Here is a 144,179-nt window from a genome sequence, read left to right as displayed (position 1 = left end):
CCAAAACCTTGAGGTGAATTGTACTCCTTAGTCGGAAATGATGACACGAGGTAGTCCATGGAGCTTCACTATGTCCCTGAGAAACACAGAGGCAGTCTCAGTGGCAGAAGGTACCCCAACAAGGGGGGAAAAATGAGCCAGTTTGGAAAAGGAATCGACAGTGACCATTATAGTTGTCTTTCCCTAAGAGGGAGGTAATTCAACTATAAAGTCCATCGACAAATTCTCCCAAGGACGAGAAGGTAAGTCTGCTTGCTGCAACAAGCCGAGCGGCATTTGCCTAGAGACCTTGGAACTTACACAAACTGAACATGATCTGACGTATGTGTTGACGTCGATCCGTACAGAAGGCCACCAAAAACTTCTAGTAAGTAATTCAAAGGTGGCTTTTTGCCCCTTGTGACCAGTCAAGGGTAGGTCATGACAGAGATGAAGGGCTTGCTCCTGGAGGTCCTTTGTTGGAAGGAACCATAATCCTTCTCTTTTTTGGAGACCCATAGACAAGAGCTCTCGTCTAGACATGGTTTTATATGCACACTGCACATTCTGCAAAAAGCTGTTGATGGTGGTTATGATCTTAGGGTTAGGTAGTATTCTATCCCTTACAGTAGGTGTAGATCCGATCTCTTGTTCTGTGTTAGCCCAGCTTCGAGAAAGAGCGTCTGCTACCCCATTCTGGGTACCTGGGATGTAGGAGATGAGAAAGTCAAAATTCAAAAAGTAATAAGCCCATATGGCATGACGTGTGTTCCGGCATTCCATCTGGTGGAGAACCTGCAGATTTCTGTGGTCCGTGCGAATAAGGAATGGCTGAGATGCTCCTTGAAGCAAGTGCCTCCACTCTTCGCATGCTCGTCGCATAGCCAGTAGTTCACGCTTGAGTACGGAATAGTTCCTTTCACTGGCCGTCAGAGTGCGTGAATAATAGGCTATAGGGCGTTCTGCACCTTCGTTATCTTCTTGTAGTAGAACTGCTCCTATGGCTCCACCTGAAGCATCAGTCTCCACTATGAATGGTTTAGACTGGTCCGGTTGTATAAGCACCGGAGCAGTAGTGAATAGTCTTTTTAGTTCAGAAAAGGCGGACTGGGCTGCCGGGTTCCAATCAAAGATGCTGTCCTTCTTAAGGAGTAAAGTCAGAGGGAGAACCATCTCAGAGAAATGTGGAAGCGGCGATAGAAATTCGCCAGACCAAGAAATCGTTGGATCTCTTTTATGGAGGTAGGTTCTGGCCATCTGAGTCTGGCCTTTATCTTATCGGGATCCATCCGGATACCTTTGGAGGACAGGATAAACCCAAGATATGGTACTTCGGTAGCCTCAAAAGTGCATTTCTCGGCCTTGGCGTACAAATGGTTCTTTTGTAGCCTTCGTAACACCTCCTTCACTTGGTTCCGATGATCCTGGAGAGTTGTGGAATATATCAAAATGTCATCTAGGTATACCACAACGGAAGTACCCAGCATGTCGGAAAAAACATGGTCCATAAACCTTTGGAACACCGCTGGGGCGTTGACTAGTCCGAACGGCATCACGCAATATTCGAACAACCCCAACGGTGTTCGAAAAGCAGTCTTCCACTCGTCCCCTGGATAGATTCTGAGAAGATGATAAGCCCCACGTAGATCGATCTTAGTGAAGACCTGAGAGTCGTTTACCGCTTCTATGATGTCTCTTATGAGGGGCATGGGATAACGGTCACGTACCGTAAACCTGTTTAATTCCCTGTAATCAATGCAAGGGCGCAACTCTCTGGTCCCCTTCTTGGCAACGAAAAATAGAGATGCCCCTCCGGAAAACTCTGACTTCCTTATCAAGCCGTTCTCGAGATTCGAATCCAAATACTCCTTCAGGACTGACCGCTCTTGTTGTGTCAGCGGATACATTCTACCAAAGGGCAGAGGTACTTCTTCCTTGAGGTCAATTCTGCAATTTTCGGGACGGTGAGGTGGGAGGAGTTTGGGTACCACATCTTTGAAGACTTCTTCGTATTCCTTGTATTGGGTAGGTATAGCAGATATGGAAACGGCTGACTGGTTTGTAGGGAAGCCAGAGACCACTACCCGATGTTCCTTAATGCAGTTCTTGCCGCAATAGTCTGAGTTAAAACTCAAGCGATTAGCGCCCCAGTCGATATCTGGGTTGTGCTGTCTTAACCAGGAGATTCCCAGTATAACCGGAAAGTGTGCTGCCTTGATGACATCAAAGAAGATCACTTCTGTGTGTTCTTCCATAACGACCTGTAGGGGCAAAGTCTCCATGGTAATTCACCTCTTCCTTCGTCTCTGGTAGCCACCTGTTGCCGAAGGGTCTGGTTCTCTGCTTGTACGTTCTGCATGTCAACCCGCAAAGCCTGGATAGCATTGCACATCTCCAGGACTTCTTCAGGAGTAGCCATGGTCTTACTCTTTCGGCGTTGTATACTGTGAGACTTTGAACCTTTGGATCCCCTCTTTTCCAACTCCTCCTCACCTGAATCTCCGGTGGAGTCCTTTCGTCTAGGCTTTCTGGGTTCCTTGCTCTTCTTTTGATGCAGATACGGGCGTGACTCCCCAGACGCCACCGTGACCGGATGGGGAACCAAGCCCCGGGAGCCCCCCGGGAGTCAGTCCCCAATGTCAGGGAAAAAGCCGTTAGGCTAGAAAAAACCCTGTTGAGATGGAGTCCTTCTGTAGGCTTCAGGCAGTGAATCCGTAGTATAAATAGTCCAATGAAACTGAACACACTGTTCCCAGTATCCGGGAGAGGAGTCCTTTAGAAGTCCAACTCCTATTACCGGTGGTGAAGATAAGGAACAGAGATGAGAGGAAACGGCAATCCAAAAGGAAATGCAACTTGACTGTGGAGCTCGCAGGCGTCTGGAGGCCGGACAGAAGCACTCGCAGGCGTCCGATAGCCGGACAGAAGAGCACTCACAGGCGTCCGATGGCCGGACAGAAGAGCACGAAGGTAAGGCAAAGAAAAGAGCGAGAGATTGAAGGAGAGAGGGAGAGATAGGAAGGAACGGAGAGCTGAAGACAGGAAGAGCCAGGACACGGAGAGAAACGGAGGGGAGATAGACAGAGGTGTAGGGCTTACCTCTCAGTGCACTTTAACAGAGACAAACCACAAGAAAATAAACCCGTTAAGACGGAAACCGCGGTGGGAAAAGAACAACTGAATGGAAATACAGGAAACTGAAAGTATTACAGAATAGCACGAAGGCTCGAAAAACTAGCGTTGAGTACAAACAAGGTAAACAGATACAACGCACCGACGCCTGGGTGCGTCCCACGTAAATACGTGCCAGCGGCCATATTGGGAGAAGCATAGACCGCTAAAGACGTTCACAGTCGCCAGACTAGGCACGTCTCCAGCGACTCCAGATCTTCCACGGGCGATGCATTACAACATCCTCCACTCTGAAGGGACCGTTGAACCTTGGCTCGTCCCACTTTTTTCTCGTGTGGTTTCTCACCAGGACCGTGTCCCCAGGAACCAATTTTGGTACACGTAAACCCTGAACTTGGTTTGTTGCAATATCTCCTTCTGTGTTCAGTCCTGCCCTGCACCCTTCTTGTCGTCGCTGCAGCTGTCCTGAAATTACAGTTAGACAAGATGTCATGCAATTCAAATAATTTTGCATTTATGATCCTAACACTTCCCCTGTCGGCTGAGCATCATATCTAGCTATCTCGGGGTGTTAGTGGCGTGTGCATCCTTCTGCCTGTCACAATTTCATGCAGCGTGTGATGGTGGTCAGACCAGGCTGGTTTCTGAGCGCATACAGTGCCAATGGAAGGCAGTGTAGTCATCCCTTCTTTAGAGTAAGCTTCAACTTGGCTATCCTTTCCTTTAACAAGCCGTTGAGGTTCTTGCATATCCCATTTTCTTGAGGATGATACGCCAAAGAAAACTTGTGCTTTATACCAAGCAACAAGCTGATCTGTTCAAATACTGCGTTAACAAATTGAGGTCCATTGTCTGACCTCATGACCTCACATACTCCCCATGTGGGAAATACCTCCCTCACCAGAAATTTGGCCGCACAGGTAGAGACTGGGTTTGTACATGGACCTGCTTCTATCCATCTAGAGAATGGACACACCACAACAATTGGGTACCTGTATCCGTTACATACTTGAATCATATTGACATAATCGGCATGCAAGTGCTGAAAGGTCTATTGGGCCTTGGGAAGACTCATCTAATTACACGTAGTGTATGCCCAGCCGTGAACTGTTGGCAGATTATACAGTTCACTATAAAAAATACAACATGCTCTGGCAAGTTCGGTATGAACAAGTCTTTGGCAATTGTCGCTGCTAGATTCTCTTTTGTCATGTGCACTGGATAGTCTAACTGTTCCAGTGCTATTTTCAATAAGGCTATAGGCATCACCGGTTTACCAGTGCGTTTACCAGTGCTGTCTTAGTGCCACAAGCTCTCGGAGGGGTTTAAAGAACACCCTCGCAGCTTTTCCAGAAGCTTTTCTCTTCCTGTGGTGCCTCCCCTTGGAGCTCCATTAACTGGGTTTTCTCTATATTACTGTAACCTTCAGGTTCACTCCGTGCAACAATCATTCTCTCATGCACATCACTTATTTCCACATTCATTATTATTTTGTCTTTGGTCGCCACTCGCTTGGCTTCCGTTTCTGCTGCTTTATTTCCTCGTGAGATAAAATCTGTCCCTTTCGTGTGCCATCTCATCAGTCCTGTCATCTGTTTCCCTCTCTATTGGTATCTAGAGATGTACATGCTTGTGTTTGGTCTCCTTTTTCTTTCTCGCGCCTCTCCTTGTCCCTCAGGACTTTGGAGATAAAACTCTGTCTCTATCTTTCTCTGGGCTTTCGTCACTACTTTGCGTAGGTGACTCATATGACGGGTTACTATATCCCGTGGATGCTTTATGCTCCCTCAACGGGTATAATCCAAGCCATCAAGGAAAACAGGGAACCCCATGCATTTCCGAAAAGAGGACACCTGTGGGAATCCACAGAGGTATGATTTGCGCAAATCGGCCCAGAATTTATTACCCAGACACCCCCGCAAAGTCCGGAATGTGGGGAAAAAAAACGCATTTTCCGCACATTTCGCTCGGCTGACCCATCAAAACACGCCTCCAACAACACATGGCCTACCGTCCCGCGTTCCCACAGGTGTCCCGATGAAAACAGTACCTCACATGTGTGGGTGCACCTACCTGGGCGCCAAGGGGAAAGCCTAAAACACAAGTAACCCCAAGTCTGTTTTGACACCTGAATTTCAGACTCTCTGCCGACCGGCACACCATACAGATATGGGCCTCGGGTGTCCAAGCCACCAAGGAAAACAGGGAACCCCATGCATTTCCGAAAAGAGCACACCCGTGGGAATCCACAGAGGTATGATTTGCGCAAATCTGCCCAGAATTTATTACCCAGACACCCCTGCAAAGTCCGAAATGTGGAGAAAAAAAACGCATTTTCCGCACATTTCGCTTGGCTCACCCATCGAAACATGCCCCCAACAATACATGGCCTACCAGTCCGCATTCCCACAGGTGTCCCGATGAAAACGGTACCTCATATGCGTAGGTGCACCTACCTGGGCGCCAAGGGGAAAGCCTAAAACACAAGTAACCCCAAGTCTGTTTTCAGAGCAAAATCTCAGACATTCTGCCGACCGGCACAACGTACAGATATGGGCCTCGGGTGTCCAAGCCACCGAGGAAAACAGGGAACCCCATGCATTTCCAAAAAGAGGACACCCGTGGGAATCTGCAGAGGTATGATGTGCGCACATCGCCCCAGAATGTATTACCCAGACACCCCCGCAAAGTCCCAAATGTGGGAAAATAAACGCATTTTCTGCACATTTCGCTCAGCTCACCCATCAAAACACGCCCCCAACAACACATGACCTACCAACCCGTGTTCCCACAGGTGTCCCGATGAAAATGGTACCTCACATGTGTGGGTGTACCTACCTGGGTGCCAAGGGGAAAGCCTAAAACACAAGTAACCCCAAGTCTGTTTTGACACCTGAATTTCAGACACTAAGCCAACGGCACACCATACAGATTTGGGCCTAGGGTGTCGAAGCCAGCAAGGAAAACAGGGAAACCCATGCATTTCCCAAAAGAGGACACCCGTTGGAATCCACAGAGGTCTGCCTTGCGCAAATTGCCCCAGTTTTTATTAGCCGCAATCCCCGACAATGTGTGATATTTGGTAGGGGTTCTGGGTAATAAATTCTGGCCTGCTTCGCGCAAGTCAGACCTCTGTGCATTCCCACGGGTGTCCTCTTTTGGGAAATGCATGGGGTTCCCTGTTTTCCTTGCTGGCTTCGACACCCTAGGCCCAAATCTGTAGGTTGCTCACATGAACAAATTGTGCTAAGGCGAAAGGCTTGGGGTTACCAGCGGGTTACCCTTTTCCTTTTGGCCCCCGGTAGGTGCCCCCACTCATGTGAGGTACCTTTTTTGTCGGGACACCTGTGGGAACGCGAGAAAGTATGACATCTGTTGTTGGCGATGTGTTTCGGTGAGTGGACACAGGGAAATGTCTCTGAAATTGGCTGGAAATTAAGACAATTCTCAGACATTTCGCTCTGGCCCCCAAGTAAGCAGCCCTCCCTCCCCCCGCGTAACAAAAGGATCTCCATTGATCCAGTGACATTGCTGCCCATAGATCGCGCACCATGCGCCCGATCCGTGAGCAGCAATGCCACACAATGGGTATTGTTGGAAAGTGGAGAATCTCCTCTTTCCAACGATACCTGCCTCCATCTCCGGCTTGAAATATAGCCAGAGATCGAGGCTGACAAAGAAGGGCATTCACCTTCTTTCTTCACTGCAGCAGCCGAAAATGGCTGCTGCAGTGATTTTACTTTCATTTTCACGCCGACGTGCTTTACGCACGCCGACGTGAAACTGAAGGTAATCCAGGCCCCTGGCAGTGAGGGGGGACCTCCCCATCACATAGCCCGGGGGTTGGATTACTGTTTTGTGTGATCCTTGCGTTGCAGGGATCACACAAAACAAGGTGCCAAAAAGGACGAGCTATCTCGTCCTTGGCACTGCACATGCAATTCCAATGACGAGATATCTCGTCCTTGGCACTGAAGGGGTTAATCGATTCTGGTCTCCCATATCATCCTATTAATTCAGGACTTCAAATGCAGGCTTCTTCTAACACTATATTAAAACCTAGGTATCTGGGTGTATACTCCTCTCTCAGGTATCCTCCCGGTATCTCTCTATTGGTCGGCCACCCTCGAGTCAATATTTTCCCCTTATATATACATTATGCTCTTACTCTGACTTTATTTTAATCCTTCCTCCCTCCGTTACCTTCCCTTTACTTGTTCTAAGGTATTCAACTTTTTGCCAAAGCATTCAGTCTTTTTCACTCACCGTTCACATTTTTTCCTCTGCGGACGCTCGGGATCACTGCCTTCGTTACCGACTCTCCGTGCTGTTCGTCCGATCAGCTGCTCTTAGAAGTGGGAAGGGGTTTATGGGAGAAAGCAAAGGTTCCTTCAGACCTAACCTGCAGGGCTTTTACTTAGACTAACCACTATCTACGGGGAGCTTCTCGTTCTACTCAGCCGGATGGCAAAGGACTCGTGATATTGCCGTGGACCCAGAGTTACTTATGTCGACGGCCAATGGGTGTCTTATCTAATCGATTCTAATCGAACCATCAATCTCTGCTACCAAGTGTGCAGGATGGACCCCAGCCGGCCCATAGGACTGGGGGTTTCCAAACAGCACTTTAAGATGAGCAGCAGCACCCTTGAGATGGATGGTGATGCAGATTCGTACTCTTGCACCAATGAATATCAGCAATCGCTCGATCTTCCTTCTCGCTTCAACTCAAATTAATTTCAGGAAAAACATAACATTTATGCCAAAAACTCGTCATCACTGATGTGTAACTCTTAAAACTTAGCATGCAACTTCATTGGTTCTAGGAAGGTAACCTTAATATAGGTACTATATCAGTATATGGTAATGGGGAGAGGGGATTGGATAAACAATGTCAGGTGGGGCAACTAAGCCCTTCCTTCAAAATGGCTACTGTAAACGTCACTAAAAGTACGACGTCTCATTGGTTCTATTAACTATAGGACCCTATATGACATGGTCCACTATGATTGGGTTGGCATCAACCCCACTCATACTTTTCCACTTGCTATTAGCAGCGTGCAGAATAGCCGGCCAGGTGCAGGGAGTTCGTCTGCACCCTGCTTCCCTTCGATTATTGGTACAATCAATCATCACCTCAGTGGTCATGTGTCAATTATTTCTTTGTGGTTGGCCTCGAGTCTGCTTCTTGGTCTGGGAAAGTTAAGGTGCTTGAGTATGGCAAAGGTCCATGAGTAGGTGTGAAAGTTTCATCCCTTCCTGCTTGTCTGGTCACGTGATTCCGACACCGTGAAATCGGCCTTTTCTTTCATGCAATTTTGTATATTTGATTTAATTCTGCCAGTCGTTTGCCATCTGTGGCTCATCTTGACCTTCCCTGAACAGGATACTCTGTTCTTCTTCTCTTTAATTGTATCCACTGTTGGCCTATTCCAGCTGATATGACCTTGGTTTCTTGGCATGGTTACCTTCATCTGAGTTTCTCTCCGTCTTTAATTGTTGATTTGTTTGCTGCAAAACTCTCTTCTTGAGACCTTTTAGTAACCTTTGGTTGATTCTGCTCTTGTGCGTAGTGCAAGTATACTTATATAAGTGCTTTTGGCGCTTGCCGCAGTCTATCTTACTACTAAGCATAAGCAAGCCTCACGATTTCTGTAATTCTTGCGGTTACTTTACATATGTACATGTTTAAACTAACTGAATATCTTCATCGTGCACTTGTCCATGGTGTTTCATCTTGTTTGTCATCATTCTCAGGTCATTATATCTACTATATGTGAGTTAGTCCGGGTTCTTATGACGTCATCATTCGTCTTGCTTCAGTATCTTCTTAGCCTCTTCGGGTATTACATTCTGACAATCGTCATTCTGTCTCCCTTGTTGATATGGTTTTCTCAATGGGTACCTTACTGTCAAGGTTTTCTTAGGTGTCGGTACTTCAATAGGTGCTGTTGTTCTGATAGGTAGTGGACAGAGTCCAACTGCTGCTCTCTGCTGGTTTATTTGCTCATCATACGTCACATATTTCGGCGTGAATGTTCCTGGTACTTCAAAATGGGCGGCAGGAGTGCGAATCGTGCTTGGCACTTCCTCTTCACTGGTAATGGGGTGAACCGAGGCTTGCTAAAGTTGGCTGGTTCTGGCAGACATCCCAAGCCTCCCTGGGTCCACAGTGGTCTCCCTGATGGACCTTTAGTGCGGCTTCCAACCAACATTTCCATTGAACGGACAGGATTAAACCAAGTCTCTGTGAATAATAACACAGGTTCTCCTTATTTTGTAGGAGTCTCTGGTTGGTCAGCAGCCGCCCCAAGTCCGATTTGAAATCGATGTGGTTTGGCCAAACCTCCTTTTACTAAAATGGATAGAATTACAGAAAATCAGATTGTTTTTCTCCACAAGTATCAAAAGTATCTATAATTACATCGGTGCCTTTTGAACTCCATGTTATCTGCCCAGATAACTTGTAGCCTCAACACTCAGCCACCTCCATTGATACATTTCCCAAATTCTACCTGACAATTATTAGAAGAAAATAATCCACTAATTCCAAGATGGAGTCAGCATAGGCTTTCAAGGAGAGTACATTAGAAATCTGGTAATGTGGGCAGCGATTGGTACTGGGATGGTGGGAAGCATAGAGGTGGGTAATAGGGTAGCTGGTCAGGGCTATAGAGGTGGGTAATAGGGCAGCTGGTCAGGGCTATAGAGGTGGTAATGGGGCAGCTGGCCAGGTCTATAGAGGTGGATAATGGGGCAGCTGGTGAGGGCTATAGAAGTGGGTACTGAAACTGAATACTATATCCTGCCCCTCCTGATTCCAGTGGATAGGAGATGGTGTGGCCCATGCCAATATATGTGCCTGAAAAATGGGTTGTTTTGTCCTGAAGAAGGTTGCCGTACAGAGAGAGTATTAATGGTGATGCTCGCAGAGAGCAACTGAAACACGTGTCGACGTGAATCTGTGGGAATAAGAGAACACAGACTGTTGTGATACCCCAAATTTGTGGGGATGGTGAACAATGAATTATAATCACATGGAGATATAACAGATGTTGAACTGTTTTTTATATACAGACCATTTTTTCAAAGAATGAATTGTGGAATGAGAGATTGATGAGAATAGCATGAATGTGAACGAATGGAAAAGTGAATGGGCCATAGTGTTGTAGGAATTGTTTAATATGCTTTTTAGACATGGCTTCTTTGCTTGAATAAATTAAATAAAAAATCTTGGGAATTGAAACCAAGTTAAAAATCACTTGTGCATTCGGTCATCCTTATCTTTGTCTACTAGTTCGAGCCCCTTTGTATTTTCTGATTGATTGACCTGTAGAACTAGGGACGTTAAAACAGGTACCCTTTTTATTTTGCATAATAGGGCAGCTGGCCAGGGCTATAGAGGTGGGTAATAGGGCAGCTGACCAAGGCTATAGAGGTGGGTAATAGGGCAGCTGGTCAGGGATATACAGGTGCGTAATAGGGCAGCTGGCCATGGCTATAGAGGAGGGTAATGGGGCAGCTGACCAGGGATATACAGGTGGGTAATAGGGCAGCTGGCCAGGGCTATAGAGGTGGGTAATAGGACAGTTGGTGAAGGCTATAGAAGTGGGTAATAGGGCAGCTGACCAGGTCTATGGTGGGCAATGGGGCAGCTGGCCAGGGCTATAGAGGTGGGCAATAGAGCACCTGGCCAGGGCTATAGAGGTGGGTAACAGGGCAGCTAGTCAGGAATATAGAGGTGGGTAATAGGGCAGCTGACCAGGGCTATAGAGGTGGGTAATAGGGCAGCTGGTCAGGGCTATACAGGTGGGTAATAGGGCAGCTGACCAGGGCTATACAGGTGGGTAATAGGGCAGCTGGCCAGGGCTATGGAGGTAGGTAATAGGGCAGCTAGCCAGGGCTATAGAGGTGGGTAATAGGGCAGCTGGCGAGGGCTATAGAGGTGGGTAATAGGGCAGCTGACCAGGGCTATAGAGGTGGGCAATGGGGAAGCAGGCCAGGGCTATAGAGGTGGGCAATAGAGCACCTGGCCAGGGCTATAGAGGTGGGTAATAGGGCCGCTGACCAGGGCTATACAGGTGGGCAATAGGGCAGCTGGCCAGGGCTATAGAGCTGGGTAATAGGGCAGCTGGTCAGGGCTATAGAGGTGTTATGTTATGTTACTTTGCATTTATATAGCGCCTTATGTACCATTGATATGGTCTGAAGGCGCTAGTAGGTTGAACGCCCTTGGGACCCGAAGTTCAAGTCAGTAGAGAGAGTAGAGAGAGTCAAAGGTGGGTGTGAGCACATGATATGTGTGCAGCTGGTGTGGCATTTGTGTAATAGCTGCTCCTTAGCGGTAGGTGTGGTGGTTGAGAGATCAAGAGTATGTGTTCGTTCTGGCAGGATTTATCCAGACCGATTGTGGCTGCGTTAAGCCTGAGGAGAACGCCTGGCTGGGGTGTAACCAGCAGGGTTTAGTTAGAGTGATGGGTAGTATGAGGCAGATGTTGGTAGGTATGAGAACAGCTATTCCGAATGGTGTCATAGTATCTGTGTGTTCTAGTTGAATGGTGGTGTAAAGAAGAGAGTAAGCATGGTGATGTGATATGTTGGGTTACATGCTCTTTCAAACGTTCCATGTATTCCAAACCATTCCATGTAAGTCGCGCAATTCTATGCGCTCCAATCCGTTCCATGCATTCGGGTCCGTCCCATGCATTCAGACCGCTCTATGCACTCACTAGTCCGCTCCACGCACTCCAGTCCGCTCCACGCATTCCAGTCCGCTCCACACATTCCAGTCTGCTCCACGCACTCCAGTCTGCTCCACGCACTCCAGTTCGCTCCACGCACTCCAGTCCTCTCCACGCACTCATCCGCTCCATGCAGTCCAGTCCGCTCCACACACTCCATTCCGCTCCACGCACTCCCATCCGTTCCACACACACCCATCCGTTCCACGCACTCCAATCGGCTCCACGGACTCCAATCCGTTCCATGCATTCGAATCTGTTCCATGTACTCCGATCCGTTCCGTGTATTCTAGGTTGTTTTATGCACTCCATCCACGTACTTCACCCGTACCATTCACATACTTCATCCGTTCCATCCACATATTTCACCCATTCCATCCACATACGTCACCCGTTCCATCCACGTACATCACCCGTTCCATCTACATAGGTCACCCGTTCTATTCACATACATCACTCGTTCTATCCACATATGCCACACATTCCGTCCACATACTTCACTCGTTCCGTCCGCTCTACGCACTCAGCGTTTTCTTAAACTCATTTAAGAAAATGGTTACAGCCAGTTACATTTTAGTCATGTGCTTAAAGGAGATGGTTACATCCGGTTACTTTTCAGGCTTAGTCCAAATGATGCTTAAGAATACAGTTACATTTTAGTCTTGTGCTTAAGGAAATTATTAAATCTAGTTACTTTTCATGCACATACATATTGGTTACATCCAGTCACATTCATGCTTGGTCCAGGCACAGGTGCAAATGCAGTTGCAGGTACATTGTACTATGGTTCGTATCAGGCTGAGTCCATATCTAACAAATACATAGTATGCTACATTTTTCCTAGAGCCCTTAGAAGTGTCTTGTCTGAGGGGGCGAGGACGGTGTTTAGTGCTTAGGGGTGGACTAGGGATAATTTTTTGATGTCTTGGTTAAAGAGCCAGGTTTTGAGTTTTTTGCAGAATGACGACTCAGTCCTTCGCTCAGACGGCATGGCATTCCAGTAGTTGGCTGCGATCACAGGCAAGCTGGAGCCTCCTGCTTTTTGTATCTCTGTATGGTTAACTGCCCTAGATAGGCTGATCCGGTGGGTCTAGTTGGTTGTGCTTTGTTAATTTGGTTGGAGAGATAGCGTGGGGCGTTGTTGGACAGGCATTTGTGTGTGAGCGAAGGTATTTTGAATTTGATGTGGTCTCTGACTGGGAGCCAATGGATATTTCTTCTGGTTGTAGTTATGTGATCCGATTTTGGTATGCTGAGTGCCAGGCGGATAGCATTGTTTTGGACGATCTGATGTTTACTGATGTTTTTTAAATAAACAGAAGTGGTTGGATCTCTTAGCTAAGAACTGAGATGCTGAATGAGCTAGTCTAAAAAAGACGATTTCTATGGCTTGCCCTGATAAATGAAGCAATTTAAAGGAATGGTTTGGTCAAAATTTCTTATTGCCCCTACGGGTCGGCCATGTGTTTTTAAGCCTAAGTCGCTCGATTTTAGAAAAATTTCCTATGTACCTTCCCCTACTTTTCGTCCATTAAACGCACGCGAAAACAGGCACCAGGGAGCTGCCATTTTGTGATAATACTATCATTTCCCCCATCGCCCTGGCTGACCTGCTTTTGCGGCACTAAATCATATCCCCCGCCCCTGAGCCTGTCATCAGCAGACGCGTACCGCCCATTTCACAATGCCAAAGCACGTCTCGTGTCAACATTCGCTGCGCTTCAGCTAATGAAGTGTCGCCATGGAAATGGCAGGACGCCTCTTTCCTCAATAAGTATAAACAGACCGTTTCACAACACACAGCAGCAGATTTTCGATTCCATTCCTCTCTCTGTGTTACTTTGAGTATTCTGTGACTCGTTTCTGTGCTCTGGTCAGCTACCTTCGTTGCTTGTAGCCCGTGTGGACAGATACCAGTACCACCGCTATCAATTATTTTAGTTTGTGCAACACACAATGGATACAATAATGCCCTACATGTACGAGCCCGAGGATACCGAGGAGGAACTACTGGAAAGGGAAACACGCAAAAACGATTGGGCTTCGGACAGCAGTTGGCAGGACGAATCAACGGATGAAGACACTAGACCTAGTCGCATGGACGGTGTTTCCACCTGGTGCACATGCAATCGGTGCGAGCTAATGCCAACCGAGGACGAGAACTGCTGCTGCTGTGAAAACTCTGGATGCGTGGTCTACATTTCGGAAGGCGAGCCACGACCGCAATGCATCACCGAGCTGCCAGACTTCAGGGCAGCCTGCCTCACACGGTCCGTGTTGAGGATAATGATGGTGCTTATGCACAAACTTCGCGCAACTGTTCGTCCTCGTAATCCGAGTAACGAGTAAGTATACTCTGCTTGTCATGCCACTCCCATTTCATGGTCTTCTACTATATCCACAATTACATATACATATCATTGTAACGCATGAAAGTCGTTCAATAGTGTGCAGTGTCTAGATAGCATTTGTCCGAGCAGAATGCCATTAGTTACAAGAATTGTCATTGACAACAAACGTTTATTAAAATTATCTTGGTCATTTAAAAACAGTTTGTATCATTATTTTTCACAGGTGGTACCGGCTGGTGGCCTATTGTTCCTTTACATGGTGGCTTCACGGGAGGCTTGGACACCGCGTTCGAAGAGTGATACCCGCCTGTGCCGTTCTTGCCATAAGAGAAACGTTCCCGAGTGACAGCGGTCAGTACAGGGGATTTTCTCTCGCTGTGCTGCAACCTGAACTGTACAATGTGTAAACTTTTGTATTTTTGTGTCATCAAAATAAGCTACAAAATAAAACACCACATATATTTTAACAACGGTTGTTTCGATTTTTTAAATCAATCAAGTGTGTCTCCATTCAAGGATGGACGTCAGACACCTGTGCTCGGAATGGGCGAAGTTCAGGTCGCTGTGAAGCGGGGTGGTCACTATCTAAGCTAACCAAATATATTATCAGTAATGCATGCACTAAATAACACTTGTTCAAAGTCTGTCAGTCGGTTATGTCTCTATAAAAGTCACACATATATCAATACTATCAATGAACATTGGATTATACAGGCCTTAGGTCAAGGGTCTTGACCACTATAATACAGTGTTTGAAGTGTGGGTCTGTGCTCACAAGAATCTCCGATATGTGGGATTTGTTATTGATAGGCAACGATATACTGCAGTAGGGGTCTAATGTTAGTTGGGGATCTGCTAGGTGGCCATCATGGCGTGGTCAGTGGTCTGGCACATGAAGAGAATACCTTGCAGGGACACAGGGTCAGAATGGCAGTAAGTTTCCACTGGCGAGGGTGCGTGGGCAAGGAAACGTTTGTGGAGATGAACGAGCCATGTGCATGGTTCAAGCCGGTTCACGTGCAGGACCGTGATCTCAGAGAGTAATGTGTTATATTTATTAGCTGTTGCAAATACCTGTGGAGTTTTCCAGTCAGAGTGGGAACGAGGCTGTGGGCCATGTGCTCTGCACGCTGTACTATCGCAGTGAGGCCTGGTCTCCAAAATGGAGTGGAAAGGGGGTACAAAAATGGATGCCCCGTGTCCTGCTCAGTGTTCCCATCTACGCGAATGTCATGCAAAGTTAACATCACATAAGGGCAAGGGACGGGTGCAAACGGCCAAGGTGCCAAACAGCATGTACACTTCAAAAGGTATCCCACGCCCAGGGGCCATCGCTCACATGGCCTCCTCAGACCCCGTGTCACCAGGCAGGCCTCCCCTGAGGCAGGCCGCCCCCCTGCAATCCACATAAGTGTGTCTCCATTCAGCAGTCTTCCTGTGCCTTATCTGCACACCCAAGGGCCATCCATCCCACCCCCTCTATCAAAGGCAGTTCGCACCCGGGGATGAGCGCTGGCATGGGGGGCTGTGACGGGCGCAAACGGCCAAGGTGCCAAACAGCATGTACACTTCAAAAGGTATCTCACGCCCAGGGGCCATCGCTCACACAGCCTCCTCAGACCCCGTGTCTCCAGGCAGGCCTCCCCTGAGGCAGGCCGCCCCCCTGCAATCCACATAAGTGTGTCTCCATTCAGCAGTTTTCCTGTGCCTTATCTGCACGCCCCAGGCCCATCCATCCCACCCCCTCTATCAAAGGCGGTTCGCACCCGGGGATGAGCGCTGGCATGGGGGGCTGTGACGGGAGCAAACGGCCAAGGTGCCAAACAGCATGTACACTTCAAAAGGTATCCCACGCCCAGGGGCCATCTCTCACATGGCCTCCTCAGACCCCGTGTCTCCAGCCAGGCCTCCCCTTCAAGCAGGCCGCCCCCCTAAGACCACGACATACACACATCATTCATTCACAAACACACCCCTGTTTCTAATACTTTATAAACCACTTGATATGTCTCATGAGAACATCTTTGTGCTTTGCAAGTCAACTCCTGAACCTTCTACCTGAGAAGCACTGAGATCTATGCTAATCTGCTTGTCGCCGTGCTATCTGTGACCGCTTCGAGCAAACTCGTCAGTGTGCTACCTGTGGCCATCTACCTGTTCTCCTGCAACATACTGCTCGTCCTGCTGAATCCAACTGTTTGTTGGTCAAAGTAAGGCCATGTATCCTAGTCATATTTCGGTCATTTTTACATTTCAATCTATTTGCTATTACAGTACCCAATAGAGCTGTGGTCATTGGTCTCATTGCTATTGACTTGAGTTTCAATTGTTATGCTATCAATAGATGTATTCCTTCGGGGGTCCAGTCTATAATGTAAGCATGGTTCCTTTTCGTGCAAGACAGAACATCCAAGGGACGAGTCACATGTTCAGAGTTTAGTCACATAATTTAAATATTTTCTGTAACTTATGCAAATACTAAGCCGCACATGATGAACTGGTATAGTTCCGGCGACCAAAACAAACCTTGCATTGAGCAAGGTATGGTTCATTTACTTTTTAATGACATTTTTATTCATCAAGGGTTTATAATAATCTTGATATTTACTTTTCAGAATTTTCAACAATGCCTGCCTGTTCGATTAGCGGTTGCCCTTCGAAGACCCATGCTAAATCTGAAGGCACTACAATGCATGTATTCCCGAAAACTGTTGATCGAATAAGAGAATGGGACAGACATTGCAGATATCCACTGGATGAGCTGGAAAGTAGAGTCCAACAAGTCTTTGAAGACAAGAGGGGTGATCGATACCGCATCTGCAGCCGGCACTTTCCCTCGAACATGTACATCTTGGGTAACAAAGAAGAACAAACGGCGATCGACACGAAAATTGCTCGCAAACGCTATTCCAACTCTATTCGTCCACAATCCGCCACTGGTGAGTCAAGTGTTCGTTTTTAGCTTTAGGCCTTGCGGTAGTGTGTAGGTAGCCAAATGGATTAATTGATATTTTAGGTGTTGTTTCCAATTTGTAATACTTTTGACATTGATATGAGTGTATAGCAATTTTTAAAAATGACATTTATCAATATATTATTTTTAGATTTCATAACCCACAAACGAAATCTATATATGGGCACAGGGAACTGTGCTATATTGCACATTTTCAATAGCATTACTCAAGTATTCTGTCTCCTTAGATAGCAATTTTAAATATTGGCATTTCATTATCAAACAATAATTTACCTTTGCAACTTCTTGACTATCCCTTGAATCTGAAGCAAGAACATTCTACATCCGTGACGTGCCCGCAGTTATCAACCACTTCTAGCGCGTATCAGGTAATCATACTTGGCTATTCCGCTACAGACTTGTTTTATGCATGTCAAGTAATAGTTTGTATGTATCGTGTGATTATTTTACCAATTGTTTGGTTAGTGCTTTCCAATTGATATACACCTTAGTTGTCGTCCCCTGGTGTTTGTTTTCAGTTATAATTAGTGTTATCCATACTAATGCAAGTACTGTCTTTCAGGGAGATGCTGAAGCGTCCACCACATTGACAACAGCCCTAGATGTTCTTCAGCAGCCCGAGGTATGGATACTGACAGCTCAACTGACCGTGATCATCAGGACTGGAACACTTGTCGTTTGATTGTTCTACACCATGTTTCATTTGTGGTTAGCCATTGATATGTACCTGTGCGGTCGACCCCAAGCATGTGTTGTGTTTTCAATATTGTAATCCTTACTAATGCAAATACTATGTTTCAGGCAGTTGTTGAATCGTCAACACACGCACTTGATGCGGAGCCTAACATTCAAGTAATTCCGGTGGAAGCGGGACCATGCGGATACGAATTGGCGCAACAGCTTTCGGAAGTGCGCACCACATTGACAACAGCCCTAGATATTCTTCAGCAGCATGAGGTATGGATACTGACAGCTCCATCGAGCGTGATCATATAACGTGATTCCATTTGCTATACTTTCTTCCCTATTAACGCAAGTACTGTGTTTCAGGGAGATGATGGAGCTTCCACTACAATCACAAGATCCCATTTAGATGATGCAGATGTAAAGAAATCGGAGAAATAAGTCGATTAAATCTGATCATTTTTAAATATTGCTTGATTCTTTTAGACAATGCAACATTTGTGGTTATCTCTTTATATGTACCTGTGCCGTCGACCCCAAGTTTGTGTTATGTTTACGATATTGAAAACCATACTAACGCAAGTACTGTGTTTCAGGGAGTTGCTGATGCCTCCTCTTCAATACAATCATTTGTGGCAGTCCATGCAGAGCCAGAGGTATGGATACTGACAGCTCCATCGAACTAGGTCATCAGAGCTCGAATACTTGTTGTTTGATTGTTCCACACAATGTTTAAATCGTGTTTGGCTATTGAGATGTACATGTGTGTTCGTCCTCACGTGCGTTTTATGCTAACAATATTTTGATACACAGTAATGAAAATACTATGTTTCAGGGAGTCGATGGAGCCTCATTCCGTGCTGTCTATGCGGATACAGAAAATATAGTCATTGCAGCACAAGAGGAAGGGGAGACATGTGGATACGTATCGGAGCAACAGCATGCAGATGTTGAAGGTCGAGTCAAAAAAGTTGTAAAGAAAAGAAACAAAAATAAGGTTAGTTACAAACAGTTCTTAACTTTAGAAATTTTTTTGTGCTGGGGACTATTTTATGTTTTTTACAGTCAATTGTACTATACTTTATCTTGTGTTTAAACTGAACATCCCTTTTCCAATCTGTCCTCTAGTTACCCGTGGGTCTACGAACTATACATACACAGACAGTGAAGCGAATGAGAGATGTTGTTTGCCAGGCCATTTACACTATGAAGGCTCTGGAGGAACTATTAATTCAGACGCGGCGTGTTGAGACACGAGATGCTCATGTCCAATGTACAGAAAATTAAATGAATGTGTCCGGAGAATCCTGCAAAGTTGTATCGGACCATTGCTACAGTGCGACCGCACCACCGCAACAACATGATACTGGATGTATTGAAGATAGCTCTGAAGTAGTCGCAGATCAATTCACACAATCTACACCCGCCAAAAAATTGCCACCAAAAAAGCTGTCGACATTGTTATGTTCTCCCATCAATGTTGAAGTAGCATATGTTGAAATGCCAGAGAATGAACCAGAAGCAGCATTCACCGACGCATCAGAACTTGATAGCAGAGATATTTCTTTCAAATGTGGTGATATGTCCTCAACGTCACAGGCCGAAACAACTTTGACGCAGGATGACAGTCTAATGAAAGAGGGCAAATACATAGTATTCGACAGTTGTTTGATGGATATTATAAGTATTCTGAAATGTGGGCATTCCGTCAGAGGGAAAGTATGTGGGAAGCCATTGATTCATGTGAATCGTCAAAAACAAGGCAGTAACGTCACAATACATGCCGCCTGTAGATTACATCATACGTTCTCATGGTCTGCACAACCGATGCTGGGGAAACTGCCAGCAGGCAATCTACTGTGTGCAGCTGCATCACTTTTTAGTGGCTCCAGTTTTAGAAAGTTAAAGTCTTTCTTTCAGTTTGTGGGACTCCATTTCATTTAAAAAACGCAGTACTACAAATACCAACGTGATTATCTGTTTCCAGCCATTAGTGATGCTTGGAAAATTGAACAATTGTCTCTAGCAAGTACATTCGAAGGCAAACGATTCAGGTTAGCCGGCGATGGACAGTGCGACAGCCCTGGATTTTCTGCCAAGTACAGCACTTACCACTTTCAGGGCATGGATAGTAAGAAAATTGTGAGTTTGGTGGCCGTGCAGGTAACACAATGTACATCCTCAGTGGCCATGGAGAAACTAGGATTTATAAAATCAGTGGAATATCTGCAATCGAGGGGGATGCACATCGACCTCATAGCCACGGATAGACACGTTTCAATTGCCAAGACAATGAGAGATCAGTTCCCACATATTAAACATCAATTTGACGTATGGCATCTTGCTAAATCAATCAATAAGAAAATCTCGGCTGCAGGGAAAAAAAAAGGTTTGGGAAGTATTTCAGAGTGGTCCCAGTCTATCAGCAACCATCTTTGGTGGAGCTCAAAAACTTGTGAAGGGTCAGTGGAAATACTACTTGAAAAATGGCGGTCACTGATGCACTACTGTACCAACGTGCACCGCTGGTCAGAAAACCTACATTTCCACCAATGTGAACATGGCCCTTTATCCCCAGTGGAGGCACGGAAGAAGAAGTGGTTGAATCCATCTTCACCGACACACAAAGCCATTGAGAAGATTGTTTTCGATAAAACTCTATCAAGAAATTTGAGGGGACTGACAGAATTCTGTCACACTAGAGGTTTGGAGGTGTTCCACAATATGTGCCTAAAGTACAGGCCAAAGCGCTTGCATTTCAGCATACGGGGCATGAGACATAGGACTCTACTTGCTGTCTTAGCCCATAACGAGAATCTCGGCCGTGAACAATCTAGGACTAAGGGTAATGTAAGGATGCCTCGCTACACTAAGGCCTTTTCAAAAAGAAGTAAGCAATGGGTGATCAAACCAGTCTATGAGGAAATGGAGTTCGACTTTGTCAAAAGGCCTTATTGTTGCTGTGTTAGAGAAGCACAGATATGGAATTTTGGACATTTCTGTGCAGAGCACTGATCCATTGCCACCCAACATTGCCACTGTGCCATGTCCACCCAAAGGAGAGCTGGTTGTGAAGTACAAATCCCGGTGTAAATAATTGTAATACGATTGTCTTTTTGTAAATACATTTTATTGTACAGTGTGCATACAAAGTACGCTAACCCTAACCCCTACCTTCACCATCCTGGGTGCCGAACTACCTGGGTGTCATCTTTGAATTCTCTCTCTATTCACCTCATATTGCTGACCTTGTCTATATGTGTATGTATATATTTTTGTTGATGTAACTAATTTTCGCAATCTCTTATAAATGCTGGGCACTGTTAACCGAGGGGAGGCTTGCGTATTGCAAATGATAAAACAAACAAACAATAAATCTCACTTTCAACTCAACTCCTCGGGTACTTTATACTTTCGCTGACCTTTCCCAAAAAATTAAAAGTCTCAATAGTTATGGTTCTTTGGGGCTTCAAAGCTCGCAGACAACGAAGACAAAATTGGGGCCTTAGAACGCGCGTGCAGATGGGAGAGAAGCCAGTTCGCATTTGCACATTGAGGCGCACTACATAGATGGATTAGAAACTTCAAGTACTCACAGATGGCTTTACTACGGGATGTTGCAAAGAAAGAATATATGCTCATTTCTAGTGAAGGTCAGCGGCTTTGATTTTCAGCTCGCGCCCTGAAGAGGCCCACAACTCGCACTGGCAGTATAAGGTTCTATTGTTTTTTGACCTTGAGAGACAGGGACCATGCAGAAAGAACTTCATTTGAAGGGGGAATTGGGGGGTTCAATAACGTAAGAGACGATAAGGCAGAAAATTCTTAAACTAGACCGAGTTTCATGTTAGTTCAGTATACGAAAAATCGTCAAGAGCACAGTGGGATTTACGGACTGCATTACACAGAGACACAATGGAAATTGCAAATATAATGTAAGTAACTCTTTAGACGCTTTCATACCGGAATGAAGAATTAATGAATGGATGCATGAATAAATGAATGAATGAAGAACTAGGAAAACGTTTGTGGGATCGTCCTTGTAGCGGGCACATGGGCCTGCAGGTCCACATTCCACACGCATGTAGACAAAAAGCCGTTTCTCATTTGTAATAACCTCGATTTATTTAGTTAGTTTTCGCATTGATTTTAGAGCCGAACATACTCCTTTGCACTATCCTTGAAAGCAAATAGTTTCAGCTCGGCCGTAATAAATAAAATGAATAATATTAATAAAGATCGGCTGGCGAGACTAATTATAAATTTTATGTTTTCAAAATAGGTATTTCCTTCCCTTTTGCCCCTGCCACCAGTTTCAGACACCGGCAGACCGTTTCTTCAGCCGCCAGCTGCAGCTTAATGTAAACAACTGCACAATCCTGATGATCTTATGGGACGATCGCCAAGGGCCCATATGCCCTTACGCGGTACTAGCGACTAGAAGCAACATATCAACCTGTATGCTGGCCTAGTGCCTACTTGATGGAACAGCCTTGCTGTTCAACTTGCGACAAAAGTGCCTCTTTGAACAAAAACCAAACCCTGTGTACCATAAAGGAACAGCGCGTGACTCACGATAACATTTTAAGGATTTGCGGATAGAGATAAAAGAAAATAAATGACTTTCGGAGTTCATATGGCAATTGCAGAATATTCTACAAACATTTAATGTCAAATACATGTACTTTACCAAATTTACTGTGTTGCTGTTTGATTTTAAAGTACAGTTTCATATTCCAAATTGTGGCACGCTGTGTTGTGAGCTGATCTGTGTTGGTTTCCGGGTTCTGTGTGAAGTCGCATAGAAGACGACTGGGCGCGTTTGCCTACGCAGCACAGTAATGTCACGGAGAAAGGCGGGGAATATGAATGTTTTGATAATGTCAGGCTCAGGGGCGGGGGATATGATTTAGTGCCGCAAAAGCAGGTCAGCCAGGGCGATGGGGGAAATGATAGGATTATCACAAAATGGCAGCTCCCTGGTGCCTGTTTTCGCGTGCGTTTAATGGACGAAAACTCGGGTAAGGTCCATAGGAAATTTTTCTAAAATCGAGCGACTTAGGCTTAAAAACACATGGCCGACCCATAGGGACAATAACAAATTTTGACCGAACCATTCCTTTAATCAAAGTTTGTTGATATTGCATGGATAGGCTTTTGTGCTTTGCATGTTTGATGATGCTGACTCCTAAATGAGTGCTATGAGCTGGCAACACACCAAAAGAGTATGATGTGTGTTTTAATGCGCACACAGGAGAAGGGTGCTCCTTAATGCTGGCATCACGCCCCACATGCCGTCATGCCATCCTATGTATATTTATGCATGTATTGCAAAAGTGAGTCTGGCATAAACCTTTCTTCAGTAGAGAAACCTATCTTTGCTGTAGTTGAGTTGCACTTGTAGTAATAAAGTATACTTGGGTTCCTCCACTCAAACTCAAGGGGAGATTTCTTGAGTCCTGTTTGTGGAGGTGCCTCCGCTGGCCAGTGCAGAACATCCCAAGGGGGCCTCAGGCCTGGGCCTCAGCTGTTGTAATTGGTTCTATATGGTGGCGTGTGTGGAATGTTGTTCCGTCTTCAGGGATCAACATTGCACACGGGCCTGTTGGTTTCTGTTGTTCTCCGGTGGCGGCTGCCTGCTCCGGGGGTCCAGAGATAAAGCTGTTTCCATACTTACCTGTGTCAGCTTATTTCACTGGCGACGAGTCTGGACCCCCGTCCCCACGCATGCGGGTGTCGGTGTCCCTGCAGCCCTGGTCTGGAGGGCAGGAGGAAACGCTACCGAGCCTGCCCTGAGGCCTCTGAAGAAGGCGGCGGAACGGATCGGAGCGGCGATCACCTCTGATCCGGGGTCCGGGGTGGTGCGCTACTCCCAGGAAGGGGGCGATCACCTTGATCCGGGTGCTCAGAAGGGCCGCGGCAGTCCGCCAGGTCCGGGGTGGTGCGCTACTCCCAGGAAGGGGGCGATCACCTTGATCCGGGTGCTCAGAAGGGCCGCGGCAGTCCGCCAGGTCCGGGGTGGTGCGCTACTCCCAGGAAGGGGGCGATCACCTTGATCCGGGTGCTCAGAAGGACCGCGGCAGTCCGCCAGGTCCGGGGTGGTGCGCTACTCCCAGGAAGGGGGCGATCACCTTGATCCGGGTGCTCAGAAGGACCGCGGCAGTCCGCCAGGTCCGGGGTGGTGCGCTACTCCCAGGAGAGGGGGCGATCACCTTGATCCGGGTGCTCAGAAGGACCGCGGCAGTCCGCCAGGTCCGGGGTGGTGCGCTACTCCCAGGAAGGGGGCGATCACCTTGATCCGGGTGCTCAGAAGGGCCGCGGCAGTCCGCCAGGTCCGGGGTGGTGCGCTACTCCCAGGAGAGGGGGCGATCACCTTGATCCGGGTGCTCAGAAGGGCCGCGGCAGTCCGCCAGGTCCGGGGTGGTGCGCTACTCCCAGGAAGGGGGCGATCACCTTGATCCGGGTGCTCAGAAGGGCCGCGGCAGTCCGCCAGGTCCGGGGTGGTGCGCTACTCCCAGGAAGGGGGCGATCACCTTGATCCGGGTGCTCAGAAGGGCCGCGGCAGTCCGCCAGGTCCGGGGTGGTGCGCTACTCCCAGGAAGGGGGCGATCACCTTGATCCGGGTGCTCAGAAGGGCCGCGGCAGTCCGCCAGGTCCGGGGTGGTGCGCTACTCCCAGGAAGGGGGCGATCACCTTGATCCGGGTGCTCAGAAGGGCCGCGGCAGTCCGCCAGGTCCGGGGTGGTGCGCTACTCCCAGGAAGGGGGCGATCACCTTGATCCGGGTGCTCAGAAGGGCCGCGGCAGTCCGCCAGGTCCGGGGTGGTGCGCTACTCCCAGGAAGGGGGCGATCACCTTGATCCGGGTGCTCAGAAGGGCCGCGGCAGTCCGCCAGGTCCGGGGTGGTGCGCTACTCCCAGGAAGGGGGCGATCACCTTGATCCGGGTGCTCAGAAGGGCCGCGGCAGTCCGCCAGGTCCGGGGTGGTGCGCTACTCCCAGGAAGGGGGCGATCACCTTGATCCGGGTGCTCAGAAGGGCCGCGGCAGTCCGCCAGGTCCGGGGTGGTGCGCTACTCCCAGGAAGGGGCGGCTGCACATTAGCCTGCAGCCCATTTATTCGTCGCGTACTGAGACGCGACCATTGCTGCTGTGGTGCGCATCCAACCCCAACCGCGCAGGTGGTCGATTATCCTTGAAGGAGGGCGACGGCGGGTGAGGCACTCAACTGTCTTCCGGGAGTGCTGTTGGATCTGGCGGCCCTGGTGACGGCTTGCTAAACGATGCGTGCAGAGTGATTCCGGGGTGTGGCTGGCAGAAGCCTGGAAGGGGAGGCTTGGCTGGCATTTCCTTCGCTTCCACATTGCAGGGTGGGCGGGGCCAGCACCAGTGATTCATCACGGATGCATCTCATCCTGTAGTGAGAAAGGGTGGCGGCAGTGGGCACCCCTGTCGTCCTGCACACCCTGGTTTTCTTAATTGTTCGGCACACAACTGTCCTTGATCGGAGTTTGGTGTAGGGTGAGCTGCATAAAACTACAGGACTGGTGCATTTAATCATCAGGTGAGTGGATGCACTTTTTGCAGCGAGTGAGGCAGTTGGTGCACCAGAGTTGAAATTGCGTTGTGCAACTGGCCACTTGTACCCTGATCACTAAACATGTTGCATACGGTGGCCAGACCCCCACCTGCATTTTTGCCAACACCAGGTGAACCGGCTGCCCCTTGGGACCAGTGGGTTGACTCCTTCAAAGTGTATTTGAGGGCGGCTGGTGGCGCCAAGTTTAATGATGACGAGAAGGAGGCAGCATTGTTGAACTGCATTGGCACTGAGGGATTAAGAGTTTTCCGCCATTTACCTGGTGAGGATGTGACTATTCCTGGCAGCGGTGAAGGGGAGAGAATAGTGAGTGCATATGAAACTGCGTTAAAGAAACTGGAAGTTCGTTTTGGCAAAAGGATTAATGTGGTACTGGAGCGGTACACGTTTTTTTCTAGGGCACAATGTTCAGGGGAGTGTTCCTCGGCGGCGGCTGCCTGCTCCCGGGGTCCAGAGAATAAAGCTGTTTCCACACTTACCTGTGGCAGCTTATTTCAGCCTCAGGCCCGGCCTCAGCACATCTGTGGCAAAGGTGTTAAAAGTCAGAGGGAGACGGGGGCGGCCCCACCCACTGTGAAAGGTAAAGTTAATGACTCACCGAATGGGAGGCCAGTTAATGACTCACCGAAGTGGACTGACGTCGATGTTGCTGCAGAGGGCCTGAAGCCTTTATAAAGGGCTCGCGGGAGCCTGCGACTTTAAACGGGGAAAGCAAAGCGGCTTCAGCGCCGGGAGCCAGCGACCAGAACTAGATCACAGCGCACCTTCCACCCCGAGCGGGCATCGCTGCTGGAACACGGACCTCCCCAGGGCATGCACTGAACTGCAACTAGAGCGCCGCGACGCCCCCAGGTGAGTGCAGGCGCCCCCCTCGCCCTGCAGCTTCAGTTTCATTTCCTTTACATTCCATATTCCTAATTCCCCCAGCGACCCTCCTCTAGCTACATAGTCGCCCGGCAGTGCGCCTCGCGTTCCTGCACTGGGCATCCAGGCGCTAGCCCAGCCGGGCCGGCGCTGTCCCGTTACATGAAGCGCGCCGCTCAGTCCCTCGCCCTGAATTCCACTACGTGAGTGCTGCCGCGTGCTGCCCCACTGCCAGGGTGCTGGGGTGGGTGCTGTAGCGTGCTAGCCCAGTGCTCCAGTGAGTGCTGCCGCGTGCTGCACCGTGCTGCCCCACTGCCAGGGTGCTGTCCCACTGCCAGGGTGCTGGGGTGGGTGCTGCACCGTGCTGCCCCACTGCCAGGGTGCTGCCCCACTGCCAGGGCGCTGGGGTGCGTGCTGGCCCGCTGCCAGGGTGCTGGGGTGGGTGCTGCTGCGTGCTGGCCCGCTACCAGGGTGCTGGGGTGGGTGCTGCAGCGTGCTGCCCCATTTCCAGGGTGCTGCCCCATTGCCAGGGTGCTGCGGCGTCTCTTCAAGGTCAGGCACTTGCTCGGCAAACTTTCCAAGTGGGCGCGTTACATGTTCTCAAGCTCGTGCGATCACTTCGGCATTGTGGTGCCGCTCCCCCAGGGACGTGCTCCTGTGCTCGGCCACACCTGCACCGATTGCTGCACCCCCATGCTCTACTCCTGCCCCTACACAAACTGCGATGCCCGTTCACCCGCTGTGTTGCCCACTGCGACATCGATCTCTGATTACAAATACTGATCCATCTTGGCCCCTTTCCGATTACACACCAGGGTTCAAAAGGACCTGAGAACACAGTTTGAAGAGTTGGGCCTCTCTGCAGCGCCAGAGGGTCCAGATACGGTCCCATGGAGGCCATCTATATAATGTTCAATAGCTCCTTCTTAGCTCTCCAGCAGCTGCAGACTGGAGGGCAGAGCAATGCCTTCTTTTTTCACCCTAAATACCCCCCCCCCCCCCCACTTCCTAGATTTCTTTGCGGGAGGGCTTATTATTTTCCTAATTGCATGCAGAATGGACCTGGGACACGCCTCGTGGCGAGATGTGTAGACATTGCCAGGGCGCTTTCTACTCAATGTAGTGCCAGTGAGGGCAGTACTAGGTACTAGTCAATGTTCAGAACCTCCCAAACACCCCCGCCCCCCAGTTTTGCACGGCGCATCGCGCCACATTCAACTTCTCGGGTGCAGTATAGACGTAAACGCGCAGGTATTCTATTCAGTGTAAACGGAGACGCAAGCGTGCAACCTATTTCTAAGAGGCCCCCATTTCTGACAAGAAGAAAAATGAGGGGTGGAGTTCTGCCCAGGGTCACACAAACACACTGAGGGCGGAGTGCTGCCCAGGGTCAATCAAACGCACTGAGGGCGGAGTGCTGCCCAGGGTCACACAAACACACTGAGGGCGGAGTGCTGCCCAGGGTCACACAAACACACTGAGGGCGAAGTGCTGCCCAGGGTCACACAAACACACTCTGGGTGGAGTTCTGCCCAGGGTCACACAAACACACTGAGGGTGGAGTGCTGCCCAGGGTCACACAAACACACTGAGGGTGGAGTGCTGCCCAGGGTCACACAAACACACTGTGAGTGGAGTGCTGCCCAGGGTCACACAAACACACTGAGGGTGGAGTGCTGCCCAGGGTCACACAAACGCACTGAGGGCGGAGTGCTGCCCAGGGTCACACAAACGCACTGAGGGCGGAGTGCTGCCCAGGGTCACACAAACGCACTGAGGGCGGAGTGCTGCCCAGGGTCACACAAACGCACTGAGGGCGGAGTGCTGCCCAGAATCACACAAACACACTGAGGACGGAGTGCTGCTCAGGGTCACACAAACACACTGTGAGTGGAGTGCTGCCCAGGGTCACACAAACACACTGAGGGCGGAGTGCTGTCCAGGGTCACACAAACACACTGAGGGTGGAGTGCTGGCCAGGGTCACACAAACACACTGAGGGTGGAGTGCTGCCCAGGGTCACACAAACGCACTGAGGGCGGAGTGCTGCCCAGAATCACACAAACACACTGAGGACGGAGTGCTGCTCAGGGTCACACAAACACACTGTGAGTGGAGTGCTGCCCAGGGTCACACAAACACACTGAGGGCGGAGTGCTGTCCAGGGTCACACAAACACACTGAGGGTGGAGTGCTGGCCAGGGTCACACAAACACACTGAGGGTGGAGTGCTGCCCAGGGTCACACAAACGCACTGAGGGTGGAGTGCTGCCCAGGGTCACACAAACACAATGATGATGTTCAGGGGTATCCTCTTTCCAGAACAAACTGAATGTGTCCCAATGCACCATGCAAAACTCGAGGTGGTCTTTTGGATGTTCTAAGTGGTACCACAATGAGAAGATTTCATTAAAGTGCATTAACTGTACTCTGGTCAAATGTCACACAAATCAATTTAATAAAGGAAACCAACAATAGACGTAGGAGGAAAGCAGTTGGTAAGAACAATTGGCAGAATACTGGCCCCTACCACTAGACACAGTTCTGTGTGGAGATCACCCCCCACCTGTAAAGTAAAGATATATCACAAGCCCAGTCCATATATTGTTCAATTAGTCTTATTCCCTTCTACAATGTTTCTACCACTGCAATGTACCTGGAATAGCAGAGTTCGGCGACGGATCCTTCTTGAGCAGCTCCCTTTAAAGCAGGAGCCACGGATCGTCGAGATCCCTCAAAGAAAGTGAACTCGGCATTGAGGCAGCAGCGTCAGTCCCGGCGGTGCTTTTTGATGATAGGTCGAAGACGTCCTGCAAGGAAGAGGCGTGCAGGGCACCTCAATGTCGATAGTTCAGGACCGTAAAGAGTTTGAAGAACTGTGGCCCAGCAAGGGCATCGAGTCGTCCGGCATCTCCACGATCTTTGGGTGGTGAGAAACCCACTGGTGCATGCTCCTCGGTGCGTCGACGGCCTGGCCTTCTCCGGTGGGATAAAGCGGTCGGCTATGAGAACGAGCATGTCCGGGAATCAAAATGTCTTAATCAAGGAATCGTTGCAGCTCCGGTCGTCAATGGCACGGCATCAGGCAGTCCCTGCTTCTGGGCAACACGGCTTCAACGGGCCTCCAGCATTTATATAGCAAACCTGCAAACCCTGGTTGACGACGGTGGACGGAATGTCTGGTGCTTATCTTCGTTCTCCTCGGCGGTCCCCATCTCCGGTCGGCAGCCTGTCGAGGGTCTGATATCCAGGGAGCATCGGCAAAGGTTAGCAATGCTCGATGGTCCCTCGGAGCACGGGAAGAGTGCGCTTAACCAGATCCTCTCTTGGATCAGTCTCGATGTCACGGCAGCTTTCAGATTGCAGTGAAGGTAACAGCAGTCAACCTTCTTCGGGTTCGGCTTCGAAATTCAGCTTCAGTTTCTACTTCAGCTCCTGAGCTAATTCTAGCAGTCAGAGGCCCCCAGATATACCAGTTGATCTCCCATTCATTCTGCTGGGTCACACTCAGGCAACCAATCACTCAGAAGGGCATTCAGCAGTCAGTCAGCCAATCAGGCATACAGTGCATTCAGGCCACCCTCCTCCCTCTCAGACACTCACAACAAGAAATGTGGATTGGGACAAGTATCCAGCCATTCAACACTACACACTGCATTCATACCAGTTTCGGGCAGGGCTGTCTCAGTCATTGCGTTTCATACTGCAAACCAGACATCCACAACAAGTGCATATTGATCACACACTCCATTCACTCAGGTCGCACAACATACAGTCACTGTGAAGGCTCCAGCCAGTCTGGCCTGGACTTCACTACAATACCATATATGTAACTTCCACCCAACAGCCAGTAGGGGGGAAGGGACAGAGACGGGGCTTCCCAGGTCTTTGGGAAAACAGGGTAACAGGTAACAGGCAATAGAAAGCAAGTAGTTTGGGAGTGGCGCGCATGCCCAGTGCGGGGAGGGGGCACATTTTGGTGTTTCGCCCTGGGCACCAAATGGACTAGAAACTGCCCTACCCCTGACATACCCCCATCATTTCAATTGCCTACAAATGTATGCATAAGAGTGCGGGTGCTAACGACAAAGGCTTTACATTATTAATTGCTGAGCCTTTGTTAAAAGTTCAGCCCCAGCACTGGTTACTGTGTGTGTGTCGGGCCCTCTGCTACCACGGCTCTGCACTTCAGCCAGCTCAACTCAACATCGCCCAAAAATGTTAGGGGGGCTAAAGCCACGTCTCCTCAATGGCCGTTGTGCCACCGTCTCACGTTTTAGTTGTACGTATGCATGTGTGTTGTGTGCACACAGGGCATGTCAATGGAGGTGCGAGTGAGTGTGTGCAGGCATAGGTGTGTTGACTGTGTCTGTGAAAGAATGATAAACAATACATTATTTGTTTGTATGTTGTCAGTGGAATGAACTTTGTCAATGTTATGTTCTGTAACTGGGTGAAGATGTCTGGGGGCTGTTAGGGAGAATTCTCAGAAATGTGCGAATTCCTCTCTACCTTAGAGACCCCCAGCTCTTTTGCTTGTCTCTAGGACTTTCTCATTTTTACTTGGAGTTAGTGAGACCGTTTTTTTCCCACTCTCTCATGTATTTCTTTTTTAAACTGTGTCTTTATTAATTTTAAAAAATGTAACATTGTATACAACATTTCATCCCCCCCTCCTCTCCGGAAAAGTTTAGTCCATTCTCTGTCTTTCAGGAATTTGCTGATTCACTTAGCTACTTCAGTTGAAGAGGTCCAGTATCCTTATTTTATGTGGGCACCATTGTTCATTGTAGTCCGACTGGAGGTACCCCAGAGCTATACCCCAGTCTGTTCTGAACTTTTGATGTTCCCCCTGGATAGAGTAAGTTATTCACTCCATGGCTAGGTATGACCATACTCTTCTCGTCCAATCCACTGTGAGTGGGAGGCTATTTCCATCCATGCCCCTATCAGTAGAACCATAAAGTTTCTTTTCTGTGTCACGTTCCACTGTTTGTCCCTGTTGTCCCAGAGGCCCCCCAGCCACACTTGTTCCCCTCAGCCCTTCGCCTCTGAGAACATTCCCTGCTCTCCCCAGAAAGTACTTAGGCTCGGGCAGTCCCACCAGACATGTCGCCAGTCTCCTCGACCTCCACATACCCTCCAGCATCTATCTGGGGTAGTGCCATACATTGCGTGTAGTCGTTCTGGCGTGTAGGGCCATTGCATCATCATTTTCATCCACATTTCCCTTGTTTGAATGGCTTTAGTGAGCTTCGGTATTCTGCCCCATATAAATTCCCACCTGTCCATGGGGAGTGAGGTTTTAAGTGTTTTCTCCCATCTTTTCATGTATTGCCACTTTACCGTTTCTTCTTGTGCGTTTAGGTATCTATATGTATTGGAGACAAACTTGTGAGTACCTGTGAGTCATTCTGTACGTTTCAAACGGGGTTAGAGCTCTAGTCGCCGCGCTTTGTATGCGCTGCGTACTCAACCAATGGTGTATTTCTTCATATTTGTATCTGTCTCTGGGGGACAGACTAAAGGATGTCTCGCATTCCGCAAATGATTTGATCTGCTGGTCTTGAAACATATCTCCTACCATTTTACACCCCACCTCTTCCTGTTTCCGAAATGCCCCCTTTTCCATTCCTGGGGGGAATTCCGGGTTTTTAAATAGTGGCATAAAGGGGGCTGGTTCCTTTGTTAGGGTCCCTTTCAGTGTGGCTTTGTACCATAGACTCATGGTCGATTTCATTATTTCACTTATATGGACATTGGGGTGTTTGTGTTGTTTGCTGATCCATAGGAGGTGTCTGGGGGATGTTGTCGCCACCGCCCTACCCTGTGCTTCTCAAATTTTCTCTGCATTTACGGTATACATTCTTTCTGGACCCATAGCTGTGCGGCTCGTAGTATTTCCTGAAGTGTGGGAGGGCGCACCCCCCCTCTTTTCTATGGGCTGTCAGGACCGCGCTCGATACCCTAAGAGTTTTATTCTGGCATATGTACGCTGACACCATCTTCGTGAGGGACTTAAAGAAGGCTGGGGGAATTCTAATCGGGAGGGCCTGAAACAAATACGTTAGTTTTGGCAGTATAGTCATTTTCACCGCCGTTATTCTACCCCACCAATTCAGTAGGTTCATTTTGGTTTTTATCTAGGAGCTGAGGGTAGTTATGAACATATAAATCTTCCCTTTTCCCCGTGAGTGTAATTCCCAGGTAATTAACCCCTTTGTTCGCTATTTTCAGTTGTATGTCTGTCGCTACTGCTTGGATATTTCCCCTGTTCCCTGCCAGTACCAGGATCTCTGTTTTTTGCCTGTTAAATTTAAGCCCTGATACCTCTATTTCGCGCATGAGATGCAGGAGTGATCTTTCCGGGTCACCTAGCGCCACTAACATATCATCCGCGTATGCTATTACTTTATGGGCCCGTCCCGCCATTTCTATGCCTCCGATCTCTGGTGATTCTCTAATTTTTGTCAGTAGGGGTTCTAGGTATAATGCATTTAGTAGTGGGGATAGCGGGCATCCTTGCTTGGTGCCTCTCTCTATTTGTAATATATCGGATAGCCCCCCCCCGTTCACTGCAAGCTTTATCGTCGGGGAGTTGTAGTTAGCGCGGACCATATCTATGAAAGCTTTGCCCATGCCCATTTACTTCAGTATTAAGAAGAGGAACGACCACTCCACCCGGTCGAACGCTTTCTCTGCGTCTATGGCGACCATGGCTGCGGGGAATTGAGTGACCCAATTTTTTCCACTAAATGTAAGACCCTTCTAACGTTATCATGTGTTTGTCTGTTTGGGACAAACCCTGATTGATCTAAATGGATGAGCTTCAGGAGGAGTTGTGCCAGCTTTGTGGCTAGTATCTTGGAGTATAATTTTGCGTCCAGGTTGATTAGTGCTATCGGGCGGTACACGCTTGGGAGTTGTTCATCCTTCCCCTTTTTGTGGAATACCAATACTTTTGCTTCATTCATGGTTTGGGTGACGTTCCCCCTCTCTTTAAATGAGTTGAAGAGGTCTGTGAGGACGGGGGCAAGAATATCTTTATATGTCTTATAGAACAGAGCAGTGTGCCCATCTGGGCCTGGGGCTTTATTTTTGGGGAGGTCCTGAATTGCTTTGTTTACCACTTCTAATGAGATGTCCCTGTCCAGGTGACATTTTTCTTCCTCTGAAAATAATGGGAGGGTAACCTCTTCTAGATGTGCCTTCTGCTGTTCCATCCCTGGACGGTCCGAGGAGCGCAGCTCCTGGTAGAAGCGTTTGAATATATAACGTTTTTATCTGTCCCATGTCGTCTTTGAGGGCCTCTATTGTCTGGGACTGCTCCTTCCCTTTCAGTTGTCTAGCTAAGAGTTTGTCGGCCTTGTTAGCTTTCACATAGTACCAATGCTTGGTGTAAAAGAGGTCCCTCTCCGCCTTTTTAGTGTTTCCAGCTGCCCTTGGACGTGTCTTAGGGTTTTTTGGAGTTTCCTAGTTGGTGTTTGTATGACCTTGGCTTGGATCGCCCTAATGTTTGCCTCCAATTCTGCTTCCCATTGACGGATCTGTTTCTCCCTCTGTGATTTATGAGCTATGAGGTGTCCCCTTGTGACCGCCTTCAGGGCCTCCCAGAGAGTTCCTGGTGTCTATGTAGTCTGTAATGTGCTCTCTGAGAGTCTGTCCCATGACCGGATCTCTTGACAATGTCTTCTGGAAGGTGCCAGCCCTATAGTCTTGCGTGTTTTTGTGACCAATGGAGGGAGGCCCAGACTGGGGCGTGATCAGAGAGAGTTGTTGTGCCCATCTCAGCCTGCTGTATTTTCCCTAGGAGCCCCACCGTGGCCCAAAGATAATCTATTCTTGAGCCCGTGTTGTGTACGTGCGAGAAATAAGTATAATCTCTCTGGTTGCCCTGGCTCTATCCACTTGCACCTCTCAGATAGAGGCGGAGGGTTCAGGAAAGGGGTGGGAACCTTGATTAGTCCTCCGGCTCTATCCACGTGCACCTCAGATAGAGGTGGAGGGTTTGGGAAAGGGGTGGGGTCTTTGATTAGTGGCCTGGCTCTGTCCACTTGCACCTCTCAGATAGAGGCGGAGGGTTCAGGAAAGGGGTGGGGACCTTGATTAGTCCTCCGGCTCTATCCACTTGCACCTCTCAGATGGAGGCGGAGGGTTCAGGAAAGGGGTGGGAACCTTGATTAGTCCTCCGGCTCTATCCACGTGCACCTCAGAGGTGGAGGGTTTGGGAAAGGGGTGGGGTCTTTGATTAGTGCCCTGGCTTTGTCCACTTGCACCTCTCAGATAGAGGCGGAGGGTTCAGGAAAGGGGTGGGGCCCTTGATTAGTCCTCTGGCTCTATCCACGTGCACCTCAGATAGAGGTGGAGGGTTTGGGAAAGGGGTGGGGTCTTTGATTAGTGCCCTGTGTTTATCCACTTGCACCTCTCAGATAGAGGCGGAGGGTTCAGGAAAGGGGTGGGGACCTTGATTAGTCCTCCGGCTCTATCCACGTGCACCTCAGATAGAGGCGGAGGGTTCAGGAAAGGGGTGGGAACCTTGATTAGTCCTCCGGCTCTATCCACTTGCACCTCTCAGATAGAGGCGGAGGGTTCAGGAAAGGGGTGGGAACCTTGATTAGTCCTCCGGCTCTATCCACTTGCACCTCTCAGATAGAGGCGGAGGGTTCAGGAAAGGGGTGGGAACCTTGATTAGTCCTCCGGCTCTATCCACTTGCACCTCTCAGATAGAGGCGGAGGGTTCAGGAAAGGGGTGGGAACCTTGATTAGTGGCCTGGCTTTATCCACTTGCACCTCAGATAGAGGTGGAGGGTTCAGGAAAGGGGTGGGAACCTTGATTAGTCCTCCGGCTCTATCCACTTGCACCTCTCAGATAGAGGCGGAGGGTTCAGGAAAGGGGTGGGGTCTTTGATTAGTGGCCTGGCTCTATCCACTTGCACCTCAGATAGAGGCGGAGGGTTCAGGAAAGGGGTGGGAACCTTGATTAGTCCTCCGGCTCTATCCACGTGCACCTCAGATAGAGGTGGAGGGTTCAGGAAAGGGGTGGGGTCTTTGATTAGTGCCCTGGCTCTATCCACTTGCACCTCTCAGATAGAGGCGGAGGGTTCAGGAAAGGGGTGGGAACCTTGATTAGTCCTCCGGCTCTATCCACGTGCACCTCAGATAGAGGTGGAGGGTTCAGGAAAGGGGTGGGGCCCTTGATTAGTCCTCTGGCTCTCGGAGAGGATGCTAGAGAGCTGACCAAAATGGCCACTCATCTGAGCTCCCGTGTGGCTCTTGATAAATCCTGGCTAATCGAGACTGATCCGGTGGGTATTAGACCCAAAAACTTGCATGAAATCTGACAAGAGAAGCATAAGACCGTTCACCCCAAAATCACAAAGTTTGGAGAACCAGGAGCAGAGAAACGGCCCATTGGGCAGCCAGACCAGAAACGAAAAGGACGCACTGCCTGCAAACACTCCGCCGCCGCCCAATACCTCTCAGTGAAAACAAGCCCAGGGATCGAGCAAAGAACTGGAGGCACGTCCAGAGGACTATTCAGGGAAACCAGTCAAGACGCATAACACCAGCCCCCCACAAGAAGTCCTCCAACTACACGTCAGTGGTGGGAGGGCGCAAGAACGAGTCCCAGCCCCGCCGCCATAGCACGCACAACAGGGACGCCAGCCGGCACGCCAGACCAGGTTCTGAGGCACCCAGTGTGAAAAATCCTGATAAAGGAAAACAAGCGGGGGGGCTCCGGTGGGACATCGGAACCACGGCTGCCGAAAGACACCCTGCTAGCAAAGCCGTAGACGTCTGCGGAGGGGCCCCGGCAAGCACTCGGCCAGCGAGCGGGCACAAGGGTAAGCTGCTCGCTGGGGCAGAGATGAGCAGCATCTCACCCAACATAACCCAAAACACAGCCCGTTGGGGGAGAGGGCTGAAGAGGCGCTCCACCAGCGCTCCGGAGACCAGGCCAACAGCGGACAAAACGTGACAACGAGAACTCTCCACCCAACAGTATATATCGGCGATGACGGGAGACACCTGCTGCGGGCCACGGCCCTCCTCGCCGACAGCTACTACCAGAGGCTGGAACATCTTCCCCGACATCCATAGCAGACTGAGAGCTGGTCCCAACGGCGAGGCACCGAAAAGGACCATCACAGACCTAAGGTACGGAGGCCCGGGGGGTGCATACCCATTGCTGTGACATATCAAGCTGGGACTAGACTGTGCTGAGAACCCCAGCGACACCCAGAGAGCGAATCCTGGTCCTGACACTCAGCCACACCCCGGTAATAAATACACTGATACTTCTCAGCGGGAGCACAGGGAGTGAGCCCATAATTGCCAATAGTAAGCCCCGTCAACGCCCGACACCAAGCGCTATATCAGCAAGACCAACACGTTGCATAAAGCAAACACCCCTGGGGTTGTGCATAAGGCAGTTCAATCCATCTAAGACCCAGCGATCATAAGACCCCCCACCCCCCGGCCACACGAACTCGAGCTCAGTGGACAATGGCCTAATACTCCTAAGCGTATCCCATCAGTGCGAGAGGCAGAATCACAATCCCAGGACCAGTGCAGAACAGGCGCGCCCCACTGGCCTCTCACCACAACACACATAAGGAGACAAAGCGAACACAACGGATCAACATTGCCTTGCGTCAGCAGCTCAGCCTCTACAGCCAACATCTTCCGATTTCCCCCCTAATTTGCCCGACCACAATATGGGAAAAACAGATAAACTACAACGCAAGCTGAACTTTGAAGCTGGTACTACATCCAAAGCAGGCCGGGGTCTCCATCACCAGAGACACCCCACGAAGATGACCCCCCCCGACCCTCAAGTCCCTAGACATCAGAGAAATTCTCCTTGAACTAAAAGCAGGGATTGGAGGCCTTGACAGCGAAATTGATGGCCTCTCCTCCAAGGTGGATCAACTACATCGGCTGGACAAGCATGCTGACCGTCTAGACAATGTAGAACGAGTATCTGACTTGGACGACAACACAACGTCCCGGGCAACAAGAGTAACAACCTTGGAAACACAAATGAAAGCAGTACACGCAAAGAACAAAGACCTCGAAGGGCGCTCTAGGAGAAACAACGTGAGAAATGTAGGGGTCAGGGAACAACAGCAACAAACAAAAATGGAAGACTATATCAAAACAATGTGTACAGAACTCTTTGGGTTCAGAAGACTGTTCGTCATTGAAAGGGCACACAGGATCCCATCCACGAGACCGATCCCAGGAGCCCCACCCCGCCCAATCATCGCAAAACTACTTAGCTATAAAGATCGCGACGCGATTCTGAGACTTGCAAGAGAGAAAGGCGACCTGCACTACGACGGTGATTCAATCCACTTCTACCCAGACTTCTCCCCAACTGTCCAAGCACAAAGAAGATCCTTTATGAGTGTAAAACAAAGACTATGCAATAATCAGATACCCTACTCAATGCTCTTTTCTGCTAGACTTCGAATACAACACGAAGGGAAAATTAAATTCTTTCAGTTGCCCGAAGAAACCAATGCATATCTGGACCGAGCTGGATGTGGGCCTCCCAACAATAACCCACGTCTACCACAGAGGGATAGAGCACGGAGAAACCCGCCGTAACATGGCACCCGAATCCAACCAAGATGACGAATATCGCAACAGACCCATCGGAATCAACACAAAAAAGAGAAGAGAGCCACAGGACTTGGGAAGCTCCCAATGCCCCTTGCACGGCACAGTTACAGTTCACAGGGTGGGAGCTAAAGGGGAGGGCACAGGAGACAAGCAATTTGGGGGTTGGGCGCGAGAAAGGGAGGGGGGAGAACAGGCAAGTTGGGGGACGCCAAGTTTAAGAATTTACAGAAGGTAACACATGCAACGAACCAAAACAAGACATCTTGAGCCCGACCCTCCCCACCCCCCGCGCTGGAACGCACCAAGCCAAGACCCGGATATCCAACAATCAACCACAAGCCGACAAATATGGAGCCTTGAAAACAGCTCACCCGAAGGCACAGTAGCACTCAAATACCCAGCTGAAACACTGAGAAAAAAACGTACCTGTTCAACTTAACAACATGGAATATTAAAGGCGGCAACCAGTCCACCAAGACCAGGAAGATAACACAGTACCTCCGCCGACACAAAACTGATATAGCCCTTATCCAAGAAACACATTTACACCCTTCCTCCGAAAACATGTGGGCTAAGGAATGGGGCTGCCACAGGTACTTTGCATCCTTCTCCTCATACGCAAGAGGAGTCGCCATCCTAATAAACAAAACGACCAACTTCAAATTAATAAAAACTCGACGGAGAAGAGATTATATTCATAAACTCCTATGGCCCAAACACGGACGGACCCAATAATTTCAACTGGATAATGTCCCATTTAGAATCAAACAAGAAAGTCAAAATCATTTGGGGAGGAGACCTCAACACACCGCTAGATCTGTGCAAGGATAAATCCCACAACACAACAACTCCCCCCTCAAAAGCAAGTCTGCAAATCACCGAGATATGTTACGCATACGACCTCAAAGACATCTGGAGAAGCAAACACAGGGAATCCCAAGAATATACCTACTACTCCTGGGTCCATAAAACCAGCTTGAGACTAGACTACCTTCTCGTGTCCTCCGACAGCCAATATCAATGGGGCGAATGCCACATCCTTCCCAGGTCGCTATCAGACCATTCAGCAGTTACCCTTGAGTGTATCACGTCTCAAGAAGATCCCAAAAGACCGCACTGGAGATTTAAACCCGGAGCCCTCCGGGACCAAGTGTCCGCTGAGGCACTACGAGTCGAAATCACATCCTTCATAGAAATTAACCAGGGCTCCGTGGCCTCAGCAGGCACGCTATCGAAAACGTTTAGATGCTAAGTCAGAGTAGTCTGCCTAGCAAAAGAAAATGGGATACTCAAACTATTAAGAAGGGAACTGATTATGAGGGAGACCAGGCTAAAAGATTTGGAACGCACGCTTTCTTCCGCTAATGATCTTCGAACTCTAGCAATGCTTAAACAAGAACTAGGGACCTTTCAAACCACGGCAGAAAGGGAAATAAAATGTCTTACAAGACATCAAAAGGTCCGACAATACGTTGAGGGACAAAAACCTGGGGCACTCCTAGCAAGACTTATAGCGATGGAGAGGAAACCCACGACGATAGAATCAGTCCTCAACCATACAGGAAACCCCGTCTACACCGAAGAAGAAATATTGGAGACCTTTCGCAAGTTCTACCAAGATCTTTGAGTCGCATTATACTGCCGACCCCATAGAACTAGCACAATTCCTGGACGCGATAGAGCTGTACTGGACGAATGCTGAACTTCTAGAATCTCTTAACCAGCTCATCAATACTGAAGACATTTCCAGAGTGATTAAGGAGCTACCAAACACAAAAGCACCCGGCCCAGACGGGCTAACGGGTGAATTCTATAAAGCCTATGCAGACCTCCTGGCACCACTACTGCTTCAAGTCTACGAAGAGGCCCTGATTAATGGACAACTACCGCCAACACTCTACATGGCCAACATTATCCTCCTTCTTAAACCCGGCAAACCCAAAGAAGACTGTGCGTCCTATAGACCCATATCATTAATAAATCTAGACAACAAAATGTTTGCTAAAATTCTTACCAAGAGACTATTCCCCCTAATGCCAGCTTTAGTGCTGGCTGATCAAGCAGGTTTCGTGTCAGGCAGGAATATCTCGTTTGGCATCAGAAGAATGTTTGGCTTGATGGAAGCTCTTGACCCAGAAAACCAGGCAGTAGTAGTACTATTAGATGCAGAAAAGGCATTCGACTCAGTTGAATGGCCCTTCATCTATTCAGTCTTAAAACGTATGGGCCTCGGCAAACGCTTTATACACTTGATTGCTCGACTGTATAAAAAACCCACTTCTTACATAACAATAGGCAACAGATGCTCAACCGAAATAAATTTACGACGAGGAATGAGACAAGGCTGCCCCCTGTCAGCATTACTATTTGCCTTGGTTATGGAACCCCTGGCCTCTGATCTAAGACTCTGCCACCTACATCGCGGACTCTCCCTAGGTACGCACAGGATGATAGTTTCCCTTTACGCAGATGATATTGCACTATTTTTGCAAGATCCCGCTGAAAACCTAAACCCAATACTGAAATTCGGCACTTTCTCAGGACTAAAAATTAATAACTCAAAATTGATAATATTCCCACTGACGGCAACCACCAAGGAATTCACTAATGACTATGGCTTCAAATGGCAGCACTCAAAAGTGAGATACTTGGGGATCTTTATGTCCAGATCCTGCCGTGATATTATGCAAGATCATTATGAATCTGCATTAGTGACCATTCAAAACAAAGTCAACAGATGGAAAACACTCCCACTCACAATTTGGGGAAGAGTAGCCCTGGTTAAAATGGTCATCCTTCCTTCCAAAACTACTCTCTCTTCTCAAACATCCCACTAATCCTAACACAGAAGTTCATACAACGTATCAGAAGCGTGATCCATGACCTGGTGTGGGCAGGCAAAATTGCAAGAGTGGCATACACTAAGCTGACACTCTCGGTGGCACAAGGAGGACTAGCTCTCCCAGATATAGAGCACTACTACTGGGCTGCCCAAGCCCAATTCCTCAGCCATTGGTATGCTAGTCATTTTATTAGAACTCATGTCCAGATAGAGAGAGCCCTGGCAACACCTCATCTGCTCCGAGCCGTGATCTTTGGCGAAACACCACCCAGAACACAGATGAATATCGTTCACACAATGTATTCAATCTGGAAATAGATGGCAAAGAGCGGAATCCAAAACAGATATTCCCCCCCTCCTTCCGGCGAAATTTATTCCGGGACTACTGCTCACAACAGAAAAGATTTTCCTCCAATGGACAGAAAAACTACAAATAAAATCCCTTGGAGATCTGTTCCCAAACGGCACATTTTTGTCACCCCAACAAGCTCTGGAAAGGGGAAGCAACAATGCACTAGACACATTAATCTATTTCAGACTACGACATACCCTCTGAGCTCAAATCCCCCACGTTCCCAGACCAGCCCGCTACCTGGCCACTACTACACGCAACAATACAAGCTCAAGGAGAAGGGTGCCTGGTCGCAAACATTTACAAGTCCCTCTCGATCAGAGACTCCACCAAACTCAGGACCTAGGAGAAAATGGGAAAGAGCTCTGAATGCCACGATAACTGATAAAGACTGGAATTATATTCTCTGTCTCACAAAAAAAGTGGCAATTAACACCAGATACAGGCAGATCCATTTCAATTTCCTCCACCAGGTGTACCGCACACCGGCAAAGCTTCATACACAGAAACCATCTGAATCCGCCGCATGCAACCGGTGCGGCGAACCAGAAGCAGACTTTGTGCATCTGGCGTGGTTATGCCCCACAATTGCCAAATTCTGGAATGCAGTCCTAGAGAAAACGTCAGCAATTATCGGAACACAACTAGAGGCGGACCCACTAATGACACTGCTAGGGCTCACCAACCAGACACAGTCCGCCGACTGATAAATCTACTTCTCGTCCTGGCCCGCCGCAGAAGAATTGCATGTAATTGTGAAAGGCCCGGCCTCCAAGCTGGCAACGCTGGCTACAAGACATCACGTACTGTCAAGACGTGGAAACCAGCTTTATTAAAACGTTGCCATTACATGCACGTCCGCCAGATATATGGGGCCCATACATAGACTATTTGCTGTCATCTAACTGGGACTCACAAGCCTCGTCTCCAGATCATAGCCAACAACAACCAATCCAAAACACAACCTGACTTCTCGAGCTCATGTAATGTAACCTTTTATTACTGGCTCCAACGCACACCAGATCTGAAGGGTTGAAAAGGATGTAAAAAAGAAAGGGGGAGGGGGGAGAGATGAGGGGTTTGTTACACTTGTGATTGCCGGTGCATGGCCCTTGTATTTAATTGTCATGGAAAATCAATAAAGAAAGTTTTTTTAAAAAAAAGTCCTCTGGCTCTATCCACTTGCACCTCAGATAGAGGTGGAGGGTTCAGGAAATGGGTGGGGACCTTGATTAGTGCCCTGGGTCTATCCACTTGCACCTCAGATAGAGGTGGAGGGTTCAGGAAATGGGTGGGGACCTTGATTAGTGCCCTGGCTCTATCCACTTGCACCTCAGATAGAGGTGGAAGGTTCAGGAAAGTGGTGAGGCCTTTAATTAGTGCCCTGGCTCTATCCACTTGCACCTCAGGTAGAGGTGGAAGGTTCAGGAAAGTGGTGAGGCCTTTGATTAGTGCCCTGGCTCTATCCACTTGCACCTCAGGTAGAGGTGGAAGGTTCAGGAAAGTGGTGAGGCCTTTGATTAGTGCCCTGGCTCTATCCACTTGCACCTCATATAGAGGTGGGGGATTTGGGAAAGGGGTGGGGACCTTGATTGGTACCCTGCCTCTATCCACTTGCATCTCAGATAGAGGCGGAGGGCTCAGGAAAGGGGTGGGGCCTTTGATTAGTGCCCTACCTCTATCCACTTGCACCTCAGATAGAGGTGGGGGATTTGGGAAAGGGGTGGGGCCCTTGATTAGTGCCCTGGCTCTATCCACTTGCATCTCAGATAGAGGTGGGGCTCAGGAAAGGGCTGGGGGCGTTGATTAGTGCCCTGGCTCTATCCACTTGCATCTCAGATTGAGGTGGAGGGCTCAGGAAAGGGGTGGGGGCCTTGATTAGTGCCCTGGCTCTATCCACTTGCACCTCAGGTAGAGGTGGAAGGTTCAGGAAAGTGGTGAGGCACTTGATTAGTGCCCTGGCTCTATCCACTTGCACCTCAGGTAGAGGTGGAAGGTTCAGGAAAGTGGTGAGGCCCTTGATTAGTGCCCTGGCTCTATCCACTTGCACCTCAGATAGAAGTGGAGGGTTCAGGAAAGGGGTGGGGCCCTTGATTAGTGCCCTGCCTCTATCCACTTGCACCTCAGGTAGAGGTGGAAGGTTCAGGAAAGTGGTGAGGCCCTTGATTAGTGACCTGGCTCTATCCACTTGCACCTCAGATAGAAGCGGAGGGCTCAGGAAAGGGGTGGGGACCTTGATTAGTGCCCTGGCTCTATCCACTTGCACCTCAGATAGAGGTGGAAGGTTCAGGAAAGTGGTGAGGCCCTTGATTAGTGCCCTGGCTCTATCCACTTGCACCTCAGATAGAGGTGGAGGGTTCAGGAAATGGGTGGGGACCTTGATTAGTGCCCTGGCTCTATCCACTTGCACCTCAGATAGAGGTGGAGGGTTCAGGAAATGGGTGGGGACCTTGATTAGTGCCCTGGCTCTATCCACTTCCACCTCAGATAGAGGTGGGGGATTTGGGAAAGGGGTGGGGACCTTGATTGGTACCCTGCCTCTATCCACTTGCATCTCAGATAGAGGCGGAGGGCTCAGGAAAGGGGTGGGGCCCTTGATTAGTGCCCTGGCTCTATCCACTTGCATCTCAGATAGAGGTGGGGCTCAGGAAAGGGCTGGGGGCGTTGATTAGTGCCCTGGCTCTATCCACTTGCATCTCAGATAGAGGTGGAGGGCTCAGGAAAGGGGTGGGGGCCTTGATTAGTGCCCTGGCTCTATCCAATTGCACCTCAGGTAGAGGTGGAAGGTTCAGGAAAGTGGTGAGGCACTTGATTAGTGCCCTGGCTCTATCCACTTGCAACTCAGGTAGAGGTGGAAGGTTCAGGAAAGGGGTGGGGCCCTTGATTAGTGCCCTGCCTCTATCCACTTGCACCTCAGGTAGAGGTGGAAGGTTCAGGAAAGTGGTGAGGCCCTTGATTAGTGCCCTTGCTCTATCCACTTGCACCTCAGATAGAAGCGGAGGGTTCAGGAAAGGGGTGGCCCTTGATTAGTGCCCTGGCTCTATCCACTTGCATCTCAGATAGAGGTGGAGGGCTCAGGAAAGGGGCGGGGACCTTGATTAGTGCCCTGGCTCTATCCACCTGCACCTCAGATAGAGGTGGAGGGTTCAGGAAAGGGGCGGGGACCTTGATTAGCGCCCTGGCTCTATCCACTTGCACCTCAGATAGAGGTGGAGGGTTCAGGAAAGGGGCGGGGACCTTGATTAGCGCCCTGGCTCTATCCACTTGCACCTCAGATAGGGGTGGAGGGCTCAGGAAAGGGCTGGGGGCCTTGATTAGCGCCCTGGCTCTATCCACTTGCATCTCAGATAGAGGTGGAGGGCTCAGGAAAGGGTTGGGGGCGTTGATTAGCGCCCTGGCTCTATCCACTTGCATCTCAGATAGAGGTGGAGGGCTCAGGAAAGGGGTGGGGACCTTGATTAGTGCCCTGGCTCTATCCACTTGCACCTCAGATAGAGGTGGAGGGCTCAGGAAAGGGGTGGGGACCTTGATTAGTGCCCTGGCTCTATCCACTTGCACCTCAGATAGAGGTGGAGGGCTCAGGAAAGGGGTGGGGCCCTTGATGGGTTCAGGAAAGGGGTGGGGACCTTGATTAGTGCCCTGGCTCTATCCACTTGCACCTCAGATAGAGGCGGAGCATTTTGCAAAACGCTATATGTAGCAGTTTTAGATCAAACGGCAGCCTTTGACAATATTGACCTAACTTTACTTTGGGAGAAGTTGAAGAGGTGGGGTATTTGTCGAGGCCTCCTGACAGTAACAATACTGTAAGTGTCAGATGAAATACCCATGGAGATTTATCAAGCCCTATCACAGTTATAAGAGGGGTTCGCCAGGGTTGTATTCTTGGGCCCATCTCTTTAATCTCTTCCTGGCAGATCTGTGGATGGAGTTTCTCTCATGATGGGGTGGGGTAGGGCTTGTGCCAAAATGGGGTGATTTAAGAGTACAAACCACTCGGGGAGAAACATTAGTAGTTTTTTATATTCGATGCACCTCGTATGGGGGTACAGACCTTCCTGTTACATCTAGCATCACAGTATCACACAAAACAAGGACAGGTACATGGTCATTAAGTCGCGAAGCTATTTTTCAAAGTCTATTATTGTGTACCCTGAGCTTCACCCTAGCTAGAAGAACACCCTGTCCCTCCGTGGTGTTCTCCCCCTAGATGGCGTTGGGGTGCCGCCTATCTAACAGGATAGGAAGGGGTAAGCTAACCCTAAAACTACAATGAGAAATGCATTCTTATTAAAAACTCAATCTGGCGACCAGTCCCATGATTGGCAGCGTCGCGGTAGAGCAGTTCACGTGGGAGTATTCAGTAAGTAGTGCACTACCATATAGTTATTCAACCTCTGCGAAGTGTGCTCGACCTAACCATGTAAACTGTAATAATTGCTCTGACATCTTTGCAAGAGGAAGTTCTCTTGGGCTTGAAGAACAGAATGGCTGAGGGCGAAGCAGCATGGACAGAAATATGGGCCTAGTATTTGGTGAAGTCAACTCACTCTGTGGATTTTTGATTTACATTGTGAGAAAAGTTGTTGTACTGATGGTTTTTGCTCATTTTTGCTGCCGTATTTTAGTATTTCTTTGTATTATCCTCCTGTTTTAGTTGAGTGTAAAAGTTTCTTGTAAACTGTAAAACACTTTTAATAATAAAAAAAACCTTTGGGACGAGTGCTTTGGAGAGTGCAGTTAAGTGCAGGGACGACTCATACCACTTGCTGCACTTAAACTGCTGATGTTGTGCGAACATTATTGAGACTTCAAACAACATTTTTTGGGAAAACTTACCTCTGGACACTTAGCCACTCGCCCCCACTTCCTACTGCCTACATAACCACAAGGCGACGCGCATTTGCGTGCGCGCATTTGGGACGAGTGCTTTGGAGAGTGCAGTTAGGTAGTTTGGTAGGTGGGCTGTGGCTAGCCTGTAATTGCTAGTTATAATTTGCTTGTCAACCCATTGAAACTGATTTACTGCTTGAACAGTCATTGCATTTCTGCACCGTGCCTTGGTTAAAAAAGTTGGCCGCGTTTTGTGCTCCCAAAGTCATTTATTTTCAGTGTCTGCCACTCGCTTTTTATTAATGTCACGCTAAAGTCAGCAATGCCTTATAACACTGACTTGCAGCAGCAGGCAATCATTTCTAACGTAACTACCCAAAAAAAAATGCAACCTGCAATAGTCGATCGCATTCAGGTGAGAGATCGCAAGAGTAGTAAATCATGTACAGCGGATATCGGAGGGTACTCCAAGCCGTCGTTTGACCAAAGGCAGCCTGAAGCAGCCGAGGTAGTTCAACGGCGGGCAGAAACCAAGCATGATTTATTAATTGACTTCTCCGAAGTCTCCGATATAACTATGGCGACTGTGGTCCTGGCCTCAGAGGAGGGTCGGGACTCCAAAGAACCAGTTACTCTTACTTCGGAATTGAATACAGAACATTTAGATGCTGTTAATGCACATATTAAGGATATAGAATGCCAAGATCTTAAAAAAAATACTTTTTTTATTGTCCATTTAGTTTATTACAAACTTTAGACACACACAAAAACAGATAATTTTTAATTATATTAAATTATAGTACTGTACAGTAGAATTAAGGCTACATGAAATACACATTTAAACAACATCTCTACATTTAATTTCATCCCAAATTAAGTTGATACAACAAGTTTATATGTGTTAAAATGACAGCACAAATATGTCAATTTGTACATTTCCTCAAAAATTCTTTCCATATATTAAAAGCTGCAGCCGTGATTATGATTAATGATGCGTCCAGTATGGGAGACCAACATTGGTCACCAGAGCAATTGTTGATATTAGTTCAAAAGTCATTTGTAACCACGAGAATAGAGAATGTACAGTGATTTATAATTCGGCAATACATGGCGTCCTGTCTCTATTTCTGTGGAACATAATTGGCAAAGGCGGTCTTCGAAGGGAATTTTTTGCCAGGTTCCAAATATATTCATAGTGGGGCGCAGATTGAGTCGTAGATACAAAATAAAACGTTTGCGTTAGATAGAGCAGAACTTTAACAGATGAGTAGACGGTGAGTGTCTGTGGAAACGTAGTCCTAAAAAATCATTATCTACTTTTTGCCATAAAGTTTAACATTATTTTCTATATGCCAATATCTAGCTTTTCTTTTTATTTATTTATTTTTTCAACGTAATTGGGGTCAGAAGTCAGCACGTCAGCAGTTAAACTTAGTTCAGAAATAAATGTCATTGCAGTATTCGCAGATTCTGTGAGAACTATTTTCAACAACCTGATCCCTCTCTTTACCCATATGCAAAAACAGGTCATTTGAGATCTGTTTGTTGCCCAAGAACGTCCCATATAAAAGGGTTCTTTGTACATCCCAAGATGTTTTCAGTGAGGTGACCCCCGAACTCGAGTCGCAACGCCTCTACAGTTACACACTTTGGGACATTTATAACCGATCTTAGTATTTTACCCTCCAATTGTTCCAATCAAGTGATCTGTTTGTTGTTCAGAACAACCGTGCCGTATACTATAGCAGGTAACATACTGGTACAATTTACTTCCAAAAGTCCCTCGATGTTATACTCACCACGGTGCACGATAAAGTATTTGAGGGCTGACCCTTTTCTCCACTTTTTTGGGGTGTTTTTTTTTTTTCTTTTTTCTTGATAGTAGGTAACACCAGGTTTTGAGCTGATCGAGAAAGCCACATAATTATATTTGAGCACTCTATCTAGGCGAGTCTCATCTATATCACAAGCATATTTACCCTTGTCAGTTCCTGTTTTCCTTATGCACAATATTTTGGATTCAGGTATATGGATAACCATGGCGTTCTTTTTAGCATAGTCGGCCAAGGCGTTTATGGAGCGCTGTAGGCCGACTGGAGTGAGGTCGAGCATATCGATATCGTCGGCATATGATAGCCACGGTATCTTTGTACTGTTTATGCTCAGAGGAAAGTTATTTATAGATGAGAAAACAGTGCTCAGGTCCGCAGTGAAAAGATTATAGAAAACCGGTCCCAGCACACAGCCTTGTTTAAGGCCGCTATTAGTTTGCATATATTTAGTGCAGAGTTCCACCAAATTCAAGCGAGCTGTGATTGAGGTATTGGTATACAATTGCTGTACATTATACAGTAAATCCCCATCTATATCCCAGGCTATAGGTTTATCCCAGAGTAAAGCTTGTGAGACGAGGTCAAAGGCCTTGCTGAAATCGACACAGCAACAAAAAAGATAGTCTGTTAGGTTTTTTTGTTTCCCCTGATAGGTATTGCAAGACACTTATATTTGTGATGGTATTATAATTTTTTCTGAATCCTGTTTGAAAAGGACTAAGTATTATCGTAGGCCCATCTGGTAAGTTTGCGCAAGAGAATAGTAGCAAATATCTTTTGACTCTTCTCCATCATGGCGAGTAATCTATAATTACGGGGGTTAAGTCTATCGTCCTTCTTAAAAATTGGAACCAAGATGGATTTTTGCCAACTATGTGGAATGATTCCAGTTTTTTCAATATGCTTATACAAACAGACAAATATCTGTGCCCACAGAGTAGGATGGGCCTTAAGTATGACATTAGGGAGGGGCCGTGGCTAGAGAGCCATGTAACAGGACGTGTTCTAGCTGAGGCTCCTGCTGATCCTGACTACATACGACAAAAAACCCACATGAAACCAGACTCTAGAGCCATTATTGCTGGAGAAAAGAGTGTGTGAAGCTCTCGGGTGTAAGTGGATACATTAATGCACCCGGCAGATAGTGTGGCGCAGAAGAACAGAACTAAAGAAGTCCGGGGAAGATAGAGTGCGGCCATCTAAAGATGGCGGCTGCCTAAGAACAAAGGGATCAAATCAGCAACGGCTGAATCAGACTCCGGAGGATCGCGTGTCCGTCAACACAAAGGTCGCAGCGCACACTGCAACGGCGGCACCCTTGATGCGAACCATGGCAGTGACACAATAGAATAACGTCCTGGAGGACGAAGGGAAGAAATCCGAGGCGAGTACCCAGTGCAGGGAACAAGACAGCTGGCCGCAAGAGATCGCTTGCAAGTCCTGTGGAACGCCCATCGGCTGGGTTCAGGAGGGGGTCCGACTGAAAGGCACAACTGCGCAGAGACGAAGCCGGGCCCGTGAAGGTGTATACAGCAACTGTATCATTGGATTGGTGTGAGCGGACTGAACAGCAACGCTCCAGACCCCGCGGAGTGGGCAGAGCTGAGAAAGCAGAGTGGATACAAAGTATCGAGGACAACACGGACCGAGCAGAGCTGGGACAGTGGAGGGGGGGGACCCGGTAGGCAGCAGAGAGTGGCAGACCTTACGCCACCAGTGATACGAGGCACAGACCAGAGGCGCTTCATCACAGAAGTAGTGAACAATGTGGAAAGCGCTCGCACAGGATGTTAAAGGCTTGGAATTAGATGGCGGAACACTGTAATTTAGCCCAAAATTGACAGAAATGCTTGAGCATCATGGAACACTGCTGAGAGTGCATTCCGTAGGGCTGCCAAACTGCGCCGGTGTTTGCATAGACAAGGAAGAAAATGGCGGCCGGATTCCAAAGTGTGCAGAGACAAGTGAGATGAAGACGGGAGCTGTGCCCGCTCAGTGGAGCCTCTGACAGACGGTTGATCGGCTGAATGGACAGGCCTGCAGTCCTGGACTGGGTGTAGCAGGAGACATTTGGCCATTAATCCGAGTGCAGCGGTGTGTGCTGGCAGGCTGAGGCGCGTAATACAGTGCTGTGCATGTAACGAAGGATGGCCGGAGGCAGTGAGCAACTCCCCTGCCGGTGACACTGGTGGGCCTGCGGAGGTGCGGCTGGAGGAAAGCAGAGCGCCCGAGCGGAGAGTGGAAAGCAGGTGGCTTCTGGCGTGCACAAAGACCATAAATGAGCTGGTGCCGGTGATCGAGGGGGGAGCAGGCTCATCGTAGAAGAAGCAGCGGAAGCGCCCAATCATTCCCCCAGCTGAGACCAGGCGTAGCACTAAAGACACAGAGACGGTGGGGGACGAGAGGAAACCAGAGTGGATGGGGAGGCCACGCAGGACTGGATAATAAGGCGGCATAGACCCAGGGCACCCCTGCCACCCACCATTCCTAAATATCGCTGAGTCCAGACGCCAGCTGCACCTGGGTGATGGCAGACTAGATGTGTGCTGCTGGAAAAGGCAGCAAGACCCTGCCAGGACCAATGGTGAGCGAAGGGCACAGGGACTAAAAGAGGAGCGAATAGATAGCAGCAGCAGACAAGTGAAATATCACAACAAGCCCACAGAGGGAATCCTGGAAGGGGGACCATAACTGGCCCTCAAATGAAGCGCGAGCCGCAGTAATAGGAAGATTGTGGATTGATAAGGACATAATAACAAAAGGAGCCCCGCTGCAGGACAGGCTTGTCTCCCACTGGAGTGGGGCAATCGACTGAAAAGGGGAGCAGTGGCTTTAGTAAGGCGTCCAGACCCCAGTGTAACAGCGCTGCCAAGGGAGCATTGGAGTAACACGACACGGGAAAGGGCCGGGCAACGGACCGTCTAGAGACGCCACACGGTACACAACCCACTCGTGAAACACGCCTACAGAATACGAGGACTTCTACCACAGCCTCCCTCAGGCATCATAGTTGGTTATAGACTAGCCCCGAAGTGCCGGAGACCACACATCCAAGAGCCTAAATTGAGGCATACGACAACACCGACATGCCGAACAAACAGACCAAGGCAAAGGGCAAACAACCCACGTTGGAATAATATGCAAGAACACTGCAGTCGGCAGAAGGGGCTAGGAGCAAGGAGAAGAACGCTGCCACGGACACCGCCACGGCGAGCAAAGACCAGCAGATCCTGGAAGCAAATGCGGATCTGAAACTAGCGTGGGAAACTAAACTGGAATCGGCTATGGTCGAATTGAAGGCGGCACTGGAACTTAAAGTTGGCGCAGTACAGGAAGAGGTGAATATCCTCAGACAAGATGTTAGAGCACAAGCAGATCGCACAGGCGAACTGGAAAAGGAAGTGACCCCGAATACAGCTGCATGTGCATCTCACACATCGGAAATTCACATCCTGGAATAACGCGTGAGCAATTTGGAAAATAGGGCAGAAGAAGCGGAGGGACGCGCCTGGAGAAACAACATGCGCATCGTGGGAGTACTGGAAGGTGCAGAGGGATCAAACCCAATGGACTACGTTGAGACAATGCTGCTGCAAGAAATAGGAAGGGTGCTCACCCAAGGATTTACGGTGGTACGAGCACACATGGCCCTGACAAGGAGGCCACTGCCAGGTGCCCCCCCAGTTCCCTCCCCACCGAGACCAATAATCGCCAAAATCCTGAACTATCGAGACAGGGAAAAAATCCTAGAACACTTCCGGAAGGGAGGCACGATACAAAGGGCGTCAGCGAATATCACGGTATGCCCAGACTACACACTGTTGGTGCAAAGACACTGCATGAACTATGGGTCAGTGAAGAGAAGATTGCGGGAAGCAGGCTACAAATATGTTATTGTACCCGGCCAAACTGAAGGTGTACCACAAAAATAGACCACTGTTCTTCGACACCCCAGAGGATGCGTCAGAGTGGCTGGACACACAGAACTGCCCATCGGAAACTGACAACCAGAAAGAAGACGGTGCAGATAAGTAAAATAGAGCCTACGGTGCTGCAGAATCAGACACTGGGACTAGAATATAAGACAGGGCGAAGCCAGTTGGGATAGATGCAACATGGGCTGCATAAATACGAATGCTCAAGTACGGCGATATAGTGCAAATTTGCAAGAGCCTCAACGGACTCGCTCTCATACCCCCAAGAATAGATTAGTTAGGTTACCGATCTATCGGTAACACCCTGCTAGGTTCCTGATTTTGGCACACCGAGATAGGACCTAATGCAGGGGAGCCTGAGATCCAGGGATGGAGCTGGGCATTTGTTGGGGACGGGCAGGGAGGGGGGAGGGTATGTGTGTAGTGAACCTAGTTGGAGAATATGGAGTGTGGGGGGTTAGTTGGGGAGATATTGTTGAAAAGGGACTGGGAACGAGCCCACATTCATGCCAAGCTAAATCGGAGAGAAGAACGAGGAGGGAGGGAGAAGGGATAAAATATGGATGACAATGGGAGGTCTTTGAATAGTAACTTGGAATGTGAGAGGCCTCAACAGTTACCTGAAGAGGAACAAAGTAATGATGTATTTGAGAAGGCAAAAAGTGGATATAGCATTACTGCAAGAAACCCACCTTACCAAAGAGAAACTAGAGGTGGTCAAGAAAAAGTGGAGAGGGACCACCATGGGAGCAACGTACTCCGCTTACGCCAGGGGGGTGGTAACCTGGGTGGCACCTCATGTGCCATTCCAGATGCTTCAGGCCACGGCGGAGCCGGATGGGAGGATGATAGTGATGCGGGGGCTGCTGGAGAATAGAGAACTGGGTATCATGAATACGTACGCCCCCAACCAAGATACGGCGGCCTACTTCAGGACACTATACAGAAAAATCAGCCCCCATATGGGAGCCGCGATCATATGGGGAGGGGACTTTAACTGCACGCTATACCCTAAAATGGACAGGTCAGACACGAAACTAGATAAACCCACCCCCGCCGCGAAGGCACTACAGGCCCTGCTGAGAGACTTCGGGCTAGAGGATATCAGCACTCGAATGATAGGCATTACTCACACTACGCCGCCCCGCACAACCAGTATACGAGACTGGATTATGTTTGTCACCTCAGAACTTGTAGGGGAAATGATGGGCTCAGATTATAAGGCAAGAATATTATCGGACCACTCCCCTCTGGTCCTAGAGTGGAGACATCAGCCCCCGAGAGCAAGAATTCCGACATGGTGGCTTAGAGCCGAGGCCCTGCAGGATTCGGTATTTCGAGAGGACCTAAGGGAGGAGATCATTGGGTACTTCGATACTAACACAGGGAGCGTACAGTCAGAGGGAACCCTATGGGAGGCGTTTAAGGTGGTGGTGAGGGGAGCGGCCATATCTGAATCCAGAGGGCTCCAAGGGGGCATAGAGCGTGAGCTACAAGAGACAGAGCAGAAACTAGAAGAAATAATGAATGGGGGAGGTACCTCACAGGAGGACGCTGAACAAGTGAGCCAACTACAACAAGTTAGCGGGGGCTATAATCTGAACTATAAAAAATACATTGAAAGGCAACATGCAGGGGGGGATAAACCGGGGAGGCTGCTAGCATGGCTAGATAGAAACGAGACACCAAGACCAGTAATCAGGGATATGACGGGAGAAGAAGGCCAGATCTGGAACACCGAGGAGAGGGTGAACGAGGGGTTCCTCAGATTCTACAAACGTCTCTATGAAGACACAGGGGAGATCGCAGAACGGAAGACTCAGAACACACTGGAAGACACAGGATTACCTAAATTAAACGAGGAAGAAAAGGAGAACCTGGAGGCCCCAATTACAATAGAGGAATTAGAGACAGTGGTATTGCACCTACCCACGAGCAAAGCCCCAGGGACAGATGGGCTCCCCAGTGAATTTTATAAACCATATAGACAAGAAGTGCTCCCCCCGCTGCTGGCTATGCTAAATGAGGCGTTCGAGAGGGGAAGCTTGCCGGAATCCCTGAGGGAGGCAGTAATTATTCCGCTTCTCAAACCTGATAAACCGAGCACGGAATGCGGGTCGTACAGACCCCTATCCATGTTAAACCAGGACACCAAAATTCTCATGGCCGTGTTGGCGAACCGACTCAAAAGGGTAATAAACAAACTCATACACCCCGATCAAACGGGTTATGTCCCAGGCAGGAATATATCCGATAACCACAGGAGACTCCACCATATCATAGAATAGACACAGGTCGACCCTAGCGAAATGGCAATAGTCTCGCTGGATGCAGTACAAGCCTTTGACTCTGTGAGGTGGCCTTGGATGATGGCGGCCTTGAAAGAATACGGGATAGGACCAGGGTACCTGAGGTGGGTGAAGATGGTGTATAGCTCTCCAACAGCTAGGGTCAAAACGGGAGCGATAATTTCAGATAAATGGCAACTTAGCAGGGGCACGAGACAGAGCTGCTCCTGGTCCCCCATGCTGTATATCCTTGCATTAGAACCACTATCGATATGTCTCAGACAGCAGTACGGAGATATAGGGGTCCATACGAAGGGGGGACCGCACTTGATATCATTATACGCAGATGATATGCTGCTATACCTGCACTTCCCAGAGGAAAACTTGCAGTATGTCCTGGAAGTGATGGAGCACTATGCGACCCTTTCGGGCATAGCAGTAAACCCTAAGAAGTCATGCATGTTCCCCCTGGGGAGATATAGGGGAGTCCCACAGGGGAACCTACCTATCCTGCAGATACCCTGGCAGACCAGAACATTCAGATACTTGGGGATCAATATATACCACACGATTGTAGACGAATATAAATACAACACGGAAAGAGCAGTGGAAGGCATCAAGAACAGCATGGGGTTCTGAGCGAAACTCCCCCTGTCCATGGTGGGACGGGCGGCCTTGCTCAAGATGGTGGTCCTGCCTAGGCTACTACACGTCTTCACGAATATCCCATATATGCTCCCCAAACGCTTCTTCACGAAACTCCAGAGCTTATGCAGGGGCTTTATATGGCATAACACTAGAAACAGGGTGGCTCTATGGAAATTGCAGAACACGTATGATAGAGGGGGCATAAACCTGCAGAATTTTGAGATATACCACCTGGCGGGGCAGCTACAGTACGTGGCCAGATCTAGCTTCTGCTGTCTCGTCCGAAGACGAGACAGCAGATGCTAGATTGCTCAGGAGGGACTGTGACCCATTCTTCTTAAAAGAACTGATATGGCTACCTAAACTAGAGCTGCAAGGGGGAGCGAGATTGCTGGAACTAGGCTGGAAAACATGGCGCAAAGCGTGCCAAGTAGAGGGAAACCCGACCCCATGCACCCCGCAGGCGCCACTCGTGGCGCTATGCGGAGAGGATGAGCAATTGATGAAAGGTATCCGTAAATTCTGGGAACCGGTGGGCCTCGCGACCCTAGGAGATATATGGCAAGAGGGGGAGGCACTAGACTTCCAAAAGATAATGGAAGAAACCGGAGTACACAAGGGACAATACATTACATATACTAGAATCATTAAACGAGTGGGAGAAAAGTGGCCCGAGGCAGTACTAGCAGAACAACCCGATACTGTCATTGAAACGATGTATGATATCTCCGAGGGTGGGCATGAAATATCCCGAATTTACGAACTATTGATGTCTAGAGTGGGTAAGGAGTTGCTCCAACGGAGACAGGATTGGGAGGAGGAAGCAGGAGAACCTATGCAGGATGGGCAATGGGAAAGAGCCCAGAGATATCATAAGAAGGTGTCCAGGAATGCGAGGCTGCAGCAAATTCACTTATATGTCACCCACAGGGCATACATGACCCCCAGTAAAATCGCCAGGTTCGGAAGCACAGCAGTACAGAAATGCCCCAAGTGCGGGGAGGTTGGCGCCGGGATGATTCACATGTTCTGGGCGTGCCCAGAGGTGGGAAGATTCTGGGTGGAAGTTAAACAACGCCTGTCCCAAAAGGGGATTAAGCTAGAGGTGGAATCAGTATGGGCATGCATGTTGGGGGGATTTACCAGACCGCGTAACCTAAAGCATATCAGTAAACTGAACGATCTGGCCCACATCCTGGCCTAACGGAGAATTGCCATGAGCTGGAAAGCAGCCCAAAGACCTAGATTAGAGGTGTGGTGGAATGATCTCCTGAAATGGGCAGAGGCGGAGACGGTACGAAGCAGTTAGTAGGGGAGGAGGAAGCGGGACCCCTGATAGCATGGAGACAAATGGTGGCTACGATGTCGGGACTCTCCCATGTCGAACCCAGTGAATATGATACGTCTGAGAACAGTGAAGAGGATTCACCCAAGAGAAATAAAATCCGAGGCATCGAAGTAGGAGCTCGAGTTAATGGGGAGGGAGGGGGGGGGACTGTAATGTGTAACATGTAAATGTAAGCTAAGAAGCTAGCAAACGGAAATGTCTGATGTGTTGGTTATGTTTGGTGTGTTGTTAAAAAAAAATTGTTTTAAAAATAAAGTACGACATTAGGTATACTATTAGTCCCCGAGCACAGGAACCGTTTAGACTTTTAATCATGGTACATAATAGCTGCTCGTCGATGACGAAGTTGGCCATACTGAGTAGTCACCTGCATTTTGTTTAGATCTAGCACTGTTTCAGAATCGAAGTACAGGCTAGCAATATATTCTGCCCATATTTTTTCAGAGACACGCTTAAGTTCACATGAACCAATACCCTTCTTATGATCATTAAAGTGGGCTCAGAATTTTTGCTATCGTGCAACTTCAACCACTGAACAACAAAAGCCAATTCGAATAATGTTTGTGCCAATTCTTATTTGTAAGAAAGCCTCATTGAAGACCTTAATTCTTTGTGCTGTCCAACTTATACGTTGCCCCTTGTATTCAAACTGACACTAACTGCCGTACAATTTTGTGCGTCAGTAAGAGGTATGCGACAGTGCCATTTGAGTGCAGCATGATCACTCGGGTTGTTGAATACAGTCCTAACTGCGCTAAACCTAGCTTTGGACACTGGATCAGCAATGATGTAATCAATATGCGTCTTAAAGTTGCTGTACAACCATGTATAGGTCCTCCCAGTAATAGTAGTATTAGGAATAAGCAAGAAACCCAGCTCCTAACGAGCCACAAAAGTAAGCCAATCGTTCGAACCATTCAAATTACAAGAGGAGGAGCCGTGTAGATTTCTTGCGTTTAGATCACATGCTATAATAACAGATCCAGTGTCTGATGAACGGAACCATTGGAGAATATTGTCTTCGATAACTGCGATAATGATCCTGGTCTGTGATCCTTCAGGTAATGCATATAATGATGCTCATTCGTTAGACCCCCCCCCTCCCTCCCGTAATCATGGCACACCACTGGCAGGTCCCTGAGAAGCAGCTCAGGCCATCAGATCAGGGGAGAGCCCCCCCCCCCTTCCTCCCTCCCGTAATCACGGCTCGCCCCCTGGCAGGTCCCTGAGAAGCAGCTCAAGTCATGCGATCAGGGGAGACCCCCCCCTCTCCCTCCGCCCCTCCCGCCCTCCCATAATCAAGCCATGCCCCGGCACGTCCCTAAGAAGCAGCTCTGGCAATTGGGGCAGACCCCCCATAACCATGGCTCACCCCCAGGAGGTCCCGGAGAAGTAGCTCAGGCCGTCAGATCAGGGGAGACCCCCTCCCTCCCCCCGTAATCACAGCTTGCCTCCGGCAGGACCGTGAGAAGAAGCTCAGGTTGTCAGATAAGGGGAGACCACCCTCCCCTCCCTCCTGTAATCAGGGCACGCCCCTAGCAGGTCTATTAGGGGAGATTCTGGCGCCAGCAGAGCCGTACCTAGGGACCGTGGACCTCCCGCTCACGGAGGGCCCTAACTCCCTCCAATGTCCCAAAGAAGTCGAGGTCCACACAAGGAGCAAAGGTTAACTGCCGTTTTATTATATCAAACGAGCAGGGACAACATACAGGCATCAAGTTTCATCCGAGCATGTCTCGCTAATTTCAGGCTCGCAGGCCTTTTTGTACACTTGTGACATCACAATTGTCGTCACCTACCAAAATCCTTCCCCGAACCTAACGCCACCCTGATTTTATGATGTAACTGAAGAACAGGGAACTTATGAGTTTATGTTTGCCTCTTCTTTTAGAATGTAATCTTTATCTCCTGATGAAGACGTTACTTAAATAACGTAAACACGTCGAAACAGGTAGAGAAATCTGAGATGAGGTCGCATTTGAAGATCTCTGGGACCCATCTCAACTGTTGACCACATTTATAATCTATTGTTGCCATGCGTTTTTGCACATTATTTGTATAACAATTAAATTGACAATGAATTGTTTGTTATGACTTTTATAAGCTTTTTATCTTATACCCATTGTTGTTTGGGATGAGTGGATTGATGTATGATGGATGTATGTGGATGAATGGTTGAATGATTTAACAGTATGTATTTTACTTAATTGATGTGATCTTAATTTTCCTGCTATGTAAACTATTGCCTAAGTGCAGATTAAATCGTGATTCAATTAATTTAATAGAAGATGTATCAGGGTTAATAAAATCCTTTGATACTGTATCTTGAAATTGTACCCTCTGTCTCCCTGGTGATGCCATTATTGGATGGTAGTGGGGTAGGTTATAATGATCTTTTCCTTCGCTTGTTATTTTCATCCATTTTTGGGGAAGTCGTCCATCTTGACATGTTTTTGGGGTACCACTAGCGAGGGTACATTGACATGTGCTAGGGAGCATATTCCTCCCCAGTTAGTCAGTAGTTTGTCGTATGCTTTTGTCCCACATGACCAATAGTGGTCCATCAGTACCGCCGTGCCTGATCCCATGTCTCCTAGCATCTCTATTCCCCTGCATCCCTCGTTTGTCCCTACTTCGACATCTCCGTCGTGTTGGTAACATAGCGTTGGTGTTGTAAGAGCAATGATTGTCAGTAGACCGTCTTCTTTATGCAACCACGTCAGCAAGCTTGTACTCTAGGCCAATTCCTTGAGGCACTTATTATTTTCTTTCTGGACCTTGTTCACTGCAGCCTTTGTTAGTGTTAAGGGTTTGCTTCCCACCACTCCATCCACCCATCCTTCCTTTCCGTATACTTTTCCGTATATCAACATCTGGGGGCGTTCCTAGCAACCAGGTTCTCCGCCTGTTTCTCTGGCTCTCCATTTGCATGGCAGGTAGTCTAGTGCCACTTCCATCGTCTCTCCTTTTTCTGGCCCGTCAGTTATGTACCGCAGTGCTTGTGTGTGCTGCCAGTAGTTGTCAAACATAGGTAATGTCTTTATGAAACTATCCTCATACGGGTACGTTGCTTTTGATCTCCAACGGAGGGTTGCCGTTTTTCCTTGGAATCTCCCTCGTGTTTGGAACAACGCAAGGTATAGGAGGCATTGGGCCGTTGTTGCTGGTACTTCTGTGCCAACAAATGTTCTGGACGCGCTCAAGGCATATGGGATCAATGAGCAGACATAGCAGCTATCCCGTGTTGTGTCCTTACCAATTTTTGACATGTGCTTGTACCACATGTTGTTTGTGACATGTGCTGTACCCGTGAGATATGTGTGAACCCCATTAACATCAGTTCCAATGCTACGCTTACCTCTCCTTACCTTCTCGTTTGTGCTTGTCGTACCACTTGACACAGTGCTCCTTGCAGCTTGGGTGGGAGGAATGTTAGTATGGGGTGTTGCGGATACATGCATAGCTGTGTAAGCTTGCCATACAATGGCAGCTACCAATCCAGTAGACAAAACTACCCATATTATTTTTATTAAAATCTTTATTAAGCTAGTCATTTTTACCACTTACCTTGCAGTCCTGCAGTCGTTGAGATGATATAGTTGCCTGCCTGAAAATTGCTGTAAATCAGTGTTAATGTATTAGTATTGGTAAGTAGTTTAAACCCGATGAACTAGGTCATCGTTTAATGCCAGGAGAAAAGTTCCTCGCAAATCCTCCTTATTCTATTTCTGAGTATGGGTAGGATGTGATGGAGTTGTGGGTCATATTGTGCTATATATTCAATAAACGTGTTATGATACACGCATGGGGGTCTTGGTCTGGAGTGGGTGGGTCTTCGCAGGGTGTGAATGTATTGGTGGGAGAGTGCTTCAGGGTGTTCAATGGGAGGCAACATCTAAATCACTAAATTTCCAATCTATTTTCAACATTTTAGTCCCATACATTTGTCAAACGCAGAACCCTGCATGCGCAAGACAAAAAGAAGATAACATGCAAAGACAGGGTGACACAGTGTAGTCCTAATGGGTGGGTGTGTGCTACATAGCCCTATCTATGTCATAGCGTTCTTTAATTTGTACAACCAGCATTTGGATAAACTTCCACATATTTTGGTGATACCAGAAAATTTATTATAGTTCAGTTACGTTTGTGTGTGGACGTCAGATATCTGTGAGCGCCTGACCATTGAGTGGCCTGTGCGTTCTTGTTCATTCGTGTCCTTAGATGTGTCTAATTTGTGGGATACTGAAAATGGGGCCCTTCTGTTATTTGATGTATCCGTTGCTGGAGCATCGGCCCTGTCGATGCTGAGGTGGTGCGAAGTCGATGCTTTGTAGGGCTTGATGTCGTGGAGATGCAACCAGACAGTTTTATTTTCCAGCTTCACCGCCCTGTCTGCGATGCTCTCCACTACGTGGGGGCCAGTGAAACGGGGGGGCATTCCACCTGCGTGTGCAATTGCGTAGGAGTACCCTGTCTCCTACTTTGATCACTGAGTCTTTTGCTTGTCCTTTAATGTCGATGGCTTCTTGTTGATCGTTCTCTGACCTACCCTGTGTTCGTTCGATCTGCTGAGAGATAAATGAGGCACTACTAACCAGTGAAGTGACATATTGATGCATTTCTTTCCCCAATACTTCTGCTACCCCCTCACAATCATACATGGCCCTTGTGGGCGGAGACAGTGGAAGGTGCATTTGTCGGCCAGTCACCACCTTGTGGGGTGTGAGGTGGTGGTCCGACCCAGGTTTATTCGGCAGTTCAAACAGGGCCAAGGGGAGGCAGTACAGCCAATTCTTTTTAGTTGACTGTTGGGTTTTAGCGATTCTTTCATTTAGAGGGCCATTGAGGCATTCACAGACGCCGCTGGCCTGTGGGTGATATGCACACACAAACTTGTGCTTTATCCCCAGCAACGTGGTGATGTGTTGGAACAGTTTGTTGGCTAAGTGCGGGCCATTGTCTGACCTTAGGACTTCACAGACGCCCTACCTTGGAAAGACTTCTCTAACTAAGAATTTTCCCACCCTTAGTGCATCAGCATGGGAGCATGGGCCAGCTCCTATCCACCTTAAAAAGGGACAAACTACCACAATCATGTAACGGTATCCTTGGCATACGTTTATCATGTCAACATAGTCGATATGGAGGTGCAGAAAGGGACCCTCCAGTCGTGGTATTATACTTTTGATCACCTTAAGTGTATGTCTTGCTGTAAATTGCTGGCAGGTGAGGCAATTACTAATAACATTTAATTCTGGACAAAACCAAGATTCTCCTATTCGTGCCGCTATCACTTCCTTTCCAGTATGTGCAGGGTGGTGTAATTATGTTAATGCTGTTTGTAATCATGCGAGAGGCATCACAACCTTTCCTGTGTTTTGTCACCACAGGGCATCTGTGGGGGACATTGAGCACCCTCTTTTTACCGAGAGTTCTTTTTCTGTCATTGATGCAGCTGCCTGTATTTTCATTATTTGTGTTTCTGGTAAATAGCTGTAACCTTCCTTCATTGGCATCTGCCGCGCCCCTCCCCTCTTGTTTTTCTTGGAGGTCTCACAACTCCCCAAAATATGATGCACGTTTTGCATATAAATCAGCTGCTTCATTTCCTTTTGATATTGGGTCTACCCCCATTAGTGTGTGCTTGGCACTTCACTAATGCAAGTTGTATTGGGTATGTCACAACCTCAATTAGTTCCCCTAGGAGGAGTGCGTGCTGTACTGGTGTACCATCTGCCTGTCTGAACCCTCTCCCTAACCACCTTGCTAGACCAGAATGCACTGTTGATGTTATGTAGGCACTATCTGAATAGATAGTGACCTGTTTTCCTTCACTCTCTCTAAGGGCCAATATCAGGGCTACTAATTCAGCTGCTTGTGCTGAATAATGCGGTGGCAACCAAACCCACCTTATAGTCTCGCTTGTCCAATCTTCTCTTAATCTTACCACTGCTGCCACCTTCTCCTCACCCCATCACCTTGGTCAATTGTTGAGGACCCATCAATGTATAATACATCTCCCCCCCCCTCAAGTGCATCTTCCTCTACTTTACGTATTTCTGAGAATAGTTCAATGTTTTTGGTACAATCATGGACATATTCTCCCACCCCCACTTCTTCTGCTAGGAATTGTGCTTGGTTAACATTTTTGCACCTTACAATTTTCAGTTCTGGTCGGGAAAGTATTATTTCATAGCCTGTTGCTCTTTGGGTGGTCAGAGTGCTCTTTGGTTTGTGTAAAATTGCAAGAAGGTCATGCGCCACGTAAAGTGTTGTGGAACATCCCATTGTTATTGAGGATGCTTTTTCTACAGCAAAGGCTGCAGCGGCCAAGTGTTGTTCACAAGGGAAATGTCCTGTCATTACTGGGTCTAACTGGCTGCTGTAATATGCGATTGGCTTGTGGCCCATGCTTGTTTTTTGTGTTAATACCGTTTTCATTACCACCCCATCAGAGTGTGAAAATATGAAGAACTCTTTTTTTATAATCAGGACTGGTGCTGTTGATCTCGCCTCTTTTAATTCATTAAATGCATCTGTCATTTCCCGTGTCCAGTTCAGTGTTTTATGTCCCCTTTGTGTGTCCCTTAGGGCTATAAGTAAGGGACATGTGTATGTGATGTAATCAAACACCCATGCCCTGCAGTAGTTGCATAGGATGAGGAACTGTTGTAATTCTCGTACTGTCTGTGGTGTATCCTTTTTCTGCTAGTACTGTAAGCATTTTGTTGGAGTCCTTCCTGCATTCATCTTCTGTTGTGCTGCAGATGAGAATGGCATCCAAATATTGAAAAATTGTACTCTGTCTCTATATTCCCTACGTCCATTTGTATCACTCTGTTGAAAATTGATGGTGACTCGCAGTATCCTTTCCTTGAGGTAGTCTTGTGTGCTTCCACTTTGTGCTGCGATGCATGAAACTCATTAGGTCTTGGGAATCTGGGTGTAGTGGTATAGAGAAAAAGGCATTTTTTGGGTCAATCACAGTGAACCGTGTAGCCTCTGCTGGGATGCTGCAAAGTATTGTAGATGGGTTAGCTGCTATGGGATATTCTGCTACGACAATGTTGTTTAGGGGTCTTATATCTTGTATGAAATGCCATGAGCCTCCATTTGCCTTGCGGACGGGGTACACAGTAGTGTTGCAAGGTGATTCTGATGGTACCAGAATACCTTGTTCAATGAGGGTGCTTATTGTCTCATAAATGCCCTCATCTGCTTCTTTTGATAGTGGGTATTGTCTAACTCTGGGCAGGATTGCTCCTTTTTTCAGTTTTATTTTTACTCCCCCTATGCTTTTGATGCATTCCATGTCGTAGGGGCTTGTTGTCCATAAGGAGGATGGTACCTTTGCTAAGTCCTCCTCGCAGAATGAGGGTGGCACTGGGAGTGGTGTTTCTAGTGCCATTGCCATTTTCTGGGCCACTTCTCTATGTGTTAGCCGTATCCTGCTATACCTGGTAGCCATGCCATTGCATTGCCATGTCCGTCCCATATTGGAAAACCTCCGGGTCTACTGGCTCGCCCCTCTGCACACTCTTGCCACAATATGCCTGGAGTAGCTGTCTTGTTGTGAGCATGTCTATGCCTGGCGTGGAGCACACTATGCCTTTGTCTGTGAAGGAGATGGTCATGTTAAGTCTGCTCATTATGTCACGTCCCAAATATTTACTGGTGCATGTTTAGAATATAGTAAGGTTAGTGACAGGTCATGATCCCCAATAGATAGGGAGATGTTATCAGTGAATGGAACCACTTCTCGAGCCCCAGAAAATTCTTGATTGTTCATGGTATCGCCTGACAATGTGTAGTTCCCTTCCCGTACGCATGACCTTGTGGCCCCCGTATCAACCAAAAAGGAAAACATCTTGTCACATATTGCCACCTTTATGCGTGGTTCCTCCGCAGGGTTAGGTGTTACTGATAGGATGGGACACAATAAGGTAGTCTGTGGGCTGTCCTATTGTGGGTATAGTGATTGCCCGTTGCCGGTATAAGGGTTATGTCCCATTATAGTCACCCCGCCCATACGTCTTACCGGCACTACAGCCGTTGTGTCCATTGGCTGTTGAATGTCATCCTGTAATTGTGTCAACTGTTGTACTGTCTGGATGTGTTGTTGTTGTTGGGGTAGCAGTGTCCCTTGTACTTGTTGGTATTGTGGTTGTTGCTGGAGCATGCTTTGCTGTTGCACCATGGGTCGTGGTCCTGCCTGTTGATAATACCCATTCTGACCCCCTTGGTTGCTTTGTGGCCCTTGCTCGCCCCACCCTTGCTGCCCTGTACCTGCACGTGCAGGAGATGTGACCTATTAATCCACATGTCCAAAATTGGGGTGGTTCTCATGCTTGCCATGGGAATTCTCCTCCCTCTCCTTAGCCTTGCCATCCCTGTTGAGGGTAACCCCGGGACCCTCCTCCTGGGTAGTGTGCTGGTGGCCCAAATCCCTGCCCCCTGTTTCCCCCTCCTCGTCCCCTAAAGTTCTGTTGGTACCTGCTCACACCCATATATCCCCCTCCCATCTGTGGTTGGTACTGCAGTGCTATGTTGTATTGTGGCAACTGCTGTGGCAATTGCTGTTGTGGTTGCGGTAATTGTTGTTGTATTGGTGTTTGCGGTAGTTGTTGTATCTGTGGTTGCGGTAGTAGTTGGGGGTTGGGACACAGCTGTTTGAGTTGGCGTTGCTGAGCTTGTTATTAGTGCTCCTTCTAGGGCGAATTTTGACAAATTGTTTTTGCACTAATATTGCCTCATCCGCCTTTCTATCCTCCGCCTTCTGTTTCAACTTTTCCTGCCATAATCTTCAATGGTGTACTATTGTTAGTTGTATCTCTGACAAAGCTTTGGCCTCAATTCCCACTCATTTCTTGAGTTTTCTTTGCACGGATTCAGGAAACCCTTGGATCAAGATGTGATAGAAGATAGCTAGTGTTTTGTCCCACGGCTCCTGAGTTTCAAGGCGCCAAAGCTTTTTAATCTCTTGGATGTAGCTGACTGGATCTTCGTCGTCACGCATCTTGCGTGACGTAATTGCCCCTATGTCTGATGTGTCTGGGTATTGTATCCTTAGGGCCTGCCACACTGCGTGCCTGCAGTTCTCAAATGGGGATCCGTCATGTGTAGTGTTCTGTGTTGTTACTCCTGGGAATCCCACCCTTTTCCAAATGTTATCTGCTGCGTCACCCAGTATGGACACTAATGGCCCCTTCATGTCCCCCACTGCCAGTCTGTGTCCTGCTGTCTGTTTTTCCATTTCATATATCCATTTCCCTGCCCCTCGGCTCAGTGATGGTAACCTATTCTTAACATTCTCTCTGTTTGCATGTTTCCATGGTATGTATTGTGGTCTGCTCCCCCCCCCTCTCAAGTAGTGGCATCTGTGAATATTCAGCCCTTTCCTCAGGTGTTTGTCTGTACTGTCGTATCTGTACTGGGCCTCTCTCATCTTCGACATCTACTTCGAAGTCTGCGACATCTATATTGGGTGTTGTGCGTGATGCCCTGATGTCTGAGTAATTTCTGGTGTGTTTTGTGTGCAGTGCTTCCCGGGGCCCTGTGTGCCCGCCTTGTTGACACGAGTGCCCCCTGTCATGGGTAATTGCTGTCTTATCTCTTCTGCGCCCTGGGAGATCTCGAAGCCCATGCATGTAGGGTGTTTGTGGTGCAGCTGTTGCTGTTGCGTCCTCTGTAATTGCGTCAGTGTGTCGTCCCCTGTTTTTTTCATCTTGAGTCCTACACTCCCATGACATACCTGTGCCTGTTCGTGTAATATACAATTTGCTTAGCACTTCCTTATCTATACCATTGCTATCTTCGTCTTCCTCAGTGCAAACTCCATCTGAGAACGTTAGTTTGCGTTGTATTGGGTATCACACTGTTACACTTTCAAGATCAATGTTTGTAAAGTTTGCTGCTTCCAAATCTTCTTTCCCCTTTGCGCTCTGCTGTACGGACCCTGCCTGAGGCACTCCAGTTGTCCCCACGCTGCTCCTTGTGGGTCACGTTGGTGTTCGTCTAGGCTGGTGCTCATCCCCTTCTTCTTTCCCCGCCCGGACCTTTCTATTTCTTCCATTACTTCTTTGTGTATCCTCCGTAGCGTTGCCTCGTCCTCTTCTCTCTTACTTCGTGCTTCCTCTGTCATCGCTAACCTTAACTCCTTCAGCCTGCTTTCCTCGCATTTCCGGGTGCTGTCCAACAATATCTTCCGTCTCCAAAATGCCATTTCTCGTTCAGCCTCAACCCTTTCTTTTTCCAATGTTCTACGCCCCTTTGCTTCCGTACTTACCTTACTCGAATCTCTCGTTGCTATCTTCTCTATCGCCTCCCGTTCCCTCCTTTCTTTGTCCACCTTTTCTCGCCTTTCTAATGCTAGCTGCTCTTCCTGTTCCTTATGCTCTAAATGGCTCACCAGTGCGTTCCTTTTCTCTTTGAGCTCCGCTATCCTTTCTTCCAGTTTTGCCTCCCACTCTCGTAATAGTTATTTTCCTGTGTCGTTTGTTTGCCCGTCTGTACATCCTTTCCCCAATTCTAATTCCTTTATTGCTCCTGTTGCCCCTTCTGGTTCTCCTGTGGTGGTCCCTTGTAACTTCAATAGTACTTGTGCTGCTATCCACTCATCTGGCCCTACCCCTGCGAACTCGCTCTTCGCCTGCCTCAGCCTTTCCTCTTCAACGTCTAGGTTACCTACCTCTGTCTGTGTGGCATGCGCCGTCGGGGCGTACGGGGGTGGTTTGTATGTGGGGTTTGAGTAGCCTTCGGCTGCAGTTAATTCTTGGGGTTCCGTAGATTCTTTTAATTCCCTAATTGGGTATAATCCCTGTTCCTCCTCCTCATCTGCAGCGATGCTGGGAGGTGCAGGAGGTGGGGCGCATGCGCCCCCCTCCCTCCTCTTTTGCCTCCTGTAAGTTCAACCTTCCATGGTAATGTCTCTGGAACATTCTCCACAATTCGAATATTTCCAGGGGCTTGCTAGTTTCTTCCCATTGTAAGTGTTGTGTACGTAGGTAAGTAGTGACTGTAAAGTGTCCCTTGAGAAACTGCCGTTAGGTTGCCATGGTATCGATGCTTTCCCTTCCGTTCCCTTGGTCCATTCTACACTGTACTTTACTATTTTATCTCGATAGTTAGGCAATGTTTTGCAAAGGTGTTGTATTGGGGTCAATACCATCTCGGGCACCCCGTATGATGCTCCTACCCCACCCTCGTGGTACATCATTGTCTTTCACTCATGTTCAAATTGAAGGTTTCGATACTCCGCTGTCAGAACAAGGGCGGACATTTTTTTTCGTTATGCAGTTCAACATTCACCTAGTGCTGCATGTTAATTTTAACAGCCACACGTTTCGTGAGGCGTACTCTCGTACCGTCCTGCTTCTTAAGGAGCTGTCACTAACCAACACGCTCCCCCCAAAGTCTATGGCCCCCTGCAACCGTATACCTTATGCAATATAACCACTTTCATGGGCGTTGTCGCCTCCCGGCAAGCCCCTTCAATGTGTCCGGCCCCCTGCGACCGTACACCAGTACGGCGTGCTCTCGTACCGCCCCGCCTTTACTGGGCTGCTGATGCTCGGCCCGCCCCTCTGATACGTGCCGGAGCTGTCTGCGCTGCTGGCAGTCCACCTGTTTTGTAATTTGAGTGCTGAGTCACGAGTTCTGCACCTGTTAATCACACATTGTCCTATGCAAAGGCCTATGGGTGACGTCACCAAGCTAAATCTGCATGCTAACATTTCATACACATACCCCCGCCCTTTTAATTTCACACCCAAAAATCCCCACAGCTGTCTTACCACCTCCTCCGGAGTGGAGGATACATCATCAACCACCTCTTCTCCTTTTTATAGGTGTACTGAACACGTTGCGTCGCCTGACATGCAATACGCTTCCTATACCGGAAACTTAACCAGTCACCTATCTTCTGCAATCTTAAGATAAACTTATATGGGAATTCGACATCTATCGACCAAGCTAAAACGCTCAATTAATAGGAAAACCACATATATTCATCGAACTACGTCGATTTATAGGAAAGCCATAGTCTCCCCCTACACATGTGTTCACTGTCCAGACCTGTCGGCATAACAACCTTTCAGTTTCCGAGGGATCCACTGTCCGGCCCCCAATACGCTAATCTGCACAACAAGGGTCTACCTCAGCTCCGATCCCTGTACTTATGCACATGCCCATCGCTACCTTGGTTCTCAACGCTATGATATTGTGATACCACCCTCCACCCTACATACACATCCTCTCCCACCCACACAATATGTTGTTGTACGTTGTGCGGACCACACTTACATTTAGGTGCATGTCAGCAGGCACCGCTCGGCTGCTGGCTCCCCTCCCACTGGGCTCATCTCGCCTCTTCTGGACCGCGTGCAGACACTCGCCAACCGCGGGCGGGATAGATTTTGAAGTCGGCTCCCGACGGCCAATCTCCGGTTGCGCTGTCCGGTGGTGTCTCAGTTACGCGAGGGTCCTGCAGTCCTCCAAGGTTCGACAGCAGAGGGGGCCGCACCTTGCCGGGTTGCCATCGCAAGCGATCTTGCCGGGATCTCAGGAGAGCATCTCAGCAGTGCCTCCAACTTGTTAGGGGAGATTCTGGGGCCGGCAGAGCCGCACCTAGGGTCCGCGGACCTCCAGCTCACGGAGGGCCCTAACTCCCTCCAATGTCCCAAAGAAGTCGAGGTCCACACAAGCAGCAAAGGTTAACTGCCATTTTTTTGTATCAAACGAGCAGGGACAACATACAGGCATCAGGTTTCATCCGAGCATGTCTCTCTAATTTTAGGCTCGCAGGCCTTTTTTGTACACTTGTGACATCACACTTGTTGTCACTTACCAAAATCCTTCCCCGAACCTAACGTCACCCTGGGTTAGCTCCCAGAGTGGTAGTTCCAGTATAGAGACATATGCGTTGCTGTGTTATTGGTGGGCACGCTGTCAGGTGGCACACTTGGGTCATCCCTATAAATTGCTACCTAACAATTGTTACACTAGAACCCCTGACGATTGGCTGGAGATTCCAGCCGCCAGCTTCCATCCCCCGATGTGCTGATTGGTCAGGCCGCAGGCCCCCAAGCCTGGGACTAACATTGTTTCCATCCCGCAAGACACCTGCTCTTGTACACTATGTATCAACAAGATATAACTATGTGACAGTGTGTAACAATGAAGTCTTTACTACTGCCATGAGAGAAGTCCAGTCCCATCGCATATTGTAGGTGGATTGTTGCAATTATGTGGCAAGGTTCAGTCTCAGACGTGGGATGGCTGCAGCTTCTCTGCTCCCTGGTCTTGGCATCATGTCAGGTCGGCCGAATCACGCGTGAGGAGACCGCTAGGGAAGTCCAATTACTTTGATTTGTATTTTAGCTTGAGGTGTCCTGACCTGTAGCTGGGCTTGTCGTGGCACTGTGGGTGGGGAATGTCACTTGCTACATTATGGCATTGGTGGTAGTAGTCCTTGCCAGGGCGATTCTGCTCGCTCAGCAGCTTGCAGCGTCGAGATCCCTGCAAAAGGAGTTTAGTGTGCTGGATTGATCCGAGGCCTACCTAAATTCTGGTTATTCTTCCAATATGATTATTCAAGGGTTAAGCGTATGCAATGGGTGATCAGGTCCCTCGAGTGCTCCTGTCCATCCATAGAGAAATAGCGAGTAGCATCTGCAAGCATATACACAAGCTCTTCTGGCATCTTGCATTACTGCGGTGCGATAGCGGCCTATGTGAAAAATAATAAACATGCAGACAGAATGTCTGTCACTGTCCTCTAGCTCATAGAACTGCATGCAGATGTTCTTTGTGTAGGTTGGTGAGTGAATGTCCCGATCGCGCCTATTGCACGTGTGCTTCCTGTCTAATGCGGCTATGTCGTCATGAAGACTCGAACGACCTGCAACATGGTTTGCGGGGACATCAATCGAGTTGGTCCATATAGTCGTCTCCAGCTCGGTCTTGGTTCCCGTTGGTTGTGTTGGCTAGGGCTTTTGCCATTGTGGGGTTGATCGGGCTTATGGCTGGAGTTCTGTCGTGATGAGTTGGGAGTGGTGGGACTGGGTGCAACCTCTGATAGGCTATAGTTGTTCAGTCGGGGGTGCTTCTTCCGGTTGGGACCCCCATCAGGAGGGAAGGGACACTCAGATTTTCCCTCTTCAGGTCCCTGAGAAGCAGCTCAGGCTGTCAGATCAGGGGAGACCCCCCTCCCTCCCGTAATCGGGGCACGCCCCCAGCAGGTCCCTGAGAAGCAGCTCAGCCAAGAGATCCGGGAGGACCCCCGCTCCCATAATTGTGGCATGCAACCGTCAGGTCCCTGAGCGGCAGCTCAGGCCAAGAGATCAGGGGAACCCCCCCCTCCCATAACAAAGGCACTGTCTCTGGAAAATCCCGGAGAAGCAGCTCAGGTCATCAGCTATGGGGAGACCCCCCCTCCCTCCCTCCAGTAATCGGGGCACGCCCCCAGCAGGTCCCTGAGAAGCAGCTCAGGCTAAGAGATCAGGGGAACCCCCCCCTCCTATAACAAAGGCACCGTCTCTGGCAAATCCCGGAGAAGCAGCTCAGGTCATTAGATCAGTGGAGACCCCCTCCCCTCCTGTAATCAGGAAACACCCCCGGCAGGTCCCTGAGAAGCAGCTCAGGTCATCAGATATGGAGAGACCCCCCCTCCCCTCCTGTAATCAGGGCACGCTCCCGACAGGTCCCTGAGAAGCAGCATAGGCCATCAGATCAGGTGAGACTCGCCATCCCCCTGTTAGGGCTGAATTTCTATACTCTGGCCTGGGGGACAGATGTATAGAAGGCCAAACTATATTGTGACAGGACCAACTCTGGGAAGCTGTAGCCAAACCAGTTTAGGTAGCAGTGACAGGTGGTCTAGGCTAAGTTCTTCAGAGGTTGTTAGCTTATAAGGGGTCCACAATGAGGTAACACAATGGCAATCACAGATTACACTTAGACAGGATGTATAAAAACACAGTTAATTATTTATGGCCAAAACACACTTTAGAAAAAATGACTACTAGCAGGTAGACTTTTCACACAACACTATCAAACTAAATACATATATACATTCACTTTGTTGTAGGGCATAATACACATCAGAAACTCCTGCAAAGGAAAGGTTAGACCACTATTATGCACTTATGGTCCACAGAGATGATCCCTGACTGAAATTGTTCAGCCCTAAATTGCCTGGGGCCTTTCGCCCAATAGTTCAGGTTACAGTTCCACAGAAGTTAGGAGGCACGAGAAACTGCAGGTAGGGTCTCTGGGGTCCAGTGAAGGGTTCTTCGTGTTAGGGTTCAAGATAGACTAATGCCCAAAAGTAGCCCCAACAGTCAGAAGTCTTGCGCAAACAAGCAATGGCAAAGCCAAAAGTGTTAAAAATAAGCAATATTATAAGCCCATTGACTTATAATTGGAGTATAGGGGTAGGTTAGAAACTCTAACTTACCCCCCCCCCCCCATACTCTGATTCTTCCCCAGACTTGGCAGAACAAAGGAAGAGTGTCCGAGGTTGCTTTTCCCGCTGAAAGTTGCAGTCCTCGATTCACAGGAATTGCGGGTTCGAGCTGATTTCCGGTTGGTGTCTTTTAACATTGCAAGGACTCTCGTTCGAAGAATGCAGCAAAACTCGATGCAGGACCCTTCTCAGGACCGGACTCGGGTCAGGTAATCTATTTCGTACGGTGGTCACCGCAGCAGGCTGACGCAAAAGGACTCAGCAGCCGAGTTCGGACTTTCCCCTCTTCTCTCGGGTCCCCTCGATGCTAGGACGCCAAAATTTCGCAGGAGGTAGTCTTAGGGGCAGCTGAGGAACCCCCAAGTTTCAGGCCAAAACTCGGTACGGTGACCTTGGCAGCACCGTAGCCCAAAAACGAAGCTAGTCAGCCACAGGACGGTTCCCGGGCACTTTCGAAGGCTCTCTTTGGCAGGGCACCGAGCAGATGTTGGGAATGGATGGACCCTCCACTCCAAGGGTCGCAGCACCTTCGCAGGACTACTAAAGATCACAAGCAAGACATGGCTCCTCCAGGACAACAGCAGAAGTTGTTTTCCAGGCCTTTTTCAGTCAGGTCTCAGGTTTCTTTGCGGGTCTCACAGCTGGATAGGATACTTGGCTCCTTCAGGTTTCTCCAGGATCTCTGAAGAATGGGTGCAGGGGTCCTCTTCTTATCCTAAAAGCAAGGTAAGACCTTCTGCCCTCACTAGCCAATAGCAGGACTAGCCCACAGACACACCCCTGCAGCGGTCCAATCAGGACCACTGGTGGGAACATTCATGCATTCCACTCAGACACACTGAAACCAGTTTGTGGATTGGGGTCGGGTCAGACAGACCCAGTCCACATCCTGCCAGCAACACACACAGCCCTCCAGTAGCCTGCCAAAAGCTCCTGCTTTCCCGGGCACTGGAAGTCCTTATAAGGATTGTCCTGGCCTCTCTGGCCAGGAAGAAGGCTAAAGAACAAGATGGCAAAAGAACAGGCGAAAATCTCGTGGCACGGCCATGTTTGACCAGTAGCCACAGTTTGTAGCCAAATGTGATGAATGTGATGAAGCTAAAATGAAAATCCCCAAAAAGTGGGGAAAAGTCACTGCTGCCCCAGCTTATCCTTTTAGCACACCTAGAGTAACCAACTAAAACACAATAAAGTAAAAAAAAAAGTAACCAAAAATCCTCTGAGTGTTAGTCGAGGGCAAAACAAAAATGCACCCCATTGTACTGCAGTGTAAGCTGCTGTGCACAATGATAAAAAGTTACCACAAGTGATACAAAAGTAGCAACATAGTAACACGACTAGGGGAAACAATGTTTCCCAGTACTGACAGCCTGAAGGACATATCAGTTTCCCCATAACATATGAGCAAAGGCCAGTGCAGTGAAGCTTAAGGCTTCACTGCACTGCAAAAAGTACAGGTCAGATTCAAAAATAAAAGCAAAAAGTTTGGGGGTTCCATAAAGATGGAAGGAAAGGTGCAGTAAAGAGAAATCTTTCCTTACACCCCCCGCCCCCTCCCATAACTAAGGCACCTCTCTGGCAGACCCCTGAGATGCAGGTCAGGCCATCAAATCTGAGGAAACCCCCCCCTCCCTCCCGTAATCGGGGCACATCCCTGAGAGGCCCCTGAGAAGCAGCTCAGGCCATCGGATCAGGTGAGAACCCCCTCCTCCCCTCCCTGTCAGATCTGGGGAGACCCTCCCACAATCAACCTTGCATTCAGAAAGGCGCTCAAAACCTGGCCTTTCCCTTCCTCTTCTTGAATCCCTCTTCCACACTATGCTTTGGTTGCTCATCGCACACAAGTACTGGCCCATACGGTTCCATGTGTTAAAATCGTGGCAAAAATTGCTGTTTACACAAACAATCGTGGCAAAAAGGCAGTGGTTTTGCGCAATCCATGGGGACAATCCTGCAACCCCCGGACCCATTATACCATTTAAGGGGAGCAGGGGACACCCCTGCAACCCCTGCTCCCCTTAAATGGTATAATGGGGTACACCTTTACCCGGTCAAATCATGGCATTTTTTCCACGATTTTTTTGTGCAGACGACTTTTTTGCTGCGATCTTATTACTGCATACCGCCCAGACCCAACGAAACGCGTCTACTTTCAAACTACGCGGTTGCCGGCTGCGTTCGCAGCAGCACACAATGACAAACTGGCCCCTTCCACCCGCACAGACGATCCTACATCATTCCCTCCCAAACCCTCCCCTGCCTGGACCACAAACTCTATAACTGGTGCAAACTGGTTGCCAAAAAACACCTGAAAATCTGATTGTACCTTGATCGTTGCTAGGTGTCTGGACAAAACGCTCGATTAGACAGACCACTATTGGTAGCAACTGTAGCATACTCAGCTTGAATTAGGGACAGGCCATGTCACGCACTCAGTTGGACCACCCTACCTAATTATCAAGGGGCTTACCCAAGCACTCGGAACGCTCAACTAATAGGTTTCACTGGAGGTAGAGAGGAAATGTGCCAGTTCAACTTGGGCTATAGGACACGGTATGCACTTAAATGGCTTTTGGGGGTAGGAATGGCGATGCACTAAGACGCCCCAGGGGGCAAAGCAAACATGGCGCACTTAGATGGCTCTTTCTTTGGGAATGGGAAACAATACCATTAATTGGTCTTAGGCCATAGGTGGCAATGTCTAATTTATTTGCCTATTGCACTCCAAGAATGCCACCAGACAGGTCCTTCCCAATGGTAGTATGCTAACCCCACCACAAGATGCACTCAAATGACCAACCTATCGCTTTGGGAGATCTAGGAAAGCGATATCGAAGATAAACTCCATCCCAGTTCAAGATCAGTATAAATCGCACCACGTCTGTGGACACATGCCGCAGGCACGGCTTCCCATCCATGCACTCTAGCATGCAGCTATGGATATGTCAAATTCGGTCTAGCTGCACGCATAGCCGTCCATACTGAAACCCCTGACGTGCCTCAACACCTCTGCCACTAGTATACAGCAATAACCTACGACAAATTCAGTCTAGCTGGGTACACATAGTCTCCTGCTCTTGCACTCTCTCTTAACCACCGACAACACCCACCCACGTGCCCGACCTCTGGGTTGCTTACTGAAGCCTAGCCAGCCCTCTTAAGTCTTAATCCCAGCAGAATGCACACGCTCATCTTATAGCAAACTCTTAGAATGTTCCCATACCTGGACTTCGGTCACCGAGGGGGTTCCAACCACAAAGCACATTGAGGCCATACAAATAGGGAAATGGCGCTATGTAAATCACAAACTACAAACATCACTTAACAAAAACTAAGACACAAACTACACACACGCCCACACCGACCACTAGATAACTACCATCCAAAGACCACAAACCCGCACAAGGTGGCCGGTTTCTCTGAACTGAAGCTACTAACAGCACATCAAAGCTCGTGCACTTTTCCTTCTATATCCCATTAACAAGCCCCCCTGCAGCCCTCTTTCCGTATTAGAATCGTCAGAGCGCCAAGAGACCACGCAAGTTAACCTACAAATTCTATCCCATACTTCCTTCGGAGGTCCCCTTATCAAGGCCCTTTCCCAGAAAGCCATACACTTGGCTTTGTCCTCCAATCCACTAATCAAGGTTGCCTCGTGTAGCTTGGGTATCGGAACCTTTCTGCTCCGGTCAGAATTATACACCCCCGTCTCCATTGGCGCAAGCTCTCACTATTGTTTCTTTAGGACTAGGGTATTGAAAACCCCCAACTGCTGCTACCCCCTGACAAGAGTTGCCCCACCTTTTCAAGACCTGGATCAGACCCACTCCGGGTCATTACAGCACCCCATTTCCCCGAACCAAAGGATGGCGCCATACTGAACTCCCAGAGGAGGGCCACGTGGAAAGGTAGTCATTAGAATTGTTATCCTCCCATAACTTCCACATTCCCCCTAATTCTTTGGGGTACATACCTACTCGGGGACCAAAGGAGTTCTCCCACTTTTCTCAGTGTGTTGTGCAATCTTCCAGACATGGCTGATGCACCCTAAAGTCATCCCTCATGTGTTCCAAGAAAACCTTTAACAGGGCAAGTTTAAAACACTAAAACAAGGGTATCCAGAACACTTTCCTCCCGACCCTTGCCCCCTGCCCCCCACCCCCACCAAAGCAATTTTCATATCTCAGGATTATTCACTTTAATAAAAGTTCTCTGGCCCTATGGTTTGGGGGCCTCGTAGAAAGAAAGAGGGGTCTTGGTCATCGTCCCTGCGGTCATCAACCCACGCAGTGACAACGTAAGGTTTGCTCAGCTCCATCGTTCAAAGTATCCAATGAGTCCAGTTCCCTGGCTATCCTTATTCCTAAATATTATAGATTGGTGCTCTCAGTGCATCCCATGGGTCTCCATAAATCATGCATGATACGGCCTAATAAATAACATATTATTATGCTTCTGGTCTAATAAATAGTATATTTTTATGCTTCTGGTCTAATAAATAACATATTTTTATGCTTCTGTTCTAATAAATAGTATATTGTTATGCTTCTGTGTTGAATTCTATTTCTTGGCGTTTCCAAGTGTTAACTGTACTTGGACTCCATCCCGATCTCCTAGGTCTGCCTTACTGCTCAGCCTGCGCTACTTCGGGAGAGTTGAGACCAAGTGTGTAAAGCTCTTGCTCATGACTTAGGCTTGCCTCTTAGAACCCTCCCACATGGCTGGTTCTCAAAAATCCCTCCTAACAATTCAACATTTCTAAGTACTCTGTTATCACCTTCTCATAACGCGCTGTAATTTGTACTTACATGAAGGCTGTAAACTACATAAGAAATACCCTTTTGAATGCTGAAACCCATGTGCAAGGTAGGATTTGCACACTGACTTTAAGCATAGACTTCTGAAAAAGACTTGAGGTCAACCAAAGTCTTTCTACTATGTCTATATTCAGTATAATTCATTGCATTTTCGTGCATGGGCGAATGCTGGCATGTTCGGGTGTCTTATAGGTAATGTTTGGGCAAAGCTATCGTAAGCGTTTTCTTACAGTGGCAGTGCTGGCATTATTTTGTTCTGTGTGTACTACATATCTACAAAACATGCATACTAAGAGCCGGGCATCTTTGTTTCTCTGCATGTGTGCTGCATGCGTGCTGCATGTTTATTTCTGTGCAGAGTTTCCCCGTTCTATTTGCCTTTGGAAACTGTGATGGGAAACATTGTCCCCCTCCCCCACATCAATGACAAGTGCTCATATTTAAGCAATAAAAGGAAACTATTTATAAAATAAATGTTCGTCTACTAGTGGCTTTGCAGCTTTGATTCAATGTGTTGCATTAAATGGAGTAATTATGTGCCTTTTCGTCGTTTCAGTAGATTCTCAGTTTTTCTATGCATAATGTTTTCCCCCACAGACATTTAAAAAACACATTTGTGGATTCTTTTTGTCTGCAGATTTGTACTGCCTCCATTGGTGACCTGTGCTGCATAGAGCCTGGCTGTGCTGCTGCTATCCTGCCACTGTTGGCTGCTGCTGCTATCCTGCCACTGTTGGCTGCTGCTGCTATCCTGCCACTGTTGGCTGCTGCTGCTATCCTGCCACGGTTGGCTGCTGCTATCCTGCCACTGTTGGGTGCTGCTATCCTGCTACTGTTGGCTGCTGCTGCTATCCTGCCACTGTTGGCTGCTGCTGCTATCCTGCCACTGTTGGCTGCTGCTGCTATCCTGCCACGGTTGGCTGCTGCTACCCTGCTACGATTGGCTGCTGCTTCCTGGTGGCAGCACTCCAAGCACAGCCATTGGCCGCTAATCGGACGCACCAGACGAAGACACCAATCCCCTTACAGCATGAGGGCTGCGCTGTGCATAACTCTGTGCATAACTGTGATGTCCCAAATAACCTACACTGCGGATGTGCACACAGGTATCCCATGTTCAAACATTATAAATGATTTTGAATCACAGGTTGAAAAAAATGAAGCCCCATGATTTGGTTCCAGGTGCTGGCTTCCCTGCAGTGATCTTAGTAAAACTCTTATGCAGCGCAAAACACCCAGCCCTTTTCAGAATGTGGTGTTTGCAATACAAAAAAGTGGTAAATGTGGTTTAGTGATCTAAAAAATGGGGAATTGGGAATTACCAGGCCTCTCAGGCCCTCACTAATCCTTGGCAGGGGGTGGGGCATTATCACAAAACTGTGACTTCTTCTTCCAAAGTGACCTTGTTAAAATATATCGGCCCAGAGCACGAGCCCTGGGAGGGTCCCACATTACTAAACTGGGCGGCACACCACACTCCTCCTTTTCCATAATGAACCAACAAATGGCACGCCTCACTGACATCAAATGAACTTACATTCACAAACATTAATGCTTGGGATCACAAGTGCAGACAATAACCACATACATTGAAACTCAGGTTGTGAAGTATGTTAGCGCCAGAGCACATTCCTCTCCTGTACAGGTGTGGCGCGAGAGCACATCCCTCTCCTCGAGAGCACATCCCTCTCCTGTGTGCTTTAAGTGGGGTAAGAAATTGAGGGGGGGCCCTCGTTTGGGGGCGTGGCATCCGCTGTGGGCGTGGCCTAAAAGTGTACAAGTCATAGTAGGGTGCACAAACAAATATATAGATGTAGAGCATTTATATATTTGTATGCGTACTAGTATGGTAAGCCTTTTAGAAACATAGCAATGTTACATATTTCTAAGGTGGCTTGAAAGTGTACAAACCATAGTAAGTTATGCGTACCTTACTATGGTTTGTGTACTTTTGAAGCCACCTTTTATAAACATAGACATTTGTAACATATTTCTACCTTTATAAAAGATGGCTTGAAACGTAAATAGTTCCAGGCATCTTTTATAAAGCTTTGCCGACGGAGAAAGGCACCCGGGCTCTGTGATCTCTGCTCAGAGCACATAGATCACTGAGCCGAGGCGTCTTTCACCCTCTGTGAACCTGAGGGCTCCGTGATCTAATCTGCATATTAGATCATGGAGCCCGCGGGGGTCAGTGACCTGGGGAGGGGAAACAAAGGAACTGTAACTTCCCTGATGACTCCTCAGATGGGGGTCATCAGGGAAGTTACAGTGACTGACAGAAGTGCCAGCCAGCCTCAGTGACGCTGTGCCTGGCTGGCACTTCTGTCCTCTTGCAGAACGTTACACTGGCGGGCGCATCTCCCGTCGCGGCTGCGGCCGTGGCGGGATGATACGTCCTGCCATGGCGTGGTGTGACTGGGGGGCCCCGGCAGGGCCCCGGCTCAGCCCCACCTTTTGGAGACTGGCGGGGCCCGGCCCCGGCAGGCCCCGGCCCACAGAGCCAGAGCACATCCCTCTCCTTGAGGGCACATCCCTCTCCTGTACAGGTGTGGCGCGAGAGCACATCCCTCTCCTTGAGGGCACATCCCTCTCCTGTACAGGTGTGGCGCGAGAGCACATCCCTCTCCTGTACAGGTGTGGTGCGAGAGCACATCCCTCTCCTTGAGGGCACATCCCTCTCCTGTACAGGTGTAGCACGAGAGCACATCCCTCTCCTGTACAGGTGTAGCGCCATAGCACATCCCTCTCCTGTACAGGTGTAGCGCCCTAGCACATCCCTCTCCTGTACAGCTGGAGCGCCATAGCACATCCCTCTCCTGTGCAGGTGTAGCGCCAGAGCACATCCCTCTCCTGTACAGGTGTAGCACCAGAGCACATCCCTCTGCTGTACAGGTGTAGCGCCAGAGCACATCCCTCTCCTGTACAGGTGTAGCGCCAGAGCACATCCCTCGCCTGTACAGGTGTGGCGCGAGAGCACATCCCTCTCCTTGAGGGCACATCCCTCTCCTGTACAGGTGTGGCGCGAGAGCACATTCCTCTCCTGTACAGGTGTGGCGCGAGAGCACATCCCTCTCCTCAAGAGCACATCCCTCTCCTGTATAGGTGTAGAGCCAGAGCACATCCCTCTCCTTGAGGGCACATCCCTCTCCTGTACAGGTGTGGCGCGAGAGCACATCCCTCTCCTGTACAGGTGTGGTGCGAGAGCACATCCCTCTCCTTGAGGGCACATCCCTCTCCTGTACAGGTGTAGCACGAGAGCACATCCCTCTCCTGTACAGGTGTAGCGCCATAGCACATCCCTCTCCTGTACAGGTGTAGCGCCATAACACATCCCTCTCCTGTACAGGTGTAGCGCCATAGCACATCCCTCTCTTGTACAGGTGTAGCGTCTGAGCACATCCCTCGCCTGTACAGGTGTAGCGCGAGAGCACATCCCTCGCCTGTACAGGTGTAGCGCCATGGCACATTCCTTTGCTGTACAGATGTAGTACCAGAGCACATCCTCCCCTGTACAGGTGTAGCGTCAGAGCACATCCCTCTCCTGTACAGGTGTAGCGCCATAGCACATCCCTCTCCTGTACAGGTGTAGCGCTATAGCACATCCCTCTCCTGTACAGGTGTAGCACCAGAGCACCTCCCTCTCCAGTACAGGTGTAGCACTATAGCACATCCCTCTCCTGTACAGGTGCAGCGCCAGAGCACATCCCTCTCCTGTACAGGTGTAGCACCATGGCACATTCCTCTCATGCACAGGTGTAGCGCCATAGCACATCCCTCTCCTGTACATGTGTAGCACCAGAGCACATCCCTCTCTGTACAAGTGTAGCACCAGAGCACATCCCTCTCCTGTACAGGTGTAGCAGCATGGCACATCCCTTTCCTGTACAGATGTAGCATCAGAGCACATCCCTCTCCTGTACAGGTGTAGCGCCATGGCACATCCCTCTCCTGTACAGGTGTAGCGCCATAGCACATCCCTCTCCTGTACAGGTGTAGCGCCATAGCACATCCCTCTCCTGTACAGGTGTAGCGCCATAGCACATCCCTCTCTTGTACAGGTGTAGCGTCAGAGCACATCCCTCTCCTGTACAGGTGTAGCGCGAGAGCACATCCCTCGCCTGTACAGATGTAGTACCAGAGCACATCCCTCTCCTGTACAGGTGTAGCGTCAGAGCACATCACTCTCCTGTACAGGTGTAGCGCCAGAGCACATCCCTCTCCTGTACAGGTGTAGAACTATAGAACATCCCTCTCCTGTACAGGTGCAGCGCCAGAGCACATCCCTCTCCTGTACAGGTGTAGAACTATAGAACATCCCTCTCCTGTACAGGTGCAGCGCCAGAGCACATTCCTCTCCTGTACAGGTGTAGCACCATGGCACATTCCTCTCATGCACAGGTGTAGCGCCATAGCACATCCCTCTCCTGTACAGGTGTAGCACCAGAGCACATCCCTCTCCTGTACAGGTGTGGCACCAGAGCACATCCCTCTCCTGTACAGGTGTGGCACCATGGCACATTCCTTTCCTGTACAGATGTAGTACCAGAGCACATCCCTCTCCTGTACAGGTGTAGCGTCAGAGCACATCACTCTCCTGTACAGGTGTAGCGTCAGAGCACATCCCTCTCCTGTACAGGTGTAGAGTCAGAGCACATCACTCTCCTGTACAGGTGTAGCGCCATAGCACATCCCTCTCCTGTACAGGTGTAGCGCCAGAGCACATCCCTCTCCTGTACAGGTGTAGCACATCCCTCTCCTGTACAGGTGTAGCACCAGAGCACATCCCTATCCTGTACAGGTGTAGCACCAGAGCACATCCATCTCCTGTACAGGTGTAGCACCATGGCATATTCCTCTCATGCACAGGTGTAGCGCCATAGCACACCCCTCTCCTGTACAGGTGTAGCACCAGAGCACATCCCTCTCCTGAACAGGTGCAGCGCCATAGTACATCCCTCTCCTGCACAGGTGTAAAGCCATAGCACATCCCTCTCCTGTACAGGTGTAGCATCAGAGCACATACCTCTCCTGTACAGGTGTAGCATCAGAGCACATCCCTCTCCTGTACAGGTGTAGCATCAGAGCACATCCCTCTCCTGTACAGGTGTAGCGCCATATAACATCCCTCTCCTGTACAGGTGTAGAGCCAGAGCCCATCCCTCTCCTGTACAGGTGTAGAGCCAGAGCCCATCCCTCTCCTGTACAGGTGTAGAACCAGAGCCCATCCCTCTCCAGTACAGGTGTAGCGCCAGAGCCCATCCCTCTCCTGTACAGGTGCAGCGCCAGAGCCCATCCCTCTCCTGTACAGGTGTAGAGCAAGAGAACATCCCTCTCCTGTACAGGTGTAGAGCCAGAGAACATCCCTCTCCTGTACAGGTGTAGATCCAGAGCACATCCCTCTCCTGCAGAGGTGTAGCGCCATAGCACATCCCTCTCCTGCAGAGGTGTAGCGCCATAGCACCTCCCTCTCCTGCAGAGGTGTAGCGCCATAGCACACCCCACTCATGTACAGGTGTAGCGTCAGAGCACACCCCTCTCCTGTACAGGTGTAGCGTCAGAGCACACCCCTCTCCTGTACAGGTGTAGAGCCATAGCACATCCCTCTCCTGTACAGGTGTAGCGCCATAGCACATCCCTCTCCTGTACAGGTGTAGCACCAGAGCACATCCCTCTCCAGTACAGGTGTAGCACTATAGCACATCCCTCTCCTGTACAGGTGCAGCGCCAGAGCACATCCCTCTCCTGTACAGGTGCAGCGCCAGAGCACATCCCTCTCCTGTACAGGTGTAGCACCATGGCACATTCCTCTCATGCACAGGTGTAGCGCCATAGCACATCCCTCTCCTGTACATGTGTAGCACCAGAGCACATCCCTCTCTGTACAGGTGTAGCACCAGAGCACATCCCTCTCCTGTACAGGTGTAGCAGCATGGCACATTCCTTTCCTGTACAGATGTAGTACCAGAGCACATCCCTCTCCTGTACAGGTGTAGCATCAGAGCACATCCCTCTCCTGTACAGGTGTAGCGCCAGAGCACATCCCTCTCCTGTACAGGTGTAGTGCCATATAACATCCCTCTCCTGTACAGGTGTAGAGCCAGAGCCCATCCCTCTCCTGTACAGGTGTAGAGCCAGAGCCCATCCCTCTCCTGTACAGGTGTAGAACCAGAGCCCATCCCTCTCCAGTACAGGTGTAGCGCCAGAGCCCATCCCTCTCCTGTACAGGTGCAGCGCCAGAGCACATCCCTCTCCTGTACAGGTGTAGCATCAGAGCACATCCCTCTCCTGTACAGGTGTAGCATCAGAGCACATCCCTCTCCTGTACAGGTGTAGCGCCATATAACATCCCTCTCCTGTACAGGTGTAGAGCCAGAGCCCATCCCTCTCCTGTACAGGTGTAGAGCCAGAGCCCATCCCTCTCCTGTACAGGTGTAGCGCCAGAGCCCATCCCTCTCCAGTACAGGTGTAGCGCCAGAGCCCATCCCTCTCCTGTACAGGTGCAGCGCCAGAGCACATCCCTCTCCTGTACAGGTGTAGAGCCAGAGAACATCCCTCTCCTGTACAGGTGTAGAGCCAGAGAACATCCCTCTCCTGTACAGGTGTAGATCCAGAGCACATCCCTCTCCTGCAGAGGTGTAGCGCCATAGCACATCCCTCTCCTGCAGAGGTGTAGCGCCATAGCACACCCCACTCATGTACAGGTGTAGCGTCAGAGCACACCCCTCTCCTGTACAGGTGTAGCGTCAGAGCACACCCCTCTCCTGTACAGGTGTAGAGCCATAGAACATCCCTCTCCTGTACAGGTGTAGCGCCATAGCACATCCCTCTCCAGTACAGGTGTAGCACTATAGCACATCCCTCTCCTGTACAGGTGCAGCGCCAGAGCACATCCCTCTCCTGTACAGGTGTAGCACCATGGCACATTCCTCTCATGCACAGGTGTAGCGCCATAGCACATCCCTCTCCTGTACATGTGTAGCACCAGAGCACATCCCTCTCTGTACAGGTGTAGCACCAGAGCACATCCCTCTCCTGTACAGGTGTAGCAGCATGGCACATTCCTTTCCTGTACAGATGTAGTACCAGAGCACATCCCTCTCCTGTACAGGTGTAGCATCAGAGCACATCCCTCTCCTGTACAGGTGTAGCGCCATGGCACATCCCTCTCCTGTACAGGTGTAGCGCCATGGCACATCCCTCTCCTCTACAGGTGTAGAGCCAGAGCCCATCCCTCTCCAGTACAGGTGTAGTGCCAGAGCCCTTCCCTCTCCTGTACAGGTGCAGCGCCAGAGCACATCCCTCTCATGTACAGGTGCAGCGCCAGAGCACATCCCTCTCCTGTACAGGTGTAGAGCCATAGCACATTCCTCTCCTGTACAGGTGCAGCGCCATAGCACATCCCTCTCCTGTACAGGTGTAGCGCCATAGCACATCCCTCTCCTGTACAGGTGTAGCGCCATAGCACATCCCTCTCCTGTACAGGTGTAGCGCCATGGCACATCCCTCTCTTGTACAGGTGTAGCGTCAGAGCACATCACTCTCCTGTACAGGTGTAGCGCCAGAGCACATCCCTCTCCTGTACAGGTGTAGAACTATAGAACATCCCTCTCCTGTACAGGTGCAGCGCCAGGGCACATTCCTCTCCTGTACAAGTGTAGCACCATGGCACATTCCTCTCATGCACAGGTGTAGCGCCATAGCACATCCCTCTCCTGTACAGGTGTAGCACCAGAGCACATCCCTCTCCTGTACAGGTGTGGCACCAGAGCACATCCCTCTCCTGTACAGGTGTGGCACCATGGCACATTCCTTTGCTGTACAGATGTAGTACCAGAGCACATCCCTCTCCTGTACAGGTGTAGCGTCAGAGCACATCACTCTCCTGTACAGGTGTAGCGTCAGAGCACATCACTCTCCTGTACAGGTGTAGCGTCAGAGCACATCCCTCTCCTGTACAGGTGTAGCGTCAGAGCACATCACTCTCCTGTACAGGTGTAGCGCCATAGCACATCCCTCTCCTGTACAGGTGTAGCGCCAGAGCACATCCCTCTCCTGTACAGGTGTAGCGCCATAGCACATCCCTCTCCTGTACAGGTGCAGCACCAGAGCACATCCCTATCCTGTACAGGTGTAGCACCAGAGCACATCCCTCTCCTGTACAGGTGTAGCACTATAGCACATCCCGCTCCTGTACAGGTGCAGCACCAGAGCACATCCCTATCCTGTACAGGTGTAGCACCAGAGAACATCCTTCTCCTGTACAGGTGTAGCACCATGGCACATTCCTCTCATGCACAGGTGTAGCGCCATAGCACACCCCTCTCCTGTACAGGTGTAGCACCAGAGCACATCCCTCTCCTGTACAGGTGTAGCACTATAGCACATCCCTCTCCTGTACAGGTGTAGCACCAGAGCACATCCCTATCCTGTACAGGTGTAGCACCAGAGCACATCCCTCTCCTGTACAGGTGTAGCACCATGGCACATTCCTCTCATGCACAGGTGTAGCGCCATAGCACATCCCTCTCCTGTACAGGTGTAGAGCCAGAGCCCATCCCTCTCCTGTACATGTGTAGAGCCAGAGCCCATCCCTCTCCTGAACAGGTGCAGCGCCATAGTACATCCCTCTCCTGCACAGGTGTAGAGCCATAGCACATCCCTCTCCTGTACAGGTGTAGCATCAGAGCACATCCCTCTCCTGTACAGGTGTAGTGCCATATAACATCCCTCTCCTGTACAGGTGTAGAGCCAGAGCCCATCCCTCTCCTGTACAGGTGTAGAGCCAGAGCCCATCCCTCTCCTGTACAGGTGTAGAACCAGAGCCCATCCCTCTCCTGTACAGGTGCAGCGCCAGAGCACATCCCTCTCATGTACAGGTGCAGCGCCAGAGCACATCCCTCTCCTGTACAGGTGTAGAGCCATAGCACATTCCTCTCCTGTACAGGTGCAGCGCCATAGCACATCCCTCTCCTGTACAGGTGTAGCGCCATAGCACATCCCTCTCCTGTACAGGTGTAGCGCCATAGCACATCCCTCTCCTGTACAGGTGTAGCGCCATGGCACATCCCTCTCTTGTACAGGTGTAGCGTCAGAGCACATCACTCTCCTGTACAGGTGTAGCGCCAGAGCACATCCCTCTCCTGTACAGGTGTAGAACTATAGAACATCCCTCTCCTGTACAGGTGCAGCGCCAGGGCACATTCCTCTCCTGTACAAGTGTAGCACCATGGCACATTCCTCTCATGCACAGGTGTAGCGCCATAGCACATCCCTCTCCTGTACAGGTGTAGCACCAGAGCACATCCCTCTCCTGTACAGGTGTGGCACCAGAGCACATCCCTCTCCTGTACAGGTGTGGCACCATGGCACATTCCTTTGCTGTACAGATGTAGTACCAGAGCACATCCCTCTCCTGTACAGGTGTAGCGTCAGAGCACATCACTCTCCTGTACAGGTGTAGCGTCAGAGCACATCACTCTCCTGTACAGGTGTAGCGTCAGAGCACATCCCTCTCCTGTACAGGTGTAGCGTCAGAGCACATCACTCTCCTGTACAGGTGTAGCGCCATAGCACATCCCTCTCCTGTACAGGTGTAGCGCCAGAGCACATCCCTCTCCTGTACAGGTGTAGCGCCATAGCACATCCCTCTCCTGTACAGGTGCAGCACCAGAGCACATCCCTATCCTGTACAGGTGTAGCACCAGAGCACATCCCTCTCCTGTACAGGTGTAGCACTATAGCACATCCCGCTCCTGTACAGGTGCAGCACCAGAGCACATCCCTATCCTGTACAGGTGTAGCACCAGAGAACATCCCTCTCCTGTACAGGTGTAGCACCATGGCACATTCCTCTCATGCACAGGTGTAGCGCCATAGCACACCCCTCTCCTGTACAGGTGTAGCACCAGAGCACATCCCTCTCCTGTACAGGTGTAGCACTATAGCACATCCCTCTCCTGTACAGGTGTAGCACCAGAGCACATCCCTATCCTGTACAGGTGTAGCACCAGAGCACATCCCTCTCCTGTACAGGTGTAGCACCATGGCACATTCCTCTCATGCACAGGTGTAGCGCCATAGCACATCCCTCTCCTGTACAGGTGTAGAGCCAGAGCCCATCCCTCTCCTGTACATGTGTAGAGCCAGATCCCATCCCTCTCCTGAACAGGTGCAGCGCCATAGTACATCCCTCTCCTGCACAGGTGTAGAGCCATAGCACATCCCTCTCCTGTACAGGTGTAGCATCAGAGCACATCCCTCTCCTGTACAGGTGTAGTGCCATATAACATCCCTCTCCTGTACAGGTGTAGAGCCAGAGCCCATCCCTCTCCTGTACAGGTGTAGAGCCAGAGCCCATCCCTCTCCTGTACAGGTGTAGAACCAGAGCCCATCCCTCTCCAGTACAGGTGCAGCGCCAGAGCCCATCCCTCTCCTGTACAGGTGCAGCGCAGGGCACATCCCTCTCCTGTACAGGTGTAGCACCATAGCACATCCCTCTCCTGAACAGGTGCAGCACCATAGCACATCCCTCTCCTGTACAGGTGTAGCACCATAGCACATCCCTCTCCTGCAGAGGTGTAGCGCCATAGCACACCCCTCTCCTGTACAGGTGTAGCGCCATAGCACACCCCTCTCCTGTACAGGTGTAGCGCCATATAACATCCCTCTCCTGTACAGGTGTAGAGCCATAGCACATCCCTCTCCTGTACAGGTGTAGCACCATAGCACATCCCTCTCCTGCAGAGGTGTAGCGCCATAGCACACCCCACTCATGTACAGGTGTAGCACCATAGCACACCCCTCTCCTGTACAGGTGTAGCGCCATATAACATCCCTCTCCTGTACAGGTGTAGAGCCATAGCACATCCCTCTCCTGTACAGGTGTAGCACCATAGCACATCCCTCTCCTGTACAGGTGTAGCACCATGGCACATTCCTCTCATGCACAGGTGTAGCGCCATAGCACACCCCTCTCCTGTACAGGTGTAGAGCCAGAGCCCATCCCTCTCCTGTACATGTGTAGAGCCAGAGCCCATCCCTCTCCTGTACATGTGTAGAGCCAGAGCCCATCCCTCTCCTGTACAGGTGTAGAACCAGAGCCCATCCCTCTCCAGTACAGGTGTAGCGCCAGAGCCCATCCCTCTCCTGTACAGGTGCAGCGCCAGAGCCCATCCCTCTCCTGTACAGGTGCAGCGCCAGAGCCCATCCCTCTCCTGTACAGGTGCAGCGCCAGAGCACATCCCTCTCCTGTACAGGTGTAGAGCCAGAGAACATCCCTCTCCTGTACAGGTGTAGAGCCAGAGAACATCCCTCTCCTGTACAGGTGTAGAGCCATAGCACATCCCTCTCCTGTACAGGTGTAGCACCATAGCACATCCCTCTCCTGCAGAGGTGTAGCGCCATAGCACACCCCACTCATGTACAGGTGTAGCGCCATAGCACACCCCTCTCCTGTACAGGTGTAGCGCCATGGCGTATCCCTCTCCTGTACAGGTGTAGCGCCATAGCACATCCCTCTCCTGTACATGTGTAGCGCCATAGCACATCCCTCTCCTGTACAGGTGTAGAGCCAGAGAACATCCCTCTCCTGTGCAGGTGTAGCACCATAGCGCATCCCTCTCCTGTACATGTGTAGCGCCATAGCACATCCCTCTCCTGTACAGGTGTAGAGCAAGAGCACATCCCTCTCCTGTACAGGTGTAGCACCATAGCGTATCCCTCTCCTGTACATGTGTAGCGCCATGCAGTGCACTGTCCTCTCACTTCATTACTAAAAATCAGGACATCCTAGCCTCACACTCTGCTGCATCACTCCCTTCTCCCTCATCTGCTCTTAGGCCTCCATTGTTCCACCTCTCCCTTTCCCTCCTTCTCTCCTTTTTCTCCCATATCACCTGATGAGGTCTCTAGACAAGTCTCATCCAAACAGGTGCTCCCCTGCTCCTCCAGAATATTCAAGGACAACGTTGTCTCTGTTGCTGCAGCCTTGGATGATTTCTGCAATCACTCCTTTGCCACTGGATCCTTCCCCTCACTTCCCAAGCACTCCCTTGTGCACCCTTTCCTCAAAAAGCCTTCTGCCGATCCTTCCTGTCTGGCAAACTACCACCCTTACTCCATTACCCCCTTCCTGGGCCATCACTTGGAGAAGTTGGTCATCTCCCAGCTCATCCACCACACTGAATCTGTTGATTGTCTCCATGACCACCAGCCTGGGTTCATAGCTGCCAGAGGCATGGAAACCACTCTCCTGGATACCTGTGAAGACTTGCTTTTCAATCTTGATTCCAACGGTCCTTCCGTTCTCATCCTTCTTGACCTCTCCTCTACCTTTGATATGGTTAATAAAGCCACCCTTATAAATCGGCTCTGTGATACCCTTGGCATCACGGGCCTGGCTCTGGACTGGTTGACCTCCATCCTCTCTGACCAACCCTCCCAGGTTCAACTGGGCCCTTTTCTCTCCTCCATTGCACCCTCCACCTGTGGTGTCCATCTGTGCTCTATCCTCTCACCATAGCTTTTCAACATCTACCTTGCCCCTCTGGCCCATTTGATCTCTGCCTTCTCTCCTAACTTCAGTGTTATGCAGGCAACCCACAGCTCTCCTTCAAGCTTCCCTCCACTGCCTCCTCTTACTCTCTCATTCCTGACTGCCTGTCTGCTATCCAGGCATGGTGCACTGCTAATGATCCCTGCTTTAATGCCAATAAGACTGAGATCCTTCTCATTGGGACCCCAGCTCCCTCCTTGCCTCCTACACTCTGGCCGCCCTCCATGTGGCACTTGGAAACACAATTCTGTTGTATCAAGTGGCTTACAAATGTTCAATAAAATAAAATAAATGGGCCCACTCCCCTCACCCTCCTGTGAGGCAAAAAACCTTGGTGTCATCTTCCATTCCTCTCTCTCCTTCTCTCCTCAAATCACGGACCTTGCCAAGAAGGCCCAATTTCAGCTTCACCTCCTCAGAGGCATTCTCCCTTTCCCCACCTTCCCCCAGAAACCCAATGTCTCCAGAGCTCTGGTCCTTTCCAGGCTGCATTACTGCAACAGCCTTGTCCTTAATCTGCCGAACTCCTCCCTTTGCACCCTTCAACTGATCCAGAATAGGACTGCAAGACTTATCCTTGGCCTCAAGCCCAGGAACTGCATCAATCCAGCTCTTAAATTGCTCCACTGGCTCCTGGTTGCTGGAAGATCAAGTTCAAGACCCTCTGCATCATCAACAAGGCTTTCTGGGGCCTGGGACCCTGCTACATCTAACTCTTTCTCCCTAAATACCTCCCTGCTAGAGCCCTTCGGCCTTCTACCTCCAAGTCTCTGCAGATCAGATGCTTTTCCAAGCAGAGAGTGGGGGTAGATCTCTGTCCTCCTCAGGCACCTCCCTGTGGAATGGCCTCCATGCCCCTCTCAGACTTGAGCCGGATCTCCTTAAGTTACGGAAGCTTCTCAAGACCCTCCTTTTCTCTGTCTCATTCCCTCTCCCCAACTAATGTCCCCCTCTGCCTCTTGATTGGCTGCCTGGTTCCTTCAGATTGTTACAGGGCACCAGGCCCTCCTCGACCAGTCTACCCCTGCATTTGGTCTCCCCCGATTCCCCCCACCCTGCACTTGCCGTTCTGGGCTCCCTCCCCTTGCACTAACCTGGCTCGGCCTGCACCCGTTGAACCCTTTCAGACCTGTCCCTCGCACTTAGCACGTGGACCTCATTCCCCTGCACGCTCTGCTTTCCCCGGGCACTTGTCCACCTGGCCTTCCCTTGGCACACGCATAAGCCTGGGCCCTCCACCCTGACCAGCACTTCTCCCCTCCCCCGCACTTCTTGTTACTGCACTTGCACGGCCTGAATGTGTCAAGGCCTAGTTGAAACGGTTTATTGAGAGGCCACCCTCAACACAGGGCGTTCCTTCCCTCCCCAAGCTAAGTGTCACACAATAAACCATTAATGTCAGTTCTTTTATTCAGCCCTATCCCAGCCTCATATCATGCCCCTTGGATCCATCCCCCTGAGGAACCAATGAGCCAAGAACCAGCCCGGTGTACAGGAAATATATTTGTTTTTATTTGAATTACAGGCAATAGAAATCACACTAAACTACACACGCCACCTTCTTTGTGGCTCACAATTAACTTCTTGTTACACAAATAAATCATAGAAATTAATTGGGGGGAAAAACACAAATCACAGTACTTTAAATTCAAGACCTAATTAGTGCTGGTCAGTGAACAACATCAATTACAAATGTAGTGCTGTGCAATTTCGATTTTCCTACACGCTTAAAAGGCTAGCAGTAAATAAACACACAGTGATTTAGCAGTGGGTTTTTCAGGCTCCCCCCTAATTCGGTCTGTGTTGGGGAAATCAGACAAACATTGGGATGACTTAAAAATGTGGGATTTCAGACTCCCCTCCACTTAAAGGCCTGTGTTGGGGAAGCTGGACCCATAGGATTGCCCAATTAAATTACAGTCTATAGTTTTCAGCGCACACCGGGAATGAGCTTTGTTAATTTCGAATTTTAACGAAAATTACCCTGTCGTGGATCGCCAAGGGGAATTAATTGCATTTTTATTTTTTTTAGTTAAATAGGCTATGGATCTACAGTTTTGCCTCCCCCGCTAGCTATAAAGGGGAAAGGATTTAAGTCCAGCAGATACCCCCCACCTTTTGATTGCAAAGAATTAAAGTTCAGGAAAACCAGCTGCATGTCAGGACACTCTTTGAGGACAGGGCAGGGGTCTGGTCACTCCACTCTCAAGGATGGTCACCCACTCTTCACCACAGGGCCTAGTCAGGTTTTATTTAGGCATCCCCAGCAATAGACCGCTCCACCCAGATGTAATTTCAGCAATCTCCTTTGGTGATTCCTTGTGGCTCTCAGATGGAATGCTTCAGCAGCCCTCTCCCTTCCTCATAGTGTGTTCACTTTATATAGCAGTGATCATCAAGTTTACAATCTTGGGAGTTCCCTGCAGGAGTTCTCACAAAATGGATTGGACAGTTACCCTTCTCTCTCCTCCCAAATCCAGCCTCTCTCTAAGGATTGGTTTAGGGGTCTGTAGCAGACATATGGCAATTCCCATTTGCAATACGCTTTGGTTTCATGTCAAATTTTGGCAAAAATCTAGTTATCTGTCAAAACTTTGTGATTTACTAGTAACTGGCATTATATACATATACATTCATTCTTCTTCAGCTCATCATGGAAAATGTAATAAAGCGGCCGGGTCCACACCATGTTGCACGCCGTTTGGCAATTTTCCACGGTTCATACAACAAGCATAATCATTCTGAACATGTAATTTCCTCTCCAAATACCTCATTTTACCCTGCACCAGTTCTCCAGCTCTCAAATTTGGAAAGAGCAGCCAGGAACACCTTTCAGCTGGTCATTACAATTCCCTAAGTCACAGGTGGAGGAATTTTTTTTATCAACCATCGCCTCGAAATTATCTAAAAAATGAAACCTACATTTCATCAGTGCAACTTGTGGTTTCTGGGAAAATACAACTATTGCGACATTCCATTTAAACAAAGGTAATCTTCATATGTGCAAATATGAGCTTCCCTTCCTCCAGGCCATTTGCCACTCTTGGCCAGCCTATGACCAGAGTTTTATTTTTAATTAGTCTCTTTGTTGTTTGAAGTGTAGGCTGCAGCTCGTAAATACCCAGGATGCTCTGCACAGAATGCGCTTTCAGAGACTCAGTCTGGGGGAAGTTTGTTTTCCACACCCTTAGCGGCCAAACTTTATTGCAGTTGTCTACAGCTGGGATGTAAGCCAGGCATTCAGTGGGGGAGGTCTTTGAGAAATGTGTCCCACAGTAAGGAAAGGGGTCTTCCTTGACCCTACAGGACATTTTTCATAGAAACAAAGTGGGCTTTTCTTTTGAAATGTTTGCCAGTATTTTGCTTGTGAAGCATAATATACATTACTTTTTGTCAAAATGCACCATGTCTTTTTCCAGAGATCTTTGTTAGCAGGGGTACATTTTTCTCATGTCTTGCTTTAAACTGCAAACACACATGCAGCGCCGTTTTGGTGTCGGTGTTTAAAAATCCTGTTTTACATGCGAAAGGGACCTTTGAATTTCTTCTACCTTTGTGAATTAATTAAAATGCTGCTTTTCCTTTTTGACAGGTAGGCCCTTCCATGGTATACTTGCCGAAACCCCACAGTATGCCTTAATAGGCCAATTTTCGGTGTGAACGTTTTGTTATAAATGCAGGCATGTCATTTCTTTAGTGGGCCCTCCAGTTACATTAGTTTGGGTCCTTTGATTACACCCCACATTGTAGGACCGTTTTCTTTTCTTCATCTCTGTTCACCCCCGCCCCTCTTTGCCTTGTTGCACCTGGAAAAACCTTTTGCTGTATAGGCACATTATAAATGCCCAACAAAATAAATAATTAATAAATGGCACATCCCTCTCAGCATCACACACGCATAAAAATAAGAGGGGGCGGGTGGTTGCATTTCCATGAATTAATCCACCTAATAAGATTGTTGGGCATTAAATGAGAGTGTGCGTGCCTCCTCAGACCCCCCTGTTTGAAGTAAATGGCTCCAAGATTGGCCAGAAAGGTGTCTACGGATGGCAGAATTTTGGCCCATAAATTTCCCTATTACAGTGAGACAGTACATTCCGTTAGCAGAGTGACTGAGGGGGGAATAGCTCAGAATGGTGTATTAGTGCACAGCTAAGGTTCCCCTGCAGGGATCATGTGTGGGTTGCTTTGTCTTGTCTGTGTGTAGCAGGAGGTCTCGCCCCAAATGGGCACAGGATAAAGTTTGGGCTGAAACACAGGACATGGAGAAGACCGTATCAGGCGTACCCAGAAGTCAATGAGTCAGTTAATCTTCATCTCAGTGCTGTAAAGAGAGTAAACCTTTCTTGCTGTTAACTGGGGCAATTATTAATGAGTCTCTCCTCGCCTGTTGATAATCTGTAAAGCATAAGCATTGCACATCGTTGTAACCTGCTATTTCTTTTCTCCTGAAAAGTGGAACTCCTGAGCCTCCAGACTGGGTCTTTTTTCTACATCCCAGCCATGGGTGTATCCCTTGCAGAGGTCTATAGGAACCCATCCTCCCCTCCCGGCTGCACAGGACAAAGCATCATAAACGTAATGCATGGAGTGGCCCGACCCTTCACATCCCAGTTCCAGGGCCGAGTTGATGAGCGCCTGTCCAATGGAAGCATTGTGATCCGCAGCCTAGGTCCAACAGACGCAGGGTTTTACGTGGTGTGTAATGAGTCTTCCAACAAACCTGTACGAATCATCCTGCTAACTGTGACCGGTGAGTGACCCTTTCCTAATATTCTCCTATTAGGATGCGGACTGTCCGTCTTGCAGCTTTGTAGGGCTGCTTGTTACAGGTGTCCTCACTACCCAGTGGACCCTCTTTGAAGGACTTTCCTGTACTGTTAGTCTTGTGCACTTTCGCATTTTACCACTTACTGCCGTTCAGATTACCATACACTCTACAATGGCCATGCCACGTGATGTTTGAGTGTCCTTTGGCCATCTTGTAGTGCGACTTTCTTCCTGCCCTGGAGTTTCTGGATTTTTCAAATATGGTAAGCCCTTTCCCAGGGAAAGCTCCAGCTCTTGCACGATCTGAATGACACAAGGCCTAGTAAGATCGTTATTTTGCCCTCCCTTGTTCCCCCCTCCTGCCTAGAAACACTTGTGTACTACAGGCGCGTTATAAATGCCACATCATATCATAACTGGAGAGTCACTCACCGCATGAATGGGATTGAGACGCGATGCTCATGTCTCCAGGGTCCGTCCACCAAGCAGTTAGTGCTGCATGGAGCACTGATCCTCCACACATGGGCAGTTCTATTAAGATGGTTGCGCCACTGTCGCATCGACCCGTCATGCGTCCGTGACCAGGAAGATCCGGCGTTTTCCAGAGACGCAAGTTCCATGTGGTGCACCAACGTGGGTAGAACCTCCAGGCACAGCAAAGCGCCCTGTAGGCAGATGTGAAAGACAGGTGGTGGCAAACCTTGATCCAGCAGTACCTCGCTCACTGCAGACCTGCAATGCAGGCGCTCCTCCCATGCGGAATACACACTTTGAAACCTACTCTATAGCAGCAGGCAGCCATAGCGGGATACCAGCGGACCTGCATTTGAAAATGGAGCTGGGCTTCATTGGTGCTTTATGGTTTCTGATGTGTGTAACCCCGCCCCTGAGAGAGAGTGAGATTGGCCCGGGGAACCAGCTGAGGCCGCGAGCCAATGGGAAACCAGCTGAGGCGCGAGCCAATGGAAGTGGGAGGCGGAGGAGGATAAAAGGGGGAGGGAGGAAGGGCCACTGTGGGCGTTGGGGTGTGAGTGAGAGAGGAGAAGGCGGACGAGAGACTGGAGCGTGGAAGAGGATTGCCGCAGGGGGCTGAAAGATCGAACAGCATCACAATGGCTGTGTCTTCCTCGCAATATGCCGTGCCAGCGTAGCATGCAGCTGCACAATACCAATTACCTTGCAACTAGTTTCAAAGAGTTCCTTACTGTGAGCAGGATTGTGGAGAGGGGCCGGGATGGGGCGAGGCTCGTGGCCAGAGAGGGGTGACTGAGAGCAGCGAGAGCGCCCCCACTCATGTGTTGTCAGATTCTTGCCATGCTCTTGAAGTAGATCCTGTGTTCTGCATGTACAGCCCTCAAGGCTTGCTTGGGCACTTGGTTTATGTTAATAATTCATGTATGACTACATTGCATTTCATGTGAAGTTGTGCTTTTTTGTGTTCTCAGAATTGCAGAACATCAGCCTTGCACCCGGCTCTGCGCTCCCCATCGCTACCCTGGGCCTAGAGATGGCTACTGTGCATTGGAGCCGCGCCAACACCCCAGACTGCAGAGGGACCCCCATCATAACAGTACTAGATGGAGAGCCCCGGGCTAATCTGTCTTCACTCCAGGGCCGCGTGGAGAAGACCCTCCTGAATGGGAGCGTTGTCATCTGTCGCATCCAGGGGGCTGATGGGAGATTTTACACCTTCTGCGACGACGCCAAGAAGTCCAGAATAACCCTCCACCTGACTGTGACCGGTGAGTGCCCTCTTCTACACACTGTTCTCAGGGGCCACACAACCAACGAGTAGGGCAAGACCTTGTGACTGGATGAGGAGTGGGCAAGCTTTGCTCTGAGCAGGTCCAGGCCAGGCAAGCGGCACGGGGGCACAGCAGGCGAGCTGCACTGGCATAGTGGGCACAGCAGGCTAGCTGCACTGGCATAGTAGGTACAGCAGGGGAGCGGCACTGGCATAGTGGGCACAGCAGGCGAGCGGCACTGGCATAGGGGACGCAGCAGGCGAGCTGCACTGGCATAGGGGGCGCAGCAGGCGAGCTGCACTAGCATAGTGGGCACAGCACTCTGAAAGTAATAAGCAGCACAGAGCTCCCCAGGGACTTGGATATAATGAAGATCCGAGGTCAGGGAGCAGCAGAGGAAGACTTTGGTATTGCTAAGCAGTGAGCACATGTCAGCTGTGGTGGGACCTCCTAATTAACTCCTTCCTTCTTCACTTCCTCCTTTCCAGACACTCCCCGTGCTGTAACCCGGGACCCCACGTCTGCTGGCCTGACTGCTGCGGGTGAGTAAAGTTCACAAGTTGGTGTCTCGTCTCTGGGCCGTCCGATAACAAGAGCTTGTGAAGGGGCCTTGTGATGGCCAGGTTGCCCTGGTACTTGACTGCCTCTTACAGGAACAGGTTCATTAATAGGCCATGAAAGCCCCTTCTTTCTATGCACCCCTCCCCGCTGCCACCCTGCATCTCTCTAACTGCAGATCCACCTGCCTGGTAACGGGAGATTGTACGAGGTTTTGTCGTTTGGGCTATTAGCTAACTTGGCAGTATGTTAGTACTGTGGGAAATTGGCGGTCTCTTAATGTTGGGGTAAGTTAGTGGTCAGCATATTCATGGCACTGCCCTATATGATGAGACAAACTTCCCCCTTTTATAATCGCGCCCGGTCTAGGGTTGACTGTAAGTATGCATTCCTGGACCTTATGCATTTAGCAGAAACAGAATATTGCCATAGATTGTGTATAGATTGGGCCGATGACTTATCTACGACATCAGCCTATGCCATTGAAGGGTCCTGTTCCGCCCTAGCATGCATGGCTGAACACACTCACACAAACACACCAGCTTTCTGACTTACTTTTACCATTCCCTTATTTCATTTCTTATTCTACCATTGGCAGTAAATATTTTTACCACCATGGTGTAAGCATTAGGGTGCTTCCTAATTACCTTCCCCACCTAAATAATAAACACCAGGGATATAAAAATAAATGATTTCACCAACTTTGTTTTCATCACTGTATTTATTATTTGAAACCATGTCACTTATAAAAAAGAAACAAAAATATTACATTTCATAATAGTACATCCATTGACTCTTACCAAAGCATTGACCTCGCTATGGTTATCTAAGAGACAAAAGATAAACATGCATTGCACAAACTTTTCATTTTCCGTTAGTTCACAGCACACGAAAAAAACCCAAGCAATGATTCAGTTGGAGCTAATGATCTATTTCTGTCTGTCTGGCCACAAAGATAATTCTCTCTCACTCAGCGCTCTCCTCAGTTTTACCACCACTTACATGGGATTCTGAAATTTCTGTGCTTTATCTGTATGGCCCCTCTCCTACTCCTGCCTGTCTGCAATGAAGAGTTACAAGCTCTGCACTGTCACTTGGCGCCCCCGAACCTGGCCTTGAATTAGACTGCCAGGTCAGCACCAGCCTCTGCACTCTCTCTCTTTCGTCAGCCAGCAGCAAGAAGCAGAAAAAGAACCCACACCCTTCAGTTCACCGCTATTTATCTCCCCTGCCTGTCAATCAAAACTAAATTTGCCCTCTTTCTGACGTATTTTAGCAATTTCTAGACTTCTGATGCCACTGTCCAATCACCTACGAGAGTTTGTATGTATCTCTCTTCCTTCCTGCGCAGACAGACAAAGAACCCTCAGAATGAGAGAAATAAAACCAGCTCATTCATCCTGTGCACATACTTTCCATGGAACGAAAAGAGAAAGAAAGCAATAATAAAGCAGAATTTCCATCCATGCTCAATGACATTGCATTGCAATGTTAATCGGGAGTACTAATTAGTTACTGGTGTATCATTTAGTAAAGGTAGTTAGTTAATTAATCTGGGTTATTTTCTTCAATGCAATATTACACAGATGGCAATTCATATCTATATTCCCTTTGTCCATGTATTCAGTGCATTTTGAATCTGCTGTTTTTTAGAATCATTTTGTTTTACCAGTGAAGGCCTAGTTCATTGCCATAATGACTCAATGTGGCATTCGACCTGCACTACATAATTCGCTGTCTCCATTTGACTCTCATTTACACTAACCCCACTGAAAGTGCTGTCCCGTAATCATTGTTTGTTTTATTTAATATGCGCACCAGACCCAGGGGTAACTAGACGCTTATTTGGAAGGTAATGGTTACAAGGCAGACAGGTGTGTAAATTTTATACATGGTTATGCAGATGAATGCAGTTTGTATTGACAGGATGATATTACATGACGGAGTATATACATTTATACATAGAAGCATTTTGTGTGAACTGGATATAAGTACATACATAGGTCATTTAGGTTAGTCAGTATACATGGATGATATGTCATAACAATGGTCCAGACAGTGGAAGCAACAAAGAGTAACGTTTAGGTTTTGTTGAGTATCCATGCAATCGCGTGGCTTCTAAATTTGTCCAAATCTTGGATAGTTTGAATGTTGAGAGTGTTCCAAAGCTGAGCGGCTAATACTGGGAAACTGGCTCCACCAGCTCTTTATAAGTTAAATCTGGGTACCACCAGACAAGGTGTGTTGGAAGATCTCGTAATTCTATTGGACACTTTCCAGGTGAATTTGTCTGTGAGATGGGGCGGGGTCTGATGATTAAGCGCTTTGTGATTGAGGCAAATGGTTTTGAGGTTGTTATTTTATTTTTTTCTTGTCTAGAGAGCCACTTGTGTTGCTTTCTAATTACTGAGATGTGCTGTCTTTTGGCGATATTTAATGCCGCTCTAAGCACATTATTTTGCAAGATCTGTAGTTTGTTTGTAATTTATTTATTGGCGCCCAGGTATGGGCTGTTACAATAATCCAATTTGGATTGCACGAGGACTCTTGCCAGTGTAAGGCAGCTTGTGGGGTGATAGTAAGGGTCTACAAGCCCAAATCAGCTTGCCGGTCTAGGTGGTGGCTGAGGAGGTCATGTTTACTTGTTTGATTAATCTGCTGTTCCCACCTGCACCTATTTTACTGGCTGCTTTTTGAAATCACTGCCATAGGCTCTTACAGGATGCAGCTGCCGCTCAGAAGTAGTGGCACTTGCGATCCTACTCACTGTGCCCGCACCTACATAACCCAGTATCACGGCAAGGCCTCTTTTAGCTAGTAGGCCCCTTCAGACTGCCAGGGAAAAGAAATGGTGGAATTGGGGGGGGGGGGGGGTACATACAGACCTTTCTCTGAAGTATTTGTAGGTGCCGGTTACATGACCGGGGCAGTAATGAGAATAGGAGCAGGATGATGGCAGGGTTTGGGATCATGCATTTATAAGATTCTCTGCTAGTCCCAACTCTAAGCTAATGCCTCAGCATGTGGAATTGGGTAGAGCTAATGGCATCCTATTTGCCCATCTGTTGAGCAAGAACTCACGGCTTCTCTCTGAATAATCCACCTACCTTTATGTATTCAAGCAGAAGTTGTTTTCAAGCAAGTCCTTTTTGCAGCTCCAGCCCCAGGACTGCTGCCTCAGCCCACTGCTCCCCGCAGCCCCCACCCCTGTCAAAGGCAGTGCCTCCAGTCGGGAAGAAGTCCCCGGCTGAACTGAAGAGTATTTTGATGAGAACCAACCAATCCGCTTGGGGTTCGAGGCCCTGGCTTCTGGGGCTGGTGTTGAGGGTGCTTTTCCTGGAACCTGGCTTTGAGGACCCTGCTGTGGGAAGACTCCAGCGGCCTGGATGCTTCCATTGAATTTAGATTTGGGGCAGGGACAGGTCTTCTGCGAGTGATGGTTGCCCCATTTTGATGAACGGCAGCCAAGGTCGGGAATGTTAGGGGTAGAACCGCACATACCGCCGCGTTCTAGCAGAGGACTGGTCCAGGCCTCCAGTTCTGGCTGCTGTTCTGCCGCTTTCGCTGCATTTAGTGAGTTCGAGAGGTTGGATGTGGTTTTTTTTGCATGGCGTTTCCTCTCCCTCTCAAGCATAGATGTTATATTCTAGTGCGATTTGTGGCCTGTGGCCAGGAAGCATTTGGCCTGCTGGCCACAAGAAAAAAAGTGGTTTTCCTTGAGGTGGGTGCTGACAGCAAGGAGGGGGCTAGACCAGAGGGGAAAGCGGCTGTCATTTATAGGAGCTCTTGGGTGCAAACGTGTTGCTTTGCTCCGACGTTCAAGCAGAGGGATTGCACATGCACTTCAGTGGCCAGTATTTTCCACTCTAAGGCCCTGATTCGTGGCATTCTTTGCGTGTAAAACAGGGATTTGCTTGCTACTCTGCCCGCAAATCCCTGTTTGACGAATAGGCAGAATGGCACGCAAATCCATGTTTTAATCGCAAATAATTCCATGAATCGGGGCCCAAGACATCTAATTCCTTGGAGAAGTTCAAGGCATCCGGAGCTGTGACACTCGTCTTCTATGTCCCCCCGGACTTGCTTGTTAGTCCCCATACCTTTTTGAAACAGTGGGTTTAAGGGCACAGCCACCAACTAAGAGGACTGCGCTTTGGTCTGACACAAACTTCTTGGGGTCAATAAATGCGCCGACAATACCTTATGTTTTAAGTTTGAGCAAACCCATGGAAACCGGGTTCTTCCCAAAAAACAAGGGGCCTCATTACAAGTGTGGTGGTATTTTGGTGGTAAATCTGCTGACATACCACCAAACACATTTACCGTTAGCGCCACTTGGTCTGGCGGAATGAACACCAGATTACAACTGGTGGTAGACAGTGTTAGTCTCCACTTATTGGACTCCATGCGGATTTCGGCAGAATTACCACCAACAGTAATTCCGTTGATTTGAACGTTTTTTGGCAGTAAAGTGGAGGAATTACTGGAGGTTTTTCCTGTGCGTTCCCTCCAAAACCTGCAGTTTGGCGGTAGCTCTATTACCACATTACCATCATTTTTGGCCACACTGCTGAACCCGAAATGAAGCCCAAGATGAGATGATAAAGAGGTGTGGTCCTAGGTGAGCTTCACCAGTACCCTGAAGTCCAAAAGTCCTTCCTGGTCCTTACAGTCCATGCGGGGTGATGCCACCATTGTCTGTACTCTGAGCATAGCAAGCTTTTGGGTCTCAGAATCCTTTTTCTATTGGCTAACATGCTGTCTGCTTCTGGGGTTTCAGAACCCCAAAACTACCTGGGCCACAATGTCCTTCATGTAGGCAGGTCAACGGTGCCAGTCATCAGGAAGGGAGACCGGAAAGAGAGCGGAAATCCTGCAGACCCATACTCTCTGGCCAAACTACTTTGATTTCTCCCCTTGTCTCGTCTCTACTCCTGAAATGATATATCCTGGCCTCGTTCCTCCTTCCATCTTCTGCTCTGGATTTGGGGCAGACCTGGCCTGCTGAAACGTACCTGATGTGGCGGGCTAGTCTTCTCTCACTGGCTAGGCTTTCTCTGGGTTTTCTCCTTCATCCCCACTACTTCCCTATTCCCCCCTCCTTCAGATGTTCCGAGGCACTCCTGCTCATTGGGTCTCCTTGATAGCTGTTACCAACCTCGTCTCCTAGTGACTCTTCCTCCCTCCTTCAGATGTTCCGAGGTACTCCTGCTCATTGCGTCTCCTTGGTGTCCGGTCAAAGGAACGAATACAAAGGGTCGAATGGTCAAAGGATCGACACAAAAGGATCGAAAACCAAAGGATCGAATTTTTTTTAAATTATATATATTTTTTGGAGTTTTCCACTCCTCAGTCCCCTTTTCTGCATCGACAGGAACGGGCAATTTCACCAGCGCTCCTGGGTTTGGCTTCGGTCTTGTAATTCCATGTGCTCTTCCCTGGATACCAGAAGTCGCTTCCAGGGGACTTGAAGGAATTCGTCAGACATAAGTCAAGGCCCAATGTAAGGCCGCTTTTTTCCATCGCACCCTGCAAGGGTGACTCCTTTCCAAGGAAACGCCCAAGCGGGAGGAACCTTTCAGGTTCTCGAACCAGCACAGGTACCGAGGCTACTCCAGCAACCGGCCGCCAGGCCGATGGGTCATCTGATCCTTACGGAGACAGTGTTGAGGGACCGCAAGTTTCTATGACCGGGTGTACACCCGAGGGGCTACGCCCTAGTACCGGCCAGATGTCCGAGGGGGTGCCTGCATGCAGCACTACCAGCGATACTGCTAAGGGCAACACGCCTACCAGGCCCCGTCCTGAGGTGCAGGGTAGGTCTCATGTTCCACCGCCAAGAGTCCTACAGGAGGCCAGGCCCAGTGAGCCAAGCACCACGACTTCGGCATGTGGCATGCAGCTCGACAAGATGGCCACCGCACCAGACAAAATGGCTGCTCGTCGGATACCGCTCCCCGGAGCAGAGCAGGTGGGAGAACGAGTTACAAGGTGGGACTGGTGTCAACCAGGTAAATGGCTGACAGGTCTATCCCGCAACCAACTAGACAGAGTATGCACCGACCACAGCAACTGCCCGCAACCCTGTCAACATCACTTACCACCCCACTGGCCGTTGAGGACAGGTTCTTTGAAAAGTTCCTCACTCTGATGAGATCTCCTCAGATGGGGGCCATCCTTTGGGATGTGATCAGGGACATGCTCCTTCCAGCCCGTCCTCCGGCACCTATAGTCATTCGTCCGGTGGCTCTAGCACCACAGACTCCGGTGCAGCCCCCGCTGCCCTTGCCGGCTCCTTCGATTCCAGCTCCCCTGCCTCCCACAGTCTAGGCAGTCCGACACCCGCCTCCAGAGCAGCCACCAGCTCTGGTTTCCACACCACAGCCCTCAGCGCCCAGCACTCCGCCACCCGCTCTGGACCAGCCAGACACCCTGGTGGACATGGACGAGGAGCAGGACCCCGACACCCCATCATCAGCCAAGGCTTTCCATGAGCGGCTTTCAGGTCTGGCAGAATATATGGGGCTCCCTCAATCCGAAGTCGAACAACCGGACGCAGGGGTCCTGGCTGAGGTCCTCACTTTACGCCCCGTGGCTAAAACGGGGATCCCGATGCAGAAGGATGTTGTCGCCTTGGCCAAGAAGGGGTGCTCAAGCCACACTCTGCCCAGCCTGTCAATTGGTGCCTCGACGCCAAGTATAGGCAGATGGACGGGGATCCACTCTTCCTGCCGGCACACCCTCAACCACACTCTTTGGTGATCGTCGCGGCGTCACTCTACTCAAAGCCTCAGTCGTCCTCGGCCACCTCCTCCTCGGTGCTGCTAGGCAAGGAGGAGAAGATCTTGGAGGCTTACGGAAAGAAGCTTTATTCCAACGCCTCTCTGCACCTTCGTCAATCCAAGGCGGATGCCATGCTGGCAGCCGTTAACCAGAGGCTTTTGCAGGAAATAGCCGACATCCTTCCAGAACGTCTGGTGCAGAGCCAGGCACGCTTCAAGGTGGGGCTGGCAGAGGCCAAACTGGTGGCACAGGACATCATGGAGTCCACTGTGGCCCACATCCATACCTCTGGCCGGGCCATATGCATCGCCACGGGCATGAGAAGGACTGCATGGCTTCGGACTACGAAGTTCATCCCAGATGTCCAGGAATGCATATTGGACCTTACATTTGAGGGTAGTGACCTCTTTCACTCCACCAGCGACGAGGAGGTAGATAAAAAGAACAGTTCCCAAACTGCAAAGTCTTTATCTATCCTAACAAAGGCCACACCCAAGGCATACACCCAGTCGCACCAACGCTCTGATAAGAGGCAGGTGTTCAGCGGGTTCCAGGGCTTCCAAGAACGGAGGACTAGACAGCCTGACCTTTCTCCGAGTCAGCACCGGGGCAAACAACTAAAAGGGGAGCAAGGGCTTCTTTCAGTCCCTCTCCTCTGCAACAGCCTCAGAGGGAAAGAAGAAAAGACACGCCCGTTTGGGTCCACGTGTCTCCGGTGGGTGGGTGGGCTTGATCTTCATGCACAGTTCTGGCATCAGAAATTCGCAGACCCTTGGCTCCTCTCCGTAGTATCCACAGTATCCACAGAGTACCGCCTACCGATTCCTCCCTCTCCGCCCTCCACTCCCACAGATTGGGACAGTAACTCTGTTGGCAGAAATTCGGTCGCTCCTCGAGAGCCAGGCAGTGAGGCTTGGGCGTCTATTCCAGGATTTTTGCCATACAAAAGAAGAACCAGGCTGGTCTGAGAGTTGTGTTGGACCTCGCCACCCTCAATCTCTCCCTCCCTCTTCAAAAATTCAAGATGGTTACGCCAGCACTTACAGCGGAGACACTGTGCAGGGGAGGCTGGATGTGCTCCCTGGATCTGAAGGACGCTTGTCTACACTTCCCGATTTGGCAGCCTCATCGAGCCTTTCTGCGGTTCAGGATCATGGGCTGCCATTTCCAATACAAGGTTCTACCCTTCAGCCTCAACTCAGCCCCCAGGGCATTTACCAGATTAATGAATGCAGTGGCAGCCCTCCTCAGGGCTCAGGGCCACCACATCTACTCATACCTGGACGACTGGCTCGTCAGAGCGAGATCCCCAGAGGCGGTGCTGCACACCTCCTCCACTCTCATGACCACGCTCCATGAGCTGGGATTTTCTATCAACCTCAAGAAGTCTCAGCTGCAGCCTACTCAGAGCCTGACCTTTCTGGGCCTCATCTGAGACATGAGCTCTGAGAGGGTCTTTCCCTCGGAGTACAAGATTATGGCCATCAAGAAGGCTGCAGGTCACATTCACAGCCGAGAGGTGACCTCGGCCTGGCGGTACCCGCATTTACTGGGGATCATTGCGGCAGTCCTACTGGCCGTCCCCCACACGAGACTCAAGATGAGGAGATTACAGCTGCACTTCGTAGCCTCATGGATTCAGGAGTGGGGCTCCCAAGCAGAGCTTGTTAGCATTCCTCCTTCTTTCCACCCGGACCTCACATGGTGGTCCAGGGATTGCAACCTGCGGGCTGGAAGGCCCTTTCGGCAGGCACCCCATCAGGTCACCATCACCACGGATTCCTCCCTAGAGGGCTGGGGGGGCCACGGTGGACAATCAGTGTCCATGGAGTCTGGTCCATACAGGAGCAGGAGTTTCACATCAACTGGCTGGAGCTGAAAGCGATCTGGCTAGCTCTCAAAGCTTTTTTTCTGCTCCTTGGGGGCAAGGCTGTCCTCATCCAGACGGACAACTCCACCAGCATGTACTATGTCAACAAGCAGGGTGGCACTAGGTCCCCCTTGCGGTGAACATGTGGGAATGGGCCCTGGAGAACGACATCCACCTGACAGCCACCCAACTCTCGGGGGAGTCCAATCTGGAAGCGGACAGGCTCAGTAGACTGGGAGCAGACAATTGCGAATGGCAATTGAACAATCAGGGCCTGCTGGGGATCTTCAGCAGCAGGGGGCATCCTCAGGTGGACCTCTTTGCCACCAGCGTGAAAAGGAAGTGCCTGCAGTTTACGTCCTGGCAGGGCCAGGGCCCCAGCTCCCTGGGCGACGCCTTCCAGATACAGTGGAACGGCATGACCGCATATGCCCCCCACCCCTCCACTCCTCTGGTCCACAGCGTGATCTGCAAGATAAAGAAATCTTCTCACCTCAGCATCATTCTGATAGCTCCGTGGTGGGCGGCGAGACCTTGATTCTCAGTGCTCATTAGTCTCTCAGACAGGCCTCCCATTCCTTTGCCGCTGGGCCCAGCTCACCTTCTCTCGCAGCAGCGGGGCAAGGTCATACACCCGGCACCACAGAAATTAGCCCTAGCAGCGTGGTTCCTGAGCAGGTCACTCTGAAGCATCTGGGCCTGTCTCAGGCTAACCTCAAAATAATTCAGGGCGCTAGGAGCGATGCTACTAGGAGCCAATACAAAAGTAAATGCACTAGGTTCTGTCAGTGGGCCGACTCTAGGGAGATCGACCCCCTTACTTGCACGTTGGACAATGTGCTCTCCTTCTCGGTGCACCTTGCCCACTCCGGGGTGCAAGTCGACACATGCTGCACCTACCTGACAGCCATCAGTGCCTAAAGGAACTTGGAGGAGGAGGTTTTCTCCTCTGCTAACCCGGTAGTTAAATGACATCTAGTGGGCCTCACCAGGCTCTTCCGGCCCATCAAGAAACCGCACCCTGTGTGGGACCTCAATGTAGTGATGGGCGCCCTAGCTCACAAACCTTTTGAACCAATGGCGTCTGCGGACATCAAACTGGTCACCATTAAAACAGCTCTGCTGGTGGGTCTCACCTCGGCTCGCAGAGTCACCAAGATCCAAGCACTGGTAGCTTCAGCACCCTATACTACTTTTCACAAAGACAAGGTGGTCCTGCAAACCCACCCCGCGTTCCTACCTAAAGTAGTCTCATCCTTGCACCTGAATGAAGAGATAGTGTTACCCACCTTTTTTGCCGATCCTAAGGATGATGCTCAAAGGGTGTTGCACTGTCTGGATGTCAGACACGCTCTGAAATTCTATCTGGACAGGACCAAGAGCTTTTGCAAATTGGATGCGCTTTTTGTCACCTTCGGGGGGTCAAGGCCTGGGTATCAGGCATCCAAGGCCTCCATAGCAAGGTGGATAGTTTCGGCCATCAAGGAGGCCTATGAGGGGCAGCACAAACCAGCTAACATGCATCCCACGCTGTCATAGCCAAGGCCACGGCTATCGTATTCCAGAGACAGGTTTCGTGGCAAGTCCTCAGCATGGCGGCCACCTGGGCCACTGCCAACCCTGCGGCTTTCTGCAAACACTACTGTTTGGACACCGGTTCTAAGTCAGGTGCAGCTTTCGAACAGGTGGTTCTAAGGAACTTGTTTTCTTAAAGAGGGTCACCTCTCCACCCTGGGGCTACACTCGGTTGTAATCGCCCATGCAGTATCGAGGAAAGGGGACGGGATGTAAGAGTAATTATACGTTACTCACCGTAGTGACTAACATACTCTTAGTCCATAGTCCCCTTTCCTCCATACGTCCACCCCCCCTCCTAATAAAACTGGTGTCATTAGGCAATGTTAATATTGTTGACGTGTCAATGGGACTGAGGAGCGGCGCCGGTGGGCGGAGTCAGGGGAGCGCATGCTCCCAGGGCCTGCGCGCCTCTAAATTTAAAGGGGAAGAAGGTTTTTCTGGTTAAAAATGTTAAGTCTCCCGTCCCTAGCGAGGGACACCCATGCAGTAGGGAGGACAGGGGACTTTGGACAAAAGTATTTTAGTCACTATGGTGAGTAACTTATAATTTCCGGGGTACTCTTGCTGATTCAGTCTCCTTGCCACCCGTTACCAACCTTTTCTATTGGTCTTTTCCTCCCTCCTTCAGCTGTTCCGGGGTACTGCTGCTCATTGCGTTGCCTTGATATCTGTTACCAACCTCTTCTCCTGGTGTCTCTTCCTCCCTCCTTCAGATGTTCTGGGGTATTCCTGCTCATTCATTCTCCTTGATACCCGTTATCAACTTCGTCTCCTGGTTTCTCTTCTTCCTGCCACTCTTTCTTGATGTTTGTTTTTTAATATCTCACCTAACTTCCTTTAGACCTTTTCTCGCACACCACCTTCTTATTGACTCTGGATGTTACCACCTCTTCCTTCCCTTGTTATTACTACCATTGCTTCAATCTTCCTCCCACCTCATGGGGTTTCCACCTGCACCTCAATACAGCCTCCACTTCCTGAGCCCAACATCATCTTCACCTTTCCTCTAGATGTTCCCACCTGCACTTAAGTCTCCATCCCACCTCCTGGGGTTGTTGACTCCATCTCAATCCATCTTTGCCACCTGATGTTACCACCTCAGTACCACCCCCACGTCCTGGTTTTACATCCTCTGTCCTTTTCACCAGTGCCTTCTTTACCTCTAATCCTCTGGCTCTCCAAACTTCTCCATTTCTCCATGCATGCTGTTCCAACCTTCTCTCTTCACCAATCACCTCCAAACTCCAGCCTCCTCCAGCAACCCACACTCACTTTCGGGGTTCCCTGCGTTGTACACTACTCTTTGCCCCTCTGGGTTTGGCTCTTGGTGGGTTCTCCCCCTGGGGTCTGTAATTGTGGCATGGTTGGGTTGGATTCTTTCTGTGGGTTACCCTGTGCTTACTTTGGGCATAGGGAGTCACACCAAGCCTTTTCTTTGACAAGGGAACATTCTGCAGGAGACAATGAATTAGTAACGGGGGGTCACACATAGTTAAATCGTGGTTGGAAATCCACCAACTTGCAATGTTGTATCAAGCCCAGTTCTCCGGAGCTCACAAAGCATCTTGCTGAGGCGTTGAATTAACTTCTCTGATACCGCGGGTGCGGCTGTAACAGACTCACTTTCTCTCAGCAGGATCCGTTGTGCTAGAGTAAAGTGGAGTCCTCTGATTGGTTAGGGCACCCCGATGGACCCTCTTCAGATGCACAAATTGCATGACCCAATGGACTCAGGCACATATAACAATGACCATAAATTGAACTCACACATAACACTCTGCTAAATAGCTCCGATTCTTTGGAGGTAGTCCCACAGCGCTCTGAGGGGCGCAACTTGATCTAAGCCAATGGGGAGACAGTGCCCCCACTATGCTGGAGCAAAGCTCGCTCAATGGGTAGCATAGCAGAGCAGTCGGGCTGCACTCTTAGGAGACGGGTGGGCTCGCTCAATGGGTAGTGTAGCAGGGCAGTCAGGCTTTACTCTTAGGAGTCGGGTGGGCTTGCTCAATGGGTAACGTAGCAGAGGAGTCAGGCTTCACTCTTAGGTGACGGGTGGGCTCGCTCAATTAGTAGCAGAGCAGAGGAGTCAGCTTCACTTTTAGGAGACAGGTAGATTCGATCAATGGGTAGCGTAACAGGGCAGTCAGGCTTCACGCTTAGGAGATGGGTGGGCTCGCTCAATGGGTAACGTAGCAGAGGAGTCAGGCTTCACTCTTAGGTGACGGGTGGGCTTGCTCAATTAGTAGCAGAGCAGAGGAGTCAGGCTTCACTTTTAGGAGACCGGTAGATTCGATCAATGGGTAGCGTAACAGGGCAGTCAGGCTTCACGCTTAGGAGACGGGTGGGCTTGCTCAATGGGCAGCAGAGCAGTCAGGCTGCACTCTTAGGAGGTGGGTGGGCCAGCTCAATGGGTAGCGTAGCAGAGCCGTCAGGCTGCACTGTTAGGAGACGGGTGGGCTTGCTCAATGGGTAGCGTAGCAGAGCAGAGGAATCAGGCTTCACTCGTAGGAGATTGGTAGGTTCGATCAATGGGTAGTGTAGCAGGGCAGTCAGGCTTCACTCTTAGGAGAAGGTTGGGATTGCTCAATGGGTAGCGTAGCAGAGCCGTCGGGCTGCATTCTTAGGAGATGGGTGGGCTTGCTCAATGGGTAGCATAGCAGAGCAGTCAGGCTTCACTCTTAGGAGACGGGTGGGCTCACTCAATTAGTAGCATAGCATAGCAGAGTAGTCAGGCTTCACTCTTAGGAGACGGGTGTGCACGCTCAATGGGTAACGTCGCAGAGCAGAGGAGTCAGGCTTCACTTTTAGGAGACGGGTGGGCTCGCTCAATTAGTAGCAGAGCAGAGGAGTCAGGCTTCACTTTTAGGAGACGGGTAGGTTCGATCAATTGGTAACATAGCAGAGGAGTCAGGCTTCACTCTTAGGAGACGGGTGGGCTCGCTCAATGGTTAGTGTAGCAGGGCAGTCAGGCTTCACTCTTAGGAGATGGGTGGGCTCGCTCAATTAGTAGCAGAGCAGAGGAGTCAGGCTTCACTCTTTGGAGACGGGTGGGCTCGCTCAGTGGGTAGTGTAGCAGGGCAGTCAGGCTTCACTCTTAGGAGATTGGTGGGCTTGCTCAATGGGTAACGTAGCAGAGGAGTCAGGCTTCACTCTTAGGTGACGGGTGGGCTCGCTCAATGGGTAAAGTAGAAGAGCAGTCAGGCTTCACTCTTAGGAGACGGGTGGGCTCCCTTAATGGGTAGCGTAGCAGAGCCATCAGGCTGCACTGTTAGGAGACGGGTGGGCTCGCTCACTGGGTAGTGTAGCAAGGCAGTCAGGCTTCACTCTTAGGAGACGGGTGGGCTTGCTCAATGGGTAACATAGCAGAGGAGTCAGGCTTCACTCTTAGATGGGTGGGCTCGCTCAATGGGTAGCAGAGCAGTCAGGCTGTACTCTTAGGAGGTGGGTGGGTTCGATCTCTGTGTAGCGTAGCAGGGCAGTCAGGCTTCACTCTTAGGAGACAGGTGGGCTCGCTCATTTAGTAGCATAGCAGAGCAGAGGAGTCAGGTTTCACTCTTAGGAGATGGGTGGGCTCGCTCAATGGGTAGTGTAGCAGGGCAGTCAGGCTTCACTCTTAGGAGATGGGTGGGCTCGCTCAATGGGTAGTGTAGCAGGGCAGTCAGGCTTCACTCTTAGGAGACGGGTGGGCTCCCTCAATGGGTAAAGCAGCAGAGGAGTCAGGCTTCACTCTTATTAGATGGGTGGGCTTGCCTAATGGGTAACGTAGCAGAGCAGTCAGGCTTCACTTTTAGGGGGTGGGTGGGCTCGCTGAATGGGTAATGTAGCAGAGCAGAGCAGTCAGGCTTCACGCTTAGGAGATGGGTGGGCTCGCTCAATTAGTAGCATAGCAGAGCAGAGCAGTCAGGCTGCACTCTTAGGAGACGGGTGGGCTGCTAACAGAGTACAGTAAAATACACAATGGTCCTCATTTGGAGTTCAGCGACCGGTAAGAGTGACACTAACTCTGCTACCACTACATTGTTTGGCAGTGATGGACTTGCCAGTTTTACTGCAGCGCTGAATTCCAAGTTTAACATTGAAGTCGAGGACTGACTTGCAGCAAAACACTTGAAGTAATTCCTACGCTTCAAGTACAAAGAGCTGCAATATTAGCCCTCTACGAAGTTCTCCAAAATCCCCAGAGAGTCTTATGGCCTGCAAAAAAGTAGGAAAAACACCACATTCCTACCATTCGTAATCTTACGGTGGGACGTAGTGGAGGTTCCGGTAAACGGATTTGGTAGTAATTCCAATGGTATTAACACCAAACACGAGAGGCTCAATGCACTGTACGAAATAGAGACTTTTATTTAGTTTTGCATTATGATAAAAATACAGAGTCAAATAAGTGCTTCAGAACGTACAGTGCAATGCAGTCGACTGTGAGAAAACTGCGCTGGAATACGAAGTGGATTCTACTCATTTCAAGACTAAAATGCAGGATCCTCTCCTAAGGGATGGTGAGTGGTAAGCCTATATAGGTCCTATAAATAAGGGAAGAATGCGGCCAGATCATATAAGGAAACCGGCCCAAGAGAGCAACAGCAAAGCACTCTACTGCTAAGAACGTTCTGCCGAAAAGTAGTACAAGCAGAAACGTATAAAGCAAAACGTCATCATAGGTGATGCAATACATACAGTAAAAACCTGCGCGGCTGATTGGCTGGACCCTATACAGGTACTACCTTTATCCATATGGGAAGGCAGTTTATTGATCCCAGCCCAGTCCATTCGTCTTCCATCACGTGGGTGCTGCCGGGCTCCTCTCCTTCTCACATCGAAGGTCAGACAACAAATGAATTATACTCCCACTATACAGCTTGTTTTATCAATCATACTGTGCACTTGGCAGGCCTCAAGACGGACACACAGGAGGTTCTGTGGCCCTCTAACCTTCCCACACACATTTCACTCACTCCCTCCACGCCACCCAGCTCCTAGGTCTCCACCCTCACTCCCAGCACCTCACAATATAAATCACACGACTGTCGCTTCAACGATATACCCTGTCCATCCTCTTTGAACATTTCAGGACTTGTTACTTTGGGGTTGGTGGTCAGAGAGCACCTGATGCCATGAAATTTGAGGATCTTAGGGTTTAGTCAGTTATATGGGCCATAACTCGTGGTTACCTGGGAATAGGCCGGGTCATGCTTTGGCCAGTGTGAGATAACATGCACACCAGGCGCTGGACTCTGATCGCAGCCTTGGAGGGCACATTCCTCTTTGGTGAATAAACACATCTTTGCAACACTTTCAAGAACAATGAATAGACAGTGTGGTGGGTATGGGTGTGAACTGTCCTCAAGGGAGTTTGGGTATGCTGCATTTACCACGCCAGCCTTCCCTTCTACCTATGATCACTAGTATCTATGCAGAACAGCGGTGCCGCTCGCGCCTTGGGCCACAACATATGGTTACACTATAATAGGTCATATTAACATGGGATCCTGCTGGACAGGAAGGCATCCCTTTCACTGTCCCCCCTGGTTCATCACAGTGCCTCAAATGCATCTCGCGTTACTTTAAAGTGCCTAGCTGGCGGCGGAGCTGCCCCCTTCCCAACACAAGTCTCTGCCTTTTGGCTGCAGCTGCTGGTTTTCCAGGGGTTCCCGTACCCTGCATGTGAGGTGCTCTAAGAAGGTTCCCAACCAAAGCCTTAGTGTTGGGTTTGTGGGTTTCCTGCACCCTTTTCTGTGCCTCCAAGCCAGTCTGTTCATTGCCAGCTCCTCTTTCCGGATGTCAACACAGCACCTGAACTTCACGTTCACCAGCCTTGCTTTCGGTGTCAGGATCTACCTGAACACCATCCCAAGTCTCCTGCTGGTGCTGAACATCCTCCTTGACACCATCCCCTATATCTCCTTCCCTGTCTTCTGAGTCTCTTTCCAGAACAGGTTCATCCTTGCACGGCCTTACCCATCCCCTGGGACTCTGTCCATTCCCAATGAACTCTTGCCTGGTCCCACCCCTCCTCCTGGCTCTATCTGGGGCAGATCTCTGGGGCATGGTTGGGATTGCTTGATGCTTTCTGGTGTATCTGCCTTGACTTTGGGTTTAGGTGCCTGGGCCAATCCTTTTTCTGGCCCCTCTGCCATCTTGGTTGCCTCTTTGCTCACCCTGCTGCTGTCTAGTGCTGCCTGTGCAGGACTCAGGTCACCTGTTTCTCCGGCTTGTGAATGGCATGCTGGGAAATCTCTTAGCAGGCCTCTAGGTTCCCTATACATGTGTGTTGCAGCGGAGTCACAGCATTGTACCTCAGCGAAGGAATGCTCTGCCGAGAGACCATGGATGTGTAGCTGTCACTGCAGTTAAATCTGTTGTGTAAAGCTGTGAATTTGCAACATTGTATCACACTCTGGTATTTTGGGGTCTGCCTTGGGACTTTGGGTCTGCCAATAGAAAGCTTCAGGCTCTCAATTGAGGAGGGGGCCAGTAGCCAATGTGACTCCCTGTAGCACCTGGGTCCATACTCCTCCACCTTGGGAAGTTGCCCGGCCCCCTTGGTCATCCCACATGGAACCCTGAGGAACAGGCAGCTGACTCACTTGGAGGGTGGGGTGCGGTAGGGGGGGACTGTAACTCTGTTACTTTCTATACACAGTGTTAGGTGCAGTGGTTTATTTTATTAAAACCTATAATATATCACTGGTACCTCTGCAAGATCCGGACGACTGAAAGGAGCAACAAACAGGGTGCCCGAGAGGACTTCCCAGGATGCGGAAGGGTCTGCGTCAAGAGGCCGGTAGCAAGGAAGCACCCAACCAAGGCTCCAGGACAGCTCGGGGGGGAGTGGGCAAGAAAGGGTTGCACAGCAGGGGCAGTGGCAGGAGGCGATCTGTCTGATGTGTTCCTTTCACCACTCTCCTGCCTGCAACTCCACCCACGTCCTCTCGTCCTGGTCCCTACCATGTCTCCCTCTCCCGCCCCCACTTTGATATTACTCCTTCCTCCACACTCCTACTACAACTCCTCCTCACCTTCTCCCCAGTCAGACACCTTTCACTCTCCCATCCATTTTCCACTCACTCCCTACACTCACACGCACTTACCTTGCACGTGCACCACTCAGTACCCCTTGTTCTCACCAAGCAACATGTCTGCTTTTCCGCAGATCGCCTCCTCTCTTCAATGCACCGTCCTTCCTCCTGCTGGTCTCTTGGTCTGCCTCCTTCCCCTCCTCTGACCTCACCCGAGCAACTTCCTGTTCCTTGCTGTCCCTCTCATCTTCCCCTTCCTTCTCACATTCGATTACTGGCTCTGGCCAATCCGGCCCTGTCTTCACCGCCCGGAAGGCGTTTCAAACCCAGGATGTAAAGTAGCGTGTTAAGCCACTTTTCCTGCGCTGGGCTGATGTGGTGTCTGATTTTGTGTTAGGGGGCCACGGTGGGGCTTCCCCCAAGATAAGTGGAGGGATTGCAGCTCTGTTCCAGGTGGTCTAGGTCAGCTGGTGCTGGGGAGGGGTGCGCAGAAGATCTCTGGTTCTGCTTTTGCTCACATTCTCGCTTCTTCTTGGTTCTGTGGCTCTGATAGCTGTAGGCTGGTCGTGTGGGGGGGCTGATGGGCTGCAGGGGGTCTCTCTGGACTTGTGGCTCAAGAAAAGAGAGAAAACTTGACAAGCACTTATTTCAAGAGGTGCGGGGTGATGCAAGTCTGTACTGCATGTATAGGCAGGAACCTTGGAGGGTCAGGACATGGGGCCCTCTCAACTGTTACTGTCCCCCTCTGGGGTAGAATTGGCTCTGGCCTCCACCCTGCTAGGCCACCCACCCCACCCCAGCCTGAGAGGGGCTCCCATCCCCTCGTGCGCGGTCAGGTGACTGACCTTGTCACACCCCATACATCATAACATCAGTTTGCAATAGTGAACATATTCTGGCTACCTTTATGGTCTTGGTGAACTATCACTTCCCACATCACTCACAAGTACATTCCTGTTGGTCCCCGAGAGGGTAGAGAACTCTGTCCTTATGACTTAAATGAATAATGACCATGAAAAAGCACGGGCGGCTGGAAGAACGTGCAGGCTGAAGGCCCTTGTGAAGACTGCCAGCCGATATTCAAGCCCAAAAAGAGAGGCGATATGAGGAGTCTGGGCTGTCTCGAGAAGGTGACCCATCTTCTGGCATCCTTGTTCAGAGGCATGATGCAGAAGATGGGTCACCCTTCTTTCAGCATATGCTAACAATATAGTCTAGGACTCAGATTGCAGCCTGTAGAGCAGGGGTGAACTCAAACTCTTGTAAAAGATTTTTAATTTTCAGTAGTAATTATACTTGAACAATGCTGCCCTGCACTCATGAACTTTATGCTTACATTGGCATTCAGGTAGCACACGTTTTAGTATTTTTTTAACTTGCCATTGAGTGGCCATCTTGGCTTAGCAGGAGCCTTTTCGGCATATGACAGATGCAACAAAACGCAGGCACTAAAGGCAACCACATCTGCGCAGGACCCCGAGAGAAAGAGCTGGGTGATTGCCCCCCAACGAAATCGACCCTCATGGGTGTTGGTCTTCTGGTGTATCCTTCTAGTAAATGGCCAAAACTAAAACCTCTGCTGCTCCACCCGCCCTCCACCGAGTGGCCTAGATGGAGATCAACACAACACATCAACCATGACCACGAGACAACTCAACGCAGCCCCAGTTAATGCCAGCTCTTCTACTACGAATCCAAGACTAGGGGAGGGAGGGGCGGGCATTTTGACCTACAGTTCATCACTGAGTCGTGCACCCCTGAAGATCACTCACCACTTTCCAATTAACGGGTGCCACCTAGTCTAAAATCCTGAGTAACTCTCATACATGCGGGAACGGTGGAAGCCTAGCTCTTAGAGATTTGCTCTGCCGTCTAGACCAGGCAACTGTGAAACCGGTTCTATGCCTGCTGGTTATGTCGAGCGCTAGTAGAGAACACGTCCCATTAGTCTGCAATCCACTGTCAATAGCCAGCATAGTTTCTAGCAAGTTCGAGGACTGTGTCTCTCAACTTACTGTAGACTTCATCACACTCTCCTTTTTAGGCAACTTTGATCTATGGTGTGATGTCCCCATTGCTCCCTGCTGATATCCTAAATAGCAGCATGTACTTGAATGCCAAAGAGGACACTTAGCAGAGCCCGACGATGACTATAACTAGATCACTGAAGGCCTCAATGCTCTACACCTGGAGTAGAGTGTGCATGATAACCTATACAGTAGCATGCATACCTGAGGCTCTAATGCAAGAGGACACTCAGCAGAGCCCGACGATGAGTATAACTAGATCACCTGATGAAGGCCTGAATGCTCTACACCTGGAGTAGAGTGTGCATGATAACCTATATAGCAGCATGCACACCTGAGGCTCTGATGCCAGAGAGGACACTCAGCAGAGCCCGACGATGAGTATAACTAGATCACTTGATGAATGCCTGAATGCTCTACACCTGAGGGTCTAATGCTAGAGGACACTTAGCAGAGCATGACGATGAGTATAACTAGATCACTTGATGAACGACTCAATGCTCTACACCTGGAGTAGAGTGTGCATGATAACCTATATAGCAGCATGCACACCTGAGGCTCTGATGCCAGAGAGGACACTTGGCAGAGCCCGACGATGAGTATAACTAGAACACCTGATGAATGCCTCAATGCTCTACACCTGAGGGTCTAATGCTAGAGGACACTTAGCAGAGCATGACAATGAGTATAACTAGAACACCTGATGAAGGCCTCAATGCTCTACACCTGGAGTAGAGTGTGCATGATCACCTATATAGCAGCATGTACACCTGAGGCTCTAATGCCAGAGAGGACACTTAGCAGAGCCTGACGATGAGTATAACTAGAACACCTGATGAAGGCCTCAATGCTCTACACCTGGAGTAGAGTGTGCATGATCACCTATATAGCAGCATGTACACCTGAGGCTCTAATGCCAGAGAGGACACTTAGCAGAGCCCGACGATGAGTATAACTAGAACACCTGATGAAGGCCTCAATGCTCTACACCTGGAGTAGAGTGTGCATGATCACCTATATAGCAGCATGCACACCTGAGGCTCTAATGCCAGAGAGGACACTTAGCAGAGCCTGACGATGAGTATAACTAGATCACTTGATGAAGGCCTCAATGCTCTACACATGGAGTAGAGTGTGCATGATAATCTATATAGCAGCATGCACACCTGAGACTCCAATGCCAGAGAGGACACTCAGCAGAGCCCGACGATGAGTATAACTAGATCACTTGATGAAGGCCTTAATGCTCTACACATGGAGTAGAGTGTGCATGATAATCTATATAGCAGCATGCACACCTGAGGCTCTAATACCAGAGGACACTCAGCAGAGCCTGACGATGAGTATAACTAGATCACCTGAGGAAGGCCTCAATGCTCTACACCTGGAGTAGAGTGTGCATGATAACCTATACAGCAGCATGCACACCTGAGGCTCTAATGCCAGAGGACACTCAGCAGAGCCCGACGATGAGTATAACTAGATCACTTGATGAATGCCTGAATGCTCTACACCTGAGGGTCTAATGCTAGAGGACACTTAGCAGAGCATGACGATGAGTATAACTAGATCACTTGATGAACGACTCAATGCTCTACACCTGGAGTAGAGTGTGCATGATAATCTATACAGCAGCATGCACTCCTCAGGGCTCGAATGCCAAAGAGGACACTAAGCAGAGCCTGACGATGAGTATAACTAGATCACTTGATGAAGGCCTCAATGCTCTACACCTGGAGTAGAGTGTGCATGTTAATCTATATAGTAGCATGCACACCTGAGGCTCTAATGCCAGAGAGGACACTCAGCAGAGCCTTACGATGAGTATAACTAGATCACCTGATGAAGGCCTGAATGCTCTACACCTGGAGTAGAGTGTGCATGATCACCTATACAGCAGCATGCACACCTGAGGCTCTAATGCCAAAGAGGACACTCAGCAGAGCCTGACGATGAGTATAACTAGATCACTTGATGAATGCCTCAATGCTCTACACCTGGAGTAGAGTGTGCATGATAACCTATATAGTAGCATACACACCTGAGGCTCTGATGCCAGAGGAGACACTTAGCAGAGCCTGACGATGAGTGTAACTAGATCACTTGATGAGTGTAACTAGATCACTTGATGAAGGACTTAATGCTCTACACCTGGAGTAGAGTGTGCATGATCACCTAAATAGCATCATGCACACCTGAGGCTCTGATGCCAGAGGACACTTAGCAGAGCCTGACGATGAGTGTAACTAGATCACTTGATGAGTGTAACTAGATCACTTGATGAAGGACTTAATGCTCTACACCTGGAGTAGAGTGTGCATGATAACCTATATAGCAGCATGCACACCTGAGGCTCTAATGCCAGAGGACCCTTAGCAGAGCCTGACGATGAGTATAACTAGATCACCTGATGAAGGCCTCAATGCTCTACACCTGGAGTAGAGTGTGCATGATAACCTATATAGCAGCATGCACACCTGAGGCTCTGATGCCAGAGGACACTTAGCAGAGCCTGACGATGAGTGTAACTAGATCACTTGATGAGTGTAACTAGATCACTTGATGAAGGACTTAATGCTCTACACCTGGAATAGAGTGTGCATGATAATCTATACAGCAGCATGCACACCTGGAGCTCTAATGCCAGAGAGGACACTTAGCAGAGCCTGACGATGAGTATAACTAGATCACTTGATGAAGGCCTCAATGCTCTACACTTGGAGTTGAGTGTGCATGATAACCTAAACAGCAGCATGCACACCTGAGGCTCTAATGCCAGAGAGGACACTAAGCAGAGCCTGACGATGAGTGTAACTAGATCACTTGATGAAGGCCTCAATGCTCTACACCTGGAGTAGAGTGTGCATGATAACCTATATAGGAGCATGCACACCTGAGGCTCTAATGCCAGAGAGGACACTAAGCAGAGCCTGACGATGAGTATAACTAGATCACTTGATGAAGGCCTCAATGCTCTACACCTGGAGTAGAGTGTGCATGATAATCTATACAGCAGCATGCACACCTGAGGCTCTAATGCCAGAGAGGACACTTAGCAGAGCCCGACGATGAGTATAACTAGATCACTTCATGAAGGCCTCAATGCTCTACACCTGGAGTAGAGTGTGTTAGATTACCTATACAGTAGCATGCATACTTGAGAGCTCTACTCCTGGAGAGGAAAGGTTGGTAAGACATTATTACATCGCTAGGCTTTTTTTCGTAGGAGGTGGGTGGGTAAGGGCATATGAGGGGTAGAGGTGTGTGGGGTATAGGGACTACAGCCGATCAGACTTCACACCTACCAACACTGACCCTATAGTCCTAGTAGACCTTTAAAACCGTACTCTACTCAATGCCATCAATGCTGTAACACCACTCAAAATGCGCAATGCCAAACCCCATGCGCATCTAAACTCATGGTTTACCCCTGAACTAAAAACCCTACGTAAGAACGAGAGAAATGCAGAATCCTCGTGGAAAAACTCCCCCCTCAGCCATTAACCAATACAACTTCATAATAGCATCCAACAACTATAAAAAAGCTATTTTACAAACAAACAAACACCTATAATGATTGAATTAGCAAAGCTAAATCTAGTACAAAAGAGCTCTTCAACATTCTAAGAGAACTAGAATCCCCCTCTCCTCCACCAGACAGTTGCATTAAAGACACCACATGGTGTACCAATATCCAGAAGGCCCTACTCGACAAAATCTCGATGCTACAATGCAAAATAAATTCCCAAAAACTCAGTCTTCTCTCAGACTCCGCTCAACCACCTCCACCAAGCAAAGAGCCAAATTCCTATGAAATGTCCAACTTCTCACCCGTCTCCAGTAAAGAGGTTGAGGACATAATGTCTAAGCTGAAACCTTCAAGATGCCAGGGAGACACTTGCCCGGCACCTATCATCCAGGATGCTGCAAAGCACCTTGCACCCTTTATCACAACTCTTATTAAAGCCTCATTCAAATCAAGCACAGTCCCAACCAATCTAAAAGACGCATGGGTTCTACCCCCTCCTAAAAGAAACACACTAGACCCAAACATCCCTACTAACTACAGGCTTAATACAACAGTGCCATTTCTCTTTAAAAAAATCTTGTGTAGAGCATCCTACAACTCCTGGGCCTTAGACAATCGGGTTTCTGACCATCACAAGGTCCGAAAACTGCCCTAATTGACCTCAAGACTCATATGGACATTTTAAAGTACAATGGTAAACTCACCCTCCTACTACTATTGGACCTCTCTGCTGCATTTGATTTGGTTGACCACAAGGTCATTTACAACCACCTCTCATCAGCAGCCCACCTCTCTGATAAAGCTAACGCCTGGATTCAATCCTTTCTAAACAACAGATCCATGAGGGTCTTTGCACCCTGGGCCACCGCCGATCCAGCTCCTGTCACTTGCAGTGTCCCTCAGGTTCTTGGGTTTCACCAACACTATATAACGTGTTTACAAAACTAATGTTTGACGACCCGGACCACTTGGGTGTCATCTACAGGAAATATGCCGATGACACCCAAATACTCAACCCGATCACCGGGGACTACATCATAGATGCCAAAGCCCTCAATGACATCTACATCATCATACAGACCTGGATGGCTAAATATGGACTATGCCTCAATGACGACAAGACAGATTTACTCCTATTGGGCTCCTAACCTAGACTTGACAAACTTGACGGACGATACTCCTCTTTCAACATTGACTGTAATAACATTTCGGTATCTAAGGACGTCAAAACGCTAGCTATTTACCTAGACTCTTCACTCACCCTGACCAGACAAATCAATGCAATAGCCTCTTCCACTGCCTATACATGCAAGTTAATCAATGCATCCAGACCATTTCTCTCTGCATCTAATTGCACAACCAGAGCCAGAGCCTTAGTCCTCTCCAAAATTGACTATTGCAATGCACTCTAACTAGGCACGAGTCAACGCAACTTAAACAAGCTGCAAGTAATCCAATACAACGCCCTCAGATCAGCACTAAACCTCCCAAGGTCTCAACATATCTCGAACATAAGACGCAACACCCAATGGCTCGCTGTTAACCAAAGGATAGAGTACAAAACTCTATCTTCTTGAGCATCTGTGACATGACAGTAACGAGCTTCAAAATCTGGTACCGCTGCTAAGTTCAGTGTCTGGGGTCTTTCCCTGATCTCTGATGTTCAAAGAAAACATGTGTATGTGAAAGGGGACTGTGCTGGAGAGTGTTACAGGTGAGTAACTTCTCCAGCACACGCGTGCCTCTCTATTTTGGGGGCTATATTGGTGTAATCATATCTGAAAGTTGTAGAGGGGTGCACATTGTAGTGTTGTGTTCTGTCCTAACCTGTGTGGACTCTGGATGTCCTGTCACCCAGACTTTTTGGGAATTGCTTTCCATAGAGCTGGCTTGAGTGGCTGTTGGGGTCCCTGCCTGGATTGAGTGACTGTTGGGGTTCCTGGCTGGCTTGTGTGATGTTGGGGTCTCTGTGTGGCTTGAGTGGCTGCTGGGGTCCCTGGCTGGCTTGAGTGGCCGTTGTGGGTCTCTGGCTGGCTTGAGTGGCTGTTGGGGTCCTTGGCTGGCTTGAGTGGCTGTTGGGGACCATGGCTGGCTTGAGTGGCTGTTGGGGACCATGGCTGGCTTGAGTGGCTGCTGGGGTCCCTGGCTGGCTTGAGTGGCTGCTGGGGTCCCTGGCTGGCTTGAGTGGCTGTTGTGGGTCTCTGGCTGGCTTGAGTGGCTGTTGGGGGTCCCTGGCTGGCTTGAGTGGCTGTTGGGGTCCCTGGCTGGCTTGAGTGGCTGGCTGGCTTGAGTGGCTGTTGGAGTCCTTCGCTAGCTTGAGTGGCGGTTGGGGTCCCTGGCTGGTTTGAGTGGCGGTTGGGGTCCCTGGCTGGCTGGAGTGGCTGCTGGAGTCTCTGGCTGGCTTGAGTGGCTGCTGGAGTCTCTGGCTGGCTTGAGTGGCTGTTGGGGGTCCCTGGCTGGCTTGAGTGGCTGTTGGGGTCCCTGGCTGGCTTGAGTGGCTGTTGAGGTCCCTAGCTGGCTTGAGTAGCTGTTGGGGTCCCTGGCTGGCTTGAGTGGCTTTTGGGGTCCCTGGCTGGCTTGAGTGGCTGTTGAGGTCCCTAGCTGGCTTGAGTAGCTGTTGGGGTCCCTGGCTGGCTTGAGTGGCTGCTGGAGTCCCTGGCTGGCTTGAGTGACTGTTGGGGGTACCTGGCTGGCTTGAGTGGCTGTTGCGGGTCCCTGACTGGCTTGAGTGGCTGTTGCGGGTCCCTGACTGGCTTGAGTGGCTGTTGGGGGTCCCTGGCTGGCTTGAGTGGCTGTTGGGGTCCCTGGCTGGCTTGCGTGACGGTTGAGGTCCCTGGCTGGCTTGAGTGGCTATCGGGGTCTCTGGCTGGCTTGATTGGCTGCTGGGGTCCCTGGCTGGCTTGAGTGGCTGCTGGGGTCCCTGGCTGGCTTGAGTGGCTGTTGGTGGCCTCTGGGTCTATGCGCTTATACTGTTGGGTGAGTTCTCTTCCTGTGCTCCGTGTGTGACACCATCTTGCCTGCAGGGCATTGCCACATAAATGTTGCTCTTCAGCAGAGCTCGCGCCAAAGGAGTCATCCTCTTCCTGTTGTCATTTCAGATCAAAAGCAAACTGGCGACTGCGGTGGTCTGCTGCTGGCGGCGGCGGTGGTGTTGGTGGTGGGGATAGCAGCAGCAGCAGCAGTGTTCATTTTGGTTAAAAAGAAGCGTCCGCAGCACCAGTCCTTTGAAGTATGACCCTGCAGGGGGTCAAGTGAGGAGGAGGCTGGACAATCCCCAGAGCCGCTACACCCGCACCTGCAGCCAAACGGCGACACCGCTGTGGTCCAAGTCTCCTGTAATCCACCCACATCTGTATCCACAGGAGAGGAACCTGATCATCAAGAAACTGCTCAGATCTTATTGGAGAGAAATGATCCAGAAGGGAGACATGTGAGGATTGTGTCTAGTGGGGCCCTCTGTGACTCCAATCACAGGGAATCCTAGTTTCTTCTGTGGGTTTAATATGACACACCCCATTAGCCACTCTACTCTCGGGCAGTGGGGACTCAGGGTCCAATATGCTTTTGATTCATAGTCACTGGGATCCAGCTTTGGTGTTGGATGAGGTTATATGGAAGGAACTCGAATTGATTCTGTTCCCATCGGCACCTGTCACTTTCGCAGGAGCATTGTCTTGAGGAAAATGGAGATGACCGTTTGCAGGACTCGTGGGCCTCCCTTATTGATATTCTATTCATTACCCACACAAAGATTGAGATGTTTCACTGGTTGGAGACGCAGCGTTATTCTTCTGGGATTACAATAGGGGCAATCTACCCTTCTTTTATTGGGGCTGCGAGCAAGTCTCTCCCTGCGTGATTTATATCATGGACATTGTACTGAAACCTGTTGTTCGGGCGGTTAAAGTCTGCTGACTGGGGATCAAAGCAAGCTTTCCGGATTGACTATTGTTTGATTTCTAACGTTATTTGTTTGGCCAAATATAGACAATAATTTGCTTATTGGAACTGGGGTTGCGAGCGAGTCTCTCCCCATGTGGCTTGGTTGCTGCAGAGCACACACAGCTGAATGCGTGTAATACTCACTGCTAGTCCAGTCACAGCCGGCATTTACTCCCATTCTTGTGGTTGTTGATTCGGCATTTGAGATGTTACATATTGTAGGCGCACGAGATTGTGTGCTCATAAATCTTGGAAATCTGTAAGCAATTGAAGGCATTAACGCTTTTAAATGATTGTTGGAGGGTAAGGTGCCGATCACTGGTCTGGTGACTTTGCTTCCCACAGAAATTCATACTGGCTAATTTTACACTTTCACTTTTTTAAGCCGCCTGCTAAGGCTGTTTTAGCATTTAGTAATTTTTAATTATTTTTTTACTGCAGCGTTCCAGAGGAGTTGCCCAGGACTATTTTGGATCTTTTATAAAGTTTTTTAATGGGTGTCACGCTCAGAAGCATGAGTGGTACAACAGAGGGGACCCCTCAGTTGGGGTGCAGGGGACCTCCCCAGGTAGTAATTACCCTTCCGTTATCCCTCAAACTACTCCACTGGGTGATGGAGGCTCACAATTACCGATGGTAGAGGACATTGTTTTGGGATCCCCTCTAAGGCGGAGAAGGAGGACCTGGAGGAGGCTAGTCAGGGCCCAGCAAAACAAGTGGACTCGATGGCCTTGGTTTTGGAGCAGTTAAACCTGGTAAGGCTGCAGGGGGGCTGCATGGTCCTCACAGAGGGGGTCATGAGTTGTGAATCAATTCTCCAAGGTGCAGACAGATCTGTAGAGGAATTGGGCCTCACACCAAAAGTAGCTAAGCTAAGATGGTGAAGGTATGTTTGGACAAATTTGAGAGGAATGATTATGGATTATAAATGTTTTGGTGATCATTTTGTGTGGTCTTGTAAAAGCTTCAATGTACCAGCATCTTATTTGAAAAAAACATCAGTTGTGAAGCCTTAGGTCTCAAGTATTAAGACTTAGGTTGAACTTCGTACCACTAATGAAATATTGGGTCGGCGTCATAACATTCCACGAGACCAGAGGCTGTGTCGTCATTGTAAACTCCAGACAGAGACTCTAAGGCATCTATGTTTTGAGTGTCCAAATTTGGAAATCCTGCGACTCTAATGTTTACATGGAATTGGGTATTTCTCGGAAGACGAGTTGTGGAGGAGGATCATGAATTGTAATGAACTAAGCCTGAGTATTCATGTTTTAGAGTTTTTAAAGAACGCTGCAGTATTTTTATAATAGGTTGGAATGTTTTCTTAATCCTTGTATTGTGAATTTGTATTATATTTGTACTTCTAGAGGTTAACTGTGTTAAAAGTACTTTTGTACTGTGGAACAAAATAAAATAAATAAAAAAATTAAAAAAATTACAATAGGGGCAATACTCAAAATTCCAGTTGTAAAAACCTAAGGACTAATAGTAAGGGAAACGGAGTATCCCAAGGTGGGGTATCACAAGCTCAATTTAATAACAGGGCTTTTGAGGTTTGCAATCTTTGGTCTCTAAAGGAATAACGGGTCTGTTGTGACGCATCCGGTCTTTACGGGCACTCTTATCCAATGGAAAGAGGAAACAGATGCTGTTGGTTGAGACGCAAGCTCAGCCATTTGACATCCAGATTAGAGATCATAAAAGGAACTATGATGTGACCTAAGGAGGCTTCACAAGGATTCCTCATTGACCCACTTGGATACGATTGTAACTACTAAATGGCTAAAACAATCTTTTAAAATTGGTGCAAGTCCTATAAGATTAAAATGTTCTCAGAGTAGAACCAACGGATGTCAAAGTGAGCGCTCTACTCGCTGTGCCACTTGACCGGCTACTGAGGTACGGAGACTGAGACACACATACAGAAATTGGGTGAAAGGTAGGCAATTTCTGTTGGATATAAAAGATGCTTAGAGAATGTTAGCATGTATGTCAGGTAATAGGACAGAAAAATTCTGGGATTTAATAAGATCTTCAGGAACCCAGGACTTTCTACAAGCTCAGGTTGTCAGTGATATAGCTTGGGTTAAACATTTCTCTGAACTATATAGCGTAGAGGGGCTTGAAAGATCAGTTAGTTGGTCCCAGGTGGAATGGAGTGGGGCCATGGTATGGGACTTGGAGGATGTCACTAATTTGATAAAGAAAAGTAAGCACTCGAATGCGCGGGGCCTGATGGCCTTTCAAACCTGACCTACAAAGACAATCTGACAGTCTGGTCAAGAGTGCTTTCAGATTTATTTACTAACATTCTTGCAAACAAAATATTTCCCTATACCTGGTCTGCAGCCACTATAATTTTGATTTTTAAAGGTGGTCATAGGTCTTCACCCCTATATTATAGATCAATCTCCTTGCTGGACGCCTCGAATAAGATTTTTGCGAAAATGCTCCTGAAAGCCTTGCAAAGATGGGCACTGGAATCTAAGTCTCTAGATGCCTTTCAATTGGGCTTCCAGCAGAGTTTGAGCACTGCCACAAATTGTTTTGTTTTAGATTTAATAGCACACCAAGCCAAGACCCAATCTCGGCCTGTATTTTTAGCCTTTCTGGATATCAGTAAGGCATTTGATTTGGTGAATAGGTCTCTTTTGTGGAAAAAGTTAAATGATCAGGGGTGCCCGGCTGCTCTGCTGTGTATCCTGGAGGCCTTACACACAGACACAAGGATTAGGGTTAGGCTTGATGCTTTGGGAAGTTATTCGCCCTGGATACAGACAAATAGGGGCCTAAGACAGGGCTGTGTACTGGCCCCATTTCTTTTTTGCTTCTACTTGTTGGGGTTGGGAGGTCATTTAGGTTTAGTCAATACCTTCCCCCCAAGATTGGGCTCCCTGGTAATTCAGTATCGACTGTATGCGGACGATATTGTTTTATGCGATTTAACAGCTATTGGTCTGCAGAGAGCATTAACAGCTGTGGAAGATTTTCTGGGGAGTCTGGACTTATCACTAAATACAACAAAATCAAAGGTCCTTGTTTTAAAGGGGGGAAAAAGAAATTGTAAAACAGTACCCTGGCATCTGAAAAATGGTAAGCTAGAAGTAGTAAATAAGTTTTTTTATCTTGGTGTTGTAATGTACGATAAGGTTACAGGCATAGAGTATCAAGACGACCTTAAGGCCAAATTCTCAGGGGCACTGGTGAAGCTGCGTGTCATCGATGGCAAATTCGGAAGATACTCGCTTTTGCCAGTTTTTAAACTGTACAAGCAGCAACTTGTGCCTAAGTTAACTTATGGTGCCCAAACTAAGACTTGGGCAAAATTGGAGGGAGCATTGTGGCGAGGTCTTCTGCAACTACCACAATCAGTACCACTTGTAGGGATTTTGTATGAGCTGGGACAGCTCCCCATTCAGACAATGATAGATGGGGGAAGTTACAGCTCTTCATGAACATTCTGAACCCCCCGATGGCCTTGGTTTTGGAGCAGTTAAACCTGGTAAGGCTGCAGGGGGGCTGCATGGTCCTCACAGAGGGGGTCATGAGTTGTGAATCAATGCTCCAAGGTGCAGACAGATCTGTAGAAGAATTGGGCCTCACACCAAAAGTAGCTAAGCTAAGATGGTGAAGGTATGTTTGGACAAATTTGAGAGGAATGATTATGGATTATAAATGTTTTGGTGATCATTTTGTGTGGTCTTGTAAAAGCTTCAATGTACCAGCATCTTATTTGAAAAAAAACATCAGTTGTGAAGCCTTAGGTCTCAAGTATTAAGACTTAGGTTGAACTTCGTACCAACTAGTGAAATATTGGGTCGGCGTCATAACATTCCACGAGACCAGAGGTTGTGTCGTCATTGTAAACTCCAGACAGAGACTCTAAGGCATCTATGTTTTGAGTGTCCAAATTTGGAAATCCTGCGACTCTAATGTTTACATGGAATTGGGTATTTCTCGGAAGACGAGTTGTGGAGGAGGATCATGAATTGTAATGAACTAAGCCTGAGTATTCATGTTTTAGAGTTTTTAAAGAACGCTGCAGTATTTTTATAATAGGTTGGAATGTTTTCTTAATCCTTGTATTGTGAATTTGTATTATATTTGTACTTCTAGAGGTTAACTGTGTTTAAAAGTACTTTTGTACTGTGAAACAAAATAAAATAAATAAAAAAATTAAAAAATTACAATAGGGGCAATACTCAAAATTCCAGTTGTAAAAACCTAAGGACTAATACTAAGGGAAACGGAGTATCCCAAGGTGGGGTATCACAAGCTCAATTTAATAACAGGGCTTTTGAGGTTTGCAATCCTTGGTCTCTAAAGGAATAACGGGTCTGTTGTGACGCATCCGGTCTTTACGGGCACTCTTATCCAATGGAAAGAGGAAACAGATGCTGTTGGTTGAGACGCAAGCTCAGCCATTTGACATCCAGATTAGAGATCATAAAAGGAACTATGATGTGACCTAAGGAGGCTTCACAAGGATTCCTCATTGACCCACTTGGATACGATTGTAACTACTAAATGGCTAAAACAATCTTTTAAAATTGGTGCAAGTCCTATAAGATTAAAATGTTCTCAGAGTAGAACCAACAGATCATTTGTGAACTAATTCCATAGGATGTAAGGGAACTCTGGAGACTCCTTAGCGGGTCAGAGACTCGGCAAAGGCTGGTCCAATAGAACTGTATCCCTGGATCTGAGGGTTATCCCATTATCCCACCGTATTTACTAGAAGGGAGGCAAGTGAAGCCCATGGGGGAGATGTGGCTATCACTAAATCGAAAGAGAAGAATTCAAGAGATTGTGGCAATGATGGAGTTTCAAATATCCTGTTTAAAGCCCATATAGATCTATAGGCGGATATATAGATCTGCCTCTTTACTGTTTACCTCAATCCCGGGCTGTCTTGATTTTGGTCCCAATTTACATAAAGGGGCCTCGGAACTCGCCCACGAACGAGCGGCCAATCTCATTGATTGACATCTCATCAAGGGTACTTGCGAGTTTTGTTTTAAAGGATTTTCAGGAGTGGATAGAACGCTCGGGCAGGTTACGTGTGTTCCAGACCGGCTTTAGGAAGGGAATTGACTCGGAAGGATAGCTTAGGGGCAACGTGCTCAGCTTGGAAGCAAGACGACACTGAGCAACACAGGTTCGATCCCTGGGTCCGCGCTTAGAAACCTCTGAGTGTTAAGCACGTTATAAATAACCTATCATATCATATCGTAATTGGTACAGCTCTGAATGGGCTAATTCTGACTTTATTCCAATCAAAAGCAAAACCAGATAGGAAGAAATCCCACTTTGTAGCCAGTCTGGACATGTCATCTGCCTTTGATGGAGTGGATCGAGAAAAGTTATGGGGCAACTTGAGTAAATGTGACATTCCCTTTGGCTTATTAAACATGCTCACACAATTTTATTCAAAAAATAAACGGATGGTTAGATTGAATTTGGATTCGGGTGACATGGGGTGGAGGCGGGACTAAGGCAGGGCTGTGTGCTCACCCGCACCTTGTTTAATATTTCTAGGTCTGATCTTCCATTAAATGTTGGCAATTTCTTTTTGCCCACCAAGGATATGACGCTTGGAGAGAGGATGGTTCTTATGCCAATGGTATAATTGTAATGGACAGAGGCATATCCAGGATTGCCTAGCAAGTGGGGCCTGAAGGTCATGTATTTGGGCCCAGCGCAGTGACATTACCTTCTGTAAATGCCCAAACAGTGCTGCTGAGTGGGCATGTATCGATGTTGGGTAATGGATGCGACCCCAGTTGGTCTTCAAAGAAGATTGAGAGGAATTGAGGCAAATGAGGAGGAAACAATCTATAATGAACCTGTCGAAATCATGTGTTATGCGTTAGAGCCCCCAAAAGAGCCCCCAAAAGAAGAGCAGAAATCAGGGGTGGTTTATAGACGGCAAGAAAATAGAATCAGGCGAATATATGATTTACTTGGGAAATTTGTTGGCGATAAAGAAACTTTTGAAACAAATGCAGGATAAATTGACTGAGAAAATGTACTCATTAATGGCACACGTGAGGTTAAACTATAAGAAGTGTTGTCTTTTTTCCTTGTGCCCATTACTTGGGTTCAATAAGGCACATGTGACACCAATTCTACTATATGGTGTGTAATGTACCTGCACGACGACAGCACTGTTCAGTATTGCAGGGTAAACCTTTCAATTGTAAATGATTCCTTTATTGTAAATATCTTCTTTTTTCTTGTTCTCTTCTTTTTTGTTTCGTTGTAATGTAAAGTTTTAGGATTTTGTGAAATAAAATAGAATAAAATGAGTCACGCAGTGTGGGGACCAGTGCCGCGTGTGGTCTTCTGTCTGGGGAGCAGTGCCACGTGTGGTCTTCTGTGTGGGGACCAGTGCCGCGTCTGGTCTTCTGTGTGGGGACCAGTCCCGCGTCTGGTCTTCTGTGATGGGGACCAGTGTTGGTGTCTGGTCTTCTGTGTGGGGACCAGTGCCGCGTGTGGTCTTCTGTGTGGGGAGCAGTGCCACGTGTGGTCTTCTGTGTGGGGACCAGTGCCGCGTCTGGTCTTCTGTGATGGTGACCAGTGCCGCGTCTGGTCTTCTGTGATGGGGACCAGTGTTAGTGTCTGGTCTTCTGTGTGGGGACCAGTGCCGCGTGTGGTCTTCTGTGTGGGGAGCAGTGCCACGTGTGGTCTTCTGTGTGGGGACCAGTGCCGCGTCTGGTCTTCTGTGATGGTGACCAGTGCCGTGTCTGGTCTTCTGTGATGGGGACCAGTGTTAGTGTCTGGTCTTCTGTGTGGGGACCAGTGCCGCGTGTGGTCTTCTGTCTGGGGAGCAGTGCCACGTGTGGTCTTCTGTGTGGGGACCAGTGCCGCGTCTGGTCTTCTGTGATGGTGACCAGTGCCGCGTCTGGTCTTCTGTGATGGGGACCAGTGTTAGTGTCTGGTCTTCTGTGTGGGGACCAGTGCCGCGTGTGGTCTTCTGTCTGGGGAGCAGTGCCACGTGTGGTCTTCTGTGTGGGGACCAGTGCCGCGTCTGGTCTTCTGTGATGGTGACCAGTGCCGCATCTGGTCTTCTGTGATGGGGACCAGTGTTAGTGTCTGGTCTTCTGTGTGGGGACTAGTGCCGCGTCTGGTCTTCTGTGATGGGGACAAGTGCCGCTTCTGGTCTTCTGTGATGGGGACCAGTGTTAGTGTCTGGTCTTCTGTGATGGGGACCAGTGCTGCGTCTGGTCTTCTGTGATGGGGACTGGTCGGTATAAATGCAGCCAGGATGTGCCCTCTATGGCCCCAGTGCTCTCCTAATAAATGTGTCTCTTTAACCCTTTAGGCTCTTTAGTTTGGGCTTGTACGTGGCCTTCTTGTTCACCGCAGGCGGTTTCTCCTCTGGTAGAATCTACAGCGAGTCCACGCTGAGCAAGTCACAATGCTGCTGAGTTTGGGGCTGAATGGGGCCGTGAACCCTTGGATTTCACTGAATAATTTGCACCTAGAAACCCTGGTGTACAAGCGCGTTATAAATGACTTATATCATATCATAGTGCAGCCAGAGAGGACCGCATAATAATGGCTAAATGTGACCTTTAGCCCCCATAGTCCCCCTAGTCTTATATTGTAATAGATGTATTTACAAAAGAGGAGCCTCTTGAATTCATGCTAACTCGGCCCCCCTATTCTAGCTGCCCCTATTCTAGCTGGGCCTCCCTATTCACAAAGTGATGTTACGCCAGCTCAGAGAAGAGGTGGTTGTGGCCAGTTTTCTTAACAATGTTGTGGGGCGGGTGGGCGTGTTACATCACTATTAGAAGCTTCCGGATCCCACCACTGGGCAGCCAAGCACCCCCGAGCTGGATTAAAAGAGTAATGTTGTGGTGGGCACAGCTCCTCTAGCCTGGCACATGGGATTGGTTTTATTTGGCATGCACTGATCTCCTGCTTAAGACTCTCTGCTAGAGCTTGGGTTGTAAGAAGGCGGCCCAGAGTCTGATCCTGGCTAAATGAAATGCCTAGCCCTGAGCAGGGTATGAATGCACCCACGGGGCTATGCGTGAGGGTGCAGGGTAGCAGAGGTGCGGTGTGCACAGGAAATACACCCAAGGTGCTATGCATGAGTAAGCAGGGTAGCAGAGGCATGCTGTGCACAGGAAATGCACCCAAGGGGCTATGCGTGAGGGCACTGGGTAGCAGAGGAGTGCTGTGCACAGGAAATGCACCCAAGGGGCTATGCATTAGGGCGCAGGGTAGCAGAGGCATGCTGTGTACAGGAAATGCACCCAAGGGTCTATACATGAGGGTGCAGGGTAGCAGAGGCGTGCTGTGCACAGGAAATGCACCCAAGGGGCTATGCGTGAGGGCGCTGGGTAGCAGAGGCGTGCTGTGCACAGGAAATGCAGCCAAGGGGCTATGCGTGAGGGAGCAGGGTAGCAGAGGCGTGCTGTGCACAGGAAATGCACCCAAGGGGCTATGCGTGAGGGCACTGGGTAGCAGAGAAGTGGTGTGCACAGGAAATGCACCTAAGGGGCTATGCGTGAGGACGCTGGATAGCAGAGGAGTGGTGTGCACAGGAAATGCACCCAAGGGGCTATGCATGAGGGCGCTGGGTAGCAGAGGAGTGGTGTGCACAGGAAATGCACCTAAGGGGCTATGCGTGAGGGCGCTGGGTAGCAGAGGAGTGGTGTTCACAGGAAATGCACCTAAGGGGCTATGCGTGAGGGTGCTGGGTAGCAGAGGAGTGGTGTTCACAGGAAATGCACCTAAGGGGCTATGCGTGAGGGCGCTGGGTAGCAGAGGCATGGTGTGGTATGGATCAGAGGAGCAGGGCAGGGTGGGAGATCCAGAGGGGGGAGAAGTAGGGTGCAGTGGAGTGAACAGCAATTGGTAGATGTCCTTTGAAGAGTAGGGTATTGAGCTCCTCCCTGAAGTGTAGGATTTAGGGGGACAGTCATATCTGCTGTAATAACCTGTTTGGGAGACAGGGTGCCTAGCAGGAACAGGCCTGCTGCCACTTCCTGTCTCTCTTGCTGTTCTTTGTCGCCCGCTTGGCGATGCTTTGGCTTCTGGTGTTGCACGGGCCTCTGGAGAGGAGTCTATCAGGTAAAGTGGTGTTTTGGTTTTGACTGCTTTGTAGGTGATGCAGGCTGTCTTGAACTTGATGCCTGCTTGAAGGGGCAGCCAGTGCAGCTCCCTGAGGAAGGGGGCAGATCTTCTTAGTCCTGCGATGATGCTTTCTGCCGTGGGCTAGGCAGCTTTCAGAGGGTGCAAGGTGGCATCTGGGGGTCTGCGAGTAGGGCGATGCCACCGTCCAGGCCCACACTCTTAACTCTCTGCACATCCCTGAAACACTTGTATACAGACGTATAAAGCAAGTGGTTTTGAAAAGCACCAGGAAATAAAATATTCTTGACTTGAACTAAGAATTTCCCCAATTTGTGAGGCTTTAGATCTTTGGGGGTATTGTCCCCGAATACCTCAGTTCAGAGAAGACTCACAGAGCAGCTACAGTCTGGAGAATTATCTGAAAGTTTAATTACATATAAATCTCTGCAGACGCTGAAGGATTGTGGAGCCGTCCCATTCAAAGTCTCAGCGGTGAAACAGGCTCAGGGGGGCGGCTCAGATCCGGTCTTGGTTCCACAGAAGCTGCTCGCCCAGGTCACTTACGTGCCCTCTGTGTATTGATGAAACCCGTGAGCCATATATGCCCTGTGTTAATGCCCGTCGTGCACCCTCCCTGCCAAGAGCACCTGCAAATGTTGAACCTCGCAAAAGCTATGTAACAACATGTACTCTGGGCATTTTATGGGTTTTTGCATAATGTTTATTATATTTACTTTTTATTTCAAAAGAATGTATAAAAGAGGAACCCTTACTGTAAGGAACTCATGGTGGCAACATTAAAGACAGCACAAGTGATCACAGTTCAAGGGTGTTTATTAAACTGTATATGCAGGTTGGAAACATGCCTAATCTAAACCTAAATCTACGATGGGAGCAAGCTACAACCATCAAACAATAATAAGACAGTCCGAGTGGCGTCTTGTCAAATAAAAGGGCCTATACTAAAAAAACGATTGCCATGCCTTGCCGCTAAATTACAAAAGAGTGTGGGATAGTGTTCACAAATAATAAGGCAGGATGTTATGGCTGTGGTCTCCTTTACCTCAAGTTTTTAGCACAGGACAAGGCGGGACTCCTGAGCACAGCACACCCTCGGTCTTCTTCAGCACAAGTCTATAGTTCCTTCCACCAATATCAGGACCTTCCAGGGTTAAGTCTCTTTTCTACAAAGTCTCATGCCTTTCAGGGCCTGATGTGTTCAAAATACCAAAACAAAAGTTCCTTTCCGTATGTACCTTGGGTGATGGCTTTCACCCCTGAGTCCCCCTATTCCGGGCTCATAGACTTCTCGAATGTTAGCCTCCCTCCGTCAGGTTCACTACAGCTTTTTACTCACAAGATTTGACATATTGTATTCACAAGTCTAAATGGGGGTCATTAGGAGCTTGCTGGTCTGGATACAATGGTTCCGGTAAGCTTGCCGGTACCGTTGTATCCGTACCAGCAAACTCTGAGTTGTGCTCGCAGATGGCCTTTCATTCCGCCAGGTCTGACCTGGCGGAATGAAAAGCACCCGCAAGCACAGCTTGCCTGTAGCACCGGCACCGTAATGATCGGTGCCGGTGCTACAGGCATCCCCATTCCCATTGAGTCCTATGGGGCTCAAATGGGAATGGGGATCACCCGATGGCGGCACCCGCGGATGGGCAATTACCGGGTCCGGCTGGGCCGTAATAACCCGATAATTGCCCATTCGCGGGTGCCAGAATTTTTTTAAAGTTTGGAGGTAGCCTGCAAGTATTACAGACAAGGCTACCTCCAAACTTGTAATGAGGCCCAATGTCTTAAACAATCTTACAATATTTCACTGTGGACATCCCTCCGTCTGTTTAAACTCTTGTTACCACAATGTTCATGGGGTTATCGTATTTCACCCCGTTCTGCAGACATCCCTCAGCCGGGTTCACATTTGCCATTTACACTGTTCACTTTGTTTTATCACAATACAAGATTTACTTTCCTCAGCTTTCCTCTTGATTACGGGTCAAAGACTTTTGACTGTCAAGGGGTTTTATTCGACCCTTGTATAACCACTTTGTGCGTTTAAGTTGGGCTCTCCTAGGGCCTTCTGGTATCAGTAGTTTCAGCAAAAAGGGCGCCAGCCTGTCAACTGGGTAATCTTCCTCCTCTGATTTCCACAGATCCCCCTCCTGCGCACTTGAGCTGAAGTCTTCTGTAGTTGACTTTGACTTCTTCTTCCACAAGATTCCTCCTTTTTTTTAATGTGATATGGCCTGCCACGGGAGAAAGCCACTGTGACCGCCAAGAGATGGAACTGTCAGCTGGCCCCTCCCGGGACGGCCCAGTTAAGGTGGGGAAAAGACAGAAGGCACAAAAAAAGCCTAAGCAGAATAGGAAGGTTCCCAGTATCCGGCTTCTCTCGAATTCCAATCTTCTTAGATGCCAGAGGATTGGTTCCTCCACAAGCGGCTTGAAATGCTTGTCTGGTGGAATATGCGTTCCGGTATGTATGGAACACAAAATGGCAAAGTCCGGCAAGGAAGGAATGGAAGAGATTACCCTAGAGTGTCCACAGAGAGAAAGAGGCTACAGCGGACCACAGGAGAGGGCGAGCCGGGAGGAAAGCAACTGGCCACGGGAGAGTGCATGAGCAAGGAGGATGACCACCCAAAGAGAACGGGCGCTAAAGGAAGCCAGGAGAACAAGAGAAGGAGCCGAGAGGGGAAGAGAGGCAAGGTAAGGGGGAAGACCAGAGCGCAATGCGATCCGCATGAGTACAGAGCAAAGCAGGGAAGAGCTGACTGAGGAGCGGCAGAGCGTATAAAGGAGTCACGTTAGACACGACCCGGAAAGAAAGACAAGGGAGAGACAGAAGTGCCCTGTGCACAAAAAAAGGAATACTCGCAGCGTGGAAACCCAAAGAGCAAACCGCAGTAGTGGATTCCCACACGCCGACCACCAGGTGGAAAGGAAAAAAGTACCTCCGGCCGGCTGCCATTTTGCAAGCCACTAGACCGCTACCCAACAGAACAGAAGAAATGTAGCAGCACTGTTAATGGCAACGGACGCGCCAGCGATCCCACAGGTGCCGTCCCACCTGGCACATGACAGTATGCCCCCTCCCAGAACAGATCCCCCCCAGGTTTTCCCGGGTGATTCCGGTGAAACAGGCGCACCAGCCTTGGCGCATGAGCATAGGATCTAGGCTCCCAAGAGTCCTCAGAGGATGGGAAGCCCTTCCAACTCACCAGATATTTCGACGACCCCTCCTGTAATGAGAGTTGCAGATTGAGGAGACGTCATACTCCTCTGGAGCAGGAGTAGAAACACAGGGAAGTCTGTCGACTGGAATGGGGCCAGAGCCCTGTGCTACTGGGCGCAAGAGGGATGTGTGGAACACCAGATGTATACGCTCTAGACTCTTAGGCAGTCTAAGCCGATACACCACTGGATTGATCTTGGCGATAGGGACCGAGAAAGCGGGGGGATTATTTAGTAGGGTGGACCCAAATGGGTAGGTATCTTGTTGATTGCCAAACCTTGGAACCCACATTCCACTCAGGACACTGCATGCAATGGCGTCTGCCTGAGCCTTGTATCGACTGTGTGCTTCTAGCAGGATTTTCTTGGCTGTGTCGTGTGCAGAGGCTATCTCAGCCAGGTTGGATTCGATGGCAGGAATGTTAGCGGGATATACCTTGGTCAGAAAGATGCTACGGGGTGTAGAAGAAAGGAGAGATACCTATTGCCGAATGCACTGTGTTGTTATATGCGTGCTCCGCTGTGGGTAAAAGGGAAACCCATTTGTCTTGGTGTTGATTGATATAGCAGCGGAGGTACTATTCTAAAGTAGCGTTGGGACACTCAGTCTGTCCATTCATCTGCGGTTGAAATCCCAATGAAAGAGCCCTTTCGATGCCTGGTCTGTTACACAGTGCCTTCCAAAATCTGGACGTATACTGGCATCCTCAGTCTGAGACAATCTTGTCCGGCAGACCGTGTAGACGGAATATATCTCTAATGAATACATCAGCCATTTCCGACGCCAATGGTATTCCTGACAGAGGAGAGAAATGGGCCAGCTTAGAGTAGGAGTCGACGGTGACCATGATACACGAACAGCCCCGGGACACTGGTAGATCAACAATAAAGTCTGTCGAAATCTGGGACCAGGGTCTGGTGGGAACCGGCATCTGTTCCAGTACACCAATGGGCGTTTGGATGCGTGCCCTGCTTCTGGAACAGACAGGGCAAGTCCGGCAATACCGGTCCACATCTGCGGATATCGTACGCCAGAAGAAACTGGGGGAAACGAGATCGGTGGTGCCCTTGATACCTCGATGTCCAACAGTGACATTGTCATGGCACCAGCCCGTGACCATTTGCTGTAAGGATGGAGAGGGTACAAACAACTTCTGGTCGATGAACAGTAAGCCGTTCTTCTGTTCCACTCGGTGTTGTGGAACTCTGGGTATAGTAGTAGTTCAGACGGAAGCAGAGGCCTTCTTGACGTCCTGCAGAAAGGTGGATAGCTGTCCTATGATTAGATTCCTCCAAAATATGGTCTCTGTGTGATGATCAGAAGGGGAGTCCAGGGTCCACCTGCATGAAAGGGCATCAGCCAAGATGTTCTGGCTGCCGGGTATGTAGGTGATGTGGAAGTCGTATTGATTGAAGAAATAGGCCCACCTGATCTGTCTTGAGTTGACACACTCCATACCTCCGAGTACCTTAAGATTCTTGTGATCAGTGTGGATGGTGAAGGGGAAGCTCCCTCCTTGCAATAGGTGTCTCCACCCTTTGCATGCGATTTTGATAGCCAATAGTTCTTTTTCTATCACAGAATAATTCCGTTGGCTTGTGGTGAGTGTTTTTGACAGGTAAGGCACCGGATGCTCCATACCTTCCTTCTGTAACAATACAGCGCCCACTGCACCAACAGAGGCATCCGCTTCGACTAGGAAGGGACAGGATTGGTCGGGTTGGCATAGAATAGGTGCTGAGCAAAACAGTTTTTTTTTATGACCAAAGGCCTCGTCAACAGTTTCTGTCCACTTGAAGAGTAAGGCCTCTTTCTTGAGTAGTGCCGTGATGGGTAACACTACCTTGGAAAAGTCAGTGATGAATTTACAGTAAAAGTTTGCCAATCCTAACAACCTCTGGATTTCTTTTACTGACTTCGGGATAGGCCATGCTGGGATGGTCCATCTTTATGCCTTTTTCTGAGAGTGTGAATCCCAAATATGCTACTGCGGAAACCCTCAAGAGGCATTATTCAGGCTTGACCAATAACTTATGCTCTTGCGGACGAAGGAGTACTGTCCTGAAGTGCTCTGTGTGCTCTTGGGGGGTTCGGGAAAACACCAGGATGTTGTCCAAGTACACAATAGTATTCAAGAAAAGAAAATCTGAGAATATGCGGTCCATAAACCATTGAAACACAGCGGGGGCGTTGACAAGCCAAACGGCATGACCTTATATTCGTACAACCCATAGGGTGTACGGAAGGCCATCTTCCACTCGTCCCGCTTTGTATGCAAAGCAAATGATATGCGCTACGAAGTTAGAGCTTGGAGAACATAGTAGCCCCCTGGACTGCCTAGAGTATGTCCGAAATGAGTTGCATAGGCTCCCTATCCCTCACTGTGACCTGGTTCAATCCTCTGCAGTCAATACAGGGTCTTAATTCCTTAGAATTAAAAATAACGACGCCTCTGCCGGGGAGTTGGAAGACTGTAAGGGACCATTTTCCAAGTGTGCGTCCAGTTAAGTTCTCAAGGCTTTCTTCTCAGTGAGGGATAACACAAACGTGCGCCTGAATCAAACTAGTGCCTCTGAGACCAGCTCTATGGCACAGTCCTCCAGGCGGTGTGGAGGTAGGTCCAACACCGCTTTGTTGACAAATACTTCTTTGAACTCCAAAAGTTCCGGAGGAACACAACAAACACCTCTGGATGTGGTTGGCTTGGCAGGTGTGATGTTCACCGTCTCTCTGGCTGTATCCAGAAGATAATGTTGCTGACAATATGATGAACTGAATGCCATGGTGTTTGTGGCCCAGTCTATCGTAGGGTTATGCCTCCTGAGCCAGAAAATTCCGAGTATAACGGGAAAATGTGCTGCTCGTATAATGTCAAAAGTTAGTCTTTCGGTGTGATGCAACACCTTGACAAGAAGGGTTTCTGTGGAATGAGTGATGGGACCAGAAGTGAGAGGTGTGCCATCCACCCCTTCCGCCTTCTGATCTTCTTGTCTAAGATGACGTAAGCCGTTTTTGTCAGCCCACAACGTATCAATGAAATTTCCGGCCGCACCACAGTCAATGAGTGCCAGAGTATCAATGGTCTGGTGATTCATCGTAATCTGCAGAGTGATGACCATGTTGTCTTCATTACCAGGATTGGGAGCCACTGTGAGTGAGACATAGGGACCACTGCTAGACATACCTCGGATACCCGTCCCTGTTAGGTCTGAGGTTGTGCTTTTCCCGCCCACCTTGGAGGTACTTCCGGGCAGGCCCGAAGGAGATGGCTATCAGAGCCACAATACATGCATAGCCCCGACTCCGTCTGTGTTTTCTTTCTTCAGGGGTCAGCGGGGGCTCTGGCAGAATCGATTTGCATAGGTTCATCCCTGGATTGACATACCGCAGAGGGAGGAGGAGGGTATGCCACTGTTGACTGCGCCATGGGAGCCTTTCCTTTCCTTCTCTCCGATCTCTGTTCTCCTAGTCGGTATTCAAATCTGTGAAACAGTGGAAAGAAGATCAGAGAAGTTTGCAGGTCGAGGCGTCCTTGGTAATTTGTCCTTTAATTCTTCTTTTAGACCTTGGCAAAAGATGGCATACTGGGCCTGTTCAGGCCACCCTGCTTCGTAGCGACGCATTTAAAGGAGGTGATGTAGGAGAGTAGGTCGCTTATTCCCTGATGAATGTCCAGAAGCTCTTCACATGCCACATACGTGGTTTCTGGGCGCTCAAAAGCTTGCCTAAGCAGGTTAAGGAGTCCATTGTAGTCGCGAAGTACCTGATTATTGCTGGTCACCAATGGTGTGGCCCATGACAGGGCGTTCCCTATCATGTTTGAAACCATGAAGCCTACACGGGCGTGTTCAGCTGCATAGGTGTGTGGGCAGAAAGCAAAGTAGACCATGCAGGCTTGGATTAACTCTTTTATGACTTTTAGGTGCTCCATCGAACTTACCTGAAGAGAGGGTCATGGGAGGTAGGTCAGCTGGGTGGGGATCCCGTCCAGACATCAATTGTCATAGTACAGAATTCTCTGCCTTTAAATTCTGGACTTCAAGTGTTAAGCCCTGTACAGCTGCCACCAGTTCTTGTACCTGTTCGGCCATGGCCATGGTTTCTTTCGGGTGTTGCACACTGTCAACTGGGTATCTTCCTCCTCCGATTTCCACAGATCCCCCTCCTCCTCACCTAAACTTAAGTCCTCTGTAGTTGACTTCTTCTTTCTTCTTCTTCTTCCACAAGCTTCCTCCTTTTTTAGAGATGGAACTGTCAGCTGGCCCCTCCCAGGACGGCCCAGGTAAGGGGAAAAAGCCAGAAAAAGCCAGAAGGCACAAAAAAAACCTACGCAGAATAGGAAGGGTTCCCAGCTTCCGGCTTCTCTCAAATTCCAATCTTCGTAGGTGCCAGAGTATTGGTACCTCCACAAGCTGCGTGAAATGCTTGTCTGGTGTAATATGGGTTCCGGTATGTATGGAATACAAAATGGCAAAGTCCAGCAAGGAAGGAATGAAAGAGATTGCCCCAGAGTTTCCACAGATAGAAAGAGGCTACAGCGAACCACAGGAGAGGGCGAGACTGCTCCTAACAGAAAGCGCAGTAAGAAGCAGGGACCACAGGTGGCAGTGCGAGCCAGGAGGAAAGCAACCGGCCGCGGGAGAGCGCAGGAGCAAAGAGGACGGTCACCCAAAGAGAACAGACGCTAAAAGAAGCCAGGAGAACAAGAGAAGGAGCCGAGAAGGGAAGAGAGGCAGGGCAAGAAGGGGAAGACCAAAACACAATGCGATCTGCACGAGTACGGAGCAAAGCAGGGGAGAGCTGCCCGAGGAGCGGCACAGAGTAGAAAGGAATCACGTGAGACATGACCCAGAAAGAAAGACAAGGGAGAGACAGAAGTGCCGTGTGCACGAAAAAAAGGAATGCTCACAGCTTGGAAACCCAAAGAGCGAAACCGCAGTGACTCTGCCTGACCCTTGTGTTGGGACATGTTAGGTAAACTGCTCAGGTGTTAGTTCTTTTTCATGGTGTAAAAAAAGTGATTCTGAATATCCTATGGGGTAGGATGGGAAAGAGTTCTTATAAGGAAGGAGTTCCTCGTCTCACTCGTCAGTGTCCCACTTCCCCTCCCCGAGGACCCCCCATCCAGGTGATCCTCTCACACTGGTCCACCCCCAGGAACTGGATCCAACAACGACGGCCGTGCCCTGCCCACCAGGACGACAGATCCCCGGGGACTAGTCTGGAAGACACCTTCAGGTTTCTCACAATAACCAGCGGGCAAAATGTGCACTATATCCAGACCGGACGAATCGGAGAACCACGTCTCTATCACAAATAAAAAGTCTGGTATATGATTTTCTATAAAATGCACATTTGCATTTTGTGAGCTACTAATGACTGAGCATTGATTAAGAAGGCTTGGGGCGAGAAATCAGAAGGAGCAATTGCTGACTTCCCTTTCCACGTGTCCAGCTTCCTCCTGCCTCTGGGCTGGGAACTCCCTCTCACTGCTGCTTCATCTGAAGGTGTCTCCTCCCCAGCCCATCACGCCTCTATGAACCTGGCTCTGGGCTCACTGACCCCGTCTGTTCAGCTGAACTAACAACCACCATGAACTGCCGCACTCTGAGGTGGCAGCGGTGCCATGACTCCATGGCACCACCACAAGAGCCAAGGGCAACGCTGGCATACCTCATGATGGCGGCTAGGCCTGCACTTGCTCCACCAGTGCTCTCAACTTCCAGGCCTGATGACTCAACAAGACATGGTGTGGGTCAAAATTACTGCTGTTGAATTTAAATTAGCGAAATTCACCAGCAATTTTGCTTCGCCTGGGGGAGAGAATTGTTTCCTGATTTGTCACTTTTAAGTGAATTTCGAGGTTTTGCAGAGAATTTTGTGAAAAAAATGAAATATTGGCCCATAAGCAACATTTTGTAAAAAAAAAAAGAAAACACTGCTTTTTCTGATGGGAAAGCACCATAATGGCCAATCTCGCACCATGGGTGAAATTGGCAAAGTTGGTGAATTTTGCCTTGAAATCGCCAATTTCTCTGTGGAGGGGCACATCCCTCAACATGACCATAACAGGAGCGTGGTGAGCGCCACCACTACTTACCATGCAGGTGTAGAGGAAGTCCCAAATAAAGCCTGCACTCCAGTCGCCCATTTTGAAGTTCCAGGAACGTTCACACCAAGATATGTGACGTATGATGAGCAAATAAGCCAACAGAGAGCTGCAGTGGGGCTCTGCCCAGTGCCTATCAGAAGAGCAACGCATATTGAAGTACCGATACCCAGAAAACCATGGACAGTAAGGTATCCATTAAGGAAACCGTACCAGCAAATGAAACAAAATGAAGAATGCCTAAGTACTGTCCCGGAAGAAACCAAAAAGGTCTTAATGGAAGACAAATGGTGACGTCATGAGGGCCCGGACTGACTCACAGATAGAAGAAATGACGACCCAAGAATGACACAAAGAGAGGAAACGCCATGAATAAAGATATCGAGAACCTAAAGGGGAAGAATGATGTTGAAATGCAAAGAAGTTCAAGCTGTAAGCAAGATGAAGATATTTGACCATTTTATGCCTGTAAATATGCTTGGAACCGCAAGAAAGCTAAGAAAACAGTGTGGCTTGCTATGCTAAGTAGAAGAGTAGTGCGGCAAGCGCCATTATATATAATCTACCTCAAACGAAGCACTTTATTATAAGGTTATTTCTACTTTGCACAAAAGCAGAACCAACCCAGGTTACTAAAGGACAAATGAGAAAGATTCATATTTAGCAAAACGAGAAGAGACGGCTGAATCGAAACTCGGCAGAGGCAGCTCGTGCCAGGAGAGCCAAGGTCATACCAATAGAAGCTATGAACAGTAGCCACTTTTAATTGAAACTAAGACCAGAATATCCTGCCTCTGAAAGATCGAGATAAGAAGGCGAAGGCAGGTGGTGGGTGAAACGAAAATCAACTACACAAATTGAGAGAAAAGAAACAAATTCACGGTGTCCGCATCACGTGACCAGCCAAGAGAGAAGAGACTAGAGTTCACACCTATGCATGGCACCAGGCCAGATGATGATATCAGAACCTTTGCAGACAGAAGATGCAGTTTTGAGGCCAACCACCGTGAACTAATTGACACATGGCTATTAAAGTAATGATTGATTGTAACCATAATCAGAGGAAGGCTGGGTAACGAGGGGAACCCCACACCTGGCTGACCGTTCTGCGTGCTGCTAAGCAAAATAGAAAATTATGCATGGGGTTGGTGCCAACCCAATCACAATTTACCAAATAATCTAGGGTCCTATAGTTAGTAGAACCAATGAGACGTCATACTTTTAGTGATGTCTACAGTAGTCATTTTTAAGGAAGGGCTTAGACGCCCACCTGACAGTGTTTACCCAATCCCCTCACTCCGTTACCATATACAGATATAGTACCTATAGTAAAGATACCTTTTCCTAAACAGTAGAATTGCATGTTAACTTTTGAGAGTTACACGTCAATTATGACGAGTTTTGAGTATAAAGGTCACAACTTGTATGAAGTTCGTTGGAGTTTGATGCGAGAAAGACAATCCCATACTGCTGATATCCATGACTCCCTGTTTTCTGTACTTGTCATTAAACGGACTGCCTTTGCCAAACCATTTAGTTGTCCTTATTGATTGGTGTTGGAGTAATGAAGTATAGGCGCGTTACAAATGCCATATCATATCATAATCTGCACCCCCATCCATCTCAAGGGTGCAGCTATCTCATCGTAAAGTACTTCTGAGCAAGCCTCGGCTATATGGGCCGGCTGGGGGTCTCCGAGTACACTTGGTAGCAGAGCTTGATGGTTATCGATTATTGATCAGAATAAGTCACCCATTGACCGTCGACATAAAGTAACTCTAGGTCTTCGGCAATATCACGAGTCCTTTGCCATTCGGCTGAGTAGACCGTGAAGCTCCCTGTAGACAGTGGTAGTGTAAGAGAAATCTGCAGACCCGTGTTTCCCCACCTAACCCATTCCCATTCCTATGGGCAGCTGAGCGGGCAAAAAGCCGAAGAAGGCAGTAACAAAGGCGGTGATCCCGAGGATCCAGAGAGGAAAAATGTGAACGGTGAGTGAAAAAGACTGACAGGCCGATTCATGGAATTAATGTGCACCGAAAATTCCGGCGCAGAGGTGCCAAAACGTGCGAATCGCAGTAAAAGTGCGAAAATCGCAGTGCAACTGCGAAAATCGCATGGAAACCTGCGCACATCGATTCATGGAAGTCCGTGCGCGAGAAAAATAATGGATGTGCGCTGAAAAAGTGCACGGCGCATGCAGGCGCACAGGTCATCCAACGGCGTGCGCCACGGCCGCTGCGAAATCGCACATAGCGTGGCGCACATTACAAAAGTAGGCGGAACACGGAGCGTAACACTCGGAATGGGGAACAACGCGTGAAAATATGTGTGTCACGGGGGAAGTACAGGAGGCAAGTGCGCGGAACGCCCACACGCTCGCCTACAACTCATATTCATGGAATCGAATAGGGCAAACAAGCGCACGGTCAAAGACGCGCACAGGGCCAAACAAGTACGCCACAAGAAAGCAGGCGGTAGCGTCCCTGTGCCTGAAATAAATGTGCGCCAAAATGTGCGCTAACAAAAAGCACCCATATACAGCTATGATGAATGATCCATACTGTGGCCCTCTAGGACAAATGAGGTGCAAAGGGGTACCGACAAACACGGACACCCGCTGTGTGAAAAATAGCGTGTGCGTGTATTACGGGGTTCGCGGGAAGTTCCACACGCGATTGGCCTGGGCACGTGTATTTCGGTGTGCTCGTGAAGTTCCACATGCAATTTCACACGCAAATCCAGCAGCCTGCGTGTATTTCGGGGGTGCCGGGGAGTCCCACACGTGAATTGGCCATGTGTGTCCTCCCAGTTGTTCCCTCTACACCCTCCACGGCCCCTGCAGGTGGCCCACACCACAGGGGACTACCCTGCACCCCTGCACATGTCCCGCAGGCAGCCCATCCACCATGGCCATGCCCCCCAGCCAACCCACATGTCACCTTGCACTACTGCCCACCAACGCATGTCTCCCAGCACCCCCACCCCCCAGCATCCAGGGGCACCCTCCACCAGGCCCCCAATTCATGTCCCCCTGCACCCCCACCCCC

The 144,179-nt window shown here is 49.3% G+C and overlaps 1 protein-coding gene across 4 annotated transcripts; it reads left to right on the top strand.

Moving 5' to 3' along the window:
• The first annotated feature begins 25,263 nt into the window (after positions 1-25,263).
• LOC138522104 (uncharacterized) lies at positions 25,264-129,009 on the top strand. Of its 4 annotated transcripts, none has more exons than XM_069635367.1 (6): positions 25,264-25,420; positions 76,947-77,415; positions 93,322-93,618; positions 95,081-95,377; positions 95,869-95,922; positions 121,843-129,009. In XM_069635367.1, exons 2-6 carry the CDS (start codon positions 77,340-77,342, stop codon positions 121,977-121,979), a joined length of 861 nt encoding a protein of 286 aa, XP_069491468.1. In that variant the 5' UTR covers positions 25,264-25,420; positions 76,947-77,339; the 3' UTR covers positions 121,980-129,009. The 4 variants fall into 4 exon arrangements, with proteins under 4 accessions (XP_069491468.1, XP_069491470.1, XP_069491467.1 ...); XM_069635366.1 differs by lacking the exon at positions 25,264-25,420 and adding an exon at positions 26,060-26,308; XM_069635369.1 differs by lacking the exon at positions 76,947-77,415.
• The last annotated feature ends 15,170 nt before the right edge of the window (positions 129,010-144,179 follow it).

This window comes from Ambystoma mexicanum, chromosome 13 (genome assembly GCF_040938575.1).
Source record: "Ambystoma mexicanum isolate Mex_15411 chromosome 13, UKY_AmexF1_1, whole genome shotgun sequence".
In the NCBI taxonomy this organism is placed as follows: Eukaryota; Metazoa; Chordata; class Amphibia; order Caudata; family Ambystomatidae; genus Ambystoma; species Ambystoma mexicanum.
Note: the sequence above shows the minus strand (reverse complement) of the source record. Positions and strands in the feature narration are given on the sequence as shown.

What these genes read in the sequence shown, in the direction of transcription:
- LOC138522104 (XM_069635367.1), top strand. Translation starts at nt 77,340, where the DNA reads ATGAGGGCTGCGCTGTGCATAACTCTGTGCATAACTGTGATGTCCCAA. An exon ending in CACTGCGGATGTGCACACAG is followed by an intron (nt 77,416 to 93,321) that starts GTATCCCATGTT and finishes TCTCCTGAAAAG; the next exon opens with TGGAACTCCTGAGCCTCCAG. An exon ending in CCTCCACCTGACTGTGACCG is followed by an intron (nt 95,378 to 95,868) that starts GTGAGTGCCCTC and finishes CCTCCTTTCCAG; the next exon opens with ACACTCCCCGTGCTGTAACC.